At 32.7% G+C, this 144,179-nt stretch overlaps 9 protein-coding genes and 1 pseudogene across 12 annotated transcripts; 4 read left to right on the plus strand and 6 right to left on the minus strand.

The window, feature by feature from the left end:
- Nucleotides 1-30,148: 30,148 nt before the first annotated feature.
- Nucleotides 30,149-43,162, plus strand: LOC109799273 (putative leucine-rich repeat receptor-like serine/threonine-protein kinase At3g14840). The gene is made up of 24 exons (XM_083062953.1): nt 30,149-30,310; nt 30,506-30,686; nt 31,761-31,832; nt 31,916-31,984; nt 32,483-32,554; nt 32,651-32,722; nt 32,819-32,890; nt 33,153-33,224; nt 33,329-33,400; nt 33,488-33,559; nt 33,698-33,769; nt 34,013-34,084; nt 34,716-34,778; nt 36,437-36,502; nt 36,605-36,640; nt 37,177-37,217; nt 39,814-40,187; nt 40,448-40,643; nt 40,728-40,883; nt 41,158-41,276; nt 41,400-41,610; nt 41,714-41,963; nt 42,164-42,314; nt 42,683-43,162. Exons 1-24 carry the CDS (start codon nt 30,217-30,219, stop codon nt 43,046-43,048), a joined length of 3,021 nt encoding a protein of 1,006 aa, XP_082919079.1. The 5' UTR covers nt 30,149-30,216; the 3' UTR covers nt 43,049-43,162.
- Nucleotides 43,163-45,668: 2,506 nt separating this feature from the next.
- LOC109798998 (protein trichome birefringence-like 42) lies at nt 45,669-48,975 on the plus strand. Its single transcript, XM_020359464.3, has 5 exons — nt 45,669-46,064; nt 46,457-46,631; nt 46,731-46,909; nt 47,338-47,496; nt 48,453-48,975. Exons 1-5 carry the CDS (start codon nt 45,808-45,810, stop codon nt 48,718-48,720), a joined length of 1,038 nt encoding a protein of 345 aa, XP_020215053.1. The 5' UTR covers nt 45,669-45,807; the 3' UTR covers nt 48,721-48,975.
- Nucleotides 48,976-50,731: 1,756 nt separating this feature from the next.
- On the minus strand, nt 50,732-54,989 carry LOC109798349 (pentatricopeptide repeat-containing protein At5g04780, mitochondrial). 2 transcript variants are annotated; one of them, XM_083062005.1, is made up of 2 exons: nt 51,812-54,989; nt 50,732-51,327 (listed from the first exon to the last, which is right to left on the minus strand). In XM_083062005.1, the coding sequence occupies exon 1, from the start codon at nt 54,848-54,850 to the stop codon at nt 52,037-52,039; it is 2,814 nt and encodes a 937-aa protein (XP_082918131.1). In that variant the 5' UTR covers nt 54,851-54,989; the 3' UTR covers nt 50,732-51,327; nt 51,812-52,036. The 2 variants fall into 2 exon arrangements, with proteins under 2 accessions (XP_082918131.1, XP_082918130.1); XM_083062004.1 differs by having other exon boundaries at nt 50,732-51,363.
- Nucleotides 54,990-57,895: 2,906 nt separating this feature from the next.
- EMB1473 (Ribosomal protein L13 family protein) lies at nt 57,896-61,452 on the minus strand. The gene is made up of 4 exons (XM_020359058.3): nt 61,087-61,452; nt 60,004-60,189; nt 58,757-58,927; nt 57,896-58,283 (listed from the first exon to the last, which is right to left on the minus strand). The coding sequence occupies exons 1-4, from the start codon at nt 61,336-61,338 to the stop codon at nt 58,167-58,169; spliced, it is 726 nt and encodes a 241-aa protein (XP_020214647.2). The 5' UTR covers nt 61,339-61,452; the 3' UTR covers nt 57,896-58,166.
- A 3,615-nt stretch (nt 61,453-65,067) lies between these two features.
- Nucleotides 65,068-70,185, minus strand: LOC109798731 (integral membrane family protein). The gene is made up of 6 exons (XM_020359108.3): nt 69,886-70,185; nt 67,156-67,338; nt 66,642-67,005; nt 66,111-66,181; nt 65,614-65,712; nt 65,068-65,515 (listed from the first exon to the last, which is right to left on the minus strand). Exons 1-6 carry the CDS (start codon nt 70,135-70,137, stop codon nt 65,414-65,416), a joined length of 1,071 nt encoding a protein of 356 aa, XP_020214697.1. The 5' UTR covers nt 70,138-70,185; the 3' UTR covers nt 65,068-65,413.
- A 32,518-nt stretch (nt 70,186-102,703) lies between these two features.
- Nucleotides 102,704-103,383, plus strand: LOC145950353 (uncharacterized). Its single transcript, XM_083061443.1, has 2 exons — nt 102,704-102,896; nt 103,007-103,383. Exons 1-2 carry the CDS (start codon nt 102,704-102,706, stop codon nt 103,381-103,383), a joined length of 570 nt encoding a protein of 189 aa, XP_082917569.1.
- Nucleotides 103,384-106,661: 3,278 nt separating this feature from the next.
- Nucleotides 106,662-109,412, minus strand: LOC109799185 (protein ROOT INITIATION DEFECTIVE 3). Its single transcript, XM_020359725.2, has 2 exons — nt 108,617-109,412; nt 106,662-108,370 (listed from the first exon to the last, which is right to left on the minus strand). Exons 1-2 carry the CDS (start codon nt 109,035-109,037, stop codon nt 107,523-107,525), a joined length of 1,269 nt encoding a protein of 422 aa, XP_020215314.2. The 5' UTR covers nt 109,038-109,412; the 3' UTR covers nt 106,662-107,522.
- Nucleotides 109,413-117,777: 8,365 nt separating this feature from the next.
- Nucleotides 117,778-122,387, minus strand: LOC109798926 (B-box zinc finger protein 22). Its single transcript, XM_020359362.3, has 3 exons — nt 122,023-122,387; nt 120,535-120,960; nt 117,778-118,385 (listed from the first exon to the last, which is right to left on the minus strand). The coding sequence occupies exons 1-3, from the start codon at nt 122,203-122,205 to the stop codon at nt 118,107-118,109; spliced, it is 888 nt and encodes a 295-aa protein (XP_020214951.2). The 5' UTR covers nt 122,206-122,387; the 3' UTR covers nt 117,778-118,106.
- Nucleotides 122,388-131,958: 9,571 nt separating this feature from the next.
- On the minus strand, nt 131,959-134,809 carry LOC145950943 (uncharacterized). Of its 3 annotated transcripts, XR_014428769.1 has the most exons (4): nt 133,861-134,809; nt 132,788-133,769; nt 132,600-132,704; nt 131,959-132,516 (listed from the first exon to the last, which is right to left on the minus strand). XR_014428769.1 is itself a non-coding variant. In XM_083062907.1 (3 exons), exons 1-3 carry the CDS (start codon nt 133,061-133,063, stop codon nt 132,295-132,297), a joined length of 603 nt encoding a protein of 200 aa, XP_082919033.1. In that variant the 5' UTR covers nt 133,064-133,078; the 3' UTR covers nt 131,959-132,294. The 3 variants fall into 3 exon arrangements, 2 of the variants coding, with proteins under 2 accessions (XP_082919033.1, XP_082919034.1); XM_083062907.1 differs by lacking the exon at nt 133,861-134,809 and having other exon boundaries at nt 132,788-133,078; XM_083062908.1 differs by lacking the exons at nt 131,959-132,516; nt 132,600-132,704 and having other exon boundaries at nt 132,787-133,769.
- Nucleotides 134,810-137,142: 2,333 nt separating this feature from the next.
- LOC145949247 (G-type lectin S-receptor-like serine/threonine-protein kinase At4g27290 pseudogene) lies at nt 137,143-138,433 on the plus strand (annotated as a pseudogene).
- The last annotated feature ends 5,746 nt before the right edge of the window (nt 138,434-144,179 follow it).

The raw sequence follows: 144,179 nt of genomic DNA on the forward strand, positions 1-144,179 counted from the left end.
TAGAAAAAAAGAATGGTTGGAAAGCATTCTAGCGATGGATATGTGGGTAGGATTCTTGACAAATCACCTTCTAAGAAATGTTTACATACCCAACAAATTCCATTAAGTATTGGTGGTACTTCTTTGTGTAACATAACAATTGTTATAATTAAAGATTACAATTCAATTATTGTAAATAAATTTTAAAAAAGTTAAACATAATAAAAGTTATAATCAAACTTCCAACATCACGATCATGTCATAACAATATTCTCTAAGACCTATGAAAAAAATTGTACATAAATTAGTTTGATTAAAATTATAAATTAAATTATATACTATATATCTAAAAAAACAAATATGTAGACATTTGACCTCATCATCAAAATCTTTTTCATATTTTTGCAAATGTTTGTCTTTCAAGTCTATATATTATTTTGGTTTAGTAATATCAATAGAAACTACATGACACGATAATGAATGATTAAACAACCAAAATTAATAATTAAAACAAAAAAATAAAAAAATTTAAATAAACAAATTTTAATTATTCATTATCTTGTTGATTGTATTTCAATCAATTTTATGCACACATAAGTGCCTCTACAATAAATTCATGGAGCCTAAAACGATGAAAACTTAAAAATTTAACTCTTGTGCTAAATGCAAATTTTGAAGCTACGATTGAAAATAAGATTACCAAAATATCCTTAGTATTTTTTTTTTTTTTTGCAAAATTAGATATTTGATCCCATTTCTTTTCTACCATCCAAGAATGTCAAAAGTAGCAGTCACAGGCAAAACTTTTTCTTTTAAGTGGTGCTCTATTTTAGACTTTGTTTGTGTTTCAATTGTATCTGTTGGAAAAAGATACACACTAGAAGGAAGGGAGTTGAATAGTGCATATAAAAAAACTCGCCCTTTTAAAATGCAGTGAAAATGGCAGAAGCTGTGACAGACGAACTACAGGAAATCAATAGACGAAGTGACACAAGTGATTATATTGGTTCGTCTCAAACACAGAGACTACGTCCAAATCTCAATCCAACCAGATTGAGTTTCACTATCTTGTACAAAATATAAGTATTCTTTCATAAGCCACTTCTAACTCAACACCAAGTATTCTTTCAATAAGTCTCTTTAGGCTCAATTATAAGTATTCTTTCAATAAGCCTCTCTAGGCTCAATCCGAAGTATTTTTTCAACAAGCCTCACTAGGCTCAATCTCAAGTATTCTTTCAACAAGCCTTTCTAGGCTCAAAATTAAGTATTCTTTTGCACAAACCTGTCCAGGCTTCAACCTTTACAAATAAATTTGACAAGAGTTACAATGATAGTTTCATCTCTTCGAGACGTGATGTTATTAAACTTATGCATAAACAATTTAAAAAGAACTATTTATAAGAATTTCAATGAAAAGTTTCTTTATAGTGCTTCAGCTCTATAAGTTCAGTAAACTTCTAAGTGGTGATTTTTTCTATTTATAACATTTCTCTATTTTATTTGTAATGCCTCTATCATTTTTTGTTTGAAGGCTTGACCCTTAAATAGTAGCTTTAAAGAAAATGACCATTACAATAACATTGGATTTAAACATTCAAATTTCTTCACAATTATAAGTTGTTTTGTCTGTCTTCCTTGTTGATCCTAGAGATTACCGTTGATGCATTTTGTGACACCCTCTACCCCAACATTAATACACAATAAATATAAACAACTATTTTTTTCCTTTTTGAATAAATAAAATCTTTCATAATTGACAACCTCTTTCATGGATAAAATAATTGTCTCAAATATCATAATGTAGAAGATTCACATTCGTAACTCATAAATCATAAAAAGTCAACATGTAAGTATCAAAACTCAAGAAATCATATAAAGAAAAATATAGATTAATTCTAGCAAAGGTGGCAGTAGCTCCTAGTTAGGAATTAATTTATAACTTCCAAATATTGTAATAAAAATAATATGACAAAGATGCACATTTTTATCTTTTATCAAGAACGTTCAAAATTACAAAATAAAAGAAAATTAAGGCTTTTAAAACAATAATATCCCAAACTAAGCCTAGCTATGCCCAATGTCACATCCTATTAGAGCATGCCCAACTGAAGCCTTAAGCCTCATCACCAACATCCTCATGATGATGATCACCTGCAACATAATTTAAACATATATACAAGAACAACAAGGGAGTGAGAAACATCTCACTCAGTTTCAGGTGCAGAAATAAAGGTTAGATAGCACACACACAACAAATATTAGTCACATGTAAACAATACACATAAATAATCAGTATCACATATATACTCATTTATCATGCTATGATGTCATGGACTCGACTCAAATGCATGCATGTGGCGCCATACGGAAGTTTCACATTTCATCATTGGTGACCCTAAGGTACACCTGGTTACATCATTGGTGACCCTAAGGTACACCTTGTTAGCATGTTACGTCGTGGGTGACCCTAAGGTACACCTTGTTAGCATCACTGGTATGCGGCCTCAGCGGCACACCTGGAGTTATATGTGCATATGATGCATGTCATACATTCATTATTTCATTGACTCAACATTTGACTTATTACATGATTTCATTTAGTATATCATGTCATCATTTTTCATATTCTCATAATCATAGTTTGTCCCAATAGTCCATTCTTATGTCTCATGTCATTTGTGCAAATTTCACATAGTCATGTTATAATTGTTCCTCATAAGGTCCGCACAGGAATCCACAGAGAGCATTCTTATTCATATTAAAACTTATTTATTTTTAACATTAATCACATATTCATTTATTACTTCCAACAAGGAACAAGGTAGAGAAAACAGAAAATAAAACAGAACACATTAATACTTTGCATGTTTAAAGGAGCATGCCACAGGCAAGGGATTGGGAGCCAATCCGACAATCAAACTATTCAACAATTATTCTCACACCCCAAGCGAGGTTTTTCACTCCCCCCTTACCTGGATATAACAGGAGCTGAAACTAGAGCAGAACCTCCTCATCTGGATTCCTTTTTCCTTTCTCCCTCTCTCTTTCTTTCTCTTTCTCTCTCTCTCTCTCTCTCTTCTCTCTCTCTCTTTCTCTCTCTCTAAGATTTTCACCTTCCAGTCAGTATAATTTTTTCACCCCCTGCCTCCTATTTATAGGCATCCAGGGGTACCCAGAACGGCCTGTTCTGGATCTGGAACGGCTCGTTCTGGACCCATCGAATATACGTAAAATTTTCAACTAGAACGGCCCGTTCTGGGGTTCCTTTTAACACATATTGACTATAAGTAGAACGACCCGTTTCCAGCTTAACTTTTTAGGCATTTTTCTTACTCTGGAATGGCCCGTTTCATTTTGGGAACGGCCCGTTCTGGAAAAACCCAAATGGGCCTCTTTTCTAATTTGGAACGGACCGTTCCACTTTTGGAACGACCCGTTCTGCTACCTCAAAAATAGTTTACTTTTATTGTTTGGAATGACCCGTTCCACTTTTGGAACAACTCGTTCCAGCCTAAAAAAAATAGAATTTTATAAAAAAATTTCATAAATAATTTAAATTATTAGAAACCTTTAAAATATTTTATAAAAACCCCTTTAATTAACTAAAATAACTATAAAAATAATCTTCATAAATATAAAAATAGATAATAATTGATATTGTAATAGTAGAAAATCCAGGGTGTTACAATTCTCCCCTCCTTTTAGAGATTTCGCCCCCGAAATTTACCTGAAAACAGAAATGGATAAGCTTCTCGCATCTTGCTTTCTAATTCCCATGTAGCACTCACTACCTTATTGATGTACAACTCTATCAATCTCTCCAAGAAATGTCTAATGTTAATAAGTACAAGTTGAGCAAACTTGGTAAGCATATCCATTAACCAAATAAGATCAAATTTCTTAAGAATATCATACATAACTACAACTAAGTCCATAAATATAGAATCTTATTTCCAAATTAGGACGTCTAAAGGTTGCATTAGATCTGAAAGTTTTTGGTGTTCTACCTTAGCTTTCTAACATACTAAGCAAGCATACACAAATTCGTCCACTTCCTTCTTCATCTTAGGCCACCAAAACATCTTTTTAAGGTCTTGGTACATCTTAGTGACTCTTGGATGGATACTAAGACTACTTCTATGACCTTCTTCTAGGATTACTCTCTTAAACTCTGGCACATTAGTACAACCTATTCTTAGATCTCAACACTCCATCCACTTCAAATCTAAACTCACTCTCCACACCTTGATTCAACTTCTCTACTTGACTAAATAAGAAAGGATCTACCTTCTGACCTTCTTTAATCTCATCTATCAAGCTATTAGTCACTCTCAAAACTCCCAACTTAATACTCTTAGAGGTCAACTTACACCCTAAGTTCATATCCCTAAACTCCTCAATCATATGCAATTCCCTAATCATCAAAGAAAATACTCTCAAAGATTTTCTACTTAAAGTGTCAGCTACAACATACGCCTTACCGGGGTGATAATTCAATTGGACGTCATAATCTTTAAGAAACTCTAACCATCTCCTCTACTTATCTTTTCACCTTATACACCATCACGCTTCTGCTGTGCCACTCTGATACATTTTAGTAACTCCTAAATGAATGCTAAGAGTACTCTTATGTCCTTTCTCTAAGATCATTTTCCTTAATTTGGGTTTACTAAGCACATAGATTCTATCCTTGAACCCAAAACACCATCAACTTCCACTCGTAAAGGGACATTTATATCCCTACCAATTTTTTTTTCACTTGGGTCACTAAGAAAAGATCTAACTCCTGGGTCCTTTACTCTCATCCATTAATCTATTAGTCCTTTAAACATATTCAATTCAATGTTCCTAAAGGTGAGCTCACACATCACGCTTAAGTTTCTAACCTCCTCAATCAAATACAGCCCTTATATCATCAAAATGATAAATGAATGATCATCATACTTAAGGCATTTGTCACTATATTAGTTTTACTTTTATAACCCTCTCCAAGGATTAGACGCCTAAGTGTAAGTTCACTATGTACTCATACTCAGTCTTCAAGTCTTACCACTTCATTTATACCCCGGGCAAACTCTTATTCACTGCCTTGTCCTATAGCCTCATGCCTTGCCACCAAAATGAATCGACTAATTAGGCTTATCCAATACCCTTCAACAATCTATTCGTTACTCGGGTCATACCTAGTTTCCCACTACTAGGAGTAATTTCACAAGTCAAACTTAAATTTCTAATTTGATCCAAAAGATACATCTTTAACCATAAAGAAAGATAAATATAGATGTTTCATACTCAAAGCATCGACCACTACTTTAGATTTACCCAGATAATAACTAAGATTAAAATCCTAATCCTTACAATTTCCAACTATCTCTTCTGTCTCATATTCAACTCCTTCGGATCAAACAGATATTTAAGATCCTTATGATCACTAAATACCTCAAGCTTAGAATTATACCAGTAATGTTTCCAAAATCTCAAGCGTAATTATTACAACCTCTAATTCAAGGTCATGGGTAAGGTAATTTCTCTCATGAATTTTCCATTACCTAGATGCTTAAAAACATAAATTACTACCTTTTTTTTTCTTGCATCAATAATCCACCCAAACCTGTCTTCAAAGCATCACTATATACCATATAAGACTTACTAGAGTCCGGTAATGTTAACACTAGTCAATTTTTCTTAAGAGTTTGGAAAATACTCTCACACTTACTATTCCTTAAAGGCAACTATCTCTTCCTGATCAATCCAGTCAAAGGTAAGGTTATCTTAGAAATTTCCTCAATAAATCTCCTATAATAATAAGTTAATTCAAGAAAACTCATATCTACACTAACTGACTTTGGTATCTCCCACTTAAGCACAACTTCTATCACAGATAGATCTACATTATATTTCCACTAGATTTACAAGACCTAGAAAGTTCACCTCATACAATAGAAATTCATACTTAGATAACGGCGTAACGCTGTCTTGGATATATCTTCACCCTTAACTCTAATATGATGATATCACATCCTAAGGTCAATCTCACTAAACACACAACATTCATTAATTGATCCCTAAGGTCATCTATCCACATATCAACATACATGCATATCAAGTCATATTAGAATACCTACTTTAAATCTTTATATACACCATCCCTAAGCATGTACGAATCAATCACCGTTTACTCCATATAGCATGTACATGAACCAATTTTTTTTTGCCACACAGCATCATACAACCTTAAACAACCTTTCAATACCTCAGAACATCATATCCAAATCAGTTTTTATCATTGCATTGCCTAATCACCCAAAAATATTAATACATCATATACTTCCTTACTGTCAAAGAAATGGTACATAAAGAATTATACTCATCCATATGATCTCAACCTATCACAAGAGAATAAGCTACAACCCTTATGAAAATATGAAATTCTAAAAAGATCATCTTCTTAGCTAAAAAAAAACTTCAAAAACCACAAAAAATATATTCAGCGCTTACAACTATACCTTTGATATCCAAAACAACTATACTAGAGTTCTAAACCTCCATTTTACCTGATTCCAATTCCATTGGAAAGATAACATATGCTACCACTTTCCTGAAGACTAAAAAAAATCTAATTTTGTCAATATAGCACTTGTACTGACACAACAAAACTGCAGTGCAAATATTTCCTACACCAGACAGCAATAGTGTATCAACATTTAAGGCCACGAAAATACCTCAATCTTTCCAAACTCACTCCTTTCCACCTTAAATTCATATTCAAGCTCTCTACTACAATCCTAAATCAAAACAATTCACGTATTCAACACAAAAGACTTAAAAACTGAAATAAAATTCACATGCAACCTAAACAATAATCTAAGAAAATAGTACAATTAATAGACATAATCAATCATCACACTAGCATACCAACAAGTTCCACAATCAATTCAGTCCATCATTCATCTACCAAATAAGCATAGTAAACTCATAACTCACGGTCGATTGGATCGACCTGCTCTGATACCACTAAATGTGACACCCTCTACCCCAACATTAATACACAATAAATGTAAACAATTATTTTTTTTCTCTTTTTGAGTAAATAAAACCTTTCATAATTGACAACCTCTTTCATGGATAAAATAATTGTCTCAAATATCATAAGGTAGAAGATTCACATTCGTAACTCATAAATCATAAAAAGTCAACATGTAAGTATCAAAACTCAAGAAATCATATAAAGAAAAATATAGATTATTCTTACCGAAAATCTGCTGTAGAGATGATTTGTCGAGTAAGATTGGTGAGCCTCCTTCGCTGGTACGTTGATGTTCCAAGATAGGGGTGGTACCTGCAAAAGAGACTCCGATGCTAAAGTTAGGGTTTGTATGAGTATGAATCTCCTATAAATAATGCACGTACCTTAGTGTATATTAGGGTTGCGTTGGGCCTTGGGCCTGAGATTAGTTGTGATCTGATTAGGTGGAGAATCTCGCCTAGACTGAGATTTCCTGAGATCGGTTACGATCTATTTAAGTGCCAAGCTAACATCGCGTAGCGCGTGCCCGAGGTCATCTTGCGTTGTGATGCCGAGCTCTGAGCTCGATTTTGCAGTACGGATAGTACACTAGCCCCCCGAGCTCCGAAGACCGTAGGTCGAGGAGTTAAGACCGAGCTTGCTGGAGGGAAGTGACCTTTCGCGTACGTTGGCCTGTCAAGGTGCCATGTGTCGTAACTGTCGCTTCTCATTTCGATAACCGAGGTCGGTGCGTTAATGGGCGTGACGATTATGTAATGATGGCCTCATTTAATGCATGATCAGGTGTGTCCCCTGGCTGACACGTGTTGTGGCCGTTTGGATTTTGGAAATCCCCCTTTTCTCTCACTCGCGCCTCTTCACTTTTCACTTTACTCATTTTCGCTCTTTCATCTTCTCGCGCACGCCGTTTCTCTTGTTTCCGTTCGTTCTCTGTCTCCATATTCTCCGTTTCTACCGTCGTTTTCGATAATCCGGTCGTTTGTTAGGGTTATTTTTTGGGGAGGAGTACCGGGTACTTCCTTTCTACGGTTTTCTTTCCTTTTCTTCACATCTCCTCTTCAAGTCTTCTTGTTTCTCTTGATGGCTGGTGGACGTGGCACCAGTTCTTCTGTGCCTGCCAGAGGCAAGCCGCGCGGCAAGGCGGTGGCTACCGGGAGAGCCGCCGCCGAGAGGAAAGACCCGCCTCCGCCCAAGGACCTGGAGCCAGGCATTCCTGGCTACGACTGGGTTAAGCGCGAAATGGGGGGGTCCAAAGTGTGTTCAGATCACTTCTGGAGGTCAATGTGGTTTGGGAGACGCACCGAATTTGCGACCCTTCCATTTTCCGGATGATTCGACTCGAGCCCTGTCCGGTCGGTGAGGGTGTGTACATGGGGAGGTCTACCGACCCTTCTCATTTCTATGTCTACCAGTGTCTCTTCAGGGACCTGGGCGTCTGTCTTCCTTTCACTCAGTTTGAGTGTGATTTTTTAAACTACATCAACGCGGCTCCTTGCCAGCTGCACCCCAATAGCTGGGGTTTTTTGAGGGCGTTTCAAGTCCTGTGTGCGGTCCTAGGGATAGAGTTGTCCCTTCGCGTTTTCCTTCACTTCTACCAATTAAAGCTGGGTGTTCCGCCTTATGGCGTTCTTTCTTTGAGCGGGAGTAAAGAAGGGGGTTTATTCACTCTTTACTCCCAGTCTTATAAAAACTAAAAACTCGAGTTCTTCCGGGTTGCCCTCGTGGACGTTGACCCTTTAGAGGATGGGGGCTTCTACTTCGGTGGACTGCCGAAGTTCCCTTTCTACTGGTGCCCCAAACCGTCTAGGTTTCACGGGGTGGACCCTTCGCAATTGACGGCTTCGGAGGCTGCCGCCATTAGGAATCTTTCGGCACTTCCTCGCCCGTTGGATTGCAAGTCGATCCTGTCGCTTGCGAACTCGGGGCACAGGGAGAGGGGCCTAGAGGGTGAGTATCTTGTATTTTGGTAGCTTGTTGAGGTTTGTGTAATTTTTCTTTGCTGATGTGCTCTATTTTCTGTTTACAGGCATTATAGGGAAGGACTTGTGGCTTGAACTGAAGCATCGCTTCAACGTGACCGAGCTCGAGGTCTCCGAGCCTCCAGAGGAGGAGGTTTCTCCCCTGAAAGTTAACTGAAAAAGAAAGAGGGGCGGGAGAGAGGTCGGGGGGACCTCTGCCCCTCGTGAAAAGGGGAGGTTGCCTCCAAGGCTGCTGAAGCCGGCGCGGTGGATCTTACTGGAAGTCCGCCGTCGGAGGGGGCCGTTTGTGTGGCCGCCGAAGAGGTGGCGTCGGCTGTTGAGCCTGTCGCTCATCCCGGCGAGGTGTTGGCCCAAGCTGCTAAGCGAGTTGTCCAGGCCGCCGTGGTGAGTACTTTTCCTTTCTTAGTCTTGTTTCTATCTTCTACCTTTTATGTTGTTTTTCTACGTTTTGACTTGAGGTTGTTTTCTATAGGCAGGGGATGCTGCCGAGGAAGTGGTCCTTGCTGCCGGGCGGGCTACCCCGGTTGCCGAGGAGGTGATCTAGGCTGTTGTACCTGCTACCCCGGTTGGCGAGGTAAGCGCTTGGCCCTTCTATGGCATTGACGTTTTACCACTCTGTTTAATTTTTGTCTTAGAAGAGTATCGTTGTTTCTTGCAGGCGGGGAACGTCGCCGGGGTTTCGGATCTTCGGATCTCAGGGGCGCCAGAAGGGAATCCTTCCGTGGTCGAGCAGGGGGTACCTGCGTCTACTTTTGCCGAGGCCCGTAGGGAGGGGTGAGCTCCAGGATCCCTGCACCTGCTCCAGTGTCGAAGCCGAAGCGTCCGTATCTTGCGTACCGCTATGCGCAAGAGGGCGCGCCGATGCGGTTAGAGCATTTGAGTGCGTCAGAGGAGATCGACTTTTTGTGGAGCGCCACGGTGACTCTGGAGAAGTTTTTCCCAAAGGGGTCGCTGAGCACGGCTGATCAGGCGATGATTGAGTCAGCCGGGCCAATGGGGAGTTTTGATGCTGCCCAAATCTTCCTGCAAAGAGGCACGACCATTGTGGATCACTGGAAACACAAGTGGTCAAAATAGCAGGAAGACATGGCAAAGTTGAAGAGCCTGGTTCAGCCTCTAAAGGATGAAAATGGAGTCCTGAGGGAGGAGAACGGGGTTCTGACTACCGCCCTTGGCGAAGCGAGGATACAAGGAGCCGAGCTCCAGGCGGCGAGGGGGGGCCTCGCCAGGGTCCAGAAGTCATTGGAGATCGCCCTGCGCTCCAACGAAAGCTATGCCTCCCAAGTAAGTGAGCTGCAGGGGCTTGTTACCTCGTCTAGAGGCGAGGTGATGTCTTCTCGGGGCCAGGTTTGCTCTTTGAAAGATGAGGTCGCATTTTTGAAGAGTGAACTGGTGTCGGTAACCGAGGAGCGTCTCTACGACGAGGTCATTATTAGTAGCAAAGAGGAGGAGATTGCTGCTCAGAAAGTAGACCTTTCGACGCTAGAGGCCGAGAAGGCGGCGCTAGAGAGAAGACTTGAGGAGGTAGAGCGTTCCATCATGGTGGAGCATAAGAGGGGTTTCCTCAAGGCTGCTCGCCAGGCCAGGCTTCTTGCGCCGGGGTTTAACTTCTCCGGCATGCATGTGGAGAAGGTCGTTCGCTTTGGGAGGCTGGTAAAGGAGGATGGCGTTGAGGATAGTTCCAGTGACGGTGCCTCTGTGTAGGCTATATCTGTAGTAGCCTGGGTTTATTTTTGTCTCTTTACTTTTCTTTTCCTTGAATTCATGTATTGAACTCGGTAAACATAGCTTTGTATATACGTATTTTGCTTTGTCTATTTGCACTTAATTTTTGCTATTTTGCGCGTTTTGAGACACGTTTGGTGTCTGTTATATGTTTTTATGCGTGGTGATACTTTGCCCCGAGTTGGTCATGCCGAGGTTAGTCCTCGACCTTGGTTTTTCGTTAAGTAAATCTTTTCGTGAAGGTTCGAATTCGACCTGAGGTTCGGACTTGACCTCGAATTGAAGTGGGGTGAGTTGTACGAAGGTTCGGATTCGACCTTGTATTTTTGTTAAGTAACACATTGCGAAGGTTCGAACTCGACCTTAATCATGCCGAGGTTCGAACTCGACCTCAGATTAGCGTATTAGGGTTCGTACTCGACCTCGAATTTGTGTAAAGCGTATTAAGGTTCGTATTCGACCCTAAATCAGAGTAAAATGGATCATGCCAAGGTTCGAACTCGACCTCGGATGAGCGTATCTAAGGTTCGTTCTCGACCTTGAGTTTGTGTAAAGTGAGTTGTATCCAGGTTCGAACTCGACACCTAATTTTCGTTAAATAATTTTTGTGAAGGTTCGAATTTGACCTTAATCATACCGAGGTTCGAACTCGACCTCAGATTCAGCGTAAAACATAAAATAATGCGAAAATAACATGAGTTGAATAGAATGAGTTGTTTTATTGATAATGTCATTGTGCCTCGTTAAAAACCCTCTCAGCCAAAACCCATTTTTCTATTTTTTGGGACAAAAGACTGAGGTGGGAAAAGAGTGCACAACTCATTCATACAAAATTCAGCTGAAGTAGAACTTGAGATGCGTAGCATTCCAAGTCCGCGGTATGGGCTTCCCACTGAGTTCTTCCAGCCTATACGCTCCATTTTCCAAGTCTTCTGTAACTCGGAATGGGCCACCCCAAGTAGGTGCAAGCTTCCCATATGACGTGTCCTTTTGAGCTTCGCCTAGCAATCGCCACACCAAGTCACCAATTCAGAAAGAACGAGGTCGTACCCGGGTGTTGTATCTTCGGGAAGCTCGGAGCTTACATGCTTCTTCGTGGATTTGAGCTGTCTCTAAGCTCGTCCACCAAGTCGAGGTCAGCTGCCAACTCTTGAGCGTTCTGCTCGCTATCAAAAACCTTCCGTTGGTGGGACGTCTCTCCGACTTCTACTGGGATCATTGCATCGACTCCATAAGTTAGCCTGTAGGGTGTTTCTTGCGTGGTTGATTAGGGGGTGCAATGATACGCCCAGAGGATGCTGGGAAGTTCTTCGGGCCACTGTCCCTTGGCGTTTCCCAACCGTTTCTTGAGTTCCCGGAGGATGACTTTGTTGGCTACTTCGGCCTGACCATTGGTTTGGGGGTGTTCCACCGAGGTCGGGAGATGCTTGATACTGAGCTCTCGGAGGAAGTCCTCGAATCCCTGTGCGATGAAATGTCGGCCGTTATCAGTAACAAGGGTGTGAGGGATTCCGAACCTGCAAATGATATTCTTCCATGTGAATTTTTGCACGTTCTTAGTGGTAATTTTGGCGAGTGGGCATGCTTCAATCCACTTGATGAAATAATCGATTGCCACCAGGAGGAATTTCAGTTGACCTTTCGCAGGGGGGAATGGTCCGAGAATGTTCATTCCCCACTAGGAGAAGGGCCACACCGACATCATGTGGTGGAGAGCTTCGGGTGGTTGCCGGTGTGTGTTGCCGAACTGCTGGCACTCTTTACATTTTTGAATGTAGCTTTGGCAGTCCGACTTCAGAGTGGGCCAGTAATACCCAGCTCGGAGTACCCTGGTCGCCATTGAGTGCGCCCCGGAATGCATGTCACATATCCCCTGGTGAATTTCCCTGATGACATAGGCTGCCTGAGACGCAGTCAAGCATTTGAGCAGTGGAGAGGAAACGCCACGTTTGAATAACTCATCTCCGATGATGACGAACTTAGCTGATCTCATCCTTATCTTCCGAGCTTCTTCCTTATCCTCGGGCAGGGTTCCTTCTTTCAAGTAGCTCTAGATGCCTGTCATCCATCCCAGGTCTTCATTGTCATTGACGTTGACGACTTTGTCGTCTAAGCTGGGCGAGTGCAAGGTTTCCTGGATGATGGTTCGGTGCTGTCCAGGCCTTTTGGTGCTGGCAAGCTTTGATAGGAGGTCAGCTCGGGCGTTTTGTTCTCGCAGCACATGCTTTATGGTGAATTCGTCGAAGGACGAGATCTGGTGGGATGCAGTGTGAAAGTACCGCTACAGCAAAGTTTCCTATGCCTGGTACGTCCCGTTGAGCTGCTCCACCATGAGTTTTGAGTCGCTGTTGCAACTCACCTTTCGAGCTCCGAGGTCGCGGGCCAGCCTTAGTCCCGCGAGAAGTGCCTCGTACTCCGCCTGGTTGTTGGTCACTTTGAAGCTAAACTTGAGGGACTGCTCCAGAGTGACTCGGTTTGGTCCTTCCAATATGATGCTTGCACCACCACCCTTAGAGTTGGAGGATCCGTCAACATGTAAAGTCCATACCTGAGGTTCCTCGACAGTAATAGGCGTGAGCTCGGCTACGAAGTCGGCCAGGCATTGAGCTTTCAGGGGTTCGCGACTTTCCTACTGGATGCCAAACTCAAACAATTCTACTGACCACGCAATCATCCGTCCGGCGAGCTCGGGCTTTTGCAGAATTTGCTTGATGGGGTAGTCAGTTTTGACTACCACCTGGTGACTCTGGAAGTAGAGTCGGAGATGCCGAGCTGCGGTGACAAGTGCTAGTGCCAGCTTCTCGATCATCTGGTATCGCTTCTCTGCATCTTGGAGGACTCGGCTGATGAAGTAGATTGGTGTCTGCACTTTCTGGTGCTCTTGTACTATCATCGTGCTAATAGCGCCTTCTGCTACGGCCAAGTAAAGGAGGAGGTCGATTTTGTGATCTGGCCTCTGTAGGATCGGCGGGGTTGTGAGGAAGGTTTTGAAGCTTCGGAAAGCGTCTTCGCACTGATACGTCCACTGGAAATCTTTGGGCTTTCGCAGCAGGGTGAAAATGGGCCCTACCTTCTCCGCGAGTCTGGGGATGAAACGGGATAGTGAGACCAACCGTCTCGCTAGGCACTAGACCTCTTTCATCATTTGTGGGCTCTGCATCTGGATGATTGCTTTACACTTCTCGGGATTGGCCTCAATTCCTCTGTTGGTGATCATGAAACCGAGGAACTTGCCTCCCTGGACGCCGAAGACACACTTCTCCGGGTTGAGGCGCATGTTGTGCTTCCTGACCTGGGCGAATACTTCGGCGAGGTCGGCAGCATGGTCTGTCGCCAAGGTGGTCTTGACTACCATGTCGTCGACGTAGACGTCCATGTTCCTCACGATCTGTTGATGCAAGTCCTTATCCATCAGCCGCTGGTAGGTTGCGCCTGCGTTTTTGAGGCCGAAGGGCATCACCCGGTAGCAATAGTTGGCGTGGTCGGTGATGAAGGACGTATGCACTTCGTCAGGTGGGTACATCATTATCTGGTTGTACCCGGAGTAAGCATCGAGGAAACTGAGGAGGGCGTGTCCGGAGGCTCCGTCGACCAACCTGTCAATGCTCGGCAAGGGGTATGAGTCCTTAGGGCATGCTTTGTTCAAGTCGGTGTAGTCGACGCACATGCGCCACTTCCCCGAGCTCTTCTTTACCAGGACCACGTTCGCCAGCCATGTGGTGTACCTGACCTCACGGATGAAGCCAGCATTCAACAGTTTCTGTGTTTCGGTGATGATGGCCTCCCGCCTTTCACCGTCGACCTTCCTCTTCCTCTGGGCGACTGGTTTTGCCTCCTTGTGTATTTCTAACTTATGACATATGAAGTCAGTGTCGATGCTCGACATGTCAGTGCTGGACCAGGCAAAGAGGTCGGAATTCTGGAGAATTTCAGCTTCGAGCTGTTGCCGCAAGTTCAGGCTTAACTGCCTGCTGATCTTTGTGTTCTGTCCGGAAAGTTTTCTGATCTGGAGGTCGTCAAGCTCGTCAATGGGGCTTGGCCTCTCGTCATGAGAGTCTGACCTTGGATCGAGATCAGTGATTTCCACGCAGGTGCCGTGAGCCACGGTGGGGGGGTCACTCTTGCATTTTTCACCGGGTGAGGCAATTTTCAGGCTTTCGGTGTAGCATTGCCGTGCCGTCTTCTGGTTCGCCTTGACAGAGATAATCTTCCCATCATTCCCTGGGAATTTTATGGTGAGGTGTGGGGTGGACACTACTGCTCCGAGTTGATTCAAGGTCGGCCTCCCGATGATTATGTCGTAGGAAGTGTTGGCTTCCACGAAGAGGTACCGAACCATGACCCGCCTCGTGTCCGGAGGTGCTCCAAAAGTTGTCAATAGGTCCACGTACACCGAGTGTGAACTCTCTTTCCTGCAAAACTGACTAGGGGCTCTGTGTGAGGTTGTATGAGGGAGTGGGGGACGTCTAACCTGAGGAACGTTGGCCAATAGAGGACGTCGGCCGAGCTCCCTTGGTCGATCAGTGTCTTGTGAACCTCCCAATTGGCTAACTCCACGGCTATAACCATGGGATCATCCTGGTTGGGATTGACCCCGGCATAGTCGTTGTCGGTGAAAGTAATCGTCGGTGAGTGTTGGTGCGAAGCTGAGGTGGTAGGGTGTATGCAGTTGATATTGCGCAGGTGTCTTTTGCGGGCCGAGTTGCTGGTGCCCACTCCTGCGAAACCACCTGCAATTGTATTGATTACTCCCCGTAGGGGAGCTGGCCCTATTTTCTGGCTTACCTCGGCTTGCACTACTCCACAGGGGCTGCGTTGAGAGCCAGAGGGTTGGTCCGTGCAAGCTCCTGAACCATGACCTCTGTCTCGTCCTTGTCCACCGTAGCTTCCCTAGTGACTTCGCTGGACATAGTGGCCGAGGTGGCCTGATTGGATGAGTTCTTCAATGCGGTCTCGGAGTGTGCAACACTCCTCAGTGGTGTGGCCGTGATTCCTGTGGTACCGACAGTGTTTGGACTTGTCCGCACTGTTGGGAGTGTGGCTAGGCGGTGGTAGGGTGAGCAGGTTGTTGTTACTGGCCTCCTCTAGAATGCGGACTCTGGATGTGTTAAGGGGAGTGTAGAAGTCATATCTCCCCCCTCTGTTTGCTCTGACCAATTTTTTGAACTGGCTGTTGTAGACCCCTAAAATTGTCCGGGTCGGAAATAAGACTCAAAGACTCTCGAAGACCGAAGGAAAGTCAGTCGGAAGGACTCCTGGAAGACCCTAGGATGATTCTTTGTAGGTCTAGAAGTCTTAGAGTAGCTTAGAATAAGGGTGTGCGAGGATTGGAGCTCAATACACCCTCCCAGAGGTTCAGTACGGCCGTACTGAGCCATTTGAACTGCAATACGGCCGTAGTGAACTCAATACGGCCGTACTGTAGTTCAAAAACCCAGTACGGGCCGTATTGACCTCCCAGGCCGTATTGCGCCTCAATCCTATAAATAGGACGTCATTTGCACGTCCTCCCACACTTTTTCCACACTTCTGGACCCTCGTGCTGAGTATTCTTGGGTTTTTTGAGCTATTCTCTGCCCTAGAAGTCTCTCCGAGAGCCAATCCGACGAAGTTCTTGAGTCATGAGCCATTAGCTTGAGACTCGAACAAGTCGAAGGGAAATCTCTTTGATTTCCATAGTAAAAATTATCTTTAGGGAAAGGAGCGAGCGGACGTGTAGTGGGAAGGAGCGCCAAAAAGCCTCCTAAACTTCGTTTTGAATATATAAAAGCCCGCTTCGAAGGTTTCTTTCCAAATCCCTTCTTTTACCGCTTTTATTTATTGCTTTTTGATTGTTGCATTGCATGTTTAGAGTTTTCATCATGTAAATATTTTACTCATAATCGTTTCTAATAAATAGGGGTAATTTAGTAACTTTACACTATTATTTATGAAATAATCCGTCATAGGGAACCCGAAAGGGGCGTTGTGGGGTGCTAACACCTTCCTCGCACGTAACCGACTCCCTTACCCGACTCTGGTTGTAATGGCCAAAGTTGATTTGTGAAAATCAATTGCCTTATATCTTTTTCCAATGTTTTGAGTAAAACATTGGTGGCGACTCCAAGAACCCCTTCTTTTTGCAAAAACCACTAATCCATGGAGGGTCCCGCTTGGGATTAACATGGATTGGTGAGAGCCATTTAAACAAAATTGTTAGCTAGATGAGGTCTCAGTTTGAGAATAAGTCGTTCTAACAATCCATCATCTTTCAAAACTTAAAAAGAGTCCGACCATCGTCGCGAATGCCAACGTCCGTTTCGGCGGGTGGCGACAGATGGCGACTCCACTGGGGAAGCCTCGAGAGTCAGTCCCATTTAGTGATGGATTATTTCTAAAATAATAGTTTAAAATTACTTCGTTACCCCTCGCTTGTATGATAACATGTTTTACCTAGTTGGCTTTAATAACTGTTGGATGTTTAAATTTCCGCAATCGTTTGAAATATAAACTGCACATGAACCTTTGCACACAACAGTTCCCTCTATACCCGGGGGCATGAGTGGAAAGCCATAGGGAGTGGATGTTAGTACGGCCGGTTGTCGAATGGGTCTATAGGTGCCCGTAGACCGTTGTCGGAAAGCATCACTCAAGGTGAAAACCATGAACTCAAGTCCGACAATGCGTTGGAGCTTTCCATCGACTTACGACGAGAGGGATTGGGTCCCTATAATGGGGGCACCTTGGGGGCCTTAGACCGGTGAGAACAGTTAGAACCTCCTTGAATATGCACTTTTCTGCAGGATACCCCTACCTCGTGATTCGCTCGTGACTGTTAGTGGATGAGTGAATTGTTTGTGCATTGTTTATGTGACATTGTTTGAGCATACATTGCATTCTTTAAACATACAACATTCCCTTTTAAAATAAGAATAAATAGGAATAAGAATCTTCCATTACATGGTGTTAACATCTACCTTCATCACATTCATATAGGTAGTTTCCCTTTTCACCCAAAAAAATACAAAAAAAAAAACAAAATACCCAAAAAAGAAAAAGGGTTATTTATCCAAACCAAGCAATACCATGCATCATCTTAGGAGCATCCTGAAAACATGATAATGCTTAGTTGAATAAACACAATGCATGCATATTCAACGCCATCATCTCATATCATGCATTCTTATCGAAGATCATGGAGGGATCTAGGGGAGTGCATTGCATACATCTCTCCTAGTAATTCATTAATAACATTAATAAAAAGAAAGGATTAATCGATGCGTATGTTCGAAGAATGGATCGCACGCCGTTTGTTATTAAGTGTAAACCAACAACCGCGCCAAGCGAACGCACATCAACTCCGTTGTTGGTAATCAAGACGAATAAAGGGGAAGGTCCGATACCGTTGAAGATCACTGCTCCAAGACCTTTTCCCTACGAATCGAATAAGGCTGTGCCATGGATATACGACATCCATTCTTCTGCCGACAGCGATATCTCTAACATCGCTGGACTTGGGGGCATGACTAGGAGTGGCAGGATCTACACTCCCGAAGATCTTCATGATAAAGCTCCCAAGAATAAAGAAAAGGAAAAAGAAAAAGAGAAAACCGAGGAAAATAAAGAATCCGAGGAGGAGACTGACGAGCTGTTAAAATATATCCGATAGAGCGAGTACTCCATCGTGGATCAACTTCATAGGACGCCAGCAAAGATTACTCTGTTGTCGTTGATCCTATGCTCCGAACCGCATCGGCAAGCTCTGTTGAAAGTCTTGAACGAGGCATACGTGTCGCACACTATCTCCCAAGACAAGTTTGAGGGGATTGTTAGTCACATCACGGCTAATGATCACCTCACTTTCACCGATGAAGAAATCCCCGCTGAGGGACCGAACCACAACAAGCCCTTGCACATCTCTGTAAAGTGCAAGGAATATCACATCGCTAAAGTCTTGGTGGATAATGGATCTTCCTTGAATGTGATGCCAAAAAGAACGTTCGATCAAGTGGCAATCAAGGGAATCCAAATGCACCCGAGCAACATGATCGTCCGAGCTTTCAACGGTTCTAAAAGAGAAGTGGTGGGAGAAATTAATCTTCCAATCCAAATTGGACCCACCATCTTTGATGTCGAATTTCAAGTGATGGACATTACTCCCGCGTACAGCTGTCTCCTCGGCCGACCTTGGATTCATGATGCGAAAGCTGTTCCCTCTACACTCCACCAGAAAGTCAAATTCATAGTGGGTGACAAGCTGGTGACCGTACAAGCTGAAGATGACATACTCATCAGCAAGCCATCTGCCATACCTTACGTGGATGCAGCAGAGGAAGCTCTAGAGACCGCCTTCCAAGCATTGGAGATCGCCAATGTCGAAACGTTTCCCCGAGAAATGAAGAAGGTAGCCTACATGCTCACCAAGAACGGATACTTGCCTGGACAAGGACTTGGCAAGGATTCCCAAGGAATTCCCGAGCTACCCATTATTAAGGATAATCCGGGGAAACAAGGGTTAGGATACAACCCTAATAAAGATCAAAGGACGAAGAGGAACCAAGATCCTTCTCGACGTTCTTTAAGCCAGATCTTTAGGAAGGTCGGTTCACAAGCGTCAAGGCCGGTCGTCGTCATCAAGTGCTCTTCTCCTTCCGATAGGGATGTATAGACCTGATGACTGTTAGAGATTACTCCTCGGGGACAGCCCGACCCCCGAGCCTCGATAGGGCACATGTTTCTGCTATAATTATAATAAAATCGTTCTTTATTATTTCTTATTGCTTCTTTTCTTGCTTGCAATAAATTTCTAGACCACATTATTTTAACCCTGTTTGAATAAGCATGAATGAGGTTAAAATTGTCTTAATAACAATAAACCCGCATCATTTTTATGTGGAAGTGTGTATGACAACTTGGAGCACCATTCCTTGGCCTCGACAAGTGCCATCATGGATAAAAAAGAAATCCTTTAAAAACAAAAATCATAAAAACAAAAAAAGCTCGGCAGGAAACCCAAAAAGGGGGCTGCGCAAAAATAAGAGCAAAGAACCCGCTAGGAATCCCACGAAAGGGTGACCTAGGCAAAAATTAGGGTTGCAAAAATAAACAAAAACAAAGGTCCGCTGAGACGCCACAAAGGGGTGTTTTAGGCAAAAATAAGGACAATCAAAAAAGCAAAAGAAATCCATGATGGTACCATGAGCCGAATTCAAAAAGAAAGGTTCAAGGGAAGCTATCTAAGTTGTCAAATCACAACGTCAATAACAGGACTTTCTTAACTTCATAAGTGTTTAATCAAACAAGCCTAAACACATGAGCCTACCTTGGCCAGCCATTCTTACAAAAACCGCTTTCAAAACAATAAATAATCCCCTCTAAAACACAAACTTTTGAACAAAAATACCTTTCCCTTCTTTTCTCTTGTCCCAAACGATTTTAGAATAATCTAGTGGAAACATGGAGATATAGTGGTCAATAGGAAGGTTAATACATCTTCTAAAGGAAGGGAAGGATCACTGGGTTGATGACACCAATCTCGATATAACACGCATCATTCCTCGGTTACAGAAATCGGCAGCGCACAGCCCGTCTAGAGGAATGGCAAAAATCCAAGCAAAGAAACGCATCGGTTAATTCTTTTGAAAAATAAATCAAATAGAATTAGGTGCATCATACCGCATACATGCATACAGATGATAGGTGTACTGGAAGATCACTTATTCTCTGTTTATTCCAAAAAAAAAAAAAAAAAAACATATAAACTTCAGAAAAAACAATGCGCCCGTACCATGTTCAGTACGCCCGTACTAAAATTAGGGTTATGAACAAATTTTCAACTCAATACGGGCGTACTGAAATGAATACGGCCGTATTGGCCATAATGTCCACACCAATACGGGCGTATTGAATTCAATACGGCCCGTATTGGCCCATTCTTTTGTACATCAACAGTAAGGTCAGTACGGCCGTACTGAATTCAATACGGGCCGTACTGACCTAATTTTTTCTATAAATACGTCCCTACTCCTCTCATTCATCACAACATCTTCATTCCTCTGCATACTTTATCTGTGAGTGTGTTTGAGATCCCTCCGAAGCCGAAAAAAGCCGAAATCGACAAAAAAGGCAAAAAAATTCAGAAAATCCAACAATCGTACAGAACAACTGAGCCTGGAGAGGCTTGCCGAAATAATACTCCCCAGAGACATCTCAGCTTGCACTCTTGGGCCGAATTCCCAGTGAAAGCTATCAGAGCAAGATCAGCAAGATTCCCCAATGGAAGCATGATCATCCAAACAAAATATCCGAGTTAAAGGACTTAGACTTCCTCAGTGGAAGATAGCTTTCCAACTCGAGCGACGAGTGAAGCTAAGCCTGAAGAGGCTTTCTAAATAATACTCTGGGATACATAAGATCTTCAATCCCCATTCGCCTACTCAGAGGCACTCCTTCAAAAAGAGAAAATCCGAAAAGATCAATAACCATTCCCCAAGCGGAATTCGGTATTCAACTAAACACCGAACGTCAAGATAATCTGCCTAACAGAAGAGGCCAATCAAGATCAATACGACAGAATCCCCCAGCGGATAACAGCCTACGCAGAGGCAACAAAACCAGAAAATAAAAAAAAAAAGTCACCCGAATAAGGATAACCGGGATACTCCACCAACGTCGAAAGGACGTCAGCCAATCATAAGGCATCGCTCACCTCAGAAAGAGCATCTTTGTGTCTGCATCCCCAAGGAATCAGAATTTCCCCAGTGGGCACCAACTACGCAATGGAAAGTTGGGACACAAGAACCTATGAGTAATTGCACATCCCCTAGACGGATCCCTGCGTTATCCAGCCCTCAGCGGCACCAAAATCAAAAACAACCGTCGAAGCAGCATCGTGGACTGTGGAGACAAAATCATCACAACAGAATCCCCCAGCGGATAACAGCCTACGCAGAGGCAACAAAACCAGAAAATCAAAAGAGTCACCCGAATAAGGATAATCGAGATACTCCACCAACGTCGAAAGGACGTCAGCCAATCATAAGGCATCGCTCACCTCAGAAAGAGCATCTTTGTGTCTGCATCCCCAAGGAATCAGAATTTCCCCAGTGGGCACCAACTACGCAATGGAAAGTTGGGACGCAAGAACCTATGAGTAACTGCACATCCCCTAGACGGATTCCTGCGTTATCCAGCCCTCAGCGGCACCAAAATCAAAAACAACTGTCGAAGCAGCATCGTGGACTGTGGAGACAAAATCACCACAAATCCCTGGAGAGGGCAAACTCACGCTACCAAAGTGACCAGAAGCACGGAGGTATGCATCCCTGGAGAGGGCAAACTCACGCTACCAAAGTGACCAGAAGCACGGAGGTATGCAACCCTGGGGAGGGCAAACCGCAGACCCTGGAGAGGGCAAACTCACGCTACCGAGGTCGTCAGAAACACCGAGGTATGCACGAGCCTGGAGAGGCGACGACTAATACTCAGCTACCCCGTCGTTAGAAACACGGAGGTATGCAGCTACCGAGGTTGTCAGAAACACCGACGTATGCACGAGCCTGGAGAGGCGACGACTAATACTCAACTACCCCGTCGTCAGAAACACGGAGGTATGCAGCTACCGAGGTTGTCAGAAACACCGAGGTATGCACGAGCCTGGAGAGGCGACGACTAATACTCAGCTACCCCGTCGTCAGAAACACGGAGGTATGCAGCTACCGAGGTTGTCAGAAACACCGAGGTATGCACGAGCCTGGAGAGGTGACGACTAATACTCAGCTACCGACGTCGTCAGAAACACGGAGGTATGCAGCTGCCAACGTCGTCAGAAACACGGAGGCATGCAGACCCTGGAGAGGGCAAACTCACGCTACCGAGGTTGTCAGAAACACCGAGGTATGCACGAGCCTGGAGAGGCAACGACTAATACTCAGCTACCGACGTCGTCAAAAACACGGAGGTATGCAGCTGCCAACGTCGTCAGAAACACGGAGGCATGTAGACCCTGGAGAGGGCAAACTCACGCTACCAAGGTTGTCAGAAACACCGAGGTATGCACGAGCCTGGAGAGGCGACGACTAATACTCAGCTACCCCGTCGTCAAAAACACGGAGGTATGCAGCTACCGAGGTTGTCAGAAACACCGAGGTATGCACGAGCCTGGAGAGGCGACGACTAATACTCAGCTACCCCGTCGTCAGAAACACGGAGGTATGCAGCTACCGAGGTTGTCAGAAACACCGAGGTATGCACGAGCCTGGAGAGGCAACGACTAATACTCAGCTACCCCGTCGTCAGAAACACGGAGGTATGCAGCTACCGAGGTTGTCAGAAACACCGAGGTATGCACGAGCCTGGAGAGGCGACGACCAATACTCAGCTACCGACGTCGTCAGAAACACGAAGGTATGCAGCTGCCAACGTCGTCAGAAACACGGAGGCATGCAGACCCTGGAGAGGGCAAACTCACGCTACCGAGGTTGTCAGAAACACCGAGGTATGCACGAGCCTGGAGAGGCTACGACTAATACTCAACCTGGAGAGGCCACTCAACAATTTTCCCACCGGAAGACACTACAAGTCGGAAGGATGGCTTACTCCCCGGACAATTGGGTCAATTCCTTTACTTGTCAACCGGTACACCAAAAAGCCGTTCGACTAAGTAAAGGGGGGGGCAGCTGTAGACCCCTAAAATTGTTCGGGTCAATTCCTTTACTCTCGAAGACCGAAGGAAAGTCAGCCGGAAGGACTCCTGGAAGACCCTAGGATGATTCTTTGTAGGTCTAGAAGTCTTAGAGTAGCTTAGAATAAGGGTGTGCGAGGATTGGAGCTCAATACACCCTCCCAGAGGTTCAGTACGGCCGTACTGAGCCATTTGAACTGCAATACGGCCGTAGTGAACTCAATACGGCCGTACTGAAGTTTTTGAACTTCAGTACGGCCGTACCAAATTCAATACAGCCGTACTGTAGTTCAAAAACCCAGTACGGGCCGTATTGACCTCCCAGGCCGTATTGCGCCTCAATCCTATAAATAGGACGTCATTTGCACGTCCTCCCACACTTTTTCCACACTTCTGGACCCTCGTGCTGAGTATTCTTGGGTTTTTTGAGCTATTCTCTGCCCTAGAAGTCTCTCCGAGAGCCAATCCGACGAAGTTCTTGAGTCATGAGCCATTAGCTTGAGACTCGAACAAGTCGAAGGGAAATCTCTTTGATTTCCATAGTAAAAATTATCTTTAGGGAAAGGAGCGAGCGGACGTGTAGTGGGAAGGAGCGCCAAAAAGCCTCCTAAACTTCGTTTTGAATATATAAAAGCCCGCTTCGAAGGTTTCTTTCCAAATCCCTTCTTTTACCGCTTTTATTTATTGCTTTTTGATTGTTGCATTGCATGTTTAGAGTTTTCATCATGTAAATATTTTACTCATAATCGTTTCTAATAAATAGGGGTAATTTAGTAACTTTACACTATTATTTATGAAATAATCCGTCATAGGGAACCCGAAAGGGGCGTTGTGGGGTGCTAACACCTTCCTCGCACGTAACCGACTCCCTTACCCGACTCTGGTTGTAATGGCCAAAGTTGATTTGTGAAAATCAATTGCCTTATATCTTTTTCCAATGTTTTGAGTAAAACATTGGTGGCGACTCCAAGAACCCCTTCTTTTTGCGAAAACCACTAATCCATGGAGGGTCCCGCTTGGGATTAACATGGATTGGTGAGAGCCATTTAAACAAAATTGTTAGCTCGATGAGGTCTCAGTTTGAGAATAAGTCGTTTTAACAATCCATCATCTTTCAAAACTTAAAAAGAGTCTGACCATCGTCGCGAATGCCAACGTCCGTTTCGGCGGGTGGCGACAGATGTCATTGTTGACTTTGACCTTGTCTTTGTGACCTTGCTCTGTCTTCGCTGGTCCTTTTCCGTGAATTTGATCACGGAAAGCGGAGTGTTCCTCCATCTGGATGTAGCCTGCAGCGCGGGCGCGGAGCTCGTCCATGTCGCGGGGAGACTCACGACATAGGCTGTCGACGAATGGCTCGGGCTTGAGTGCCATAAGCATGGCATGTAGGGCGACCTCGGGATTCAGATTTTTGATCTTAACCGAGGTGGAGGCAAATCGCTCCATGAACGCCCGGAGTGGTTCGTCGTTGTTTTGCCTGAGACTGGCCAGGGCGGCTGAAGTGACATGGTGAGGTCGACTCATCGCATACTGCGCTGTGAACCTTCTGCCTAGGGTGCCGAAACTATCAATGGACTCGGTGGGCAATTGGGTGTACCAGTTGAGCGCGGCCCCGTTGAGCGAGGTCGAAAAAACCTACAAAAAATAGTGTCATTGTTAGTGTAGAGGTTTACCTGTGTTGTATACAGGTCAATGTGCTCATCTGGGTCCGTCGTGCCATCGTAGCGGTCAAGGTGGAGAGGCTTCCACCCATGAGGGAGTGGTGTCTCCATGATGCCATCCACAAAAGGGTGGCGGCGGAAAGTGGCTTGATCTCCTACGACATGGGTAGGGGCCTTGCTAACTTCGTGGGCCGACTTGTGCGTCAGTGCATGGGACCGATGCGTGGCGGGTCGTTGAGTCGGTGCCCTAGTCGCGGTCTGGGGTTGAGAGACTGAGTGCTCCTCCTCCTCATTGTGGTTGCTCGTACGAGGAAGATGATCAGAGTGTCGCCGAGGGAGCTGGGCACGAATCCGCTCGTTTTCTGCACGTAGCGCCGCTAGGTTAGCTTCATTAGCGGTCCGCATTGCAGCTAGGTCGGTTTCGTGCTTGGCACGCATGTTCTGCAGATCGACATCATGTTGTTGCCGCATCTGTTCGACCTGATCGATCAGCCTCCTCAATGCTGCTTCGCTATCCATGGCAGATGGATGATTTAGGTCGTCTGTTACGTGTCTGCTATGGCTTCTAGTGCAAACCATAAGCGTGGCCGATAAGAGCTGTTCTTGATCGGCCCCACGGTGGGTGCCAAATATTCTTACCGGAAATCTGCTGTAGAGATGATCTGTCGAGTAAGATTGGTGAGCCTCCTTTGCTGGTACGTTGATGTTCCAAGATGGGGGGTGGTACCTGCAAAAGAGACTCCGATGCTAAAGTTAGGGTTTGTACGAGTATGAATCTCCTATAAATAATGTACGTACCTTAGTGTAAATTAGGGTTGCATTGGGCCTTGGGCCTGAGATTAGTTGTGATCTGATTAGGTGGAGAATCTCGCCTAGACCGAGATTTCCTGAGATCGGTTACGATCTATTTAAGTGTCGAGCTGACGTCGCGTAGCGCGTGCCCGAGGTCATCTTGTGCTGTGATGCCGAGCTCCGAGCTCGGTTTTGCAGTACGGATAGTACATAGATTAATTCCAACAAAGGTGGCAGTACCTCCTAGTTAGGAATTAATTTATAACTTCCAAATCATGTAATAAAAATAATATGACAAAGATGCACATTTTGATCTTTTATCAAGAACGTTCAAAATTACAAAAGAAAAGAAAATTAAGGCTTTTAAAACAATAATATCCCAAACTAAGCCTAGCTATGCCCGATGTCACATCCTATCAGAGCATGCCCAACTGAAGCCTTAAGCCTCATCACCAACATCCTCATGATGATGATCACCAGCAACATAATTTAAACATATACAAGAACAACAAGGGAGTGAGAAACATCTCACTCAGTTTCAGGTGCAGAAATAAAGGTTAGATAGCACACACACAACAAATATTAGTCACATGTAAACAATACACATAAATAATCAGTATCACATATATACTCATTTATCATGCTATGATGTCATGGACTCGACTCATAAATGCATGCATGTGGCGCCATACGGAAGTTTCACATTTAATCATTGGTGACCCTAAGGTACACCTGGTTACATCACTGGTGACCCTAAGGTACACCTTGTTAGCATGTTACGTCGTGGGTGACCCTAAGGTACACCTTGTTAGCATATTAAGTCGTGGGTGACCCTAAGGTACACCTTGTTAGCATCACTGGTATGCGGCCTCAGCGACACACCTGGAGTTATATGTGCATATGATGCATGTCATACATTCATTATTTCATTGACTCAACATTTGACTTATTACAGGATTTCATTTAGTATATCATGTCATCATTTTTCATATTCTCATAATCATAGTTTGTCACAATAGTCCATTCTTATGTCTCATGTCATTTGTGCAAATTTCACATAGTCATGTCATAATTGTTCCTCATAAGGTCCGCACAGGAATCCACAGAGAGCATTCTTATTCATATTAAAACTTATTTATTTTTAACATTAATCACATATTCATTTATTACTTCCAACAAGGAACAAGGTAGAGAAAATAGAAAATAAAACATAACACATTAATACTTTGCATGTTCAAACGAGCATGCCACAGGCAAGGGATTGGGAGTCAATCCGATAATCAAACTATCCAACAATTATTCCCACACCCCCGAGCGAGATTTTTCACTCCCCCCTTACCTGGATATAGCAGGAGCTGAAACTAAAGCAGAACCTCCTCCTCTGGATTCCCTCTTTCTTTCTCTCTCTCTTTCTTTCTCTTTCTCTTTCTCTCTCTCTCTCTTCTCTCTATCTTTCTCTCTCTAAGATTTTCACCTTCTCAGTCAGTATAATTTTTTCACCCCCTGCCTCCTATTTATAGGCATCCAGGGGTACCCAGAACGGCCTGTTCTGGATCCGGAACGGCCCATTCTGGACCCTTCGAATATACGTAAATTTTTTAACTAGAACGGCCAGTTCTAAAATCAGAACGGCTCATTTTCAGAAATCAGAATGGCCTGTTCTAAAATTAGAACGGCCCGTTCTGGGGTTCCTTTTAACACATATTGACTATAAGTAGAACGGCCCGTTTCCAGCTTAACTTTTTAGGCATTTTTCTTACTCTGGAATGACCCGTTCTGGAAAAATCCAAATGGGCCTTTTTTTCTAATTTGGAACGGCCCGTTCCACTTTTGGAACAGCCCGTTCCAGCCTAAAAAAACAGAATTTTATAAAAAAATTTCCTAAATAATTTAAATTATTACAAACCTTTAAAATATTCTATAAAAACCCCTTTAATTAACTAAAATAACTATAAAAATAATCTTCATAAATATAAAAATAGATAATAATTGATATTGTAATAGTAGAAAATCCGGGGTGTTACACATTTAATAGAAACATTAAATGCTTATGTATGAAACGTGTATTTCTTATTTGATCCAAACAGTTACTTATCACCATTTCCTTCTATTTTGAGGGTAACAAAAATAGTGTTAGATCAGAGCAGTTGAGGTTGGTGTACAACAGTAATTTGTAGTGTCTTTTTTGTGAAATCCTAGATTTTTCTCTTTCTTTTCTGAAGCAATGATTTGACATTTCCTTTTGAAAACTTTTGTTATCTTTGAAAAATCTTTTTCATTTGATTTGTTAAGGAATAAAGAGTTAATGCTTCTTAAAGACTGTTTTGTTATTTTAACAAGAAATACATGTGGCATTAATCTAAATGATGCACTTTGTCTAATGCACTTCGTCTTACAAATGAAATATGACATTTGCTTCGTCTAAAATAGGCTCTTAAAAAACTTTGTTTGTTATCATAAAAAATCATAGGTACTCGATGAATTCAAGATCGTCTTTTGATTCTACATACTTCCTTTTTTATCTTACAATAATATCTTTCACAAATGAGTCATAATCACTAAGAAAATGCATAATATTTTGATTATCTAAGTTTGACTCATTAACATTTGCTTGTGAAGTTGAACTTTCCACTATTCTCTTAACTTTAGTTTGATACTTTTCAAACAATGAGTAGCATAATTTCCAGATATTGTTAATTTCAATTAAAGATAAGCGACCATAAAAGCTTAAGAAAAAAATATTCCAACAACTTGAACTTGTATCTTGGATTTAAAATAATATTTATATTTTATATATATATATATATATATATATATATATATATATATATATATATATATATATATATATATATATATATATATAAAACTGTGGGGCAAGATGGGTTGAGTATCATAGTACACATACCCATACTTGTATCTATATCCATTAAATTTTACGGGTCTATAACTACCTTATACCTATCTCCATATAAGGGAGTATTTACTCACTTCGTATGAGGATATTTTTGCAGGTATAAATAGGGTCCGAGTTCATTTTACCACTCCTAGCATGTGTTGTATTGGGTTTAGGCTTATTCTTGTCCACACCTATTCAATTTGTTTATTGATCCCTTTTTTAAAGCTCAAGTTTGACTTGATAAAGACTTAAAAATATATGAGATAATGTCCGGTTGATCAACAATGTTACACTACATTAGTTTTACAATTATGTATTAAATTATAAAATATAAAAAGTACCCTTGACTTGTCTGTAACTTGTGAACATGCAAGTTTTTGAAAATATAAAATCTGCTAAGCAATCTTCCACTAGAATTTACCTTAAAGCATGTTTGGATAGAGAATTGAATAAAATAATTTATTTTGTTTTTGAAGAATTTCAAATGTTTTAAGGTGAAATGATTTGTTTAGATGAAAAATTAAAAAAAAAAATTAATTTTTTTATATTTTTTTTATAAAATTTAATTTTAAAATCTCTCTCTCTATATATATACATTATATACATTTATATATATATATATATAATCATATTTATCATGGTAAAAATCAAACTTTAAAATTTTAAAAATTTGAATTGACTTATCTAAACAAAATATTTAAAGAATGAATGAAATTGAAATAAAAGTAATTCAAATTTTAAGAATGTCAAATTCCTTGAATTTCTAAGTTTCCTCATCTAAACACACTATTAAAGAAAAGTATGTTTTGTTATTCTTAAACTTTTGCTCACATTAATTCAGAAAAAATTAAATACTCCTTATCTACTTGTTTCATTGCAACAACTAACCAATATTTGCAATTTTAGGGACCTTAGTTGCAATTATGTCAATAGTACAATGCCTAAAGAATGGGGATCTTGTACTTGTTTCATCCATTTTCCCAGACATATATTTTACTAATTGAACAAAAAGCTAAAGCTAATGCATGCCAAGATTTTTCACATTTTCTCACTCTCATTTGCAATACAAAAAACCTCTGAATCTGAAACTAGTCATGTGAATCCTCTTTCCTCTACTCGCTTTCCTACAGTATACAAACGGAGTCATTTATATTCCAAGTAAAAATTTTGGTACTGGTATTCCATTCTTTGATATATATATATATGAATACCTTAGAACTCCCGGCAATTTAATAATGGCAACTAGCTACCACAAAAAGGCATTTTTATTTTTTCATTTTTGGTCAAGCAAAAAGTCTTTTTTTATTAACCTGTTTTGTCGTTCATGACTTTAATACTAGCTAGTACTGAAAGTTTACCATATAATATATGATATATACACACCACCCAGTACCTCTATACAATATAATATATGCAATATACACACCATCCATCTCTATTGGTACTACCTTACCCAATTTAAATTACCATTCTTGTCCCATCAGAAAATAATGATGGGTGCTTTCTCTGGTTTTCCTCTTCTTTTCCTTCTCCCTCTTTGCCTCACTCCGTTTGCTTTTGGAGCCACTTTGCCACAAGATGAAGGTAGTAATGATATACTTGGAGCTCATTTTAATATAAGATATAAGTGTTATCAAGTAGAAAAACTCTCAAAAAAATACTTTTACAGCATCTTTGTGAATTAGTGTCGTTCTTGCTTTGATTTGTGTTGGAGTTTGGTCATATATATGTAGTTGATGGAGTTGATAAATAATTGTATATTTGTACTTGTGTGATTAGTGAAAGCTCTGAGAGACATAGGAAACATAATTGGGAAGAAGAATTGGGACTTCAGCGTAGATCCATGTAGTGGAAAGAGTAATTGGACATGGTCCTTTCAATTGCAAGGTTCACAAACACAAAATGGTGTCACTTGCAATTGTTCCTTTCTCAATCACACTGTTTGTCATGTCGTTGCCATGTAACTCTCTCTTTCTCTGTGTCTCGAGTTCGAATAATTTTGTTAGTCTTACTCACCTAAATGTTTCAACCAGTAATAAGTTAGATGATAAATATTCAGAGTCCAAAAGAAGTGGCGAATAGCTTACAGAATTTTCTTCATTAAAAATAAAAGGCTTACAGAAAAACGTGTTGACTAAAACTAAATACTAGTTATAATTTATAAAATATTTTTGCGTTCGAAAAGTGAAAAGTAGTATCTCTTCGTGTCAAAATCAAAGCAAATTCATAAATTAAAATATGTATAAAAAATCATAAATTGAAAATGATATCAAACCAACCGTGATAATGATATTATTAATCTTAACAGCGTCGACTCGGTTCAACAGAAAAACAGGGGAGCGTCAATAAATACTCATATTTAATATTTCATGCAATAGTAGAACGTGATATATTTTTTTAATTTAATGTAAATAAACTATATTTAAAGATAATGAACAAATATTATCACACATATATCCTTTAAATTTTAGGTAAAAAGAATATAAGTCGAGTCATTCTTTAACAGAAAATCTCTGATTTGATTGAGTATGAATCCGAGTACTAGGTGAGTATATATATATCCATACTCATTTTCGTATTCATATTCGTATTTACTTTAGATTTCTAAAAATTTAATTTAATTTTAAAAAATTTACTTGATATTTATTTAATTTTTCTTTTATTTTAAATTTCTGTTAAATAAAATTTAATTATGTAATTTTGTAATTATTATTATTATATGTTAAAAAATTATTTTTTTAATTTAAAAAAAATATTTTATTACTTTTTTGAATGAATATAAATGTATTAGATATCCGACCCGTATACCTGATAACCGATGAAAATAGGAATGACGACACAAATTCTATATCCCTATGAAAAGAAATGGAGACACAAATTTCATATTTGCCAAATATAAATATACAATACAAATTTCATACCTGTCGGATGGGGTTTGGGAACGGGGACGGGATAGTAAAAAAAGAGTACTGGTCAGGTTTATGGACTTCTACAATCTGCATTGACAAATTCATGGTTTTTAATGGTTATACAGCGTTTTAAAAGCACAAAGTCTTTCGGGTACTGTCCCACCGGAGCTTGTCAGGTTGCCTTATCTCCAAGAAATGTATGTTTCTTGCAATCTCACTGTTATAATCTATACTTTCATTCACTTGTATTTGATTCATTAATTCTTTCTTTTTGTTGCAGTGACTTCACCCTCAACTACCTTAATGGTACAATTCCTAAACAATTGGGAACCTTAAACCTTGTCAACATGTAATTTATTACTCTTTTTCCTTTGGTTGCACACTTGCACTGTTAATTTTGCTTCCTTGAGCATCAATGGCCCAATTTAAATCATTCTAAAATAAATAGTATTTAATTAGATTCTCTTTAGGATAATCACTAGCATCGACTTGGTGATAGGGGTTGAGATTCTTAAGAAAGTGAAATTTAGAGCCTAATTCAATCTTACAAGTCTGATTTATATGGTGAGAGTTATTTCTCACTTATGCATATCATTATAGTCTTATCTCTAGTTGATATGAGATTTTTAAGACTGATTTGCATATACAGGATTTTTGGTTCAAACCATGTTATTATTGTATGTAATTCCTACCAAGTAAAACAAATGATTCTCTTCTAGATAGATTTAAGGAAAATAGGTTTTCATTTTTGTATGTTTCATATTTTTTATTCGTTAATTTGTTATCTTGTATTTATTTCCCAAAACATGAATGGTGAATCTAATTGTACAATTTTTCATTTGGCAAGTTCCTTTTATGGAAACCGTCTAACTGGTCCAATCCCAAAGGAGCTTGGAAACATCACCACTCTCAAAAGTTTGTAAGTTTCTGTTCTGATTTTAGATATTACAGTTTGACCCTTTTTGTTATTTCTTGTTTTGTGTAAGTTTAGAGGAACTTACTTTAAAGTGGACAGGGTATTGGAGTTCAATGAACTATCTGGAAATCTTCCTCCAGAGCTTGGGAATCTTATTCAGATTGAAAGACTGTACGCCATTTTCAGAATAGTCTCTGTATCAATTTTATTTTGGTTGATTGATCTTAATTTCTGAAACTAAATATAGATTATTTGCTGTCCCTTAAGGCATCTAACCTCCAACTATTTCACTGGAGAGTTACCTGCAACATTGGCTAGGCTCACAACATTGAAGCATGTGTAAGCTTCTTGCTTTTAATGTGCTAGATTGTATTTGACACTGACAATGCATAGGCGTAATCTCTTAATATGAAATTCAACTTTATTTGGAAGAGTTGGGGTGATAAGGATCAAATGCTTAATCATTAGGTTATAGAGGTGTAGATACCGCATCGAGAACCAACTCTTCTGAAACATTAGAAAGTTAGTTGAATGGTTATGTTTGGTTTTGTAACTCTTACATAATTAGCTTATATTTGCGGCTTGCCCTCCTACAATGCAGTCGTATTGGTGGCAATCAATTCTCTGGAGCAATACCCAATTTTATACAGAGCTGGATAAATCTCGAGATACTGTGTGATTATTTTTTTCCTCCTTTTTTAATGAACATAAGTTGTTTTAAATTGTTTTACATATTTTCATCTTATCCAAACCATTTTTTTCCAAAAATATTTTCAGTGTGATGCAAGGGAGTGGTTTGAGTGGGCCAATTCCTCCTGGCATTTCAATTTTGAGAAACCTTACTGACCTGTAAGTATGTTGCTTTCTAATGAAACCAAAGATTCAATAACATGCTTTTTTATCTTGTGATTTAAGTGTTTAAAATATGATATGCAGGAGGGTTACTGACTTGAATGGATCTGTTTCGTCATTTCCACAACTTAATAATATGACGAATTTGGAAATACTGTGAGTCAGATGATCAGATTATGATTATTATTTTTACTATTCAAGTTAATACCATACTAAGAAAATGCTTCAGGGATAGAAAATTAGGAGATGCATGTGTTCTTGCTATCACTTTAATATTGTCTAATTGGTTGCCAGAATATTGAGGAGTTGCAACATTATTGGATCCTTACCTGAGTATCTTGGAAACTTGACTACTTTGCAAGTATTGTAAGTGCTGATTTTGTTTTCCTTCCCTTTAATATATCTTTTCTATAATAAATCTTGATATTTTTTTTTGCGGTATTTTAGTATATTTAGAACTTTGTAAAATTCTTGTATTTTACGCTCATTGAATTGAAGAACTTCAACATACTTGTTTCATTCACTGTATTATAGAGCTATATTTAATGTTTCTTTACTTTAATTTTCCTCTTAGAAAAGAACATATTCTGACTATAATTTCTTTTCCAGAGACCTTAGCTACAATAAATTAAGTGGACCAATTCCGATCAGTTTTGATGGCCTTCAAAACTTGAATATTCTGTAAGAAATTTTCTTTAGTTTTCCTATACGATTAAACCAAAATAACCTCATACATTTCCGAGGAGCTAGATAGTGCTATTTTATTTCGTTTGATTGTCTTCAATTATAGTTTGAAAATGTTAAAAGTTCAAATTGAGTTATTTCCGGTGCGCAAACAGTATGATGGCATGAATTTGCTAACTACGAATCTGTTTGCTCAACTAAAGACTTTAACTGATTGTTTTTTCTGTAGTTCTTTTTTATTTGGAATGCACCCGTATCATCTGTGATTTGATTTTCCTTGAATGTTTAGATAATGTATTTAAACCTTCGAAAGAAACATTTTTTCCATCAGATAATTATTTTTCTATTTTCTTTTGAGGGAAAAAGCAATAGATATTAAAGAAAAACTGAATAGGAAAAGCAGTGAAGGGAATTAAGGAGTAAGAGAGCCGACAGAAATACTGGTGTCTGGAATTTTTGTCATTCATATATGTTAGTCACTGAATTGAAACTAATATAGGTATGGTAAAACCAAATAAATCCTTGAAGACAGTCCAGATAATTTTGGATATAGTTTACTAATCTATTTACCATTTTTCTGTCAATAATTAAGTTATATGAATTGACTTCTTGATATTGGTTTTACTAGATTTTTAGATGGGAATCTTCTCACTGGATCACTGCCTCAGTGGATAGATAAACCTGACTCTGTGTGAGTTACCTTTCAAATGCTACCTATGTGATTTATTAATTTGGCAATTTAAATATTTTCTGGTTAAATGGTACACTTGCGCTAATTCTTTTATTCCTTTTGTATGTATCAACTTTTGACCTGGTGCATTTAGTGTCATATACATATAAAAATTCTAACTTAATCCTTAGGAAGTGAGGATTCTCTAATCTTTTCATTGGACAAAAGGAACAGTCGCATATGTATTAGAGACAAATAATCTCTGGGCGCATATGGATAAATTTTATTGGAAAAGTATCTTCAAACTTGTAATAATATTCATTGTGGTTTCATTTTTGCTTTTTGACAGAACTACTATTTCTCCCTTGCCTCTGTGTACTATAAAAATCCATGAGTAAAACAAATTTTTTAATATGAAGACAAATAATGTTTTATTTCTTCTAGCATAATGTAGGAAATATCATTTTCTTTTATAGATAAACTGAATCATTTGGCAAAAAAATAATTCAGACCAGCTATTGCAATCTTGAGTATAAACTAGAAGAAAAAGACCATTGTACTATTTATAAGATTTTTTTATAAGATTTCACACTATTCTACAAGTTATTATAAGATTTTTTTATTTATTTATTACGATATAGAAGAAATAACATTAGAATGAACTAAAAAATTATAAAACCAAGGAGGAGGATAAGATGTCAGCTTTACTAAGGATTTACCACCCAAAAGCTTAAAATATTATGTAAAGAGACATGATTGACTTTATATCTTCCACACTTTTAAATAGAGAAAAAGATCTAAAGAAACCTGCAATCTATCTTCTTATAAGAAAGAGATATCTCCCAACAAAGTGTTCATGTGAATAGCCAGAGAACCAAACCTCTCTCAACATGCTTAAGGTTGTTAAGTACAGCTGTACAAACAAATATTTGAACTCATGGAAATTCAAAATTTTGAATCAACTTATTAAGAAGGAATTACAGCCTACTGGAAAAGTAAATAAGATAAGAATAAATACTAGAGTGGATGTCTGTTATTATTATTTACACCACATAATACATGAAAGATATTTGGGCAGTAGCATAAGATATTTTAATAGGAACCCGAGCCTTGAGCATTAATTGTCACATGCACCTGAGGTATGGAAGGTTTAGAAGAGGAGGAGGCTCCAAAGCTGGTGATATGAACTATCCAAAGTTCCTTTTTTATAGGCTCTCTCCAAAGTCATGGTTGATGATGGACTGGCACCGGACAGGGAATAATGGAGTGAGGAGAAGATAGTTATACAAGTGAGAGCCATGGGTATCTTATGGATATGTGTTGGTTATAGTCTGCAGGTATCATGAGATAAGATCACTCTGGAATCATTAGCTGTAGCCATCTTGTTGAGGGAAAGAATGATACTCTTTGACATGATCAATCACAACTTTGGAAGAACCACACCACAAAAGCTAGCCATAGTAGTTGGAGAGCCTAAGGAGCTTATAGGGAATCATTTTCAAACATTCCCCATAATGGAGTTTCACTGTGAATTTAATAACTGGATAATCAAGATGAAAATTGTCCATATTTTTTCTATCAACTATTTTAGAATTTTCTGGAAAAATCAAGTCAATGAAGTCAGAAATATGTTGTATGATCTTCGTTTCTAAATCACACATTTTATGAATCTTACACAGTGATCTCTCATATAACAATTTTAGCATCAACAACATAGAGCAGCTGGGTTGTCAACAGCAAAGCGTGTAAGATTCCTTTCAGTTTTGTACTTTTCTCTTCATTTTTCTTTCTTAATGTTTTAGTTGTAAGAAGCTACCTGAGCCTTGACCATTTGCCATTTGCCTCAGGAACTTGTTTGCTTCATCTTTGAATGGAAACAACTTGTAAGTTTGGAGTTCTTAATTCTATTTTTCTTTTTCACTAAGGGAGCGTTTGGTATAAGGGGAGTTTTTACTTTATATGTAATCTGAAGTTTAGAATGCTAGTTTTACATGTTTGGTTTATTATTTAAAAAATATAAAACTTTGTTTCCTAGGAATGTCTTTCAAATATATTTTCTCACAAAATTGTTTCCCGCAGAGGAAGGGGGTGCAATCTAAAATTCCTATGTTAAAAGAAATATTTTATTGTGACTTTTCCTTTATTTACTTATTTAATGTAGTTAAAATCTTTGATCCCTAAGTATTATATATGAATATTCTTAAGAATCATTTATAACCAACTAAGCATTTTAATTATTTATAAGAATCACAATTTCCGGAATTTTTATTCTCAAGAATCATGATTTTCGAGCATGAAAAAATTTTCCTTCTACCAACCCCTTCCCCCTAAATTTTAACTAGTTTTATATGGGTTATGATGTGTGCTGATTTGTTACCCCTACCTCACCCACATTCCTTTTTTTATTTTATTTTTTCAGAGGAAATATTTCATGTTTGTCAAACATTCGGTGTCCGAAAAGTAAGTTGTTTATCTTGGATTTCACTATAGTATTGATTGTTAATTATTATTTTGACATTAAGAGTAACTTTTTTAGTTAGGGATACAGTGGAAAAGGGATAACTATCCTTATACTAGATTTGCATATTTTTATACAAATAAAGTTGTTGTAAGATACCAAGAGCTTTTTTGGATAAACTTCTCTAAAAATACTTATAGGAGAAAAAATATAAGAAGGAAAAATAAAATAAACTTTTGTAGAAGTTAAAATTAGTTTATACACAAGTTAAAAATAATTTTTAAAGAAGCTAGTATGTGAAAGCTTCTAAAAATTAGCTTATGCATAAGTAAGTTTTAACTTATAGAGTAGCTAATTTCATTTTTTCTTATATTTTTCTCCTATAAGTGTTTTTGGAGAAGTTTATTCAAACAAGCCCTAAACCTAATTGATAAGTTAATATGTTGATAGAAAGCCAACAAAATGGAATATTATCCTAAATAAAGCCTGAGCCTTGGTGCTTCAAGTTAATCGATTGTCGTGGTTCCAGCCAGAAAGGTTGCTGGAAAATTTTCCAGTGACAATGGTGGTTTGCTGGATTAAGGTTACCAAAAGATGGAGATAGTAATGGTGGTGATGGAGCAGGAAATGTATGCTAAAGGCCTTCCAAATTGGAGAAAACTGCTTTGACGGAGAGAAAACTACTACAAGTGGTGACAAAAATGTCGGTATGGGCAGTGGTATTGGTGACAAAAAATGAGGAAGATCAAACGGCTACATAGAACAAGAGAGCAAAGTTGCTGAAAAGTAGAATGGTTCTATAATTTTGGAATGTGGCAGTATAACTATGACAGGACAAGTCAGGATGAATGATACTGCTTTGATACTAGGTTGAATTTAGAGGGGGAGATTTAAGAGAATGAAAAGCTTTCTTATGCCAGAAAATATAGCGCATAGGTTCTGCATATCATCATATTTTTAGATAATTGATAGACTGAGTGGAGACTAGTATCCATGAACACTAAACGCATATAAGCACGAGATGTATGGACATATTACTTCCTAAATAAATACCATTATTTCCATCAAACCTATACTTCGTTCCTATTATTTTGCTCAAGAAGAAAGACAAGGGATGGCGATTTCTCTTAGATTAGAAGGCCTTAAAATTACAATGACCAACAAGGCAAAAAAATTTCAATTCTATTAATAAATTCATTATTAGATGAAGTAGGAAGTACCATTTTTACTAAGCCAAGCCTAAAATCTAGATTTCACATGCTCCATCCCACTAAAATGTTTCACTTTGCTTAGGAATCAAGGTCAAGAGTAATTTATGGACACCCTAGTTTAGGATTATGTTATTTGAGTAGTGCTATCATAGGTTATCTTTAGGATTTATATGCTTTTGTCCATTTTAGGGAGTTAGTTGAGAGAGATGATAATAAATATAGGGTAGTTTGAGAGAGAGATACTTTTTGTGATTCTCTTTTGAATTGTATTTCAAAGTTTGTGCTCTCGAAGAGAGAGGAAGTAGAATAATCTGCCTATCTCTTTTTTCTATTTGAAATAATAATACCCAACCTTCTTGAGTACCCAATTGAAAAGAACATAGGAATACACTCCACTACTTCCTCAGTGATTTCTGAAGAGTATGAGTTACACCTCCAACCTGCATAGGTTATAAGCACCCAAGGGATTTGGAACTATTGATTCATTGATCCAACTTACCAAATTGTGAAAACATTTGGACGTGAGAAGCAACTATCCGAAACACTTTCTCCTATTTTCTCCTTGATGACAAGGTGCCACTGGGGGAGAGTTAATAGGACGGAAAACAGGAATCAGACCTAAGGGGATCTTAATTCAATGTAACAAAATATGCCTGGTTATAATATGATATACTAATGTCTTTGTAGTTAGTTAGATAGAGGGGAGGTTGTAACTGTCTAGAGAGGAGCTGTATAAAAATAAGAGAGAAACTAGAATGTGGTATCCTAGAGAGAGAAAACCGATTGCAGAATTTGGAGAGGCCAGATCTTTTGAACTCCTGATTATCACCTGATTCTTTCTGCCCTAATCTTTTTCTAATTCTTAAATGGCTTGAAGCATAACTCAACCTTTACAAAATCAACTTGTTAGGTAAGAATTGTTCTTTACTTATATATACTAATTTGGACATACCATTAGTTGATGTGAGATCTCCAACACACCTCCCTCATGCCAAGGATCGAGAATTGGACATCTCAAATGTGAAATTTATCAGACTGGATGTCTATGGGTAGTCCGATGATGACCTAATAAACTCACCAACAATCACTATTATAGACTTTGATATATCTTTAAAAAGTAGCTTGAAGTTTAATTCAATCTTAAAAAACAAGTTCATAAGGTGAGGATTGTTTTTCGCTTATATACACTAATTTTTCCATACCATTGAGATCTCCAACACTAATCAATAAAATAATTCATTTTTTTCTATCTTTTCTGATTTTGTTCTATTATAATGTTAGGAACAAGGGGAAGTAAAAGTGTAAGCTTAATGTATAATTTTCTAGTATGGTTTATAATATTAATTAATTCTTTAAATAGTTGCTAACCAATATCTACTTGTCCTAGCTACGTATTCTCTCTATATAAATTGTGGTGGAAACTTTGTAACTTCTGGTGGAAATAAGACATATGATGATGATTCGAGTGAGACTGGACCAGCAAGATTTCATTACCCTGGAACGACCTGGGCACTTATCAACACTGGTTATTTCTTTGATAGCAATGCCAACTACTACACTTGGACTAATACAACTAAGCTTTCAGTGGACACTGTTGAACTGTACAAGGATGCACGTGTTTCTCCAAATTCTTTGACCTATTATGGATTTTGCTTGGGAAATGGAAACTACACAGTAAATCTCCATTTTGCAGAAATAATGTTTACCGATGATAAAACATATAGCAGCCTTGGAAGGCGTGTATTTGATATCTACATTCAGGTGCTCATTTTTATAATTTTCTTAAGCTACTCAACCGCATGTTAAAATATTGAACAACGTGGGCACTAGTCTCTTTGGGAACTTTATGCTACCAAATTCAAATACTTTAGTAGAATCTTTGATATAAACCATATTTTCTCATAAGTTGTAATTAAGTAAAAGAATGAAATAATAATGCAAAATTGCATTCTACAATTTTTTTTACAACATTTCCTCACTGGTAACCATCAAAGATTTTTGTGTGAATTTCAATATTGCAGAGAAAGTTGGTGGTTAAGGATTTCAATATTGCAAAAGAAGCAGGGGGAGTTGGTAAGGCAATCATTAAAAGTTTCACAGCTGTTGTGACTAGTAATGCCTTGGAGATCCGATTAAATTGGGCAGGGAAAGGAACCACTTCCATTCCATTTGGATCAGTATATGGTCCTCTTATATCAGCTATATCTGTTGATCCTAGTGAGTTGTACTTATTGGGTTTTCTATTTTCTGCCATAATCTTTTGCTTCTAAGCTAATTAACTCTTGCATAATAATCATGCAGACTTTAGACCACCACCGGAACCATTGGAAAGTGGTAGTAGCATATCTATAGGGGTTATGGTTGCAATTGTGGTTGCTGGAGCAGTTGTTATCATCTTGGTATTTGGTATACTATGGTGGAAAGGTCTCTTAGGATGGAAAAGATCAGTGCCCGGAGGTAATCACCTTGAAGTGAATTCAATTAACCTGATTACCAACCTTTTGCATGAAACACCTAAGAACTGCTGCTCACAAAAAAATGGATTTTTGGATATGTCTGGCATAAATTGCTTTCCAATGTTTCCCTGAATTGACCTATTATCTTAATCTTAACCATTTTGCCAACTCCTTTAAAAGAAAGCAACAGTACTGGGATGGTGGATCCAATGAAGCCATTTGTTTTCCTAATATATAATATATCTCTTAAATTTGTTGGCTTCTATTATTGACAGAACTAAAGGATTTAAAATCGCAAACTGCTTTGTTTACCCTGCGACAAATCAAGGCAGCAACAAATAACTTTGACAAAGCCTTCAAGATTGGAGAAGGAGGGTTTGGTCCTGTTTACAAGGTATACTCTATTACAATTCACCACTTTTTCCTGATCATATTGAATGAAATGTTGTAATTGTGTTGTGTTAATGTTTAATGAAATGCTGTTTTCCAACTTTTGAACAACTGTATACCATTTCAGGGCATACTGTCAGATGGCACTGTAGTAGCAGTTAAGCAGCTTTCTACTAAGTCAAGGCAAGGGAATCGTGAATTTATTAATGAGATAGGCCTGATTTCTGCTTTGCAACACCCTTGTTTAGTTAAGCTCTTTGGCTGTTGTATGGAGGATGATCAACTGTTACTGATATATGAATACATGGAAAACAATAGTCTTGCTCGTGCTTTATTTGGTAATTGTTTTTCTCTATTTTCAATTATTTTTTGTGTTTCTGGAATAATGGACAATCTTGTTCATGTAACTTATATTCATATGTTGCCTAATTTCCATCAAAGCCAAAAGTGATGACCCTGAGAAATGTGAATTGAAATTGGATTGGCAAACAAGACAGAGGATATGTGTTGGTATTGCTAAAGGCTTGGCTTACCTTCATGAAGAGTCAAGATTGAAGATTGTTCATAGGGATATCAAGGCCACTAATGTATTGCTTGATAAAGATCTCAACCCTAAGATATCTGATTTTGGTTTAGCCAAGCTCAATGATGAGGACAAAACCCATTTGAGCACCAGAATAGCTGGCACTTAGTGAGTTCCCATTTATTTCCTTTTTTACCATTTTGCATTGATCCTTTTTGAGCAATATTTTAGACACATTATCATACTATAGAAAAATATTAGATGTCATATACTGAAATACCTCATTATCAAATTTAAAATTTAAATTGAACTCGTCATAGATTATGAAAAAAATTAAATATGTAATTGATGAACTTTCTACACTGCAGTGGATACATTGCTCCTGAGTATGCAATGCATGGTTATTTGACGGACAAGGCAGATGTTTATAGTTTTGGAATTGTTGTGTTGGAAATTGTTAGTGGTATGAGCAACACCGTTAGCCAGCCGATAGAAGAATGCTTCTCTCTCCTTGATTGGGTAAATTATGTTGTTATACTCTCCTGCACTGATGCCAACCTGATTTTGAGAACATCTAGCATGGTTGTGTACATTCTGAACTATACAACAAATTTCATTTAATTTTAATCTATTGAATCCATCCAAGGGAAATACACTATACAGTTGATGTTTCTCAAATTGAAAGACCTGAGTATGCAACATCAATTTCTTGCATTTTGTAAGGCTACTATGATTAATTATCTATCTGAAATATAAGACCTTTTCCACGCTAAATTTCCTATATACCTACAAACCTAAGCACCAAAAATTTAAGGTCTTGTCTCTTTCAACTTTGAAATGAATTTGGAATCATCAAATGTTTGTTTGTTTGCATTTTACAATACCAGGTTCATGTCTTGAAAGATAAAGGTAGTCTAATGGAGTTTGTGGATAAGAGGTTGGGTGAAGAGTTCAACAAAAGGGAGGCAATGGTGATGATCAATGTAGCTCTTTTATGCACCAAAGTCTCCCCATCGCTGAGGCCCACCATGTCTTCAGTGGTAAGCATGCTTGAAGGAAGAACACCTATTCAAGAGATGATGTCAGACAAAAAAGAGGTATTGGATGATAAGAAATATGAGATGATGCGACAATATTACCAACATAGAGGAGAAAATAATATAGTTGAGTCTCAGAGTCAAAGTGTCCCTACAGAGGAATCCTCGGCACTTATATCTGATACCGGTTCTTCTCGAGGGGTAATTAGTAGTTAGAGAAACTAGGGATTAATATCTTGCCATTGGTTTATGTATATTTAGTGTTTGGTTCAACTTGTGTAACAAAAATCATTATTTTTTCAATTTTTGAAAATTTTTTTTAAAGAAAAAGCAATTAGTTTCGTATTCCTGGTATATTCTACTGTTAAAGGGATGATAACGTTAACTTGTGTAACAAAATGCAAGCACATGGGAAATTCCTTCTAGGTAAAATTCTGAGTGAAAATGTTTGGTTTCGTTTTTCAAACTGTTGACATTAAAACTTATGTCAAGACAAGGTTCTTTACCTGATAAAGGTCATGGCATTTATTGAAAAACAGGTATGAATTTTTTTCTCAAATAATATTTTAAAAAAAAAATTACCAAAAAAACATCTATTATATATTATTTACCCAAATAGACCTGTTTATTGTTCACACTCAGAATTCGGAGAATCGAATTCTGAGTAGCGTATTTTTTTTTTTTGTGCTCAAAATTTGGTTTCTAGATAACCGAATTCTGAGTAGTGTTTAATTTTTTTTTTTGTTTTTGGCTCAGGAATGTATCAATTATGCAACTGGGACAGGCTGTTCTCCTTGTAGAGTGGCCCGTTCTTCATGGAACGGCCCGTTCTGATCCATTCGTCATGTGTATATTTTTTTATCTAGAACGGGCCGTTCTGCAATCAGAACGGCCCGTTCTGAATCCAGTTTTCCTCTTTCCCAAAAGTTAAAACGCAAAAGAAAAAAAATATATATATATATATATATAACATTGCTCAGAATTCGGTTCCCCGGAAACCGAATTCTGAGTGTGAACAGTAAACAGATCTATTTGGATAAATAATGTGTAATAAATATTTTTTTGGTAAATTTTTTTAAAAAAAATATTATTTGAGAAAAAAATTCTGTATTGTTTATAACAAATTGTAATATAAATTAATGTATGGGTGGAAGAAGACTAGGTTTTGGCTAATTTCTTAAAAACTAGTGATTATTGTTTTACATTTCAATGAACTATTAAATTTTTTTCATATTAATTTTTATATATTAAATACAAATTTCTATCTAAGAATATTTATAGAAACTTTTTTTCAACGAGAATATTTGTATGAATTTATTATTTTTTTATCTAATTTCGTTTTTATTTATTAAAATTATTTATGAATTAAATATTAATATTTTAAAATAAATTATCAATAAATAAAATATTTTTTTGTTATAATATAAATTATTTATTATAAATTTAAAATAAAAAATATATATTTAAAAATATTTATGTATACTAATTTTAAATAAAATTTATATATATATACATATAATTTATTATATATTTTAATTATATATAATAAACATGATTGTACGTGGAACATGCTACAATACTAGTTATAATATAAACTGTTATTAACCGGTAGGAAAAAGTGGCACTATGTACCTCTCTTAAGTGTTAGAAATTATAAATAAAATAAAAAAAGAGATAAATTAATTAGGTAATTGTAGGTAGTTATCGAAAAAAAATATATTAATAGTTATTTTATTTAATATTATTTAACAAATGAGAATATGATCTACTAAAAGTGAAGATTAAAAACAATTTTTCAGTGCGCATTCCTAAACACATTTTTTAACTAATGTGTTTTTCTTTCTTGATGCTTATTTTATTGATAAGAATCTAAAAAGTTTAAAATATAAAATAAAAATTATGAAATAAGACTTTAATTATATTTTTAAGTCTTACATCAAAACTTTAAAATTTAAATAAATTGAGACAAAAAAAAGTATAATATAGATTTAAATGGATATTTAATTCATATAACTTCATAAATTTTTCTTTTTAGTCTTAAGTTAAAAATATTTCATTTTAGTTTATATACATATTTTTCTGTTTTATTTTAATTTTTGTTGTCTATTTGTTACAGGGATTAAAGAGAAAAAAAAAAATATGCATTATTAATACATTAATCTATATTTATTAAATTAACATTTTATTTAAAATTATATTAATAATATTTTTATTATTAATTTATCAATAATATTATTAATATTAATAATTTATATAATTTTTTTTATTTTTTAGAAGTAAATATATATTCTATGGTACATGAAATGAAAATTATAATATATATATATATAACTTAAATAAGTTAATAATAATATGATTTTAAAATACTATAAAAATAGTAATATATTATAACGAGTTTTGTGCAGAAGATTTAAAATGCTTTATCATTTCTCTTTATTAATTTTTTTTAGTAAAAGAAATGAGAATTTAAAGATTTAAGGTTAAAAACACTTAGGGATAGGACAATATTTTCTTAATTTATGTTAAAAAAATAAAGATCAAAATAAAAAATTCAAATTAAATAACTAAAAGTATAGTGAAACTTTTTACTAAAAAATTAATGTGATTTATATGATATAATTGTTATTTAATAATATTAACACAATACTTATTTATAATATGTACTAATTTTCTATGTTTATTTACAAAATTAGGATAACATTTTTTTCAATAATATTTAAAATTCTCAATGATTTTGTTTATATATACCCTCGCATTACGCGGGTCACAATCTAGTTTGAAACATAGATTAAAATAAAAGAAGAAAAATTCTAAAAGTGGAAGCCTTGAATCTTGTTTAGATTTTGTCACGCATATAAAAGTAAATGATTTGTCCAAATATAATTCTCCTCAATGCAAGCTTCTCTCTCTTGGGGCATTCCCATGTATACAAATGGCAAACAATCATGGTGTGAAAAGGTTTAGGACAATTTCAAATGGCATTCTATTCCTGGTTTTGTGTTCTGAGCTTAACTGTTCTGTGGTCACTGGCATCACCACTGTACCATGTTCAAGGACATGGTTGTGATTTTTCTTTGGGAAAATGGGTTATTGATGACTCCTATTACCCTCTTTATGATGCTTCAAGGGATTGTCCCTTCATAGGGCAGGGATTTGATTGCCTCAAAAATGGTAGACCTGATCTGGAATATCTCAAGTATAGATGGAAGCCCTCAAGTTGTGATCTTCCTAGGTAATGTTTCAACTTTTCTTACTTTTAGATTTCATTTTGTGTATATTTCATCACTAATAGGCATCTTGTTTTACTTTCAATTGAAAGCCTCCATTTTTATTTTTATTTTTATTTTTGTCATTTCACAAGTGGTAAATAATAACATCTATGGAACATTAATCTTTTACCAAGGTGAATGATGTGGTGTGATCTATATGGTTGATTGAGGAATACCAGTAACATTTTGAATAGTGGGTCCCACACCTTATTTTGCCAATTCTCTTTTAATTTTTTAATTTTCAATAAATTTTAACGGATAAGAGAAAGGGAATTAGAGGGCCTCGTAGTTGATCTCACATTGTGGGATAAGATTTTGTTGTTGTTGTTCCTTCACAAGTGATGTTGATTAACAGGTTTAATGGGGTGGATTTCTTGGAGAGATACAGAGGGAAGAAGATAATGTTTGTGGGAGACTCCATAAGCAACAATATGTGGCAGTCACTTACTTGTTTGCTTCACATTGCTGTCCCACAATCAAACTATGCCTTACAAACTCCAACAAAGCAGCTCTCTGTGTTCACATTTCTGGTAGTTTTCTTCAATTCCATTTTAAGTAAAGGGAAATTTTGAGCCTTGATGATTGATTAGTCAGATTATTAATAATTATCCAGTTATTTTGGGTTATAGGAATATGATGCTTCAATAATGTGGTTGAAAAATGGGTTCCTAGTGGACGTGGTTCATCACAAAGAAAAAGGCAGAATTGTGAAACTGGACTCCATTAAATCTGCAAATAAGTGGAATGGAGTAGATGTGTTGATTTTCAATACCTATCATTGGTGGACCCACTCACAAGATTCTGAATCGTACTCAAGTTTTTTAACTATAACTTTTGCATAAGGCTTAAATATCCTGTAATATGTTTGTTTTTCGCTTTTAGTTTCTGAAAAATTTTAACTTCTGGTTCTGTAATTTTTTTTTTTTTTAAGTCTCTACCATTACTTTTTACTGTTTATGCATGACGTGTCAAATATCAAGAGGTTTAAATTCTCTTGAAATAATGTCTATTTTATGAACATATCATGTAAAAACAATGAAAAAGTAATGACAGGATAAAAATATAAAATATATATATATATATATATATATATTATAGAACCAAAAGTTAAACAAAAATATTTTAGAGACTAAAAATGAAAAACAAGTATTTTACAAAACCAAAAAGATATTTAGGATATTATTAATTGGAAATGTTAAGCAAGTGGCTAATTAATAATGTTTTGATGTTTAACAGATTGGTTCAATTTCAAGTAGGCAATGAGATAATAAAAGACATGGATCCCATGGAAGCCTTCAAGATTGGGTTAACAACTTGGTCTAAATGGGTTGATGCTAACATTGATCCCTCAAAGACTACAGTTTTGTTCCAAGGAATTGCTGCATCCCATTATGAGTAAGTTTAACTGCTCATTAGTCATTTCACTCCAACTAAAATTCACATGAAAAAAACTGTAATAGATTAGTCATTCAGAGTAAGTTTAATTTCTCATTAGTCATTCACTAAAATATGTTTTAGTTGCAACAAAATTAGCTAATTTATTACTTTTAATTTATCCAGAAACACTTTTCAACTTCCCAGCCTTATATTTGAAATAATTTTACTTTAGATTCTTGTTAATTGTGAAAGCAGATTTGATCTCATCTGATTGCCCTTGATACTAAAGACTCTACCAATTGAGACAACTCACATATTGTTATTATTATTGTTTTTTGGTCAATATATGTTGTTAGTTTATTGGGAGAAAAATGAGAATAGAAGTGTAGAAAAACATTATGTCAAGCCAACTTGAGTGATGTAGTGTACCACCACATGCCATACCTCATTTGTTGATTTGTATACTTTTTAAGTATTTGAGGTTTAATAGTTAAAGCAGAGTTTCATTAGTAAATTCCTGTCTTTTCTTTTTCAATTTAAAAGTCCTCAATGAAATTAATCATAAGTTGTTAAAAATATACTCAATTGTCAAACTAGTTGCCAGCTAAACGTTTTTGTATACCATTTTCCTAACCATCTAAACTCCACATGAATTTAGCAATTTCCAGAGAAGAGAGCCAAAGAAGAAAAATAAGGCATCATTATATTGATATACATTGATGAGAAAATCAATTGATAGCAATACTTATATGATTTGTTATGCATGTTCGTGGAACATTAACATTTGATGATCTTATACACAAATTACGTAGTCTCTAAAGTGAGTTGCTTTCACTTTAGAGGGAGCTGAATCCAAAAATAAATCATAATGCTTATAATCACCAAAACAATTATGACATGTAATTTTCTATGGTTAATAATGTTGATTAGAAAAGTTGAATTGAAAGACTCATCTTTTGTCCTGAATTTTGAAGGGAAAAAGGGTGTCTCAATCAAACTCACCCATATCAAGGACCACAGCCACCTTATCCTGGTGTAGAAATTGTGCAGAAAGTTTTGAGTAGTATGTCATGTCCTGTATATTTGCTTGACATTACTTTGATGACACAAATGAGGATAGATGGACACCCTTCTATTTTCACAGGCAAAGGCCCTTCTTATGAGGACTGCAGTCACTGGTGTCTAGCTGGTGCTCCTGATACTTGGAATGAAATCCTTTCTGCTGCTTTGCTTGGACTTTAATATTTTCATCATTTTTGTTCTCTACGTTATATTTTCTTAGCAAATAGGACTCAAGAATTTAGAACTCTCTCATTTCTTTCTTTATATTAGAATGAGAAAGCGTTTAAGATACTACTTTCTGATGTGATTTTACTTAGGATCATGGTAAAAAAAAAAAAAAAGGATAACAGGAATCTATCACTTTCTTTTCTTGGAGCTTTGAACATTGAACCTTTAATATTTTTTTGTTTTTAATCATACACAGGGTTCAACTGAGACACTAGCTCTCACTAACTGATACTATTTGACCGTTTGAGTTTTATAGCACTTCTTTCAACTATAAAAAATATTTATTCTTTCTAAACTCGCATAATCCTATTTAAACTAACTATTTGTAAGGAATGCTTTTTTACACATTCTTATTGAGACACTATTTATTAGTCAAAATTTATTACAAATACAAATTACAAAATCTTGAGTGGTTTTCAATAAAATTCAATTAATAATTCAAAATATATTTCAAAAAATGTATATGTATGATAGCATTTCTCTAACATGTATTTCCCTGGTAGAGTTTTTCACTCGTGCACAAGATTTGAATTAACCACCTTGGTAAAAAAACTGGTGGCAAACTGTAGTTGTGAATGCTCTTGGGCCCTAAAAGGAGAAATGTTATGCTCCCTGCATTTCAACCATATAAATAATTTACCTTGTAACAAAAAAAATGTAATAAAAAGTTGAATTTAAATTGCACATTCTTGCAATTCTTATGAAACTCTAGATGGTCCTAATCCATCTTGCAGTATTCTGATGTTTCATTAGTAGGTGGTTGATTCTAATTTGTTTTGTACTTTTGTTGTTGTATATTATTCGACAACACCCTTTGTATGAGAAGAGTGCATCACCTTTTTGTTCTTGGATTCAACAACGGAAGTAAAAACATCATTTGAGCAGGAACTCTCAGTTTTATTGATTGCACTTGCACATATGAACATCTTTGACAACCCCCTGCATAATGAAAGGTAAATTATAGTAAATACATAAAAGAAAGAACCATCATAGAAAAAAAACCAGGAGCTAAGACTTGAACCTACCCTCCATAAAGAACAGAAGCTAAGAGTCGTAAATTAAAGACTTAATTTCTCTTTTTCTCCCAAAGTTACAAAATTTCACGCATTTTGTCCCTATAGTTTTTTTTTTTTTCTGTGAACTTTGCTCCCACTAACTTAAACCACCACAATTAAGACATTTTGTGACGGCTATTTCTTTAAACGCCACAACTAAGAAAACTTTGTCATTGTTATTCCTTTAAACAACCACAAAAGTGTCTTCATTGTAGCAATTTAAGTATTTTCGTGGAGAGGGGGAGGGGGGAATTTAGTGACATTTTGTAATTTAAGAGGCATAATTCACGAAAAGAATTCTTTGCGAGTGCAATCAGCAAGATTATGTAACTTCAGGGACAAAAGTGGGGTGGGGGAGGGGAAAAATTCATGATATTTTGTAAATTAAGAGGCATAATTCACCGAAAATTTTCTTTGGATTGAAATCCGTGAGAATATGCAACTTCAAGGACAAAAGTGCAGTTAAGCCCAAATTGAAAATAATAAAAGAATGAACATTTCATAGGTATTCATATACAAATTAAATGCATTTTGTCAGGACAACGTTGAAATGGAAAGAAAAATAGGCATTGCGTTGAAGAAAAACATATCATTCTGTATAAAATAGAGGTCAGCACCTATATGTATGTAGGAGATGGAGTGTACACAACAAGCTATTACAATAAGAAAAATTCTAGATACTGCATAATCACATTCCAAAAGTTGTTCCGAATCTTTAAAAAATTAATTTAAATTATAAAATATTAAATTAAATAATTATTTTATAATAAATTTATTGAAAAGTGTAAATATTTCAAAGTTTCGGAGATTGTTTCAAATTCTTTTTCAGATTCTTTTTGGGTGGATATAGCAATCCTCTTAAAATAACCAAGAGTGCATCAGAAGCTATTTCCTAAAAGGAGAAAAAGTTAAGAAACCCACTGTGATAAAGACATTTATCACATGTAAATATAACAGAATACAATAGAAAGAATAACAGAATATAACGTAATATAAAAGAGTAAAATCTTATACTCTAATACCCCAACAAGCTCAGCAGGAGTGAGAAGTAGAGGAGTCCACTCTGAGCGTGGCCTGTAGATGTTGAAACTGTGTAGGGGATAGAGCTTTAGTGAGAATATCTGCATATTGATCTTGTTGGGATGTGTTCCATCACTTCCACGGTGGAACAAACCAATATGGACTCATGAATTGCTGATTGGTTAAGAGTAACTTAAGGGGCATAGTTTTCCTCAAAACAATGGTACCAAAAAGAGCCTTCATGTTCATGGTCGTGCTTGCTGCCTCCACGATTAGGGTTAGAAAAGTTTGGTTGATAAGAGTTGCTATTGCTACTCTCATGCAAGATAATCTTCAACACAATCTTCGTCCCTATCTTCGATAATGAAATATTTTTGCAGAATTTGAGGATTAGTCAGAAATCACTGTAGTTTGTGACCTTTGATTACAAGCTCCACTTGTTGACACCATAGAAAGTAGTTTTTGGAGTCAAGTTTCTCCGTGACTGCATGAGAGAAAGTTACAGTGTTTGGAGACATGGCTGAGAGAGGAGGAGGGGAAGGAGGAGGAAAAGTGGAAGACATAAATCAGTGATCAATAATCTCTCTTCATACCGTGCTGAAGATAAAGATGAAAGAAAAACAACATTATTGATATTGAAATGTGTTTTGGTTACAGTAACCAACCATATTTTACACAGTTGTTTTAGGTGTACAAGACATGCTACTTTACAAGTGTACAAAGTACGCTACTCACTAAAAGAGTACAAAGTAAGCAAACTAACATCCTGATAGAGAGTTATGCTAAACTCACTCTGATATTTACTAAGACAAATGTCACTACCAGTAAACCACAATATGGAGTAAAATGCAATACTCTAATATGAAATAATAATGAAGCTCAAGTAAATTGGATATTTGACTTCAAAATAATTATACCAATAAGTGTACCAAAAGTGATTAAGTCAAGGTCTGGGATTCGTTCCCTACCTTGAACATGTAATTGTAACCGGAAGTAACACTTTACTCCTATAAGGATTGACTCGGTAGAAAAGAGTTATATCACCTTTTCAAACCAAAAAAAAAAAAAAAAAAAAAATACCATCAGTGTGTTTCAATTGACATACCCACTTTAGTCATGAAACAGCTGCAGTAATAAAGATAAAAGGATCTATTTAGCTTGTGAAAATGAAAGAATGTGCCATCTTGGTGATATTACCAATAATCACCACAAGAACATGTTCCATCTTTAAAATGGTGGTATCTATTAATATCTCTGACAATAATTTCCCTGGAAACAACTTTACATACAAATCTGAAAAAGGTGTGACAGTCAACACAAATTCGTAGATTCTTCTTCACCCTAATAGGCGCTCCAGGTGGCGTAGCAATCAATCCAAAGGCTACAGCTAGTTTCTCACTATGGTGATATAAGAGCTTCTCCTTTTCACTTCGGTTCACATTATGTATATCAATCTCTACAATGGGACTATATCCTGCTTTACTTAGAAGGTCACCCAACTGATCCAATTTAGCATATATTTCATCGCTTCTAGAATGACTTCTATCTCCAACAATGAAAGTGTATACCTTGTCTTTGATCTCAATCCAACTCATTCCAGGCTCCTTCTTTACCTTGCTGTCTTTCATAAGCTTTCTAACCTTAGCAACATTTTCCCACATCCCTGCAGAGGCATAGATGTTTGCAAGGAGAACATGTGTACCAGATTTCTCTGGCTCAAGATCAAAAAGCATCTCTGCAGCTTTCTGACCAAGTTCGATATTCTTATGGATTCTTGCAGCTCCAAGAAGGGCCCCCCAAACTGAGCCATCGGCCTCAAATGGAATGGAATTTACAAGCTCCACTGCTTCATTTAATTTCCCAGATCGTCCAAGGAGATCAATCATGCAAGCATAATGCTCTTGTGTGGGTTTAATCCCAAACATTTCCTCCATTTTTTCAAAATATTGTTTTCCCTCATTTACCAAACCAGCATGATTACATGCACAAAGAACACTGACTAGAGTAATATGGTTGGGTGGCACACCATCTCTAAGCATTTGATTGAACAACTGAAGAGCCTCTTTACCATGGCCATGCTGAGCATATCCTCCAATCATTGCAGACCATGAAACTATTCCTCTGTTAGGTATCTCAGAAAAAGCACGATCAGCATCCTCGATGCTTCCGCATTTCGCATACATATTAACCAGAGAATTGCTGGCAAAAATATCACACATAAATCCAAACTTGATGGCATGGACATGTAGCTGTTTCCCTTGCTCATATGCAGACAAATTTGCACAAGCATTTAAAAGAGAACTGCAGATAAATGGATCTGGCTTGATATCTGCATCTTGCATTTGTAAATATAGCTTTAAAGCCTCCTCCCCATCCCCATATTGAGAATATGATGTAATCATGGATGTGTAAGCTACCAAATCTTCCCAAGAGCGCTCTTCAAATATTTTTGAAGCTTCATCTATATGGTTACATTTTCCATATGCATCAAGAAGACTGTTTATAACATAGTAATCTGAATAAATTCCAGATTTAATGGAAATTGTATGAATCTGCTTACACACCTTAATTGCCTGCAAGCTGGCCACGGATTTGAGAACTGTTGACAGAGTAGTTTGGTTGAAATCTATATCTTTATTATACATTTTAGAAAAAAGTGAAACTGCTTCTAAGTCATTACCACACTGTGAGTAACCAGAGATCAAAGCGTTCCATGCAATAACATCCTTCTTTGGCATTGAATCATAAGCTCTTCTTGCATCATCCATCATTTCACACTTGGAATACATATCTATAAGTCCAACAGCAGTAAACAAATCTGAATCAGCATCCATCTTTATCAAACTAGAATGTAACTGTCTACCCAACTCCTTGAACCCCATTGCAGCACAGGCCTTTAAAGCACTGGACAACGTGAACATATTGGGACAAGTGCATGAGCTTTTCATCTCATCCAACAGCATCAAAGCCCAATCATTACGATCGTGAAGAACACAACCAGCAATAACTGCATTCCAAGAAACAACATCAGGGTGTGCAATTTCCTGAAAAACAGCAACTGCATTTTCAATGTCCCCTGCTTTAGAATACGTGTCAACCAATGCATTCGCAGAAAACTGATCCAAATCAAGCCCCATCTTTAGCATAAGCCCATGAACCATCCTTCCAAGACTGCCATCCTGCAACCCTGCACAGGCATTCAATATGATGGAAATGCTGAACTCATTAGGCCTTATTCCACTGCTCAACATTTCCTTAAACAAATTCACAGCCTCACCACACAACTCACTTTGCACATAACAAGAGAACAAGGCATTCCATGAGACAACATTTCGCCCCACAATTCCGCCAAACAACCTCCTAGAATCATCTAGCAGCCCACACTTGGCATACATAACAACCAAAGTGTTAGCTACAAACCCGTCAGACTCGAACCCCGTGACCACGGCCATCCCATGAACCTTCCTCCCCATGTTCAAATCCCTCATCATTGAACATGCCTTAAGCACACTGGGGAAGGTAAACTCATTGCACTTAACACCCAACAAGCGCATCTCATTAAACACCAACAGTGCCTCCTCCACAAACCCATTTTGCACATATCCAGATACCAAAGAAGACCAAGAAACCACATCTGGTTCAGAACTTTCATCAACCAGCTTGCGGGCGTACCCAAAACGACAACACTTGGAATATAAATTTACCAAGTGATTCCTGAGACTTGCATCGCGGGAAAATCCAAACTTGACCAAGTGGGCATGGAGTTCCATACCTGAAGTTAGGGACTTTGAAGCAACACATAGTGATAAGAGCTTGGAATAGGATATGGGGGGGTTTGTGAGGCTTTGTAAGCTTAAAACAAGGGTGGTTTGTGAATCTTTTACGGTGGCATGAGAAGTGGTTTGTATACTTGGTGGTTTGAATGGCAGGTAGAGACGTTGGAGAGTGCTATGTGGGAGGAAATTGATGTACCAAAACCTTCGAGATGTTTTGTTCATTGACAACATGCTATAGCTATTGCACTAATGCACTTTGTATCTTAACATAACAAAAACGAGTAGAAACTAGAAACGTGAGTCGAGAGAGTAATTCGAACCCACTAAAACGATTGAACTTTGTTTTAGCTTAAATGATCATTAAATTAACTGATCATTTTTTTTTGGTGTTGAAATTAACTGATCATTTATAATAGTGCAAAGAAATTAATTATTTTTCTAGAAGAATAATTCAAACGCATATTTATTGCAAATAATGTTTTTGCTTACTTTAGCTTGGAAATACTAGCTAAATTGGATGTAACAAAAAAAATACACTAGCTAATTTGGGATAAATAATTTGTTCGCATATATACACACTTCTTTGTATTAATAATACACCTTTATTTTACTTATTTAATTTTCAAAATATCCTTAATATTTTTTATATGGTTTAAATATATTTTTAATTTCTCAAATTTAAGTTTAGGATAATTTTTTTTTGTCATTCAAATTTAAAATAATTATTTTTAGTCTTTAATTTTTAAAATTTTGTTTGAATTCCTAAGTCTTCAATAACATATTTAAAAGTGACAGATTGAAACAGTTATATAAATGAATTGAGTTTAATGGATGTTTTTACCAATAGAAACATTAGAAGATAGATTTTATATAATAATATTTTATAAATTTTTTAATAAAATTTGAGTATAAAGATTAAAATAATATATATTTTTTTAAATTACAAAATTAAAAAAATCAATTTTAAATTTGAGGAACTTTTATCTTAGATTTGAGAGAATAAATTTACCTTAAGTTATATTTTCTAATTTCTCCACTTAATTTTTGTTTTCTTAAGCACTCACTCTCATTCACATGCAACTCCTTTCTTCTCACTTGTCTCCAATGCTTTTAAACACTCACCCCTTTCTTATGCATCCACTTTTTCCATTTTCAAGATTTCAAAACGAGCTAAAAGTTTAGGATTTTAATTTTCTTTCAAAAACACAAATTTTAAGATTTTCTGACAACTTTCATTTCACTCACATCCGCTGAAAATTGTAAAAATATTCTTTTATAACATAAAAATTAATGTTACGAATATTCAACATGAGTAAAAAAATAGTATTTTGAAATATATATATAAAATAAAAGTGTACTATTAATGTAATAAACTTTATATATCATGAGCCTATTTGTTTTGGAACATATTTACACCTAAATGGCCCAATTACTTTTGAGACTCTATTTGGGATGATTATATATGAGGTCTCTATCACCTTAACTATGGTTACACGTTGTGATTTGCTAAATTTTAACATCATTTGTAAATGAAAATTAATCACTTGGCAAACCGAGCTTTATATGTGAAAGACTTGACTAATTTTTCAAATTTATGGCTAATCTAGTTAATTTAGTAGGCGTAAATTAAAAAAAAAAACCTTGACCGAGCTTTTCCTAATTTTCACGTATCCTGAAAATAAGTTAAAAGGGTGTTGCTTATACTTATCTACATAAACTAGCTCTAAACTTAAAAAAAGAAAAATAATAATAATTAATGACTACCAACCTTAGTTTCACATATTACCTACTAACAGATTGCTTTGAAATCATAAATGTTCGCATATAAACCGGTAACCCTCAACTCTAACACAAGCTTAAGATAAAGTTTAGGTGTAAGACTTGTTTAGGTAAATTTTTCCAAAAGCACTTTTAATAGAGAAAAATAGGAAGAAAAAAATAAATAAATTTTTCTATAAACTAAAATTAGCTTATGCATAAATTAATTTATAAAAATTCTCTCCTATTAACTTCTCCAAAATCTTATTTTAAAATTTAAATTCTTACATAAGCTAATTTTAATTTATAAAAAAAAAAAATTTTGATTTTTCCTCTTTTGGAAGTACCTTTGAAGAAGCTCATCCAAACACGTCCTATCAATATTTAGGTGCAACTATAGTGGAGGATTTGATCGTAGAACACTACTTTAGTTACATGCTTTCCACGTTTCATCCTTCTCTAGCTAGTGTATGTCTGTGGGAGGAGGGTATGCTAGACCATAACTTCGGCAACCACATAGTTGAGGAAGAGCATGGGCATAAGGTATCTTGATATATAGGCATTTCATTTGATCAAGGGGAGGCCCTCAATACATGGTAGTCCAAAACTTTATTTAGTTCTCTCGAGAAAAATATATATTAGAATTTGTATTTATATATATATTTTACTATTAGCTTGTTTAATGTAGTGATATCATGGTTCCATATCCCCTAGGTGACACTTGGGGTGAGTGAAGGATGTTATTTACTTTATTTAATCGACATCTCTCTTACGATTTGATCAACTTAATTACCGTCCCACGACACCTACAACAATACATGTGGTCTCAAAGTTTGATGCAGTTTTAAAAAACTCTAAAAGATGATAGTAATATCTTAATCTTTAATTATAAATTTTAACATAATAATAATTGCTTAAATTCAACACTAAGAAGATACCTATCCCATCAGTGACTGTGGTGAAGATTATATAATCTATCAAAACTAGTCTAGTAGCTAGTTTTTTTACTGTTTTATGCACCAACAGAAAATTAGAAACTGATTCCTTTCAAGATAGATCGGCAACAATAAATTTTACCACTACTTACCAACTATCTATGAAAGCTTGTCTATTTGCTAATGTTTATTATGAGCAATTGATTGAAGAAACAGCCTTTGCTTTTGTGATGTTTCGCAGATAGTACAAGGACAACAGTAAAGACCCATTCTGTTAGGTAACAGAGTAGCGAGTTCCAATTCCAATTTCAAGTATTAAATGAAAAACAATTCTATATCTAGAAAGAAAACATAAACGTGATCAGACTCTATATATTTGTCATTCTCGAGGCTTACTTCATTCCGTTTGAAATAAATAGCAAAATAATATCATACAGTATTTGAGCTACTAGAAAGGAGCAAAAACTTGAAGTGGATAAGATAACCTCCACTTTAATCTTTTCTTTGATTCCTCTTTTCCTTCCATTTTGGTGATCTAACAGACCAAGAGGAAAAAGAAAAGCGATGGATGAATTCCTTCAAATGAAAAAGTTGCCAATAAACTCAAAACCATATTAAAAAATATTACATGTCAAGATTCAAATCTACAACAAAAATATTATGAAGATTCGACAAAGGACCTCAGACAAAAACAAGAAACACAATAATCAGTTACCTCTAAAGACAATATAAACATTTAATGGAAGACATCAGCAAGGTAGCAGCCAAAGCAGGAAACTCGATGTTCTGTGAAATTGATAGACTTACAATACAACTGTCATATTTCATTCCGTGTTCTCTGCTACACCTATGACTTATTTACTCAATTGTATTCTCTTATCCCTTATTGGCAACTCAACAGGCTTCTGCGCCGCATGTGGATGATCTGGACCCTTATAAACCTTCAGGTGGGTGAATAGTCTCCTGCCAAGCTGCATACAACAACCCTTGATTATTGTGGATTCAACAAAAGTGAAACATTATTTTTGCTAAAATAAATAAACAAATCAAAGAACTCATGAAATACTATGAGGAGGATAACCTTCCTTATAAAATTACCAGCAGAAACTGTTAACCAGAGTTTTCCAGTGCAAAGGGACAATCTTGTCCCAAAGCACGATCAAAATTATAGTCTGTCCTTCAAAATATCGTAGCATCCTTTCAATCCAAAACTTAAATTCTTGAGCTAATTTACAATCCTGGGATTTCATTTCATTCTTCACCACTAAATTCTTCCATCAGTTATGGTGATGAATCTTGCATGTGTGATATGTTACAAATTAATCACATAATTTAGAACTACGTCACCATCTCTACAATTATCATGCATTAATCAGCCAGTTCAACATGCCTACTTCTTATGCATGCATGTCTTGGAAAAATAATCAATTATAGTTGAACCTACCCTTCCTTTTGGAAGCATGCCACGAACAGCATGTTCAACAATTCTTTCAGGAATTCTGTTTTGCAGTTGGGCAAATGTCTCCACAGTCATACCACCAGGTCGTCCAGAGTGCCTCCTATAAAGCTTTTGGGTCCTCTTTTTCCCAGATACAGCAATCTTTTCTGCATTTACCTTTAGAACCCCAAGTTAAATAACAAAAAGGTTTTCGACTTTGTATAGCAAACACATAACTTGGTATGTAATTAACACATTTTTCCCTCCTCAACAGGAACAGATGAAAATATAACCCACAACATTCTTTACTTAAACCTTCTATAGAAGGCTCGGGCTGTTGTAAGGTACACAATCATGTGAAAAGTGAGTAACTGAATATATAATTTAATTTTCTTCTTGAATAATTGTTTATCATGGAAAATTGGAAACTATTATTGGATCTTAAATTGTCCTCAAGTCTATATAATTCAAATAAAACTTCAACTGCAATGTTGCATAGAAAATGCTCACAATCTATGAAAAGTTAAATGCAGAAGAGTCCCTATTTTCAGATTTACAAATTGTGGATTAACTTATTAAGTGCAGCAACCAAATATGATCCAAAAAACATGACAGGTATTCAAACATAACTAGATTTAGTGCTGCTTAATTAAGACTCTTCCAAATCCAATGTGAAACAATACATTGATTACAGATTAAATTGAGAATCAATATATAAAAAATGTAAAATTTAATTGAAGGTTGTATGTCAAATAGGACATTATTACAGAAATAGAGTTAAGAATGATGGTGACAAATTAATGAAATATGATATCTATGGAGCATATAATCCATTTTTCATTTTTACCTACCATTAAAAAGAAAGGCTAAAATGCAAGAAACTCCCTCCAACTATATCGATCAATATCAGAAACCCCCAGTGTAAGTTGTTCTCTCTCATTCCAAAGAGTATTCGAGAGACTAGGTTCTCTCTCCCTGCCCAAATTTGTATTCCAAGTCTAATCCCCTCTATTATCTCCCTCTTATTCTTTTACATAAATTGCCCATTGCTCTAACTAATTGGTGAATAGCTGATACAATTGTCAACTCATTGACTATATTCTAACTATTGATATTTGGGCCAAGTATCTAAAGTATAAATTGACTGCTGTCGTGCAGAATGTTATTTAAGCCTAAGTAGAAAATCATGCTTCCTTTTGTCAATCACAAATTGACAGGGACAATGCAGAAATAAGTTAAGCAGAAATACATACCACAATTACAAACGCACCCATGTCCACACTGGGGGTGTAGGTTGGTAAGTTTTTCCCTCGGATGTGAATAGCAATCGTCGATGCTAGTCTTCCAAGAACTTTGTCCGTGGCATCAACAACATACCATGTTTTCTCTGTATTCACATGATCTGCAGCTTTCGGATACCAGGTCTTGTTCCAAATATCCTGCAATTTCATTTTTTGGATGGGGAGTTCAATATTCATCCTATAAAAAAACCAAGGTTCATAGAAATTGCATTTTGACACTTAAATTCATTATTATTTCCTAAATTCATAACAAACACTCTGATAGACCTTCAAACTCCATTTAACGTGAACACTGATGTAAATATTAAAATAAAAACACTTCAAAAAAAAAAAAAAAAAAAAATGCAAAAAGAAGAAAGAAAAAGAAAAGACGAAATCTCCTACACATTCCCATACTAACTAGAGAAGAAAACATAGGCATGAACTACAAGTACCGATGTAAATCTACAATGAGTTAACTTAAAATACAACAACTGAACACTTCAAATTCCATATCAGAAGACAAAAAGCTCAATTATGGCCAGTTTGGACAAACATTTCCAGAAGCACTTCTAAGAGAGAAACGAAAAAAAAAAATAAAAATAAAAATAAAGAAAAACTTACCCACAAACTAAAAAAAATTAACTTTAGGGTAAGTTCAGTTGTACAAATTCTCTCTTGTTAGCTTTTCCATAATCTTCATTTTAGCTTAGGACTTATTTGGATAAACTTTTCAAAAAAAAATATTTCATGAAAGAAAAAATAAGAAGAAAAGATAAAAATAAGTTTTTTCATAAATTAAAACTATCTTATACATAAACTAAATTAGCTTACGGAGAAATTTATTTTATTTTTCCTACCAATATTTACCTTCTAGAAGTGTTTCCAGAAAAATTAATCCAAACACACCCTCTTACATAATCTAACTAGATTATAAAACTTATTTCAATTTTTCTTTCCTATAAATGTTTACCCATTAGTTTATCAAAACAGAACTTAAGTAAATTTGCACATATTCATAACGGAAACCCATTTACAGAAGAAGAGGGATTGTACCGGGCCTTTGAATCGCGGTTCGGGTTCGACGCGCACGAAGCGTGGGTCTTCAGCGACCGCCGCAGTAGAATCCTGTTGAGAACGGACACGAGAAGTTTGGGGCAAAAGGGTTCGAACAGAAGAAGACAATGTAAGCTTAGGAAGTGGCAATTGAAAGCCCACAAAGGAGGATTTAGAAGAAGCAGTTGTGACAACAACATTCTTGTGAGAGATGAATGGAGTCACCGAAGTTGAACCACACAACAGCGCCATTTTTGTGTGTGTAACTGTTTTATCTTTCTATCTCTTTGCATATATGGCTTTAATCCCCAGGGCTTGGATAACGTAGAGTGAGAGTCTGAGAGATAAGTTATTGCACTATTGCTATGGCTTTTTCGTTTTCTAACAAATGTTTATATTAGTTTAAAATATATGCTGTCAAAAAAAAAAACAATTGTCTGCGTTTAAAATGCCATTTTTTTATTATTAAAATATATACGAAAAATACACTGTAAATGCTAATATTTTCCAAATCTGGCATACAGGATTTTATTAGTTTTTTTTTTCTTGATAAACATATTCACGCACTAAAGTTTATTAGTTTAATATATTACGGTAATACTATGTTAATTTAAATTTATTTAGATGTATCGTAAACTAATGTTTTTACTGCACATGATATATAATTAAAATTTTTAAAAAAATATTTTGCTTATAAATTATATTCTAAGTTTATAATTAATTATTTATGTTATAACACAAGATTAAAGATAGTTGAAAATAATATTAAAATTTAACTTAAAATTAACAAAATGATAAATTAATAAGTATAAAAAATTAAGATTTTTTTTTTAAAAGTACTCTACGAAAATTAACTAAAAATATTTTCGATAAAGACTAGTCTTTCGAAACACTCTCGTGTAAGACTATTATTTTAATTTATATGTAAAAAATAAAATGTGTAATTTAAAAAATGATAATTTGATTAATCTTATTTATTTAAGGTTAAAATCTTTTTTTTAATTTTAATAGTTTCACTTATTTTATATTTTAATTCCCATAGTTTAAAATAGATTTTTTAGTGTTATACTTACCGTTTTATATCCTTTATAGTCTTTTTAGTTTAATATATATATATATATATATATATATATATATATGTATATATATATATATATATTTAATTTTTATATTTGTAATTTTTAAATTTTTTTAATCTTTGTTATTATTATTTTTTTGTAACTTTTTTTTTTATGTTTACATAACAAAGATATTATTTAACTTTGTGTGTAATGTTAAATTTATTTTGATAAAGTTACTCTGAATTAAGTCTTTCAATTATCCGTATCTCTCTTGTACCTTTACATGTGAGGCTCATTATTGAAACACCATTTTATTTACCCTCACAAAATTGAAGTCCTTTACTGCATCAACACAAAATAGATAACGTTATAAAAAAAATTAATAAGGACTAAAACGACTAAAAAAGTTGTAAGTACAAAGACTAAAAAAATTATTTTCAACTATAAAGACTAAAATAATTGAAAACGGTAAGTATAATGATTAAAAAAATATTTTAAATTATAGTGAGTAAACGGTAAGTAACACTTTAAGAACTATAAAAGTTTAATTTAATATTCTTAATTATTTTTAAAGTGTATTTCACAAACTAATCAATGATTATCAACATTGCTTGACATAAGTGGTAGCGAATTGTGTCATTTAACTAAGATGTTCATAGTTCTAATTCTGGTCTTGAATATGGAATAAACTATGTTAGGAGAGAAATACCTACCTTGTGGTACTCATAATCTTCAATGGAGATTAGTTACTACTTCGATAGATACTTCGTACCAATGTTATAGTTACCGGAAAAAAAAAACTATTCGATGATTAACCATTTTTTAATCATCTCTAATTTTTTTTTATCTCTATTTGTATATTTAACCTTATTAATTATTGATCCTTTTAATTTTTATTATTCATGTCTATAAATTTAATTTCAATAACAATTTAAATAAAATATTAATAATTAAAAAAATAATCTTATATCATAATTTAAATTATTTATTGTAAGTAAAAAAAATATGTTATATATTCATAAATGTTTATTCATTTCAAATTTTAATTATAATATAATTTATATATTTAATATGAACTTTAATTACATAAAAAAAAGTCCCAAGTCGGATGAGTTAATTTTGACTTCAAAAAGGAGTTTTGGGAGGAGATTAAATTCGATTTCATCGCCTTCATGTCAAACTTTCACAAAAATAGGAGGCTGATACAGGGTCCAATTGCTCTTTTATTGCATTAATTCCAAAGACATAATCCATAGAAGATTGGAGAGTTTAAGCTTATATCAATGATCATAGGTTGTATGTATAAAGGTTTTGTAAAGGTCTTAACTAACGAGTTGAGGAAGGTGCTAGGTTCACTTATTGTTGAGACAAACCGCTTCTATTAGCAAAAGAAATATCTTGGATGGCTTTCTAATTTCTAATGAAGTAGTGGAGGTAATGAAAGGGAAGGGAATGATTGAGACAAGGGGATCCATTGTCCCTTTTTTTTTTGTTTATGGTAGTCGGGATTAAGTGTTATGATGATCAGGTCAATAAATTTGTTGAGATACAAAGGGATTCAAGTTGGGAGTGAGGATACAGTAATATCCCGTTTTGCATTTGCAATTTGTGGATGATACATTGATTATGAGAGAGGCAAGCTAGCCAAAAGTATGAGCAATTAAATCCCTGTTTCAATTGTTTGAAATTGTTTCTGTGTTGAAGGTGAATTTTCATTAGAAGTCTTTTGTTGGGTGTTAATATAGCAGGAATGTGGTCACAAGAGGTAGCATTTACTCTAAATTATAGGATAGAAGAGTTTCCAATGAGGTATTTGGGTTTTCCAATTGGTGCAAATGAATAAGGTTGTCAAGATGAGTACCAATGGTGGATAACATTTCAAGAAAACATAACTCTTGGAGAAACAAGCATTTATCTTTTAGGGGAGGTTAGTTCTCTTGAGGTCACTATTGACAACCATACCAATTTATTTTCTATCTTTTTAAGGCTTGTGTCGTTGTTATTGGAAAATGGGTGGATGGTTCATAGGTATGGGTTTGGGGTTGAAGGAAGAAGATTTTTTAACGGGAGGAGCAACTAGTGTAAGATATTGAGCAAATGGTGTGTACTTGGGTTTGGAATAAGGTTGAACGGGATAGCTGAAGGTGGCAAACAAATAAATAGGGTGTTTACATTGTTAGATCCACATATAAGGTGCTAACAGGATGAGAGATAGGGAGGACCAAGATGATTAAGGCTTTTGTTGTATGAGTTTGAAAAAAGTTAGTACTCCTGAGAGTAACTTTGTTTGCCTAGAAAGTGTTACAAATAGAATACTTTCAAAAGAAAATATTTGGAAAAAGGGGATTTTGTCAAATGAAGAAAAATGTCATTTTCAACAATTTATGAGTTTGATGGGAGGAAAAGGGTTGGATGTAGAAAGTTGGAGGGTGATTTGATTTGTAGTATTGTGAGCCTCATGGGAAGTTAGGAATGTATGTTGTTTAACAAAAAGGAAATTCAATTGATAAATATTATAAAAGTCAATGAAAATTAAAGCATGGAATTGCCTAAAAGTGAGAAAAAAATGGTTTAACTTTTTGTGGATTCTTAAATTGTGAATAGGAATGACAAAACGAATCACGTCTCTGCTAACTTGTCATAAATTGATAAATAAAGTTAAGCATTCTATTCCTCGTGACCTATCTCACCCCACCTAACTAGCCAAACCATCTATATTTATTGAAAAAACAAGTTATCTTAGTAAAATTGTATTTAAAAAAAAAAAGTGATACATTTATTATTGTCATTGTCATTAATCTTCGATTATTGTATGGCAAACGAAGTAATAAATAGTGTGGTAAGTAAAAAATTACTCTTACTTTCAACAAGGAGACCTTTGGCAGTATTAGGCGGTGGAAGTAGGAGTTTGAAGCTCAGATGAAAGGAGTGGAAAGAGACCTTGAATCTGTAGATTCTTCTCACAATCTTTATAATAAATATTTACATTATCATTTGTAGAGCACAATGTCCCTAAATATGTGTATTAGCCAACATACTAAGCAACTTTTGCAGAGATAGAGGAAGACATGCTGGGAAAGTGATTTTGTAGATGTTGATATCGACTTTCTATGAGAAGGGTTGAAACTATTTCCTAGTGTGCCAGAGTCTTTTCTAGGAGATAACTGAAGGCAATGCTCAGAGAGCTTAGCGTACCACCGTCTTTTAAAAGTTTCCCTGGATCCAGATAACGTAGCCCATCTTAAGATGAATTGGAACCAATGCACTTAATTCTGAGTTTTTTGTTGTTCTAATTTCTCAAGCAAGGCTTTCCTTTCGTCTTCACGGAGAGAATTGAACACGAAAACGGACTTGTCACCGATGTCATCCTACACGAATCCAAGATCAGGGAATTTTGCTTGTGGATTGAAGATATAAACTTCTATGAACATTGAACACAAATCCTCAAAAGTAAAACTAAAATTACCTTGATGGGCTGGGTGAATTTCCTTCCAGCAAATATCACAAAGAGAGTCATCCATGAAGCAAGTAAAGTAAGCTTAACTCCATCGTCCATCAAACCAGTCTGCAAAATTTGTAGTCCATGAGTGAAAGAAACAAATCTTATACAAATGGAACAATGGCATTGATGATGATAATTAACAATCCTCACCAAGTGCAGCTTGCAACTTGCAAGCAAAAACATGCAGTATAATAATGTAAGAGTCGAGAGGACACTATTAATAGCATTGCATGAATATATGATGAAGCGATTTAAAGCATGATTTGTTTTATACATAACTAAGAAGTTTTAAAGAATAGGAAATAAATTAGATTAATTTAAATCTCAGTTGTCAGTTTTGCTGATGAAGACATGATCGAGAAGTCAAATTCAAAGGAACCATGGTTATAGCTATCTTAAATTAAATGGGCAACCTGTTTAAATTATCACATTATATTATTATAGGAATAAAAGAAGAATACCAAATGCCCAAGAAGCACTATGGGGATAACAAACGTGAGGAGTCCAGCTTCTAGCTTGCCATAGCAGAGTCCTGTTTAAAGAATACAAGATAATTTTCAAGAGTCAAGATTTTCAAATTGATATTTATAGCATGTGGAAAGGTTAAATCCCATGTTTCAGCTGTTTCTTTAGAAAAAAAGTTGTTGGTAAAATAAGATATATGTTTGGGACACCAACTTAAATTTGCAAGCAATTTTTTTTCTAAAAATCAAATAAGCTGTTTTATGAAGCTGAAATTTGAAACTCATAATTATTTCTCACAGTTTTTTCTCCTCTAAACAAATTTATCACGTAAAAACTGATTTATTTATTGTATCCAAATGAAACTAAACATCTTAAAATTCCTTATCAGAAAATTTATCCAAACAATTTTGATTATAGTTGATTATTAAAATGATTGATTATTCACATAATCGATTATTGAAATTATTTTTACAATTTTTCCAAACAAACTCGAAATGAGAAAAGAAAAGCTAGGTGCAGCATTTTACCTTCCTTGAAGACAAGTCCTGTCAAGGCAGCAAAAAGAGGACCAACAAGCCAAACAGATGATGGATTGTCAATGACATATTCTATTAGATTTTTATTAGCTGGTTGAGCAAGGACGAAGTAGGTTGTAGCTGATCCAAGAACACCAAGCCCCCATAGTGCTTGTAAGGCACGCTTGATCTCAGTCACGTAGATATGAATCAAGAATAACGATAAACCCAACCCACCAGACCCAAGGACATAAAACAAATCCACGTTTTGCTTCAGTGCAGCACTTAATGAGAAGTTATCAGGCAAAAACGCAACAGAAGCAGCGACCACAAATGATGCAGCAGCTGTTACCAAACCTGATCTGTACAAAATTACCTGCCATAGCATAATAATAATGTTAACTATAACTGCTAGTGCTAGCTAATTGGTGAATCCACTGTAAGAAAGAACCTCGGATATTGAACCGAAGGAAAATGAAATTATAAGCATGGATGCATCCAAATTGAATGGGGACAAGAAGAACACCTCTCGAACATCGGTGTCGTCAACGGTCCAGGGGCCATAAATACCCTCGTAAACAATGGTTTCGTCCAAGGAAACTTGTCGGTTTTCTCCAACAGCTTTACAGCGTACCGATATTGTACGTCCAGTAGAAGGATTCCGAGCACTACAACATAACCTTGATGTTACCGCCACCGTACTCAATCCCTGCAATGACATGTTCTAATTTATCAGATCATGTTCTATTTTCTCTTTTGGATATTTCAATTTTAATAATAACTTTATTTTTCTTCTGATCACCAATAAATCAAATTCAAGTAGTGGTCATAATGTATCTAGTATTCTGTCTCCGTCACTTTTTGTCCAGATATTTTATTTTAACCATTTAAAAAAAAACAATTATCAAAAAATATTTGGCTTCATCATTAAAGATATCAAATCCAGCTTTCTAAAGGCAAGAACACCAACTTGCGACCCTCTTAGCAAAGCGACCCAAAGAACATTGTTGTAGTGACTAGTGACTAATATGGCAATCCTAATCGTGACACCTGCTCTGGAATTTTCATTTCTTTCTCGAGCCTTTTACTCATAATTTCCCACCCTTTAGGGTGCGGACCCTATAACTAATACTCCTTTCCCCGCCATCTTCCACTATTGACAACCTAATGCTCAATTCACATTTTTCACCTCTCAATCGCAACTACTCCACATGTCTCCCTTCCATGGGGCACTACTATCATGGTCAAATAGTACGATGATGAGGTTATTTTATCCTCTCCAAACCCTTTTTTCCCCTTAATGAATCTTACAAATTTAAGGTGCCTCAACGACTTTAACAACTCCCTCTACAGTGATATACAAATACAACAACAACAATGACCCTAATAAGCATTTTGTCACCTTCAAGTATGTCTTTTTCTTACAAATCAACTAACGAACTTATTAAGTAAAAGAATAATGTTTCTTGCAGCAGCCAAATATGATCCAAAAAACATGACAGGTATTCAAACATAACTAGATTCAGTGCTGCTTAATTAAGACTCTTCCAAATACAATGTGAAACAATACAATGATTACAGATTAAATTGAGAATCAATGCATAAAAAAAATGTAAAATTTAATTGAAGATTCTCTGTCAAATAGAACATTATTACATAAATAAAGTTAAGAATTATGGCAAAATTTAATGAAATATGATATCTATGGAGCATATAATCCATTTTTGATTGTTACCTACCATTGAAAAGAAAGGCTAAAATGCAAGAAACTCCCTCCAACTATATCAATCAATTTCAGAAATCCCCAGCGAAAGTTGCTCTCTCTCATTCCAAAAAGTATTTGAGAGACTAGGTTCTCTCACTCCCCAAATTTATTCCAAGTCTCATCCCCTTTATTATTTCCCTCTTATTCTTAACATAAATTGCCCATTGCTCTTGCTCTAACTAATTGACGAATAGTTGATACAATTGTCAAATTATTGACTCTATTCTAACTACTGATATTTGGGCCAAGTATCTAAAGTATAAATTGGCTGCTGTAGTGCACAATGTTATTTTAGCCTAAGTAGCAAACCATGAAAATCATGCTTCCTTTTGTCAATCACAATTCACAAATTGCTTTTTGACACTTAAATTCATTATTATTTCATAAATTCATAACAAACACTCTGATAGACCTTCAAACTCCATTTAACGTGAACACGGAAGTAAATTTGAAAATAAAAAATAAACTTCAAAAAAAAAAAATGCAAAAGAAGAAAGAAGAAAGAAAGATGAAATCTCCTAAAAATTCCCAAGCTAATTAGAAAAGACAACATAGTCATGAACTACAAGTACTGATGTAGTTTTTGTTGATTCCTACATGAATTTTGGGTTTTGGTCTAATCCTGCCTTTGTCCAATAGTGATGTTTTTTTTTTTGTTCGTTCCTAGAGTATCCACTAGCTGGCCCCAAGATTTAACGCGACTGCATACACAAGGCAGGATTCGAACCCCTGACCTTGCTTAAGCGTGGATCAACCCCTACCGCTGAACTACACGCTTGGGATTGTCAAATAGTGATGTTTAGCATACTAAACCTTTATTTATTTTTATTTTTTTTTAAAAAAAAAACTACAAGTACTAATGTAAATCTACATTGAGGTAACTTCAATTACAACAACTGAACACTTCAAATTCCAAATCAGAATACAAAAAGCTCAATTAGGGTCTGTTTGGGAAAATATCTATAGAAACACTTCTAAGAGTGAAACGGATAAATAAAATAAGCTTCTTCGTAAGTTAAAATTAACTTACGCATACATAAGCTAATTTGTGCAATTTTCTCTTATTAGCTTCTCTGTAATATTACTTTTACCTTAGGATATTTTTTAAAGAAAAAATAGGAAAAAAAATGAAATAAATTTTTTCACAAGTTAAAATTAACTTATGCATAAACTAATTTATAATTTTTTTTAAAAAATTATATAAGAGAGTTTTTACAAATTAACTTATAGAAAAGTTTATTTCATTTTCCTTCCCTGTTTTTTTCCTATAAGTGATTTCCGATAAGTTTATCTAAACAGAAACTTATACACAAGCTAACTAAATTATTGAAAAAATTATTTCAATTTTTCTTCTAATCACCAACATAACTCACTAATCTTCTTATTTTCCTTTCCTATAAATGTTAACCCATTAGTTTATCCAAACGGAAATTAAGTAAATTTGTACATATTCATAACGGAAACCCATTTACAGAAGAAGAGGGATTGTACCGGGCCTTTGAATCGCGGTTCGGGTTCGACGCACACGAATCGCGGGTCTTCAGCGACCACCGCAGTAGAATCCCGTTGAGAACGGACACGAGAAGTTTGGGGTAAAAGGGTTCGAACAGAAGAACACAACGTAAGCTTAGGAAGTGGCAATTGAAAGGCCACAAAGGAGGATTTAGATGAAGCAGTTGTGAGAACAACATTCTTGTGAGAAAGGAATGGAATCACCGAAGTTGAACCACACAGCAGCACCATTTTCTTATGCTGTTTAGCGTCTATCTATCTCTATTTGTTTTATTATCTCCCTATCTCTTTGCCTATTTGGCTTTGTTCCCTCGCTTGGATGACGTGGAATGAGATGGGAGTATAAGAAATAACTTATTGCAGTATTACTAAGACATTATTGTTTTTACTTTTTTAACAAATGAGTTAATAACCTATATATTATCAATGTAATAATTTTGTTAAATTAAATAAATATTATTTGAAGATAATTAAAGTATTTATATTTTAATATATTTTAAAATATATATTATGTTAATTTTATTTTATGAGAATGAGATATTAAATAATTTTAGATTATTTAAAATCTTGTATATATGATTTAAGAATAACGAGCTTTTAATCTAACAGTAAATTTTAAAATTCACATTTAATTAATAATTAGAAGACCTACAAGTGTCCGTCCAAACTTTCATCTAGGAATACAATTAGTTTAAATATTTACTTTTCTTATTACTCTCTTTTATTTGCTTTCAAACATTAGAGTATTTAAGAGATTTTAAAAACTTTTTCAAAGATATTAAGTTGCATAATTCTTTTAGTTAAGGGAAAAAAATTAACAAGTACATCGTACTTAAGAACATTTCTCACACTTCCTAAAGTAGTAGTGACTATAGTTCACTACCAAACCTTGAAAAACCTTATGGTTAACTAAAGACACTTAAGCTTTAGAGAAAATAAGAAATGTTAGAAAAAAAAGGAAAAATAAGGAAGAAATGGAAGCACGTGTAGAACTAGAGCTTAGAAAGTTTAAAGAACAACAAAAGTTCTTAGAAAAGAAGAATAAGAATAGGCATGGTAGTAGTAGCTCCTCCAAGAGCAATAACTTGACTCATTATGAGGATAAGTTACACACAAGTGACTACTATCAAGGTGAGCCTAAACATCATAGATACAAGAGGGAAGATAGAAGGGCATTTAAGGTGGATCTCTTTCATTTTCATGGTAAGGATGATGTAGAGACTTATCTAGATTGGAAAATGAAAGTGAAATAACATTTTACTAGCAATGAGTGAAGGGAGAAAGGATTCATTGGCAACCCTTAGCTTCCAAGGGTACGCCATGTATTGGTGGACTTCCTTGGAGAGAGAAGAGGCTCCACAATGAACCTAGTATTAAATATTGAAATGACCTTAAGAGTGTCATGAGAAGGAGGCACATACCCTCTTACTATGGTAGGAGCTTATGGATAGGCTCTAACAACCCCATCAAAAGAATATGAGTGTAAAAGAGTGTAGACAAAAGATGGAGTTGTACATTATGAGAGCATGCATTGTTCAGTTTGCTTCTGAAGACCTATCGAGTTCCTATGGCACTTTGATGGTATAGCTTTGGCACAAAGATCCAAACATTGTTCCTTTCAAATTGATGAAATTTTTCCTCCATGGTAATGATCCAATCATTGTCTTTCAAGGCTTCGTTTATGAATTTCATTTCAATCTCAAAAACTAATGCACAAGAGGCGAGGTCCTAAAAAGCAAAATGAATCTTTACTCCTTCATCCTTATCACCCAAGATTTGATCCTCTAGATGATGATGAGAAAATTTCCAATTCCTCTAAGGTCTCAAAGCTTCATCTGGCTGATTCATCCTACTTTCTAGAGGTTCTAACGTCTGACTCACAACGTCTATCTTTGTCATTTAATGATCTTCAATATGCAAAATCATCCTCCATATTTGATAGTTTCCTATTAGTCTTTTGTTCATCATTGAACTTTACATGGATTGACTCTTCCACTACAGAGGTTCTAACGTTAAACACCCTATATGCCTTTGAAGTTTCAGAGTATCGAAGGAAGATCCCATTGTCCACTTTGGAGTCAAAATTTCCAAGTTGATCGTTAGTGCCCAAGATAAAACACTCACATCCAAATTAATGAAAGTATGATATGTTGGATTTTCTTCCTTTCCACAATTCATAAGGAGTTTGGTTTAGCATGAGTCTTATTAATATTCTATTTTGAATGTAAGACACAGTGTTCATAGCCTCTGCATAGAAATTTTTTGGTAAATTGTTTTTGCAAAAGAGAGTTTTAGCCATCTCTTGCAAGGTTTTATTATTCCTTTTCAACTAACCCATTTTGTTGAGGAGTTCTTGGTGAAGAGAAGTTGTGGAAGATACCTTGGTTTTCACAAAAGGTTTTGAAGTCATAATTTTGAAATTTTTTACCGTGGTCACTTCTGATAACATATATACAAAAACCTTTTTCATTTTGAATACGCTTGCAAAATATTTCAAAGACCCTAAATGACTTGTGTTTGTGGCCTAAGAAGAATACTCGTGTATATCTAGAATAGTCATCTATAATGACGAATCCATACTTTTTACCTCTTAGACTCAATGTCCTAGTTGGACCAAATAGATCCATGTGCAACAATTCTAGTGGTCTAGAAGTGGAAATAACCTTTTTAGATTTAAAAGAAGATTTAATTTGTTTCCCTTTCTAACACACATCACAAAGATGGGTTTTCCAAGATATCCCAGACAGTCCCCTTACTAAACATTTCTTGCTTATTTTATAAATATGTTTCATATGGACATGCCCGAGTTTTTTTTATGCCAAATCCATCTTTCATCTTCTTTGGACACTAGACATGTAACCATTTTGTTTGCTCAAACTAGTTAGATCAATTTCATAGACATTGTTCTTCCTCTAAGTTGTAAAGAGCATAGACTTATCATCTTGTGTTGACTATGCATGTCTTTGTCGAAGAGTATAGTATAACCACTATCACAAAATTGACTTATGCTAAATAGGTTATACTTAAAACCTTCAACATATAAAACATTATGTACAATTGGTATAGATGCATTACCTATCTTACCTATACCCTTTATTTTTCCTTTGCCTCTTCCAAAGAACATAGATCTTTCATGTGGTTGAAGGTCTAGGAACATAAACCTTTCTCTTGTCATGTGTTATGAGCAGCCACTATCTAGGTACCAACTTGAATCCTTCCTTCTTCCCACCAAGGATATCTACAATGGGAATAATTTGAGATCATAGTACCTAGATTTTCTTGGGTCTTCTTACATTAGTCCTACTTGCCTTAATTTTCCCCTTTTGTCCACCTAGAGGTTTTACTTCTTTTCCACTGGCATAGGAGGTAGACTTAGGCTTCTTTGGAGATGTCTTTGGGACCAAAATCAAAACCAAAACCACTTTTGTCTAACGGAAGTCTTTTATGTCTTAGCAACATATCCATCTTTGAATATCCTTCCACAAACTTGGTTAGGTCTTTCTTGAGTTGAATGTTCTCAGCCTCTAATGCTATGATCTTAAGAGGCACATAAATAGTGATCTTGTCTTTGAGACCCTTAATTTTTGCCTCAAACTTCATTAGATTTTTCTTGAGTTTAAGATTTTATTTTTCAAGAAGTTTTTGTTTTTCTTTAAGCTTCTTATACTCAAGAGAAATCATATGAGAGTTGGTAAGTAAGGTGTCATAAGACATTTCCTCTTTGTTAGAGTCAGACGAACAAGAGCTAGATTGAGAGCTTACCTCAACATTTGTCTCAGTGTTTGCCATTAGACAAATGTTTGCCTTCTCATCATCTAAAACACTAGTACTGTTGTCTAGGTCCTCCCACGTGGGCATTAGACTTCTTTTGGTCTTTTTCTTGCTAGACCATCTTTTCTTAAGGGAGGATAGTCCACCTTCACGTGTCCAAGATTTTTGCATTCATAGTAGATGATGTCCTTATTCTCTAAAGACCCAAGCTTCTTAGATTTATCCTTCTTTTTGTGGAAGGTCCTCAACCTTCCTTTCTTCTTCAACATGTCCTTGAACTTTTTAGACATAAGAGAGATCTTAACATCTATGGTGTTCTTGAAGCTATCGTCTGAACTTTCTATCTCAAACTCAACTTTGAGAGTTTTTCTTTTTCATTCCTTCTTCTTGTTGGGTTCACAACTTTTCAAGGCAATGATATTGTTTACTTTGTTATGATCCATGTTGTTAAGCTGAACTTCATGAACTCCTAGAGCTTTAAGAAGTTCATCAAGCATAAAGATTTTCAGATCTTGAGCTTTAATAATTGTCGTGCCTTTGGGCTTCCAAATCTTGAGTAGATTATCCAAGATCTTCAAATTATTTTGAGCTTTTGAAAACTCAATTCCTAGGGATTTAAACCCATTGAGAATTGTTTGGAAGCGTCCAAATATCTCATCAATGGTTTGTTCTCCTTCATGTAGAACAACTCATAGTGGCTCTGAAAAATAGCTAATCTTTTGAGCCTCATGTCTTTGAAGCCCTCATGAGTTACCTTGATGGCATCCTACATTTCCTTAGCAGTAAAGTAATTGTAGAACTTGTTGTACTTGATTTGGGACAACGAGCATGCAATGAGATAGCACGCCTTGGTGTTGTTCTGTAGTATGTTGTAATCTTCTTGAGTAAATTGATCCTTAGGCTTAATGACTACAACATCACCTTGTCTTATGATCCTCCACAAGGGGTACTAGGTGGACTTAATGAACATTCCACTCAGTCCTTCCAATATGGCTAGTCTTCTCCATTGAAGGCTAGAGGCCTTGTAAGAGAAGCTCCTTCTAGTAGATAATGTCCTTCACTACTTCCCATCTGAATCTTTTTCCTTTAGCACAGTTAGATGCTCAATCCCATCAAAGGCTAAGCTCTGATACCAAACTGTGAAGGAAAAATAGACACTAGAAGGGAGGATTGAATAATGTATATCAAAAACTTGCACGATTTCAAGTACGTGGAGTAATATCTACAATAGACGAAAGATTAGTAAGAGTAACCAATGAACATAGAAAGTTTTTATACTAGTTCACCTCAACCACCAAGACTACGTCCAATTCTCAATCTAACTAGATTGGGTTTCACTAACTTTTAACAAAGTTACAAGTATTCTTTTACCAAGTCACTTTTGGCTCAAACAAGTGTTCTTTGACTGACCTTTCCAAGCCACTACCCAAGTATCTATAACATAAACAATTGAAGGAATCACAAACGAAAAAAAAAACACGTGTCACCAGCAGAGCAAACCACCAAATGAAAGGGAGTTAAAAAAAATTAACTCAAAAGAAATAAAGGAAACAAATATGAAACTAAAGCCAAAAACTTCAAACGTAGACATAAACTGGGTAAATTTGCAACAAAAAAAACGTTGGCATCGTCAACGTGGTTTGCTCACTTTTGATCCTAAATAAGGTAAATTTCAAGTCTATCGACACTACTAGAATTTATTTTATTACATACGATTTTTCATGCGAATTTTGTATAAGAATTCGTAGCAAACATTATTCTTATAAATTTTTCTGCCAAATTTTATTTTTGGTAATACCTTTGTGGATAATATGTTTTTGCAAATTTTAAAATTCGTAAGAAATTTTCTTGTGAAAAAAATTCGCAAGAAAGTTTTTTGCAAATTTTTTTGCAAGAAATTCTGTAAGAAAATTTCTTATGAAAAAATCAAAGAAATTACTACAAATTTTATTAATAATTCCTCAACTTTCAAATGCCCACAATGAATTCATATGAAACATTAAGAAATTTGCTTCCACACTTCCAATATGTGATACATAACCTTTTAAACTCTTAGATTGTAGATTATAAGTTTAACACTCAACCATACAAATCAACTTGTAAGGTAAGTATTGTACCAACTTATATACTCTTTAATTGTTTTATTTTCAACTGATGTAGGATTTGAAATTTTCTTTAACTATTAATTTGATCATGTCTTTAGAAAAATGATTAATTCATTATATTGAACAACAAAATTATATTATTATAAATTATTTTAACTCTTAAAATATTCAATATTCTAAATAAATTATTTTTTTATTAAATAATTTTATTTTAAAAACTATAATTAAATTAAAACTTGTCATCATTAATTTATACATTTAATTAAAATAAATAGTTAATTTATTAATATTTTAAATTAAAATTAATTTTACTAAAATATTTATAAATAATTTAGTAAAACAATATTTTATTAAGTAAATAATTTTAATTTTAAAATTTTATAAATTATCATTAAATTAAAACTCATTATCATTAATTTATCATATTTATAAAATTTTATATGTTTAATTTAATGAAAATTAAAATTAGTTATAATGATATATTTACAAACAATTTAGTAAAATAATATTTTTTAATTAAAAGTCTTTTAATTATTAAACTTATAAATTAAAAAAAATTAAATTTTTTGTGCGGATTAAAATTGGCAGAAAAATCCACAAGAAAAGTTACCTGCAAAATTTTTCTAACATTTAATAAACATTACTTGCAAATTTATTTTTATAAGAAAATCTGCAAGAAACAAAATAAAATTCTTACAACATTTTCTGCAAATTTTTATCATGAAAAAAAAAATTCTATGATTATTAAAATTGTAGGAAAATTTGTAACAATTTCTTGTAGATTATTTTTTACAAAAAAATTTGTAAGAAATATCTGCAAATTATTTTTTGCAAATAAAATCGTAAAAAACTTTTGTGAAATTATTATTGCAAGAAAATTCGCAAAAAAATTTTACGAATATTTTTTTGTAGAAAAATTTGCAGGAAAATAACAATATTCTGGTAGTGCAAGATCTTCCTGTACTGCACGTAAACCATTTAAGCATGGAAGAAGAAATATTATGCTTTCTCTACTTTTCTCTCGTTGAGAATTTTATAGCTTTGCGATTGTCTCCATATTTTGGTTTTGTCATCAGGATTTGAATAAATAGCAAAAATGCAATTGTTTAGGGTTTCAACGAGGTTGTAGCTTGCATGTGTATGACAAAAAGCTTGAATAAGTAAGTTTCATCTTTTGTTGCAAAGTTCATATTTCAAAATGAATCATTTTTGATTTTGAAATTTGAATGTTTGTCCTGTCTCATTAGGGTTTTTATAACCACGAAAATAGGAATGTTTTGTGCTATCGAGGACGTAGTATAGTTTATGTTTATGACAGTAAGCTTTATTTATTAATTTGTTTGTTATATTTCAATTCTCACATTTCAAATTTGAATTCCGTAGATTTTTTACTATAAATTTTGAATGCATGGCTTTTCTACTAACCTACTTTCTGGGCTATATAAACAGTGTTCTCCTGAGGTGAGTTGTGCAAACAAAATTCTGTCATTTGAAATCATGGCCAACCAGTTAAACACAATTTCTAAGTTGTGTCTTGATAAGGGAAATTGGAAAATTAGGATAAGGATAATTTGTGCGTGGATAGTCTCTGATTTCAATAAGCAAGCTATCCCTTCCTTTATGGAGTTGGTTTTGGTGGATTGTAAAGTAAAGTTTGCATTAGCTCACTTTACTATATGCAATTATTATAACTTCTTGAATATATGATTTCATTTTTTTATGTAGAAGGCAAAATACATGCCTCTGTCCAAAAGACACTAATCTACAAGTTCCAGAAAGACATAAAAGAAGGATCTGTATACTTCATCCAATGCTTTGAATTGTCTTTAAATAAAGGTTCTTTTAAGACCTAGAATCATGCCTACAAGATTAATTTCCAATATGGTACGAAGGTCATAATGTTGGACAATATGGTGTAGTATCCTCAAATATTTTCCAATTTATTCCTATTAGTTGGATTAAGAGTGATTATTAGGATTTGGACTACTTAGTAGGTAAGTATTTTTGCAATTGTGATTGATTATTTTATCAAAAAGTAGTGATAGACAAGTGAATTTATGAAATACTTTAAATTAGTACTAATAATATCAATTTTTGGTAGATGTGATGGGTTTGCTCACTGGTTTTGGTACGAAGACAAAGCATGAAAAAAATGGTACCAAAATAAAGAAGAATGTCATATGTCTAGAGACTGATGGGTAAACTTTGTTAAATCTATAATATGTAGCATGTAGTATTTAATATGTGAATAGAATATCTTATACTCCTATATTCATTTGATGTTATCAATAGTAATCGTATCGAATGTTCTTTTTTTGGAAATTATGTTGAGGAACTAAATGCATTTCTTACATTTAGAGAAGTACAAAATGTTGTAGTTATAGTTCAAATAACAAAAGTGAAAAGCTGAAAAAGTATAAAGTTATTCTTTTGCATTTTTAATTGAACAAAATTGAACAATCTATAAACTAATGTTATTTGTTGTAGACCAAATACACTTGCAAAACTGTATAAATTGTACAAAACTAATTTTCAAGGAAGAATGTGAGGAAGGTGTAAATCTAGCAAAAAGGTCAATTTTGTCCATTAGTGGAGCTATTACTTATTTTGATGTGTTTCTTTATTTTTCATTTTTAATCCCTCTTTTATTATTTTGTTATTTTTGTTGTAGGATGGTTGAAAATATAGAGTCACCTACATAGTGAGCCAACTCTCTACAGAGGTATCAATGTCGGAAGAGTTCTTGGATTCTTCTAACAAAACAACCTTACAAGGTTTCAAAGATGAAAACGAGGTTTAACGATGACAATTGCTTCTTGTTTTAAGTTGACACATTATTTCATGCTTCTTTCATTTATATAGCATGATATTGTTTAACTTATGTGGTATTTGGTACCATAAATAATAAATAACATTGTTGAAGAAAAAGACTGGTGGTATACTACTTACAACTGTGTTAAGGTTGTTTATCTAGACTCTAAGATGTTTTTTTGTGATACGTGCAATTAACATATCATGAATGTTTATTTAAGGTTGTCATTTTAATTGAAATATATATGTATATCAGTATAGGAACATGTAAATGGTTTATATAATAGATCTGTTTGTGTTTAGATTGTATCAGTTGTTTTTGACAATTGCATACACTTATTTAGGTATCACATCAAAGTAAGGGTGATTGATGATACGGATTCAGCCACTTTTGTTATCTTTGACCGTTATCTCGGAAGCACGGATACACATATTTTTATCCCGTATCTGTATCGGATATGTATCCGATACGGATACTTTTTGATACGCTTAGGAAACGCATCTCAAACGTATCTACAGTGATTTTGTTAAAAAAAAGAAAAAGAAAAAAGAAAAAATATTTTGCATATTTGTTGTTATACGAATCCATTGATCAAAAATCAAGCATAAATAAGTAAGAAAATACAAAAATTTGAGACGAAGATCTTTACATTCTAAAGCCAGATTGGGATGTGTTGATGTGTTGCAGCCAAACACCAGTGACCCACTCATCCAGGTAAAAAATATCATCTCCTTTGATTCATTATTCTTCCCCTAGGGTTTCTGCAGTGAGTGAGAAGGGGACTGGGCAGTGAGTCTCACGTCTTCTGCGGTGTGCGCAGTGAGTCCCACGTCTTCTGCAGTGTGCGCAGTGAGTCTTACGTCTTTTGCGGGGACTGGGCACCTTTTTCTTTTTTGAATGACAATATGCGGTTTTTATTTTCTTTTTATTTAAATTGTAAAAGGTGTTAATATAAAATTATAATTTTATGATGATTTTATAATTATTAAAAAATAGATAATTATTCCTGCAGCTTTACACATTTAGAATAACCACTCACTGTCTTTTTACATTTAATTTTATGATTTATTTAAAAAAATTAACTTTATGTAAATTGTAAATTAATAATAATTAGAATTTTTTTTAATTCTTTTTTAGCATCTGTAAAATAGTAAAATGTATAAAAAAAATTGTAACAATTAGCAATTTAACATAGATATACTTTTTTTATAATTTATACTTTTATGATTTAGAGTGATTAAAATTTTTAAGTTGTATAATTTATTTAACAATTAGCAATTTAACATAGTTATACTTTTTTTTCTTTGCAGAAGCATAAAAATTATTTATTTATAATGTCAACAGCAAATGCTTCTGGTTCTGATTCTAATATCAATTCTAAAATTCCAAGTAATTTCGTTTCTGATAATGTTGTACAAGATGATCATGCTCCTCTTTGGTGTTATGTTAGCATATTAGATAAAATTTCAGAAGGGGGAGGAAATAAGAGTTGGTCTTGTAATTTTTGTCAAAAGGTTTATAGAAGTTCTTATTCAAGAGTTAAAACTCATTTGTTGAGGATTTATGGAATTGGAATTTCTGTGTGTGCAAGTGTAAATTAATGATCAATATTTGGTTGAATTGAAATCAATTGTTGAATTGCTTGAAAATAAAGTGAAACCTAAGCATGTCCCATTGCCTACAGAGAAAATGCATCAGGGTTCTTTATTGAAAAAGAGAAAATTTAGTCCTTTGGAGAAAGCATTTAATTTAGAAAATAGAGATAATCTCAAAGCTCTTATTGCTAGAATGTTTTATTCTTCTGGATTGCCCTTCAACCTTGCCAGAAATCCCTATTATGTGAATTCTTATTCATTTGCTGCAAATCACATGCTTAATGATTTTCTCCCTCATGGATACAATGCCTTGAGGACAACTCTCTTACAACAAGAGAAGGCACATGTTGAGAGGTTGCTTAAACCTATTAAATTGACTTGGAATGCAAAAGGTGTTAGCATAGTATCTGATGGATGGACAGATGTCCAAAGAAGACCTTTAATTAATTTTATGGCTACAAGTGAAGGGGGTCCAATATTTTTAAAAGCTATTAATGCTTCTGATGAGATTAAAAAAACATTATATGGTTGATAAGATGATAGAAGTTATGAAAGAAGCAGGAGAACAAAATGTTGTTCAAATTATAACAAATAATGCTCCTGTATGCAAAGGTGCTGGAATGATTGTTGAAATTTCTTTTCCTAAAATTTTTTGGACTCCTTGTGTTGTTTACACATTGAACCTTGCGTTGAAGAATATATGTGCTGCCAAAAACACTGGAAGGAATGAGGTAGCTTATGCTGAATGTAATTGGATTACTCAAATTGTTGATGATGTTTCTTTTGTTAGAAACTTTATCATGAATCACTTAATGAGATTGGCAATTTTTAATCACTTTTCACCTCTAAAATTGCTTGTTATAGTTGAAACATGCTTTGCATCTATTCTAGTGATGTTAAAGAGATTTAAACTTTTGAAAGGTGCTTTGCAATCGATGGTTATTAGTGAAGAATGGAACTCTTATAGAGAAGATGATGTGGGTAAGGCCCAAGCTACAAAAGAATTTATTTTGAATGATGTGTGGTAGGACAAAATTACATATATTCTTAATTTCACCGAGCCTATTTATAGTATGCTTAGAGCTTGTGACACAGATAGTCCCACGCTTCATTTGGTCTATGAGATGTGGGATAGTATGAGAAAAAGTAAAGACGTCTATATATAGATATGAAGGAAAAGAGTTAAATGGTACATCAATATTTTATGAAGTTGTTTATTCTATACTAATTGATAGGTGGACTAAGAGTTTCACCCCTCTCCACTGCATGGCTCACTCTTTGAATCCTAGGTAAAATTAGCCAATTAAATATTTATTTGTTTTTAGTATTTATTTATAAATAATTTGATAGTTTCTATTTTTGTTATTTATTAATTTTTTTTATTTATTCACAGGTACTATAGTGATGAATGGCTTCAAGAGGCTCCAAATAGAATTTCCCCACATGAGGATGAAGAAAGTTCTGTGGAAAGAAATAAATGTTTAAAAAAACTTTTCACAACAGTTGAAGAAAGAAGAAAGGTTTCTTTTGAATATGTTGATTTTTCATCAAAAGCTCATAATTTTGCTTATTTTGACTCAATTGAAGATAGATGGACATTAGATACTAAATCTTGGTGGGTAATGCATGATTCTTCTGCCCCTCTCCTTCAAAAGCTTTCTTTAAAGCTTCTTGTACAACCTAGTTCTTCATCTTGTTACGAAAGGAATTGGAGTACTTATTCCTTCAATCACTCCCTGAAAAGAAATAAGTTGAATCCTAAAAGAGTAGAAGACTTGGTTTATGTAAATACTAATTTGCGATTCTTGTATAGGAAAAGTGAAGAATATATGCAAGAGAGTACTAGAATGTGGGACATTGGTGGAGATGCATGGGGTAGCTTTGATGGTGTTGAAAATCTTGAAGTGGCATCATTATCTCTTGATGAACCAGAAATGGAAGTTGTCTTATTTATGGATGATGGTCAAGGAGGGGATGAAATTGATACTATTCCTATTTTTTGACAATAAAAAAATGATTTATAATTTTTTTAGTAATTTTTAAAATTTAAAAAGCAAGAAATGTATTCTTAATTTTGATTTTTGAATGATATTTATTTTCAATTACTATTTTATATATATTAATTTATTTATTTTTAATACGTATCCTAAACGTATCGTATCCTATATTTTCAATATTTGACGTATCATCGTATCAGATACGTATCATATCCAATACGCGTATCGTATCCGTGCATCATAGACTGTGATGCACTATTATACTCAATAAATCATGTAGTGAACTATTTGAACAACATGAAAAGGTTTAACTCAAACTTAGTAAACGTTGCAAAGCATTGTAGTTGAACCATTATTTTTTCTGTATCTAATGTTTTTGAAACCCAAAATTTTGTAGCAAGGTTCCATGGGAGTTGTTCCAAAGGATATTTATGATTTAGTGGGAAAGAGTTTTCTCTTCAAGGTTGAGGTAAAAAATAGTACTAATAAAAAACTTGGACAATCTTTCAGAGTTAATAAAATCTTTCCTAATATGTGTATAATTAAGAAGTTTAAGGAAGCTATATTTGATTGTAATTTTTAGGACTCACAAAGGGAAGATGCATCCATTTATTTCCACCAAGTTAGATGATGTTTTTTTTGTTTATCATTGTCTATCGAATTGTTCTTGATATCTAATGTATGTTTAACTCTCAGGATCTGATGAATAAGTTTATTGGTTTTGTGGAAAATGATGTTAATATGGATGAGAAAGAAAACACAAATTTGTTCAATGATGTTGAAGAATCTCTAGATCTAAAAAAAACTGCCTCATAATACTAATTATGAAGGATTCGACATGTTGAAGAATTCATCCAATATAATTCCATCTGAATGTGGTTTTGCAACGCAAAAGAAGGGAAAAAATGACAATGATGTCATGACAAAGCAGATGGTTTCAAAAACTGGTGTGCTGCAAATTGATGAAGTTAAGGGCCTTATTGATGCAAATGAAATGACAATTCCAGATATCCCTCTTCCACTCAAGTTGTTGAAGAAGAAAATGAAGGTTGAAAAAAAAATGAAGTTGTAGACCGTTATGCTCTAATTTAAGTATTTAGTGTCTTATATTTTATATTTATGTTGTTTATTTGTTATGGAGAATTTTTGTAAAGGTAGTAGTTTCCAGATTGATTTTGTACTGTACTATCTTCTCTATGATCATATTCTTGGACAACTCCTTTGTGTGTACTATGTTATTAGTTGTATGATTGGAGAAAGTAAGATATTTGGTTTAGGATTTCTTGGTCAATCATCTAGATGTTTTTGTTAACATAACTTTGCAAAATAGTAAATAAAAGGCACCTTTTTTAACAACTCATGTTGTTATTATTTTTTAACACAAAATATTTTGGAAAAATTTAGTGTGAAAAAAATGGCATGAAGGAAAAAAAACTTGAGCCAAGCCCATTCGCAGTCATGCAAATATCTAATAAATGGCCCATTTGAGTTTGAAAATCTGATGAGAATAAAGTGGAAAAGTTAATAAATTAATAAGTCATCGAATAAAATGACATAAATATAAAATTAGAAAATTTAAGATTATTTGCATTCTTTTAAGACCCAACACATGGTCCAGTCCCGTGCATTTAAGATGTAATCAATGGCCCATTTGTGTTCATAAATCTTTTGAACATAATAAACTGGAAAATTTTAGATTTTAATAAATCATTGAATAAAAGCACATAAATATAAAAACATTGGATCAATATGAATTTAATTTGTTTAAGACCCAACATATGGCCCAGTTCTGATATGAAACCCAACCCATGTGGATCTCCGCTTATGTTTTGAATTCCTTGATACTACATGGACTTGACAATATTTAAAATTGCTAAATTGTTTTAATGGAACACCTTTTTCCAAACATCTTCATATTCGTACGACACAAACATAATAAGGAAAAACGGTGACTTTTCACTTTCACATATTTTTCTTCGCTCTAAAAACCTTTTTGTTCTCCATCCCAAACCCCCATCTTTACTCTAAAAATGGAATGATTGAGACGCAACATCACAGAGAGGAAGATGAGAGGTTTCTTCTAAACAATGCATTGAAAGGATCAAGTTAAAATTTGGATATTTTTTTTATTGATTACTTTATCTGTTTTATGTTATTTTTTTACTACTTTAGACCTTTAGTGAAGTTAACAAGTATTCTAGATGAAGTACAAAAATCCGGTGGAGAATTTATGGACACTGATAGACAAAAAGAAAACATACATAAAGTGAAATGTGAGGGGGTTGGTGACAAGGAAATCTTGACTGACTACTGGGAAAATTTCAGGGCTTATTATGGATTGACTTTGTTGTTTCGGTATGTTGATCACATACTGTTCCAACTCACAGTCTGTAAAAAACCCTCCACCTGAAACCCAAGTGCTCAAGCTTCCAATACAAACCCCGTGCTTCCTTTTGTTAACCCTAACGTCTCTGTTTCCACTAGAATGCCATGCACAAGACATCTAACTATAAGACAATCTATAAGCCCAACCGATTCACCAAACAATGTGTTGTCAAGAAATATTGCTTTTATGAGAAATCGACTGAATGATATTGACAATATCAAACTTACTTCTTACCAAGTGATGAGAAGCCAATTGGTAATTCTTTTATTTTTTTTCTCCTTTAATTATTTATTTATTTAATATGAATTTGGTGTTCTTTAGTAACAAATGGTCATTTCATTATCTATTAACAAAACTTGCCCTTGGATTTTGCTGATCATTTACGCAGAAGAAGGTGGAAAACAATCATATTGGTTGGGTCGGTGGATAACGTGAAATGCTCAGTGGTTCATAATGAAACAATAAAATATGTGAAAATAGGTAACAGATGGAAACAATTTTATAGGAAGAATGGATTAGCCAAAGGTGATGATCTTGAATTTAAATTTGCAGACAAATGGAAAAATGAAGTTCATGTTAGGAGGGAGTAGTGTTTGATTATGTGACTATTTGTTTTAGTCTCATTTTGTAGCTGACTCTAGTTTCGTTTTGACATTTTCATGGGCATTTTGTTTGTTATCAACAGTTATTTAGACATGCACTTTTTAATTATATATTATGTTTGTGGTTTCTTTGAATTATAATATCTGATTCCATGTTTATTGATATATGTTTATTCTTGTTTTACTTATTCGTTTGTATGATATTGAATTTTAATTTTGTTTACAATTATGAATAATTGGCATAAGCAAATATAGAAGGGACATTCCTTTCACTAATTTATTTCCTTGGATTACCTTTTAAAATGGTAATTTGTGTCAAAATAGTAAATGGATTTGTGGGCATCATAGAAAGAGAGGTTTTTAACATAGTGTATTCAAAGTTGCATTGTCGATGACTATTTTATATTATTTAATTAGGTACCAATTAAAATAAGCTAGTAGAGAATGTTTCTTTATAAACAACAATAAAATCTAGTTTTTTAGTAAACATATTAATCAACATGTATATTGGTTTAGGGGCCATAAATCATTTGGGCCAAAATGCATGTCCAAAATTATTGCCTACGTATTTATTATTTTGTAAATTTTTGTCCCAAAGAAAAAACTTTGTGCTTTTGGATTGCGAGTTGGGCCAACAAACTCTGGATTAGGCCAACTTCGAAGTCGAGAAGCTATTAACTTAAATTTTTGACAACTATTGAATAAAAAATTCTCTAATTTTACTTTTTCTATTTAAACTATACTTTCTAATTATCAATTGTTTAAACTTGCTTTTATTATTAATGATTTTCATAACTACTTAACACAAAGTCTTTCATATTATAACTTTACTATAACATGTAATAAAATCTTATTTTAAGATCAAATAGAATTTAATTGAAATATATCAAACAAAAAATAATACATAACTCAAATGGTCCCAATTTTTTTTTTTAAAATTATTTATTCAGTATAAAGTTTACATTCCAATAAATACTTAAATTGAATATTATTTCGGCAGTTTAGTCCTCTTTATAAATAAATTAGCTGTTATAATTACTGAAAATTTGGCCAGCAATTAAACTGTATGCCAAAAAGTCCAATAATAATTTTCACAATCGATCTCCAAAAAAATATTCTGATTTAACCCAAATGTGAACTGTTTGTTCTTTTTTTACTTCCAGTGCTTCAATAAATTTAAGTAATAACAATTGTTGAACTCCTTCATGACAAGGTGTGCTCTGTTTGGAGTATATTGGGAAAGGGAACCATGGCCCACCAGACGCCCATAATGTAGAGAGAAACAATTGACTTCTTCATCACAGTTCATAGAAAGGACTAGGTACAAATCTTAAATTTGTCTTCTTAATTTGACTTCTATTGATTTACTCTATTCAAACAACCATTTGGGATGGTTGCATGAGTTTTTGGAAGGAATATAAACATCATCGTGGAAAATGGTGGACTTTGATCGACTAAGACAAAAATCATCACTGTGTTCAAGTTGAAGGGATTAGAGACATAGCCCTCATTATTGATAGGTGGTAAGAACTACGACGATTTTACAGACTTACGGAGAACCAATCCATCCTTTTCTATTATGTAGGCCCAAGTGATTTTCAAATAACAATTTAAAAAAAAAACATGCAAATATGTGATGTCTTCAACTAACAAAGAAATTTCACTTGAGATGTTCAACTCACACATCAAGGAAAAAAATTCTAATCTTCCTGAAGATTCAAAAAGGGTAAGTAAAAATTTGGTGCATAGATAATCAAATCAGCATTTTAGGTTCGGTATACCAGACAGAAGTTGTGTTACAAAGTCATTCTCACCTAGTACAAAGCCACAGGAAATTAGTTGGTGTGTATTTCTCATATAATTTTGTTTAAATAAATAAATATTAGTTATGCATTTTGGTTTCTTAAAAACATAGGTCTTACAAATATATATATATATATATATATATATATATATATTATTTTCTCCAATTAATAAAACAAAGTTTGCCTGTGTAATTTTTTCATCATTTGGGAATGCGTTATTGGAAAACGCTTACTCTACATGGTCTTGGTGGGATAGTCAAATGTTTTGTTCTTATTCATAAAGGAGACAAAAAAATCTATAAAGATTGGTAGAGGATGGAAAGCTTTTTATGAAATGAATCAGTTGAACAAGGGGGAAGAAATCGAGTTCAAGTTTAAAGATGATCAAGTTAACGTTATTGATGTTAGAAAGGTCATTGTTTAGATCTTTTGTAGAATGATGGATGTAATTCATTGATGTTCTGTGAACTATATGTTTCTTTTGAATGTTAGGGGTAATGTAGAGAAGGAAAGTAAACGATTGGTGGTATTTATATATGACCATCCCTTTTTGGGTTGCTACTCTATGAAAGTCAATGTCAAATTATGGAATTCTTATTATTTTATATTTCTCATATTGATATGAATTTGATTCTTATGTTTAATGTAATATTCTATTTTTATTTTTCAAATTATTATATTTATTTTTATATAGGTTGACATTATATGAGAACAACTTCATACCTGAAAAGGTTAGTGACTATTTTTAGCTTATAAAAAGATACTATCCAGTAGTGTCAAAAAGTTTATCACCTTTTGATTATTTTAAAAATAAACATTTTTCTGAGTCAATACATATGCTTGAAGGCAATCTGTAAAAGTTGGACACTACTACCTAAGCATGAATTGTTACAAACATTTTACTTCATCCCTACTACCCTAAGTTTTCCCAATTGCATAGATGGATTCAAAAGACTTCACAAGTGTAAGACTATAAAGGAAGATGATAATGAAGTCAAAGAAAAACAACCAACTTGCTAGCATAATAGGTACTTTTAATCTTTTACCCAGAAGAACTTGGTGACATAGTCCTTAAATTTTTCATCTTATTTTCCTTGTAGGAGTCAAGTGTTCCAACAATGTAAAATAAATACTATTACAGAATGCTACAATGTTAAAATATATTTAGTAACTGATATGAAATGAACCAATGTTCAATATCAACCAATATTGCATACATGGATAATATATAAGGTTAATGTTTGAATGGTATGTAGTTAACTTAATTTGTTAATATCGTATATATCTTCAGTATGAAAAGATTGGTTGGTCAAAAATAGTAGGCAGACAAGATTGTGTTTTAGAACTTTTTGGCCAACCAAGATTGTGTTTTATGTCATCTGTATGCATATAACCTTAAATGAGTTACAAAATGCTCAAGAATATTTTGTTGTAGATGAAAATACATATCCAATAGGAAGTTATCAATCTGTGGATGATGAACGAAGAAAGAATACAACCAGAACACCATTATCATCCATATCTAATGCTATATACCGATTTCACAACTTCTATTGTATGTTGTTTATGTTTAGAAATTTACTAATCCAAAATTTATTCTCATTTAACTATGATTTTTTGGTTTTCATAGGCAGTGTTAAACTGTGAAGCATATAATAGTATGTTATCATTTACTTCCATCGGTGACAAATTAGAAACGACAATTAATGATGGTCGTGGTCCTCCACAATTTGTATTGAGTGGTCAAAATTACCATATAATGGTTAGTTTGTTACCACAAAATTCATGTCAACCAAAATGTGCACAATTATACATATATATATATATATATATATATATATATATGTATATATATGTATGTATATGATACACAAAATTATGTTAATAACTGAATCAAGCATTTTGGGTATGTATGTTGGACCTTCTACTATTTAATAGACAACATTTATGTGCTTTCACTTTCCTAACATTAAGTTTACTACAACAACAAGATAGATGAACAAGGATTTGATACATCATTGGTAAGAAATCTAACCACTATGATTGATGACTACAATTGTATTGCAATGAGATTTAAATTGGTTAGAGATTTTGTATCACAACTTGGTACCACAAATTATTGCTTTTGGTTGTTTAGACATCGAAGTAAAGATCCAAGGATCTATAATATACTTGATGCAAATGAGGTGACAGCGTTGATAGTAGGAGACTTTGAAAGTATGAATGTAGGAAGAGATATTATTGTGAAAAGAAATGACAGGTGAGCTTCAATGGCTTCATGAAACACATACTTCATTCATCCCATTGCAATATCCATTAATTTTCCCATACAGGGAAGATGGTTTTAAAGAAGACATTTCAATTAGAGATTCAACATTTAGTGGTCAAAGTGGGACAAGAGTTCATCTCACCTTAAGAAAGTGGGTTGCATTCAGAATTTAAGAAAGACATATTGAATTTGGAAACATATTGAATGCAAGAAGATTATTTCAACAATTTGTGGTGGATGCTTATACTATGGTGGAGTCTCAAAAATTGCCATTCATAAGAAATAATCAAAAATTAATTAGATCTTATGTGCTTAATGGGTTACAAGATGTAGTGGGTAGGGGTGAAATTGATCCTTCACCTATTGGAAAATGTGTCATATTGCCACCATCTATTATTGGTGGTATAAAATACCTGTTTAATAACTGTCAGGATGCAATGACAATATGTAAGAGGTTTAAATATCTTGATTTTTTCATAACCATTACATACAATGTAAATTGTAGGGAGATTCGTGATTTTGTTACCGAAATAGGTTTAACCACTTCGAATAGACCTAATATTGTATGTAGTGTTTTTAAAATGAAGTTGGATGAATTGATGAATGACTTAAAAAAAAAGGAAATATTTGACAAATTTAATGCAGGTATATCATGCTATTAAAATATTTCAATTCATTATTTTATTTTTACTGTTAGTCAGATTATTAATTTGACTATTTTGTATTATAACAGGTATATACATAATAGAATTTCATAAAAGATGACTTTCACATGCCCACATAATTTTGTGGTTAGATGGTGTAAACAAAATCATGACTGCAAAAGATATTGATAAAGTCATCTTTGTAGAGCTCCCAAATCCATCTTTGTACCCAAAATTAGTTGAGGCAGTTTCTACTTACATGATACAGGGACCATGTAGAGCTGCTAATTATAAGTCACCTTGCATGAAAGAAGGTCAATGTTACAAATATTATCCAAAAAAATTTTAGGATGCAACCACTACTACAGGATACATATTCTACATCGATTTTGGGAAGTCATCTACATCGGTTCTAAAACCGATGTAGAATAGAGCGACTTAGAAAATCTATACTCTTTTACATCGGTTTTAAAACCGATGTAGATTGTGCATAAATTTACATTGGTTCTCAGGAAAATTGATGTAGATTTGTGTATACTTTTACATCAGTTCTCAGGGAAACCGATGTAGATTTATGTATAAATCTACATCGGTTCTCAAGAAAACCAATGTAGATTGCATTTTTTTTAAAAAAATAATGCTTGTTTTTATATTCTTTCTAATTACTTGTAATAAACATATATATAAATATTAGAAATATTTTTTATATATAAATATAATGGACAAATATTATGTATCAAGATTAACTTGGCCACCAAATTACAGTAACAAAAATCACACAAACAAATTATATACATGCTTATGTATAAATTTTAATGAAGCAAATAAATATTGATGACACCTAGCAACAACATAAACAAAATTATTTGTTTTTCAGTAAATGATGAGACATCTCAAAAAGTCATGAGAAAAATTATAAAAAATAAAATGTCAAATTATTAATAAATAAATAAAATTATTTGTTTTTCATTATTTGATAAATTAAATTATAATCAATGTCTCTTAATTATTTGTTGCTTCCTATTATACTGTAGCAAGGTTGCATAAGTCTGGTCCTAGATTCCAATATACATACACTCATCATCAGGACTCAGAGAAACCCCAAAAATTTCCCTAAAGAAATTAATCTCTTGACATTTTTTGTAGTCTGCCTTTGTACTATAAACATGCACAAAATCTGCAGGCTCAGCAACCACCATATATTGGCCATGTAGAAGCAAACGAGTAATCTCGATGACCCACCATTGTGCCAACAGTCTGAATAATCAAACAAGTCCCAAATATGTTAGTGGAAGTTTCTTCTGGTTTTTGGTAGTGTAAAGCTACAAAGTAACTACATGGTGTTCAATTTCATTGCATTCGTATTTTGCAACTTTATCTCCCTTTACCGATTTCATATCTAGCATGCATTCATCGAATCACTATCCCCCATTGAGATGTTTAATTTAATAGTGACTACCCATATCACAATATATATGTTCAAAAGTAAATGTCAAAAAACAGGTAAAAATAATTATATGAACACAAATTATCTTTATCTACAAGATGCATAACAAAACATGTAATTGCTTGAGAACTAATTAAAAAAAGTTAGCAAAACAAAAAATACAACAGATTAGAAAATATAGAAATGTTAATTGAAAATTTAAAATAATTGTTAGCATGACAATTTAAAAGAATTATACCTGATTATAGAATAAATAACTATTTCTGTACATAATGATTATACACACCTAATGCCTTCTGGGTTATGCAACGCTTCATAATAAAAAAAAATTTCATTAACGCAATACACCTATGAATTATCTTATTGAAGCAACTGCTTAAATTTTAGAATGTTAACATTTATCTGAAGTAATTAAAAGAATCACATAATTATAGTGGTTACAAAGACAAATGACAAGGAACTCACCTAAATGCAAAAGCAAACAGAAGGAGGAAAATTGGAGCAGCAGATTTACACTGTAAGAGAGAAGGAAAGGTATATAAGAATAGGAATAGTTAATTCCACTAAAATAGGAAAAAAAGTAGAATCTGATAGAATTAAGATTTCACGTGTTCTACATGAAAAGAAGAGAAATGGAACAAGCCATTGTAGCAAATGTGATAGAGATGAAAACTAGAGATGCATTGCTCAAGTTAACATCCATTGCAGTTCCAAAAGTAGTTGGTATAACTGTTAAAGGCAAAGTCCATCTGTGGCATTAGTTGATATAAAAGTTAATGTAATAAGTGGTGAGAAATCTGCACAAAAAAAAGGTGTGCTTCAAGGTAGAAGATTAGCATAAGTGGGAAAAAAAAAGAATAGCATAAAAATTGGCACATTCAATTATCCTAGGAGTTGTTAGACCATTTCATATTGCTAGCAAATTTGTGCATTTCGATGGAAAAATAGATACTCAAGTCAGCAAATAACCAGAATTGATGATTTAGGCCAATTATTCAAAATTGGAACCTAGGTGAGCTTCCACTATTAAATTATTAGAAGGGGGTGTTTATAACTTCTTGGAATTAAGGAAAAAATGAATTTGGAGAGTTTATAACTTCTTTCCTTTTTAATAAATCTTCATTTAAAAAAAAGACTAAAATTGAAATTATTCCAATAGTTAAAACTGAAAAGTAGCTCAACTAGCTCTCCTTCTTAGTTCTAGTTGGACTTGCCAACTCACTAAAACCAAAAGAAATTAAGAAGAAATAAAAAAAAAGATGAAATTGAATATCATTCTAGAATAAACTTAATGATTAAAAAAGGATTTGGGTGCCATATTCCAATAGTTGTATGCTTTCATATAGTTGACCAAGTCAAAATAATGGCATGTTTAGAAGCGAAAAAACTGGAAGTGCATTGCATAGAGACTAACATTGAACATGTTTCAGTCTTCTAGATGACAACTAACAAAATGAAAGGACTGTTTAGCCAAATTTTGATACTTTTCAACATTCATCACATAATTGACCAGGCAACAGGCGATAAGTTGGGCTAATTTGTCACACCATACAAACAGTCACTTGACATACAAACATGAGCGTGAAGTATGTTTGACTTAGTCTTTATTCCAAGCCACAAAAAGTTTACATGTTTTGACCACAATAGTACTGCTAGAATTTTGATATTTGAGTAGAAAAATGTGAGAAAAATAATTTCTATTTTCAGAAGATATAACATCACCACAGAGAAATACAAATTACTTTAAATCAAAACTAGCAGTGAAAATATAACTGATGCCATTCCGCATTCATAACATTCATTAAGTTATAAGAAAAATTACTACCCAAAATGTGTTAAGAAGTTACACCATTGTATATCTAATCAACATAACAAAGTGGTAGGTTTTATTAAAACCAATGATAGCAAGAATGAGGTAAAGGAATTGAAAATTTACCTCTCAAAAAGTAATCCCTCCAAGAAAAACAAACATTAGTCTCAAATCTATGAGACCAAAACTAGGTGATAAATTTTGATAAAACAACTTGCATTGTAAAGTGGATGGTATTCATCATAAAAGGAGCTGGGAACTGTCCCATATGATCTCCTAATAGACTTTTATTATACCTGTTCAAAACAGTAGTTCAGAATAAGAAAAAAAGAAAAAAGTATTTGCATCACAAACACTAAACTGGATAAACTAGGAACTTACAGGGTCAAAAATAGGCTGAACGTGTACCACATAAGTATCAAAAACAATGTCTTCAAGATATTTGCTATATGAATAGGATTCTGGGAGTCTTTTACCAATGACTCATCACCACCCACAGAAATGTAGGAATCAACGCCATTTGTTCCTCTTTCAAACTTGTCCTCAATGTCAAAAGGCACATACTTCTCATATACATTAACTCTCCGATGAATGTACTCTTCCATACAACTTATGTTTAATATCATCACTTGCCACCAAATCCAACAACATATGTACACTTTGGCGCATAACACAGCTAGTGCATGGACCGCTGTTCAGGCACAAAACTCACCTCTTTATTTCAGTCCAAAAGAAGAACCAGCTCTAGAGCACTTCGATAGCCACTCTATAATTAATTAGGCTTGGATTAAACTAAAGACTAGAACTTTACCTATAAAAGTACAAGTCAAAATTTTCATAGAAGATGGCTAAATCTACCTATAACTAAATTCAAACAAAACCATATTACAAAACCAATTGCTGAGAAAACATAGAGTAAAAATAACAATTCTTCAAAATTTAGATTGAATTTGAATTTGAAATTGAAATTGATTCAAACAGCAACAAACCCCTGAACTATCTACACTTAAGGTAAGCCCCAAAAATATCATAATGGTTAAAAATAATAATCGAATTTAATAAACCATGCCCTTTCAACACCAAAAAAAGTTAAAGGATTTGATTCATAGACACCATTCTCCACCACAAAAAAATAATCATAGACATAAATTTAGGAGAAATAAAATTAAAAGATTTGATTCATTAGCAAACGCACCAACTAAAAGGCCATCAAAAGAGAGTAAAAGAATAATCACTAGGAAATAAAAAGGAAAACAATGTACTCGAACAGAAATGACAAGGCGTAGCGGTGACGAGGCACAGCGGCGATGATGCGCAGTGGCTTCGGTGGACGAGCAGCGCTGAGGGAGGGTTTGAAAAAATAGGGTTGAAATGAGAGTTCTTCGTGGAAATAGGGTTCTTATGCTTCTCAATACTACATCGGTTATTGGGTGAACCGATGTAGATATATTTATAATTATTCACAAAATTGCCACCGCGTATTCAATACTACATCGGTCCCATTAAAAATGATGTAGAACACTCAATATTTACATCGGTCCCATCCATAATCGATGTAAATATGCTTTATATTATATACTTATTTACAATAATGCCACCGCATTTGATTTCTACATCGGTTTTACCTAAACCGATGTAGAATTGACGACGTTAAATAGTAATTTTCTAGTAGTGAACTACAATTGATGACGAAGGGTACCTATCTTACGGGCGAAGAGACTTAGGTCTATTTATCCACAAAAGTGGTGTCAACCTTGATAATACGAGTGTGGTTCCATATAGTCCTATTATTTTGATGAGGTACAAAGGCCATATCAATATTGAGTATTGCAACAAATCTAATTTCATAAAGTATTTGTTCAAGTATCTCAACAAAGGTCGTGGTAGAGTTATAATTGAAATTAGCAATAACACTAGAAAGGAGGATTAGTCACCAATAATTGATGAGATTAAATGATACTATGATTGCAAATATCTCTCACCATGTGAGGCTGTTTAGAGACTCTTTGCTTTTGATATTCATGAAAGATGGCCACTAATGCAAAGGTTAAATTTTCATCTTCTAAATGAACAATTAGTGTTCTTTAGAGATGATGAGAAGATTGACGATGTTGTTGACCATAATTAGCAATTGAATATCATGTTTTTGGCTTGGTTTGAGGCTAACAAAACATTCTTTAAGGGCAAAATTTTGACTTATGCAAAGTATTCTACTAAATTTGTATATTTAAGTTAGCAAAAAGTGTGGAGACCAAGGAAATAAGGGTATTCCATTGGTAGACTTAGCTATATTCCTCTTGGAACAACTGAACTATACTATATGAGGATTTTGTTGACTATGCAAAATGGTTGTATTGATTATGAAAGTATCAAAATAGTTGATGATAAGACTTATGAAACATTCACTACAAGGAAAATAATGAATTGCGACAGACAAATTGCGACAGTTATTGTGAAACTATCACTGCTTTGATTTTGCAATAGTTTGCACGACAGTTACTCCCAACTATCGGAAAATATGTCAATATTGCGACAATTTATGCGACGGATCCAAATAACTATCGCAAAATTTATCTATATTGATGTAGTTTGTAGTAAACTTTCGTAATCTATAAGGCAGAAATTGAAAGAAAAAAAAATTAACACAAAGCCACGCACACTCCAAAATTCTATAATTATTCTTTCAATAAAAAAAGAATAGAAAAGTAAAATCATTATGACATGTAATTATATTTAGAAATATTAAAAAAGAAAAAATACTTTCATATACTATATTAATTTTATTTTTATATCTTTTAAATTATTTTAGAATAAAAATGTTTTATGTTAATACTGGAAAACTGAAAATTAAAAAAAATGTTACAATTTTTTATGTGTTAATGAAATTAATAATATATCTTAATTATGGATGAAATCGAGAAAATTGAACAACTAATAAATAATTTATAAAATTTATTATTTTAATGGTTAATTACATATGAAATATTTGATAAATTAAGTTATCTTTTTCAAAAATACTAACTTAAAACTCAATTATAGGTTTGAAAATAATATATAAATATATATGTATATAATCTCTATTTAAAATTTAAAACTTATTTTAATACAAATTAAATATCATTTTGTTCAAAAGTTATAGTGAAATTTGATAAAAGTTTAGGATTAAAAACATATTTAATAGTAGATTAGACCAAAAGTAATCATTTTTTTGGGAAGTATAATGTATATTATATTAATAAACTTACAATACTACAGGATGCATTATCTACATCGGTTCTACGAAGTCATCTACATCGGTTCTAAAATCGATGTCGAATAGAGCGACTTAGAAAATATATACACTTCTACATCAGTTTTAAAATCGATGTAGATTATACATAAATTTACATTGGTTCTCAGGAAAACTGATGTAGATTTAACCGATGTAGATTTATACATAAATTTACATCGGTTCTTTAGAAAATCGATGTAAATTGCATTTTTTTTTAAAATCATTTTGGTTTTAGCTGTAATGAACACACACACATATATATATATATATATATATATATATATATATATATCATGCAGATTTTTCATCTATATATAATGGTTAATCAAGATTAACTTGGCCACCAAAATACAAAAATCACACAAACAAATTATAATATACATGCTTATGTATAAATTTTAATGAAATGAATAAATATTGATGACACCTTATAGTAGCATAACCATAAAAATGAAATGGAAATCCAAATGTGATAGGGAAAGTAGTGCCAGATCTGATAAAAAACAAACAAATCCAAATGTGTAATCCAATTTACAAGTGGGAACAATATTGATACCACATTACCAATCAAAATCAGATGTTTATGGTACAGAGCTCCCTAAATAAAAATCAAAATCCAATTCAAAACACCAGACACATTAATTATTCCTGCCACACTCTCTTTTGTACTCCAAAGTCATGGTACACAGCTCATGACTCTCCAATTGTGGTTGTGGAGCACTCTATAATAATCAAAGCATAATGCATTGGTTAAGTGGTCTATTCAAAATGGGGAAAAGGGTTATACTATTTTCATTTAGTATCAATTCTAGTAAAGCTATTTCTTTTTACTTTTAAACTAATAAATATTCACATGCAATAAATATTTCAAGCCAATAAATAAAAATCTTTCTTTCATCCCCATACCAATAGAATAGATGACCCATAATAAAATATTAATATTAATATTATACAATATATTAATATAGTATAGATAACCCACAATATGTAAATTAAAATTATTTAACTTTTGTTAAATATAAACTACATCTCGAAGAAAACCCATAATTATGTCATATTTAGCTTTTAATATTATTTAATTCTATTAAATATAATGCCATCAGGATGTTACAATAATTTTCCAACAAGTTGGATCAAGCAAACCATTGATTCAATAATTTATGTAAAACTAGACTTGTATCCTTGTACCTTTTTCCACAAAACTACCAAGCAAGTTCACATCACCGCATCTAAAGCATTCTTTAACAGCTCCGAATAGTCCTTGAAAATTCAAAACCCATCACATCAAAATCCAAATCCAAATCCAATTTCATACTTTATATGTAATAATATAAACCCTTAAACAGTAATCCTCCATCACCTAGTCAAAACTTAACATTAATCCGATTTAAATTATGACATTGAATTAAGCCAATTAAATTCATTGGATACCAATGTTTCAGGTCCACAATAATGATGCAAATCGAAGAAAGTATGCAGAAGAGCACGAGAACATTGTTCTCATGTGGTTTTTCAATTTCTTTAAGCCAAGACAACAACCCTAACACTTGATGATAGAGCACCTTAGAGATAAAGTACAAAATTGTGCAAAGTAATATTGTGAATAATCTCATAAAGAAAAATAGAAGTGAATAAGGAAAGTGAAGTGAAACAGGGGATCATAAGAGGAAGGTGAAGTGAAACAGGGGATCATAAGTAATCATGATGTTTTTCTTTAATTATTATGCTTTTTATAAAAATCATATATCATGGCTTTTAGAAATTTTTATTTCCTTTCACAGGCTTCTTTTATATATCTATCACCATCATATTCTCACAAACAAAAAAATACAATAGCATTAGTGAATCTAAACGAAACCCATAAAGCTACTCCCAATTTACATGTGGTCTCAGTGAAAGGCTCATGTCTAAAACTCCTCACACAGCTCTCGCACGCCTACAACAAGAAGATCAAGCATGTTAAAATAACTTATAACCAATCTAACTTTTTTTATGATTATAATGGCTTGTAATTAAACAGTCACAACCACAAACCATTTTAGTGTTAACACAAAAGTATTCCCTAGCAATGCATCTCATGGGGATAAGCTCAGAATTTTTGTTTATCAATAGGAATACAATATATCGATTATAAGCTTAAAAATGAAAGCAAAAAATTTTCTGAAGGTTTGGCACTAGTAGCAGATAACATTTGCCTAAAAAGAGAAGCAAAATTGTCTTCTAACTCTAAGTGTTGAAGTTTAGACTATTAAGATATAAATTTAAGCAAAGCAATATTAAGATACTCAAGGGAACCTGTGGATGGGATACAAGTTCCTTATTGGTTTTAGCCACATGTAAAGGCAAATCATAAGTAGCAAAAGCCTGGGAAGACACGATCACATTTTCCAGAGGAGGAAGGAAACCACGGTTTCTTGCAAATAAGGTAGAACATACAAAATCTAGGACAAGGTCCTAAATATGTAGCATGGCCACCTAACAATGTAAAGTGAGTCTCAAACGAAACCCTCGTTCTCATGGAGGGCTTTGTGAATATCATCGCCATGGTCTTCCCTTCAAAAGGACAAAATGTCTTGTCCCCTGACTTTAACAATGCCTTCACCTCAATGGCCTGATCCAACATCTTCAAAAGACTATCCTGATCAAAATCATCTAAGTGCACAAAATCTTTCACCCCAACTTCCGTTGCAAAAACAAAACAGAGGTTGAAAATCAATAGTGCTTCTCAATCAGTACATTAACGAAATACAAACATTAATCATCCTTAAACCCTAACTGGATGCAATTAGAATCTGAAATGAGAATTAGATGATGTGGAAGTTGACGAGTTAAGATAAAGTGAGAATGCGAAAGTGTTGAGAATCAGAAATGGAAAAGGGAAGAGTAAAGTAGGCTTACGAGTGATGGCGGAGGAGGTGACACATGATACTCTGCGTGAAAATGAAAGGGAGACGGCGGGGAAAGGAGCGTGACGATAGAGAGCGTGAGCGGAGAGGTAAGGTTTGTCTATTGGAGAACGATAGGAAGCTTTCTATTGGAGAAGGCTTTCTTCGGAGAGCACATGGGCTTTCTCTAGAAATGTCGCGCGCGGTAAGCCAAAGTTATTCACTACTACGTCGGTCATATGGAGAACCAATGTAGATATGTTTATGTTTTTAGTTTCATTTACAAAATTGACACCGTGTTTTTAATACTACATCGGTTCCCCGGTAAACCGATGTTGAATACTCAATATTTACATTGTTTGTCCTTAAAACCGATGTAAATATGCTTTACATTTTTCAAATAATTAAAAAAATGCCACCGCATTTTATTTCTATATCTGTTTTACTAAAACCAATGTAGAATTGGTGACGTTGATAAGTCTTTTTCTAGTAGTGTTATATTTTATTAACAATTTTATATATACTTCCTTTAACATGAGGTTCACGATTTTTTTTTCTTTATATAATTTCAAAATCGTGACTAAAAATTATAAAGTCAAGAGTAATTATAAAATATTATTTTCTTGAAAGATTACAATTAAAAAAGAAGAAGAAATTGAAAATATTAAAATGTTAGTATGAGCACACAGAAAAATAAATCAAAATATAACATTAATAATATTTGTATGATGTCATTAATAAAAATAGGAGATATTTAATAAATTAAATAATTATTTCGAAAATATTGCGACAATTTTAAGGAGAATCGTCGTAATGTATGTTAAAAATAATAATAAAAAAATTGCTCAGTCATTTTAATTTTTTCCTTTCCTTCAAAAAATTCCTTGAAACCCTTGAAAAGGAGACGCACCCCGCCACCGCGCGCACGAGACACACCCCACCATCGTACGAGACACACCCACCACCGCACTAGAAGCATCCCGCCACTACATGAGACGCACCCACCACCGCACGAGACGCACTGCACCACCGCACGAGAAGCATCTCGCCACTGCACGAAACACACCCACCATCGCACGAGACACACCGCACCATCGCATGAGAAGCATCTTGCCACCGCACGAGATGCATCGCACCACTGCACGAGACTCCTGGTACGTATTTTACTTGCATTTACTTTTGCCGAAGACTAATTAAAGGGTTTTTAGGGAGTGGTGGTATGTATTTCCGTAAATGGAAAGTCTTCCTCTAAAGGGAGTCATATTCCTGAAGGCCGTGACTTAGATTCACCTACCATTGTTTAGTTTATTTTTTGTTTTTAATTTTTGCACTCTAATTAAGAAATTTAAATACATACTTGTGTGTTTTCTTTGGATTTGTTTAATGTTGTATGAGAAGCATAATTTAATACTCTATATGTTTATGAATTTTATTTTATTTTATTATTAGCTTATGTTATTTATTTTTGTCTAATTATATTATAGTTTAAATAAAATTAATAGATATACAAGTATTATAACAAAAAATATATAAAATGATTGTTGTATATATTATTGTAATAATTCCTAAATTGTAATCTAATTAATGTTTAATTGTATTGTAACATATATAAAATATTAATAAGTATGCATTAACCTCTACTAAATTGTGATAAAAAAATATTTATAAAATAAAATAAATAATGATTGATGTATTTTTAAAAAAGTGATATGAAATTTATTTAAAAGTATAAATTAATTTTTAGAAAATAATAGCAACAGGTAAAGAATAAATTAATTTTAAAAAATGATATAAAATTTGATTTTAAAAAATAATTAATTAATAAATATCGCGTCATTTAAATAACTGTCACAATGTTAATATAGAGGCAATTTGTGTGATGGTTGATTGATGGGTCGCAATGTTAATGTAGAGGCAATTCCTGCGATGAGTACACAAAGGGGCGTAATATTAATGTAGAGGCAGTTCGTGCGACAGGTAAACAAAGGGTCGTAATATTAATATAGAGGCAGTTCAGGCGATGTGAAGGGTCACAATATTAATATAGAAGCAGTTGGAGCGACAGGTGATGGAAGGGTCGCAATGTTAATATAGAGGCAGTTAGTGCGTCAGGTGCTGCAAGGGTTGCAATTCCAATTTTGCGACAGTTTGTGCAACGGTTCCCATAACCGTTGCAAAATTTACTTGTGACGGACATTTCTGCGACGGTTCACCAACCGTCGCAATGGTGTCTTCGTGGCAGTTCTAACCGTCGGAATGTATGTCATATAACTGTCACAAAATCGTCATTTTCTTGTAGTGATTCCAAGATGCATGTTATGCTTTGGGTTTATTAATGGATGATAGAGAGTATATTGATGCAATAAATGAGGCTAGCCAATATTGACGTCGGGTAAACAATTGAGAAGATTTTTTGTTTCATTGTTATTTATGACTACAATGTCCAAACCAGATGTTGTTTGGACAGCCACTTGGAGGTTGCTAGATGATGATACTTAGTACCAAAAAAGGAAAGAACTTAATGTTCCAGGTAAATTTATAATTTATGTCTATTTTTTAAAAATTCTGAATGAATGGACAAATCCTAAATGCTAATTAATTTCATGTAGGCTTTCAACTTGATGATAGTGAGCTGCAAAATCATTGTCTTATTGATGAGTTGGAAAAGTTACTTATGTGAAATGGGAGGTCTTTAAAAGATTATAATTGCTTTCCAGAAGTCAATATGTTAGATTTATTTTCATTTGAGAATAAGTTTATGGTCGATCAACTTGACTATGACGGAACAAAGTTAACTAAAGTACATGATTCTATTATCAATATGTTGACAAAAGAACAATTAGTAGTGTATAATGAGATAGTACAATCTATTTTTTTTTAAATAGGAGGTTTTTTCTTTTTATATATGGTTATGGTGGAACTGGAAAAACCTTTTCGTGGAATACATTATTTGCATGTCTTAGGTCCAAAGGAATGATTGTACTCAATGTTACATCTAGCAATATTGTTTCTTTGTTTCTCCCAAGTGGTAGAACTACTCATTCAAATTTTTGCATACTATTGTTTATCAACGAGGAATCAACTTGCAACATAGCTCAAGGTAGTCTTCATGCAAAACTTCTAATTGCAACAAAGTTAATTATATGGGATGAAGCTCTAATGATGAATAAGCACTATTTTGAGGCATTAGATTGCACATTGAAAGACATTATGAGAATCAAGTTATAAAGCAATAAAGACAAACTATTTGGTGGAAAAGTTGTAATATTGGGGGGGGGATTTTAGGCAAATTTTGCTAGTGGTTAGGAAAGGGAACAGAGAAGAAGTTGTTGGAGCAACAATTAATTTGTCAAAATTATGGCAAAGTTGCAAAGTTCTAAAGCTAATTAACTTAAAACATGAGACTCAATATTACAAAGACTGATGCAACAACTTTTGAGATCAAAAAATTTGCTAATTGGATCCTTCAAATTGGAGATGGTGACATACTGATGGATCATAATGGGGAAGATGAAATATCTATCCTTAAAGAGTTGTTGATTCAAGCAGTTGAGAACCCATTAATGTCATTGGTTCAGTTTGTGTATCCAAGTATACTTCATAACATGAAGGAAAATAATTTTTTTCAACAAAAGGCAATTTTAGCTCCGACATAAAATCTTTTGAGCAAGTAAATGACTTCATGTTGTCCCTCACACCAGGAGAAGAAATAATTTATTTGAGTTCTGACACACCTTGCCCATTAGACGAAAAAACTGAAATTCAAGGTGAATGGTTTACATATGAATTTCTAAATGATGTTAAATGTTCTAGAATTCCAAATCGTAAGTTGACCTTAAAGGTTGGATTACCTGTTATGTTGCTAAAAAATCTTGATCAATCAAATGGTTTGTGTAATGGTACACGGTTACAAGTAACGGATTTGGGTACAAATGTTATAAGTGCTACAGTTATCACCGACACCAACATTGGGGACAACATTCTTATTCCAAGAATGAATTTAGTACCTATTCAGATCCTGGATTCCCGTTCAAATTTTAACAAAGACAATTTTCTCTTTGCCTTTATTTTGCAATGACTATCAACAAAAGTTAAAGACAATCACTATCTAAGGTTAGGTTATTTCTACCAAAACCATTATTTACTCATGGTCAACTTTATATTGTTGTCTCAAGAGTCAAATCCATGCAAGGATTGAAAATTCTTATACTAGATGAAGATGGTGAAGAATGTAATATACAAAGAAGTGTTTAAAAATTTGTAGCATACAGTAAATCAAAGGTAATTTTATTACCTCTTTTGATCCAATCCTACAAATAAGTTAGTTTATTATTACTGACAATTTTCTCATCTTTTGGCAGGAATATAAAGTGTAGTCTGGTCACAAACCAACTCCAATGACATCAACTAGCTTATACCAGTCATGAAATAAGATTTTAATTAACGAATTTCTTATGTTGTGTGTTATAGTATCACTATATCTAGATTACTTTAGGGTTTAGGACTTATACCGAGTAAAACTAAATTCATTAGATGTGTCATTTAATATTATAAAATGTCTGTTTACTAATGCACAAAAAGTAACTTTAATGTAGCACGTTATTTTATTATTGTGATTTTTCTCAAAACTCATAGTACCAATGTTGTATACTTAATTACATTCATTGTTAAATTGTTATACTACTTTTAACTAACTTACACAACAATTTGTTACACAGATATATTAACCTTCTGTGGAGCTAACCATATCAACACAATAATGTATTGGTGTAAATAACTTATTTAAAATTTATCTCGCAAAGTTACAAAAACTAAACAAGTCAAGTGTGGAGGTTTCTTGGAAAACATTGGTCATCCATCATATCTTCAACATCAGTATGGCTGCAAAAACTTCAATTCAAAAATATATTAATTGTGTTGTGATTACTATGATGTATTCCATTAATATTCTTTTTATTTATTGCAAAATGCATTCAAATTAAATATAAAATATTTTTTAAAAATAAAGGAATCAAATTGTCACCAAGTATAATTTGTTATATAAAAAATTACAATAATCTTGTGCGTCGCATGGGTACTAACCCTAGTTTTTTTACAAACAGGTCTCTCCAAACTTAATCTCAAGTATTCTTTTACAGTCAAACCTCTTCAAGCTTTACCTCAAGTATTTTTTTTCAGTCAAACCACTCCAAGCTCTACCTTATAAATGGCTATGAAGGCATTACAAGGTTGTAGTTGTCATCTCTTTTAGACATGATTACAACAAATTGTTTAAGTACAAGAAAACTTTTAAAGAAGATTTTCTAAGAAATGTATATTTCATCTCAAAATTTTTCTATCTTTACACTTCTATCTCTATCTTCTCTTGAGTTTTAAAGCTTTTTATATAGTATCTTTGAAAGAGATGACCATCAACTTCTTGATCAATTTGATCCATAGAACTACTTTGTCTTACTCCTTCGTCTAATCTAGAGAGAGAAGTATCTGTTGGTGTATTAAATACTTCAATTAATGTCTTTCATCTAATCGTACTCCTTATCTTTGATAGACCAAGGGACTTATCAGAGCAGAGTAGCAAAACAGGAACAACAAGAAGCAAAGTCAATGTGCAGCAAGGATGTAGTCCTTTTTTAGAACCATTTTGTGAAATATAAGATCTTTGTCCTTTGTTCTAATACTCTTCATGCTTTTATACACTTTTAACAGAATGTGAGTTTTAAGACAACTAGTTTCAATCTGTTAATTAAGATATAAAGAATTCATTTGAAAGTTTAAAAGCACCGGTCTCAATAAATAATGATCGTTGAGAATAGTTTATATATTTTGTCTTATTTTCTTCGTCTTACAGACACTACTTTGTCTTATAAAGTCTAAAACAATGACTTTTACAATGCATTTTCTTACTAAAAGATGTTGTATTTGTTATCATTAAAGCTTATAAACATGAGGGATCTATGATTGTCTTTTGACTTAACACTATGTTAGTTCAAAATAACTTTTTTTGAGGATTTTTGTGATTCACGGGATCTGCTTATCTTTTTTTGATGAAAAGCATGTCCTCTTTCTCTTTTGTTATTGTCAGTACTGTGGAGGTTATTGTATTTGGATATGTTAAGGAATAATATACACAAAGATCAATTTAGTTATTAAACATCATAAATGATATTAATTTAAAGTAAATATCTTATAGATGAAGTTTTTCATGTGTTAGACACTTATGTCAAGAAAATTGATCATCTTAATGTATTCGTCTTATATGAAACATTCGTCTTATTGAATGGTTTAAAAAAATTTCTAAAAATTAATATCAATATTTGTTATCACTAATACTTTATAAGGTGGACACTGAGTGAAAAATATTTACAAGAGGAGAATTATTACTGCTATAAATCAAAAGGGTTACATTTGGTAAATAATATTATTAATATTATATTAAGCTAAAAATTAAATAATTAAATAATAATAGTTTATTCAAAAGAACAATTAAATATATGAGATAAATTTATGTATATTTGTTAATTTAAATGTATTAATTAATATGCCTAAAAAAAATTTCATTTAAAAATTTGTTTTATAAACTACATTTATTCCAAATAATAATGAAATGTAATAATTTTCATAATTTTGCATTAATTACTTTTATTTAGCAATAATTTCTTTTAAAAATTTATTAATATTTTTTTATCTATAGGAAGAATGAAAAAGACAGAAATTTTGAAAATTTATCTATAGTATCAAACATAGGTTCTCTCTTTTATCTCAACCGCTTTTCCTTTTGATCAGTAGCGGGTTGAGAAATTTTATATTGTAGGACAATATTTATATATAAATTAATATTTTAATACATAATAAAAATATTTTTATGTAATTAAAATCCAAAAATATTTTTAATGTTGAAATTCTATTATAATTAGAATTCATAATAAATAAATATATTCAAATATATAAACTAAAATTTGAATTTATAATCAATAATTTAAGTTTTAATATAAAATTATTTTTAGTATTTGATAATTTCTTATAAAAAAATTAAAATTTAATGAAAAATAGAGATACAATATATTAGATTGAAAGTTTATGGAATCTAAAAATTCATTTATACACATAAAGATAAAAGGAATATAATTTGACATAATTGAAAGATAATTTCTTTATTTAGTTGCAAAAATAATATATAACATATTCACAGAAAAGAGGAGAAATAATATTAAAAATATCTATTTGAGATAATTAAAATAGTCAAATTAAAATAAATTAGTGGGATAAATATTTATATTATAAATTAATTTTTTAGAACATTTCAAACTATAAGAATTGTTCCTTAGAATAAAAGAAAATATGGAAATAGCTTATAATTTATACTTTTAAATTAACTAGTTACTGTATATTTATAAATTAAAAAAAAATAGTGGAGACAACATCCCCATTGGCATACATTTAGATTTATTCCTGCTCAAGCACTAAGTTAGCTATAGTGGTCTGAAAATTTATTAATATGAAAACACTCCAATATTTCTTATTGATAAAAAAATACTTGAATGTAATAAATATATATTATGTTTATTAAATCTATTAATTACATTATAACTAATAAATAGAGTATTTAATAGCAATATTTTATTTAATTAATATATCATTTAATTTTAAGATGCAACCAGTTATATATATTATATATAAACAAAAATACATAAATATCTCTTTTTATGACATTTTATATGCTTTAACTTGGTATCAGCGATTAAAAAAAAAAAAAAACACCTTGGTATAGCATACAACACTTTCATTAGTTTTCAATTTGCAATGATTTTTTTTTCATTTTTATTAGCTTTTAGCTAAAGTCAAAATATGTTCAAGCTCAAACTCATAAAAAAAAATTTAAAAAAGAAGTGGAAAAAAAATCCAAATGATGAAATGATTGGCAGATTACAAGCTATAAAAACATTGCTTAAAGAATATTTAAAATTCCCTTATTCACAACCAAAATCTATCATATTGATAAAATATGTACATTTTTGTATTATCATAATATTTCTTTTTGACCAAAAGAAAATTATATAATTTCAAAATAAACAAACACCCAAAATAAGTACACAAAAACACCAAACAAACTATTAAAAAAAATAAACAGATCTCACTATGCATCATGTTTTCAAAGTCTTACATCCACATTAATATATCAAAGTTCATGTTCCAATACATTATTTACGGCAACAAATATTAATTATCTTCCTTCTTCCCATCATCTTTCACTTGTTCCTCTTCCTCTTCTTCCTCTTCCCCCACTTCAATGGCTTTGGTAGCTTCCTTAAGAATAAGCTTCAAAAGCCTCTCATAAGTTTCAATTGCAGATTCCAACATTTCAATTGCCCTTTTCTTGTTTTGTACCAACACATCCCAATCCTCCTCAATCTCAGTGATTTGCTTCATAGTCTTAATCATCTCTTCATGACACAACCCAGAAGAAGTGAAGAACCCACTACTTCCATCCCCAACTTCAATATTATTTCCCTTTCTAACTCCAAAGTCACCACTACCCTTGGCCACAATCATGTCACTAATGCTCACCATTTCATTCCCCAAAACCATTGTCACTTCACCTTTCTCAACATCCCACACCCACACATTCCCATCTTCTGAAGCAGACACCAAATTCTTCCCTTCATTTAACAAAGCCAATGACACAATTGATCCACCATGGCTCTTAGACCAAGCATTCACCTCATAGCCTCCACCTAGTGATTCCATGCTCTCATCCTTCACTACCCCCTCATAAACCAACCCATCTGCCCCAGCAGCATGAAACCCTAACCCTAATGAATCCAATGCAACCCCAAAAATAGCACATGGAAATGCCACAGTCCTTATGAGGTCCCCATTACTTCCCTGATTCCAAAACTTACATGTGCAATCCATTGAGCAAGAAACCAAAGTACCCATCCCAGAGTTGAAAGCAGTGACTGAATCAGAATGGGCCTTCCACTTGTGGAAGATCAAGTCTTCCTCAGTGAAGGCCTCAACAACAACCTTAAAGGTTGGGACAACAACAATTGTGCCATCTTCACTACCTGTAGATCGACCCAACAATATGTGACACTCAAAAATAAATTTTACAACTAATATTTTTAAATGAAAAAGGTATATATCAATTTTTTTACTGACATATGAAGAAATTTTTTGCAAACATATGAAACCCTTTTTAACAATATGTGACCTTTTTACCTGATAATTAAAAACCAATAACAATCGATTTTTTATTGGTAGGCCTAAAGCTTAAGCTTTAATGGCCTTACCCTTATGCTTATTCTGACTACCTGAAATAACAAGTGACCGATCATCACTCAAATGAAGACTGGAAACTGCTTTTGAGTGTGCTGCATATGATCTGATCACTTCCCCAGAAGAAACTGAGAGACAAAAAACACTCCCTGATATGCCACCAGCAAAGAGAAATTCTCCATCAGGGTAAGCAATGAGTGGAGCAACAGGTTCAGGCACAGGAAAGTTGTGGAATGCAGTAGAACCATACCAATTGTAAACATTGATCCAGCCTGCACCCGTGTCCAATGACACATGTGAGGCCGCGATCAGTCCCCGGTTCACCGTGGCCAAACCTCTACACGGTATTCGACTACCATAGAATTTGGCCACGGTGGTACCAGTGACGGCCTCATAAGTTATGATGGGGCCGTCAGGGGAGCTGGTGAGGATGAGTTCAAGGGAGGAAGAAGACATTTTCTGTTGTGGAAAGGACTCAGGTAAAGGTAGGGAGGGAATGAGGAAACGATAGAAGTGCGTTTGTGTGTAAGTGCATGGTTTGGTTTTATGTTGTACGGTTCCGAATTCCAAAGGCGATGAAATTAAAGGAGGTGATTGCAAGTGATCCAAGGTGGCTTCACCAATAGGCTCACCGCTCACGTCATAAAAATGATGCTGGCATGTGCTGTTATCTGATGTAATGTAACTAGCGTTTTCTTACCTCATTCTCTGGACTGTGGTTCCCTAAGGCAAAACGTTCGCACGTTAAGTTTTGTTGCCAAACGAGAATCAGGTGACCCTGCTTTGCTCATCGATATTCGATGTAGTAACAATAAAGTAAACTTATTCTTAAACGTTTATGTAAAAATATTTTGGCTTAAATTATACTAAGGTACTTTTGGTCTTATTTATAAGAAATAAATTCGTGCTAATTATAAGAAATATAAAACTTTTTTAAATATATAATTGATGATTTCATTTTATATTTTTAATTTATTATAAGATTATTAATGAGTCATTTATCTATTTTTTGGAAAAATAAATTTATTAGATAATTAACAATATAAATCATGTTTATTTATTAAAAAAAATTATTCCTTTAACTTTTGAGTAGTATTATTAAATATAACTATCGATTACATTATTTAATTTTTATGGATTTTGAAATAAAATTTAAAATTATGACAATTTTAATTATAATTAATTAATTTAACTAGTTTCATTGGTCTTGATAAATTAAATATTTATTTTTTACTGTTATTTTAATTTTATGAATTTAAATTCCATTTACTTTTCAAAATTTGGTCTGTACATAATTTTTTAATTTTACAATTAATTAGAATCAAATATTTAACGTAAATAACGTCATGAAAATCGAGTATTATCATGAATGTGTAGTCTTGAAGTAGAAATGTCGGGGAAGAATGTTAAAGTGGGTCTCAATTTTTTACTTGCTCAATTTTAATCCTCTTATTTTTTAAACATCTTAAATTTAAAAATATAGATTAACATAATTATTATATTAAATTAATTTTACCCTAAAAATATATTTTATTTAATTTTTGAACTTACGGACTACTATATATATATTAAATTTATAATTTTATAATAAATATACATATAAATAAAATATTATCTATTTTTATATGACAAAAATATTTCATCATAGTGTCGCATTCTCTTTTTTTTTTTTTTTTTCAAAAAGTTTTTCTTAAGTTCAAAACTTGCTATTAAAATCACTTCTCAATTCAACAATAAAAATTACACATTAGAGCTTAAATGTGAACTTTTAGAGCTTTTCATTATTAAAAGGTGAGTTGACCAACTCTTACTGAATTAAGTCAACTACATAAATAATCTAAATAATAAACTCGACGACCATGATACCAATTTATGATCAAAAGAACTAACCACGTTGACTATGACCCTAATTTTCGGATGGTCGGTTTGACTTTTATAACACTAGTATCATGCATTTACTTATCATGTTATCAAAGCTATTCAAGTTGCATTTATGAATAATCAATTTGTAAATCAATAATTAAACCACAAAGTATCATATAATAGTAAATCAATCATTAAAAACATGTTATACATTAATTTAAATTTACATAACAAAGTCTTATTTATAATTTTCAAATTTTATAAAAATTTATAAACTTGACTTATTTTTTTTAATTTAATAGTTAAATCATTCAAATTCAACATATACCATTTTTTAAGTGAATTAACTCTACTAAAATTTACTAGGTCTTAGTAAACTTACTTAACTTAATAATTAAAGTTCTACATCAAATTTCAACGATCCAAATATCAAATTAAAAGTTGTTAATGTATAAACTAAGTCTATAATTTTTTTTAAAAAATTGAAAACTATGTGATACTTTGTTATATAGATTCAAATCAACATATAAAATATTTTTATTGTCCATTAATTTGAATTAATAAAATGAGGTATCAAATAATTTTTAATTTAAAAAAATTATATACTTGATCTATATATTAAGGACTTTTAATTTAACAGTTAGATTATTAAAATTTAATGTAAAGCAAGAATTATTGAATGAGTAAATTGATATCTCCTTAATCTGTGTGTGTATGGGTGTGTGTGTGTGTATATATATATATATATATATATATATATATATATATATATATGGGATGAAGATTTATTTCAACTCAATAACTCATGTTCTACATCAAATTTTAACGATTTAATCATTGATTAAAAGTTCATAATATATAAATCAAGTCTATAAATTTAAAAAAAAAATTAAAAATCATATGATACTTTGTTATATAAATTTAAATCAATATATTAAATGTTTTTATTATTACCAGTGAATTTGATTTAATAAAAAAAACTATCAAATTAGTTTTTAAATTTTTAAAAAATTTGCATAACCGATCTACTCAATAAAAACTTTTAATTTAATTGTTGGATTGGTTAAATTTGATGTAAAACATGCAATATTGAGTTGGGTAAGTTTATCAACACTTATCCTTAAAGTAAGTAGATTTCTCTTCACACACGCTCACATATAAGAAATATATATAATGAGAATGATATTTTTATGAGATTCAGAATGGACAATGTCAACCCTTAAATTTGAAATAAACAACTTCAATTAAAATATTACAAATAAATTAAGTTATCACATACTAGCACTATCATAATTATTATTGTCATTATTATCATTGAAATTTTCACCACCACTACCATTGTTACCACCACCCTTCGTAACTAATAGTGGTAGCGACAGTGATGATGATGATAGTAATAGTGGTGGTGACAATGACGACGGCAACAACAGTGGTGGTAGAAGTCAAGGCAACAACAATAACTGTGACAATGGTGCTTGTGTTTATGTCATTTAGTCCATGAGTATTCAGTGATGGCTCTTAGAACCTAGCCACAACTACCAACTATAGATACTTACATTGTTGTTAACTCATATCAATGGAATATGTCGTCTAACCTCTATACCGTTCTAAAATATTTTGACATAAAGGATCTCACACTTAGATCCATTGTCTCACATTGTCAAATAAGTCTGAGACTTGAGCCAGTCACCTAGTCAACCATCAATTCTAATACTATTGTTGGGAACAAAAAACTTTTCTTCTTTTCTTTACACACAACCATGAATAAAACACACAAAAATATCATTAAAAAATAATAAAAAACATGCAAAATTTATATATTTAACATAATTCAATTCTTCATACCTACGTTTACAAGGATATTCATTATCGCAAATAGGTATTACATATATTTAAGAAAATCTTCCTTTCAAGTTTTACAAATGATACTTGAAAATCTTTCCTCACAAATTTTGCAGATAAAACTTGGAAACCCTCTGTCACATGGTTTTGCTCTACAACATGATATTGATCATTTGGACTTAAACTGTTATGATTTTGCTCAAGGTTATGACTAAGATAAGGCTATTAAGGTCATTGTCTATCTTAGGCCCCGACCAAATTCTTAATTTTATTTATATATATTTAAAATAATTAATATTAATTTAAATAATTATATATATAATTATTATTTATAATTAATTCCTTAGCATATAATTATACAATTGCTTAAATATATATATATATATATATATATATATATATATATATATTTACACACGTAAATATTATCATAGGATTATTAATTTAAAAATTTTAAAACTATATTACATTATTATACTTTAAATTTTGATAAAAAAAATAATATTAAAATACATATAAAGATTAAATTTCATAAAATAGTATGATTTATATAAAAAAAAATACTAACAAAAATATAGTGATAAGATGATAGAAAGTATGAATATTTAGTTAAAAATTAATTCTTTTAGTTCTTCAATAAATATTTTGTAATTTTGATTGTTTTGCATAAATATCAAATTTATTTATTTTATTTTATTAGCAGCTTATTTGAAAAAATTTTAAAATTTTAAATCACTTAAAAACACACATATATTTGAATTTCAATAACTAAAATTTTGAAAGAAATATTGTATTAAAAATAATACCTACAATTACTATCATTATCATTTTTTCAAAATCAAATTTTTTAATTTAATTTGAAATCATGTTGAAAAATAGTGAATTGATGATCAAATGAATTATCATGAGATGGTAAAACTTCTTAATTATTAAATTTAATTAAAAATTTATTATTTAAAAATAAAAAATAAAATAAAATAATTGTTTAATTGTATAAGAATAAAATTTAAATACAAAATTAGTCTCCAGCCTAAAATTTGTCAAACAAAACCACGATTTTGCTTTTAATTATTTATTAAATGGTTTCATATCAATGGAGACGATATACATTTTATAAATCCTTATTTTTCTTTATTATTTAGCGATTTTCACACTCTTAAAAAGGCTAACCTATGTTTCGCATTACTATATAGTTTCTGCTATTGGGTACACGCAACAAACTTCTTGTCTTCAGGCTTTGAATATTTGAAGATTTGAAAAGTTTTGTAAGGGTATATTTTTTTTTATGAGTTAATCACTTATACATTGTTAGTGTAAAGTTTTTTATACTAGCAACTAATCATATCTTTTAATAGTATCATGTCAATTGTTCATTTAATGAAATAAAAATAAAATAAAATAATTTAAAAGATATGATTGATTGCTAGTGTAAAAAACTTTATACTGATAGTGTATGGATGATTAACTTTTTTTAAAAATAATTTTTTGCAGTGGTGAGGCAAATAATGGTGAGCATTCTAGACCAATAGTAAAAATACATTAATGGGACAAGTGATTGTTCCCGAAAGAAACTTATATACATGAATGGAAGCTAATGAAAAATTAAAATACATCGATTCTTCATATTATTTTTTTCACTTCTGGTAACCTTTTTACTCACTTCCATCAACAGTTTTTCACCAAAAATAAATTTTACTCTCACATGCTATAATTCACCACTTCTCATATCTTAAACTTCTTATTGTCTCTTATTTATTTAACTTTCACTTTTGATTTAAATAAAATATGTACAAAGAGGCATCGACCCCTTTAGTCAAACAGACAAAAACAATTAGAAAATTAGAACATCAGCAAATATCATGTGAGTTCAAAACATAGAAGGGCCACAAATAGTGTTCAAAAATAAAGAAAAAAGGAAAGGAAAATAAAGTGTGACAAAGGAAATTCGTCAAGGACTTTATCTGTCATTCTGTGTAATAATAATGTCACTGTCTATTATAATATTCAATTTACCTTGATACAGTAAGACAAAGACTTGTCATGGTACAAAGTATAGGCCAAGATTTGCTGCAAGATACATGTAGTTTATGAGAATCTGATGCTGATAGGACCACAAAATATATTGAAAGTTTGACTGCTTATTAAGTCAAGTTTCTGCCCCACCTATGCTCAGCATAAAGCACAAAATGACTAATAGCCTAATCAATAAGCTAGAGTATAGTTAACACCTAACAGTCTGCTCTTGGTGTTTCACCCTCAGTCACACGATACACAAATAAGAATATATTGAAAACGATATATGAACCTTTCCTATAATATGATTCCTTTGTATTGATATATACTGTTGAAGATGTTTTCTCTCTTGGTTCATCTCAAAACGTATTTCAAGTACTGATCAGGGAAATGCAGAAACATATGTAGGGCACAAATATTAATTACTAACTTGTGCACATTTCGAATGTGACGTGTCTATGTGAATTAACATATATATTCATGATCGAGGATCCTTGGGAATGTGGATATTAATTTTTGTATCCTATGTAGAATATTAATGATTTCAGTTTTCTAAGTTGTTGAATGTTTCTAGCATTCATAAATGTCACACTACATACATGATACACGAATAAGAATATATAAAAAAAGATGCGGACCTTTTTTTATTATGGTTTCGGAGTATTAATACGAATAAGATTATGTAAGAAAATATGGCAACTTTTATAACAAGGTTTCATCATAGTCTTAATACCTTTTTTTTCTGGTTCAAAAGAAAGTAAAGTATATTTCAAATTTCAAATATTTAAAAAGGAAACACAGACATATGAAGGGTATCAATATTAGTAGGTGTGCTTCACATCTTGAGAGAGTGACATATTTATCTCAAATAATATGAATATCCATCTTGTAGGCCACAAACTATTAAATTTCTTGATTGTCTTTCAACAAGTTAGCATAATGATTAATGAAACCAGCTTTTTGTAATCAACACCAAATAAAACAAAAACAATAATATGCTATGAGTAGGAATGACAGATAATTACTATTTGAATAGGTAAAATACTATTTGAATCTCTAATAATTTATTTCTTGTTGATATTTTTTTCTTAAAAGCAAGAAAATTAAAATAAAAAAATATTTCGAAAATTCTAATTGTTTCATTTAATTCTTTAAAATTATTATCATTTTAGTTTTAAATATATATTAATATTATTATCTAAGTCACATTTTCTTTTGAATTTTTGATTAAAATAAATAATATTTTACACTTTTTAAGATTTTGTTTGAATTTTTATATTTTTAAGAGAAAAATGTCAATAACATACACTTTCAAAAATTTGAATAATGCTTTACCCAATAAAAAATATAGAAGGACTAAATCCAGGAAAAATCGGTTAGAATTAGAGCTGTCAAAATGAACTTGGCCCGGTGAGCCAATCCGGCTCACCACGGGTTCGAGCCGGGTTGGGTTGAAAAAAATTTGAAAATTTCAATACAGATCAAATTTGAACCCGGCTCACTAACAACCCGGCTCACCCGGGTTGAACCCGTGGTGAGTCAGGCTGGCCCACCAATCCGTGATTAAATTTTTTTTTTAAAAATACAATAATTATTGGGCCATGATGTAGCCTAACATGAGACAATAATGATTTAATGTTGGATTGTGATTTGTAATTTTTATGATTTTGGGTTGTATTTGAAGTTTAAGATGATTTTGGATTATATCTGAAGTTTAAGATGATTTTGGATTATATTTATCTATTTGAGATTATTTAGATTTGATTTGATTGTATTTAAAATTATCATTTAATGTTTGGGATGAATGATTCATTTATGGATGTCTTAATTAAGAATTTCATATTTTTAAAATAAGTTTAAATTTTTGGGCTTTAGTTGTATATTAAGAAAAAAAATGAAAAAAATTATTTTTTTTAAAGGTGAGTCATCCCGTTTAACCCACCAACCCGTGGTAGACCGGACCGATTTCAATTTTTTTGAGCTCACTGATAAATGAGTCGGGTTGTGTTGGCCCACTAAATGGCCAACCCGTGGTGAGCCGGGCCGGGTAACCCATTTTGACAGCTCTAGTTAGAATGGATTGACAGTATAAATATATTTTTACATTATTACCCTAGCTACCATAAATTGTCATATAAAATTGCTGGTTTTTTACTTATTATTTTGTAATTAAGACATATTAAGAATGATTTCTTATTATTTCGATGTTTAAAAATACTTATTTTGATAATTTATAAAAAAATAAAGAAACTCAATAAATATTATGGACAGAGAGAGAAAATTATTATATTAAAAGAGAAAATCTTTTATACTCACCCTACATATTCACTAAACTCATATCTTTTACAAATCCAAGCGGAGTTGATATATACTTAAATAAGGTCAGAGATTCAAATCATGTCTTGTGTATGCAATCGTGCTAAATCTTGGGACTAGCTATCTCACTCCTCTAACTTAACAAGGAGATTAGTCACTGTTATCGGTCCTAGATACTCCAAGTAAAAAAAAAAAAACTCTTATCTTTTACAGGAAACTAGGCTCCACTATTTGGGACGCCAGTGAAGATTTTGTGTTTGAACGTGTTTATCGAGGACGTGATCTCGTACAGACATGATTCAACAATTTCACATGTTTTGTTACATAAAGTTTTCAATACTAATCGAAATTTTCTGTTCAAGTATCATTGTTGTCTGTCCCTCAAAATCTTAAATATGACCCAGACAGCTTGTACGTGTTAGGAAAGGAAACTGTAGAACCTGTCTTACCTTTTGATGATTAAGAAACTTTTTCAAATAAATAATTTCTATCAAAATTAATTTATATCATAAAGTACATACTTTCTAGATATATTATTTAATAAAAAATACTTACATATATTTCAACTATCATTTTATACATTAAAATAATATAAAATAATTTAAATATTTTAATAATTATATATAATTTTATATATTTAATCTAATTAATAATATCATCAAATAGATTGATTAAATTTACATTAAAAAATTTACTTATTTTAAAAGTTAATTTAAATAGATTTATTCTACTAAATAAATTATTTCATATTATATTTCAATAATTTTTAATTAAAAACTCATCTATAAATTTTAAAACCTATTTAATACTTTATTTTATTAATTTAAATTAATAAATAATCATTATAAAAATATTTTATATATTAATTAAATTTTTTATAACGAAATATTCTATAACTTGTTAAGAATATTGTTAAAAAAAAAATCAAACATACAACACAACATCGACATTTTAAAAAATATTGTTAAGAATATAAATAGGAAAAAAAAAAGCTAATAATGTTGCATTGAAAAATTAAAATCACACTTTCTTTTTCTTTTTTAACACAAGATTCGATATGGAAGAAGTGAAGGAGATATAATAAGTCTAAAATATCAGTCATTTCTTCTTGCCACCATTGGTAAAAATAACAATGTTGAGATCGAAAAGAGGCAACTAAAACTCTTGCAAGAACCAGCTTATATTGAACATGATCTCTTTGATGACCAAATACATGCATCTAAATAACAATGTTGGAGTCTAGAAGACTAGAACTAACAAATGAGAAGCCTTTTACATTGCCGTTACACCTACTTTCTTTGTCAAATTCCCAATGACAAAAGGAGTTAAGAGATTTACTCCCAAAAAAATACTGAGACTGCCATGAATAGAAACATGTAGCAAAATGAACTTCAAATGCTCTAAAGAAGGATAGAACTTCAAGAGCTCGCTCCATCTCTAACAGATAAAAAAACAATCTTTTTAACATTCAGCTAGTGTTCAGAGAACAGATTATTGTTGCCTTCGCCGTTTCGAAATAACAGAATTATGCTGAGCATGGTGGGGCTGTTGCGGGAGATTAAAGCATATGTCAGGAACAAACATAGCATTGTCAGATGTATAATGAGGGACTTTTGGCCAATGTAACCCTGAAGCTGTAGGAGGGGAAGGGATTTGAGGAACTGTCCAGGATGAATCTGGAACACGACCCAAGAAGCCGTCGTCGTCCATTTCTTCTTCACTAGACCTCAAAACTGAAGAATCAGAATCACCATGTTTACCACTGTCAGCCTGCAACAATTCAATGGGAGAAGATGAGATCACAATTAGATTGTGGAGCTAAATCAACAGTCAAGCCAAGGCCAAGACCATTGATAAATCTAATTAGTACTCTATTTGCAATAACTGAAATAAATCAACTTGGATACTAATTTAGGTAAACTATACACTTAGATACTAATTTGGATTGCCTGGTAGATTGAGAGATAATTGTGATAGGACAAAAAAAAACAAATCAATCTTGGATTAGCAAGCCTAATTATTAGTGTAAATGAATACACAAAAAACAAACAACTGATTAAGAATACAATCACAATTAAGAGTTTTGATAAATAAAACATTGGAAGACATCTGCATATGACATGTGCATATCTTAAATTAGGCAACATGTCAACTTTCCACATTCTCATCCCAACAATTTCACGTGTCTTGTGGTACTCAAAAGCAACCGAATCTAATCCTTTACAGCTTAGAGTGTTGAGTTTAAAATTTTTTATAGCAAGTTTCAGCAGAAATCCAACTGGACATCCTGTGATCACCAGCATTCTTTGGTCAAAAACAGTGGTATGGGATTTTGCACTTCTCAAAGGTCAGATTTTCTACTGTTAAATTGGTTTGCAGAAAGGAAAAGGTAAAGCAACTACAGGTAAATCTGATTGACGACAAATGAGTAACAAATACAAAAAGAATATATGATAAATACACTAAAATGCTCTAGAAAAGCACTTCAGGTAGACCATTGTTTGGTTGTTTTATGATACTCCTTCCGTTTTTTTTTCATAGTCGTTTAAACTTAAAGTTTTGCACGGCACTTAAGGAAATCATTGATATTTTAGTTTTCAAAAATACTTATTACTTACTTTCCTATTTTACCCTTTTTTTTTTTTACATTTTTGAGACTGTTGAACTACAATCTACCCCATTAATTATTAATACATTGATTACACGTGAACTGTAACCTACTGTATTTAATTATACATGTCCATGAATTAATGGTTATATTGCTTCTATCAAAATTGGTACAAGATGTACTTCCATATTTAGATTAATTAAGATTTTTATTTTAAATGCTCAAGTACTACATATTTGCCCAGTTTATGTTTCTATTTGTTATTTAAAAATTTAGTATTTTCTTTCTTATGTTTTAATTATGTATTCTGTTTTTAATTTGTTTTTATCAATTGGTAATAGTCATAGATAGGAAATTGGCTAATGAAACAATTTGATGTGATTAGGAAAAATTTAACGTGAATATTTTTACGAAAAATAAATATATTAACGTGAATATGCTAGCAAAGTGAATATCATCACAAAACGTGAATATCAACACAAAAGTTTACTGTGAATATTACGAAAAGTTAATATCATTACAAAGAGTTGCATATTTTCTAATAAAAGTTAAAAATGAAGTTAAAGAGTCTCGTAAATAGTTGTCCCTTTTTTTTGTTTTTTTATAGTATTTTGTTGGTAACATATTGCTCTTATAAATGCACATTAACTTTATATGGGTAGTTGGAGAAAAAATAAGTAGACATTAAAAATAAATACACACATTGTTCAGTAAATATGTATTAATTATCAAGGGTAAAAATGGTGAAAAAAATTAATAAATCATTAATTTTAGTAAAATTACAATAAATAAAAAATAACAAATTATGACATAATGACTGTGAAAAAAAAAATGGAGGGAGTAGTAAAGGTCTAGGGAAAAGCATGTACACTTTAATCCATCAATCAACAACACAAATCCCACTATTTAATGCACTAAACAACACAAACAAACAAACAAAAAAAATTATTTTCTGTCACTAAATTTTTTTAAATAGTTATGGAAATTTACCCTCAGAATATTGACCAGCCCTAATCCTATCAAGTTACCCCCCCCCCCCCCCCCCCCCCCAAAAAAAAAAAAAAAAAAAACAAAACAAAAAGGAAAAATAGGAGATGCTGCAGACTACTGTAGCCATGGACACACGTACACAATTTTGTGAGATAGAGTAAAGGGGTGTTCATTTGTATATATTATGAAGAGATGATAAAAATGAATCTTGTTATCAGAGTACTAACTCAGCCATAAACCCCCAAAAAAAAAAAAACAATAGCAACTGTACAAAATGAAATGACCAGGGGACTCTAGGCTACATTGCAACTATAAACATACCTTAGATGATCCATCCATGTAATTATAATACTGACTGAATTCATTTAAGCCAAGAAATTCTTCAATGGGCCATTGTGAGATGTTTCCAGCAGTATAACCCCCACCATAAGACACCCTATTTGGTGGAAACTCCTCGATTCCTCCCATTTGGAGTGGTAACACTTCATTCAAATTTGAATGCGGGGGAAGCGAGGAAACATTTCTGGAGATGGAAGGAGATTTAGCACCAGACATTTTCTCCCCAGATTGTGACTTCACAGAAGATGAAGAAGCACCACGCTCAGTAGCTTCAAGGCCAACTCTTACACCAGTAAGCAAAAACCTCTGATGACCAGAAACACAGGCATTTGCTGTGTGTATAGATACATCACAATTTCTACATAGCAAAGCCCGATCCTCTAAACAGAAGAAATAACCAACCATTTCCTGTAAGGAATAGCACACTTTAGCATCACAAGCTATCCAAAATAATGAAGACTCATAACATATTAACATATGTAACTGCCCCAGAACAAATAACAAAACAAGAAAGTCCTCACTCAGCCACAAATCCAACAACTGATTCAAACCACATATTTGGTTTCCCGAAATTCTCCAAATACAACAAAACACAAATATCTAGACAAGGACAATATTAAAAGGTAAACAAAATCAAAAGGCGTTCTCCCTAAAACAACAGAAGAAACTCAGTTCATCATAAAATCCTCAAAATGTCAAGTTGAAATCAAAGATAAAAGAACCCAGGAAAGTAAATGATTTTTTTCTTTCTCCAAATTTCAAAGTTCCAAAGAGAAAACTCAAATTTGAGACTAGATCTTCCATGAAGAGTTGAGCATCATATCTAAGAACGTCCTAAATAGACACTAATAATTGCACAACAGTCACTTAATCAACTCAACCAAAAAGTGAAACTTAATTGCATCATAAAGCTGAACAACATCAGGTCCACAAAATGCATAGGAAGCTCATATAGTGAAAAAAAGACCCCTGAAGCAGATAAATCAAATTTTAAGCCTTTTTTCAACACCAAATAATACCCACCAATATAATCCCCTAACTGCCAAGACAAAGCACCCTTAATTCCGTCACATACATTTAGCAGCACATCAATGAGAAGTCATCTCCAGAAACACTTTTAGTTCAGAAAAACAAGAAAAAAAATTCATCTATAAACTAAAATTAGTATTACTTTATAGATAAACTAATTTATATTCCATAAGTTTCTCCAAAAAAAATAATTTCACTGGCTTCTCAAAAATCTTATTTTTAACATGCCCACAAGCTCAAACTAACCGAAAAAGTTTATTCCCATTTTTCTTTTCATTTATTTTCTGCTAAAACCTTTAAGGAGAACTTTAACCAATAACAACGATATTCAGAGTGGCCTGATCCAGCCCCATGTTGCATATGCACAAACTCAGCACACAGGTTACAGAAAAACAGAAACAAACGAACGAAAAACAACATTAACAAGCAACGTTACGGTACCTGACATATGTCACACTTGGGCATGTGGGAAGCAGATAGAGAGAGAGGCACTCTCTGGTGCTTGGTGGCGAGCTTGTTAGCGGCGTGAACCTTCTCATCGCATTCCCAGCACAGTGCGGCCTCGTCGGCGCAGCACAGAACCTTGGCCTCGGCGGCTTCACACACGTTGCACTGAATCTTCATGGCAAAGCAGGCTCCGAAAGATGTGTTGTGGAGAAGAAGAATTTGAAGGGTGGAGAGAGAGAGAAAGAGAAGTGTGAGAGAGAAGAGAAGTAAATGAAATGCGGATATTTTTGAAGGCCACGAAGATGGATGCCACGTAGCAAGGGACACCGCCTTGGCTGGCTTGGGACCGGACCGGTTTCCTCAGAATTAGTTGTGTCTAAATAATGTCTCTAACTTGAATAATTAATTACAGCAGGGAAATGTACCCTTAACTTGTGGAAACGGTACCATGTATGTAACATGATATTTGTACGCTCACCACCACCACTTAATTATACATCAACTATATGTTGAACCCTGAGTTTCACATGTAAATATCACATAAAAATTCTATGAAACCCTTGAAAATTTGAAGGGTTTTTGAAACTGTATTTGTTTTTTTTAAAAAAATACATGAATATTTGATGTTTTAAAATAATTTGATAATATTTATTATTTTTAAAATTGTATATATATAATGTTTGAATTTATTAAAGATATCTTTTTATATATAATGAGTCATGATAAATTGAGATTTTTTATGTTTTGTATGTAAATTTTGAGAAAGAAATTGAATGAAAAATTCATAAAACCTTTCTCTACTTCAACAAATAAAATTTATGTGTTTTTTAAGTTATTTTGATTTTTATAAATGATTTAAAATATTTGGGTTAGTATTTAGTGAGAAAAAAGAATAAGTTAATTATTTAAATTATTTGTTTGTCAATAATACATCACTTAGTATAGAGGAAAAAGGTGAAAGTGAAAAGAAAAAAAATGCACTTTTAGTTATTTTATTGGTTTTAAAAATTTATTGTACCAAAACATCTTAATTTAGAAGGGTACTATTGCAACTCCCATTTTTATTGTATTTTTAAAAAATTAAAATTATATTAAATTAATTGAGTTGTCAATTCGTATCTCTATATTTATTCAAAGATATTTAAGAATTATTAATATTTATTAAATTAATTGGTGTTAAGTTTAGTCATTAAACTTGAAGATTTTGAGTTTAAATCTTAAATTTGTAAAAATAATTAATTTTAATATTATTTTTATTATTTAAAAATTTAGGTGTAAAATAGTCTAAAAATTGTGTATACAAAAATAGATAATTATTTTTATATATAGGTATAGATTATTATATTTAATAATTGTTAAAAAATTAAAATAGAAATATATAATAATTATATGCAAGATAAATACATATGTTTGTGACAAATTAAGAGAAAAAAAATTGGTAAGACATTAAATTTTGCTATGATTCTAGTTTTATGAGTCCATTGTCATCAAGGAACAAATGTTTTATCTTTTAGTTTTAAATTTACACTAATTTTGAAATCAACTCAATTATAAAATGTATAGAAGGGTAATTAAAATTAAAAATATAAAAATAATAAACAAAGTTACAAATAAAAAATAAACGATAAATATATAATGCTGAAAATAATATCCTGAAATTTAATAACTAGAAAATACATATTAACTTTTACTTTATAATTGTTTAGTTCTCTTTTTAGATAAATTTATAAATAATTCAATTAAGAAATTTAAAAAAACTTACATAATTCTTATAGTATAAAATTCTTTTGTACATTTAGTAAATATATTTAACTCAAATTCTATTACATATTTTGTATATGAAATTTGATGATAAATTAACATATAAAATAAAGATAAAAAAATTAGAAAAAGAAAATTTAGAAAATAAAAGATGTTATTAATCATCAAATTATTTTTAATCATTTTTCTAAAGTCATACTCATTTCACAAATTTAATTATATAATAAATGACTTTAACTGTAATCAAACTTTTAAACTTTTATTTTTAAATTTAAAATAAATATTTATGATTAGCTCTTTTGTCATAAAAATAAAATGAATAACTAGTATAATACACCAATAAATATCATATTAAATCCTTTGTCATAAAAGAAATAGTATAATGATCATTAAATATCATAATGAGTGACAATATTTTATTTGATCTTATAATTTTAAGTATAAATTATAAATATAAATAAATATTTATTTCATTTTTAATTAGTAATAATTACATATTATTAATTCTTTTCTATAACTATCATTTTAATTAAATTTAATCTCTTTAATTGTACATTGATGTAATTATTAATATATATATATATACTAATTCAATATAATTTCAAATTATACGATACTGACAAGTATCAAAGTTTTAATATAAATTAATATAATTCATAATATTTATTTTTATTTATTATTTTCTATAATTGACATTTTAATTAAATTTAGTCTCTTAATTTAAAAATGTAATCAATAATATGTATATTTATATATATATAAAGCTTCAATTATCAGTTATTTTATACCGACTAGTTATAAAAATAATATTACTTAAGATAGTGATCACAATTATAATTTTATAAAAATTCAAATTTTAATTAAATAAAAATTTAAATAAAAAGATAATAGTTTAACTCTTTAAGAGAAAAAGGAATTTTAAAAAATGAGAGATGCAAAAGTGAATAAAAGGAAAAAAATAAGAAAATATAGAAGATTGTGAAACACATATTTTACAAAATATGTGAAAAAATAAATTTAATAGAAATTTCACAAAAGAAAGATCTTTATGACAATCAAAACAAAATATCAAAAAATTAATTTCACATAGAATGATATTTTTTCGCTAGTTTGCAAAATGGATTATCAAATATCAAATTATGTGAGAGGAAAAAAAAGTTAAAAATATAGTAAGAAAAAAAAATACCTTGTATACTTATGTTTGTATCATTAAAAATCATGACTATAGAGTCTCTATCGGATTCTTATGTAAAGGTGGGTTAAGTATGTCTTAAATTTTTAAAGGAAAAAGAATTAAAAAAAAAAAAAGTGATGCGATAAGAGAATTAATAGAAAAAAAAATTGTGAAACATATGACAAAGGAGATGAAGAAAGCATCTTATATGAATTTTCTAAAATTTATTGATTTTCAGTCACAATGGAGGAGATGAGGTGTCATGATGTGAGATAGTGAAGGAGATGAAAAATATATAGGAGATAAAAAAAACTATACATATTCTAATGTGTTATGATATGAAATAATGGAGGAACAATCATTGCACATAGATAATGGAGGAGAAGTCGTTGGGATGGGGAGGAGCTAAGGGAAGGCAAAGACAACAAAGGAGTGGTCGTCACATATTTGAATTAATTCTTTTTTAAATATATAATTAATGTAGCAAAATTTATAATAAAAAATTAAATCATAATTAAATATGTAAATTAAGAGATAAATTGTGAAAGTGTAACATATATTTGTTAATGAAGAAAATATTTATTTTAGCACAAGAAAGGAGGGTAATGTAATATTTGAATTTGTGAGAGGATGTTAATGTAAAAGATGTTTTAGTAATAAAAAATTTGTAACAAAATTTAACTAATAATTTTAGAAAATGGTTTAAGTGTTATATATTAGAATATGTTAAAAGGAAAGAACTATAGTTTTTAACTCAAGAAGGGAGAGTCATGTAATATTCGTATTTCTCAAGGAACGGGAGTGTAATTTACTCTAATATTTAATATCATTATATTAAATGTTATAGACAAAGATTTACATGTAGAAATACATCATTACTACCATATTAAAGAGAATAAATTGATGATCTCATTTTAACCTTTCTGCAACCATAACTATTGTAGGGTAATCTGTCCATTCATCTATAAGTCTTTGATTGAACATGAGACACAATAGTATAATTCTCATCAAGTTCAATAATTCAATTTTCAATACCTAAGTAAATGTTCAAACATGGATAAGCCCAATATCTATTATCCCATTCCCCTATGGCCACACATATTCCTGTCTAGCTTTATTAAGAGACCCAAGGCACATCTTTTGTTATCTTCTATTAATTAACTACCTTTATAACCATCCTATTGTGGATAACATTTGATAACATCAAAACCTATAACTCCTACATGCAAGAATCATAGTGACTTCAAGGCAAAAGACTACTCTGTTATGGTCACCATGAGAAATACTTATGACACTTACATAACATATTATGAAGCCTTCTCATAATAAGTCCATCTAGTATAAGTATTTACCTCCAATATTCATACATATATGTTTGACTTGATATCTTTATATCCATAACCTATGAGATGTGATCATCAATCAATTCATACAATAATGATAGGAATCTATCAAGGTCTAATATTTTAAAATATGATTTTCAATTGATGGAAGGTCCAAAGATTAGAAGGGGATCAAAAAGAGTTAAAAATAATAAATTGTAGAGCCCAATTATCCCAACACTAATTACTAAAAATGCTACAATAGATAAGACTCTATTTGGGAGGTTTACTTAGCTTTTAGGCTTAAAAGTTATTTAAGCCTATTTTCTTATTTTTATTGTAATTTTAATGTTTTATTTTAATTAAAGGAGTTCAAATGGCTTTTCATATTGCATAAGTCAATTTTGAGTGTTGCTAGGCTTCCTAGTGGAAAATAAATGTTAGTGGGAATCAGTGAGATATCATTTCCTAGTAGAGCTTAGTGGAAAGTTACTATATATAAGTGAGAGGTTGTTTATCTTAATTTATAAATACGAGCATCTTGTAAACATCCAAATAAGATTTGAATATTAATCATATTTTGAGTTTCTCATTGTGAGAGCTTTTTCCTTTGTTATTGGATAAGAACTTGATAGTGTTGGTTCTATTGGTAGGTCGTGGTTAGGGTCACACTTCTTTTATTGAAAACTTTGGTTCTAACGATGGGTCGTAGTTAGAGTCAAGTTCCCTTTATTTTCTTTACTTTTTTTCAAGACGGCCCTACATTAAAAAAAAATTGTATCATTTGGTATCATAACTTCGGCTCTTGAATTAGGTGTTATTTATCCTTTACCCTTTTACTTTCTTTAATCCAAAAAATGGATGTTGATCTCAATTTGTTGATGAAGGAGTTTCAAACACAAATCCAACTCCTAAATGCAAAATTAGACAATCTTAAATCTAGATATAGAAATCCCAAGCAACACACTTATAAAAAAGAGTTTTCAAATAGACACAGCCAAAGGAGAAAAAAAAAGAGTGTGAGAAATCAAAAGAAAATGAGAATGACAGAATAAAAGAAATAGAGATGAGAAAAAATCAGTTGAAAGAAAAAGAGAGAGAGGAAGAAAAAGAATGCAAAGTTTTATGTTCTAACTCTTTGTTTACAAGTAATGATTCTCTATTGAAGGGTTTTGGTGAAGTTGTTCCAAAGAAGGAATGCAAAACATCAAATGAAAATGAATTTGAATTTTCAAAAATGCAAATTTCTGAAACAGTTGAGGAACTCATTGTGGATTTATTTCTTCTTTTCAACCTAATCCTATAAATTCTTTTGTTTTGATGCCCAAAAAAGAATTGCACATAAAGATTCTTTAGGTAAAGAAATTCAATAAGACAGTGGATCCATATACAAAATAAAAAGATAAATTTCATTCAAGGATGAATCACATCGAAGAGGGAGGGAATGATAGGAACCTATCAAGGTTCAATATTTTAAAATATGATTTTCAATTGATGGAAGACCCAATGACTAAAAGATGATCAAAAAGAGTTAAAAATAATAAATTGAAGAGCCTAATCATCCCAACACTAATTACTAAAGATGTTATAGTAGGCTAGACTTTATTTGGAGGGTTTACTTAGCTTTTGGGCTTAAAATTTATTTAAGCCTATTTTCTTATTTTTATTGTAATTTTCATGTTTTATTTTAATTAAATAAGTTCATATGGTTTTTCATATTGCATAAGTCAGTTTTGACTATTGTTGGGCTTCCTAGTGGAAAATAAATGTTAGTGCAAATTAGTGGGATATTATTTTCTAGTGGAACTTAGTAGAAAGTTACTACATGTAAGTGAGAGGTTGTTTATCTTAGTCTATAAATAGGAGCATCTTATAAGCATCCAAATAAAATTTGAATATTAATTGTATTTTAAGTTTCTCATTATGAGAGTTTTTTCCTTTGTTCTTGGATAAAAACTTGATAGTGTCGGTTCTACCAATAGGTCGTGGTTAGGGTCACACTTCTTTTTTTGATAACTTTGGTTTTACTGGTGGATTACGATTAGAATAAAGTTCCCTTTATTTTATTTACCTGTTTTCAAGACAATCTTGTGTTAAAAAATCATATCATTTGGTTTCAGAGCTTCGACTCTTGAATTAGGTGTTATCTATCTTTTACCATTTTATCTTCTTTAATAAATAAAAAATGATGGATGTTACCCTTTTATTACTTGTAACATGGCACCAAGGGTGACAACTAGGTGGTGATTGCATATCTTATTCGCCACTACAAAGGGTCTCTCCATGAATGCTCAGAGGGGCTCGTCATCTCCTTGTTAAAGGCTAAGTAGGGCTAAAGTTGATGTTTTGTGTGGTAGGTTGGTAGCGAAGCATGCTTTAAAGGGGCGCTTCAATGCCGCATATTCAAGTATGACCTTAGGGAAAGTTGAATGTATCATTTGAGTGTTGGGCCTTCTAACAAAGTGAGGAAGACTTCACACATGAAGGCATCATTGTGTTTTTGTAGATGCCTTTGTGTTGCGTAGGCAACAAGATGTTTATTTGGACATGTTGCCCTATCATATGCCTTTATGGTGATATGTTTCAACCCTTGGGAAAAAGCTACATCCATGATTTCTTTCACTAATGGTCTTGATTCTCTCTTGTGGGATAGGCTAGTTTTCCATGAGAGTGAGAATGAAATCCTTGTTCTAACTAATTCTCCTATGTATGTTTGTGCATATGACGAGTGGATTGCAGTGGAATTGTTAAAAAGTTATTTTGTACTCCTTAGATAGGCTTCCTTGTTTTGCCTTTTCATGGACTTCATGTGTTGGAGGAGTTCTTGTATGGTTAAGGCAACGACTAGGTTGTTTTATATGACCATTGTTGTTGTGACATTGGTGTTGCTTGCTTGGTTTCACATATATATCATAGATGGTTAGATGATAGTTTCTCTTTAACCCCACAATGGGTTCCAAATGTTCTTATCAGAATTTGTGAGTGTTCCATTAAATTAGAATAAACCTTTAATTTACTCTTCAACAGTAATAATGAGGGCATTTGCAAAAGAGACTTCGATGCTAATGTGAAAAGTAATCTCACGAGTAAGTATGAGTGAATGTATTATAATTGATACTTATGACCTTTTATTTAGGTGATGGAGTCTTATCCATAAATAGAATATCTTCTTGGGTACTTATTATTAACCAAGTATAGCTGATAATAGTTAGATAAGTACCAAAATAAGATGAAACAGTTACCTGATCAAATCTACATATACATACCTCTTCCTTAAACAAAACCTAATTGAAGCCCCAACAAAAATAAACAAAAAATCCCACACGTTCCAAACCTTCGTGAATCTTTGATCAAATCTGCGTTAGAATTCTTTCTCAAACGAAACCACATCTAGCCCCCAACAAGAAGAAGAGAGGTTCATACTGTATAACATCAAAAACATTAATAAAAACTTAAAGGATTGACATGTCATTTAAATAAGATATGTACATACACATCAATTACGAAACCAAAATCTCTAATTTATTGAGGGGTACATTAGTAATGCCCTTTATTCTTTGGGGGATGTTGGGTAATTACCTCATGGACTCGGTGGTCTCATGCCACTAAACCTTTGTTGGCAACTTCAGAGTCTAACTCGTTCGTTTGTGTTATGGCTAGCTTAGTTAGGCTGAGCTAAGTAGTACACTGCAAAATTTTTACTTTTGATAGACAATCCTCCTTAGAGAAATCTCAAGCACTTAACGACGACTTGGGAACTAATTTTGTTTGGATAAAACTCTATTGGCTCCAACATTTATTTGCTTCCTATCCCATAATATTGGGATGTCTTTCGATTCTATCACTTTTATCCATTTTACAATAATATTTTATGTGGGTTTATACAGGTAGTCAATTGCGTGTCATTATTTTTCTGTTTGATAATATTGGAGGTACTTTTCATTCTACCACTTTTTTCTCGTAAAAAGTAAAAAATAAAATCTAATACAACATAGGAAGTTACTACGATATCTCTATAAATTAAGGAGTTTTGAAATAGTTTTTTTAAGATTAATAAAAATATAATTAATTATTCTTTTTAAAGAATATAATTAGTTCTTATGTCCTTAATAAGATCGGATGATTCATTGAGAATTGTAAGTAATAATTAGTTTAGAATAATTTTTTTATGTTACGTCCATAAGTTCTTTTTGCTTTCTTTCTTCTCTGATTATTTCTTTGACAATTTATCAAGAATCATACTATAGATTCTCAATTAGAAAATGAATGCAAGTTCAAATGTTATAGTTCAACAAAATAACCGTACGTACAACTATACGTTAAAAATTGTAATTTTATTTTGGTCAGAAAAAGAAAGAGTCAATTGTATGAGTAATCTGTATCATAGTGTGATATGATAAATAAAAAACATTTAAATAAAAAATTAGATAATAATTTTTTTAAATGAACATATTGAAATATACAATAATTTTGTTAAAAAAGTAAAATTATAACATAGAAAATGTTAAATGTTAATGATCTAAAAAGTTGACAGTTTCAAAACTTTTAATTTGAAACTATTAAATTTTGATGGTTACAATAGAATTTCTCAACAACATATTGCTTCAAAATTCAAATAGTATCGATAGTTCAATATAGACTCAATGAATGTTAACTTATTTGCTCGCATGAATGAATTGTTTTTAAATAGCCATGGAAATTTGTGAAATGTCGTAACCTTCAAATATTCCAATATATATCTTACTATTTAAATTTTATATAAAAAAATAACAATAAATAAGAACGTCAAAAACACAATTATAAGCCATGTTAATAAATATGCCCCAAGAATCTTTTTTTTTTTTTTCTAATTTTTTTATAGCCAATATCATCCATAACAATCGATAAAGAAATATATTTTCCTCCACGTGCTTTTACTTTCTATTTTTAATGAGATTGTTTGGTCTTCAAAACTTTCATAAAAAATCAAATAATTTATTTTATTCTTTCTTCTCATCTTTTACTTTCCATCTCACTGCAAGATTTTCATCTTCTTTCATATTATGATATATTATTGTAGTTAAAATTCTTTTTTTTTTTTTTATAACAATAAATAAAAACTGAATTGTGTAATAAAATTCTAACCTAACTAATAGAAGTTAGAAGATAGCTCAACGTTTGCAGCTACTTAAATGATTGATAATATTTCACTACAAGAAATTTCAAGATTACAGACGGCCAAAATCCGTGGGTAATCAAAAAAATCCGTGGGAAACACTCAATTTCCGACGGATTACAGACGAACAAAAATCAGTGGGTAAATTGCTCGTCTGAAATATTTACCGACGGATTTTTATCCGTGGGTAATTTACCCACGAATTTTCCGACGGATTCAGTCCGTGGGAAATTACCCACGGATTCAGTCCGTGGGAAATTACCCACGGATTAAATCCGTGGGAAATTGCCCCTGGATTTATCCATGATAGATTACCCACAGATTTAATCCGTGGGAAATTCTTTGGATATTGTTAAATTTTTTTAAATAAATTAAAAATCATATTAATAATAATCCTGTTTAATTAAATGAATCACAATTATGTGAATTAAAACAAGTTTAATCATTCAGAAAAAATAAAGTGTCATACATAAATAAAGTTTAGGGTTCAAATTTAAAAATAAAATCCAGTACAACCAATAGAATTATAACATAACATAATATATCTAATAATCTGAATATCCAGGTGAATGTTGTTGATGTTGGTCATTAGCTTGTTCATCCTCTGTTGGTTGCCGATTGCCTTGTTGTTGGTCTTGGTGTCTGTTTGGTTGTTGATGTTGTTGTTGCTGTTGAAGAGTAGTCTGCATAGTAGGTGGTAGGAATGGGAGTACAGCATTGAGAAATGTGTTGAACTGAGTCTGATACTGGGAGGTCAAGGATTGAATCTCAGTCTGATATTGGGAGCGCATCCGATGCATCTCTTCCTCATTAGCTAAAACTCGTTGTGTCAACTGAGAAATCTCTTGTGTATTCTAAGACTGACTTGAAGATGTCCCCACAAAGCTGCTATGTTCATTCTCATAAAGATCTCCCGTACCATAACGACGTCCCTTGTATTTTTTACCGATAGCTGCATTCCAACATTGACTCCTAAGTCTATCCTCCTCAACAGGGTCTAAAGGGGTGCATTCTGAGGTGCCAACAGTGGATCCAACCTCAGATATAGCTTGAGAAAATCTAGCTTCAAAATCTTCCTATTATCATCATAAACAGTACGTAAAAATAGTGTAAACATTAATAAAATTAAAGAGCAATAAAATAAGTAACATAGACTCACATGTGTCCGCCTAGATCTATCATCAACAAACTGACCAGTGTCTTTTCGTATATGAGTTTGCTGAAAGAGTTCATCATGGTGTACAGGTCGACCAAGCTCCTTTTCCTACAAATAAAAACATTATATAAATCAAAATTTAACATATAAAATTAAGCATTAGAAGAATGAAGACTAAAATATAAACATACCATGCGAATGGCATGTTCATTCATGCTAATGGAGCCACATGTGTGCATACTTCCACCCTTTTCAGATGCTCTATTTTTTTGTGCTTGTGTACACTTTGTACGATATGTAGGTACATTCCAATGTTCTAATAAAGAGTTCCACACACGATCTCCAATCCAATCTGGTTTCTTATTTTTCTTTCGGGCATCCATAAACATCTCAGAAAGTCTATGAGAAGCTTTTGCATTGAAATTTTTTTTGACATTACTTTCATGCTCAGGACTCCATTTGACCATCCTCTATTAACAACCATATATATTAATTAATAACCAAAGAAACATCTCAGAAAATCTATGAGAACAAGCAAGTATTTAACAATAATATATATTTTCAATGACCAAATCAATCTATGAAAAATACTCTTATATGGTTTAATACAATTCAATACAATACAATTCAATACAAATCAATCAGTCATTGCAACAATCCAATACAATTAATCAACAAACTCCTATAGAATTTATAATAGCTTATTTTTGTAAAAAGAACACTAGAAGTTACATTTTTTTTATTAAATTAAATTTGTTATGATAATATTTATCTTTATTAAATTATCTATTAATTATAAACTAACAACATATATAACTTTTTGTTTTAATGTAATAGTAATACATATACAATGCAGTTTTAATTTTTATTGAAGATATTAATATCATAACTTTATATTATAACTAGAAGTTAATTGTTATCTTTGAATATAAAGAATTGAAATATCAACACCTAAATCAACAAACAAACTCACATCCATATCAACAAACTAATACCTTAGATTTAAATAGACATATAAATTTATATTTCATAAATCTTTAATTTACCTTGAAACGTTGAAAGAAAATATCTTTATCAGCCTGGGGAATTTCTCCCCATGTGAGCCAAGGTGAATGATATTGCTGCTTAATGGTCCGTGTGATAGCAGTTGATGCAGTCTTTGATGGGAGAAACCTAAACAAGATAAAGACATAAAATTTTAAACCTTAATAAACTTAAATTTACTTATAATTAAGAAATTACGTAAATGTTAATTTATTCTTACCCATTACGAGTAGGTTTAATTAAAGGAAGATCATCAAGTGGCAGGTCTTCCTCATTTAAGTCTTCACTAGTAGGTGGTGCATTAACATTAGGTGTTCCTATAGCATTTGGGGATGGAGATGGTGTGGATGTCGCACCCGGGGATGGAGATGGTGTGGATGTCGCACCTGGGGATGGAGATGGTGTAGAACGAATAGCTATGGATGAGGATGACATACAACCAATGACTGGGAATGAGGATGGTCTAGATGCCACAACTGGGGATGGGATAGATGATGTGAAGTTGTCTCTACGTGACAATACTTTAATCTCATATCGCTTCTTCCCCTTCATTACCTGTTTCCCCTTATTCCTGCTAGGCGACGGTGGACGGGGAGGGTCACAACCTCCTGATGACATATCTATTCATTGAAAATAAAGTTACAAAATAATACCCAAAATGAAACTATAATATAAAAATAGACAACAAATCAAATTTATTATACTAGTTGCATAATTATGATTATACACTTTGATATCAAAATCATACACTTCAAATCCAATTTTTTAAAATTACTAAAAAAATATTTCATTTTATAATTATTTCACAAATTCTTACTAATTTTTGTATAAATCAATTACTTTAAAACAATGAAACTAACATCATTATATCAATTGAATTGAATGGTTTAAGTCTAACTTTTAAAATAATAATTGAAATAAAATAAAATTCATGAAAATAATTTTAAAATATATTAGGTAAATAATTTTTATATATAATAAAATTAAAGACAAGGATTAAAATAATCAATGGAGTTAATGTAATATTCATTTATAAATATTTAAATAAATTATAAGTAGCAAGGTATTATTTAATTGATGTTTAAAATAAAATATTTTATAATATCTAAATGAAATTTATTTTTAATATAAACTGTTATATACATATTTAATTAATATAATTTTAAAATTTATATGTATATTAGATATATTTTAAATAAACAAATTTTATATTAAAATTTAATTTATAATTAAAAAAATAAAAATTTTCAAAATATGGCTGTTGTTAAATCAGTTTCCTATGGTGGGATCATATTCATATATAATAATATTCAAAGTATATTGATCTACTGGTATAATGATTAATCTATTAGTTTCAAGCTCTTAAATTTGATTAAAAAATATTGTAACTAATTTTTTAAAATAAAAGGGTATAATGGTCAAAAAAAGTGGAGACAAAGGTAGTTACTGAAAAGGGTATCCCCTTTATATATTAGTATAAATTTTTAAAATAAAAGGTATAATGCTAAAAAAAAGTGAAGACTAACATAATTACTGAAAATGGTATCCCCTTTATATGTTAGAATAGATATACAATTTTTTTAAAAATTTATTTTAATTTCTAATATATTATGAATGATATATTTTATTATTTATAATATTAACATTACATTTCAATCTACTAAATTTTAACATTAAATTTTTAAAGAAAAGTTACAATTGACTTAAACACTTAAAATATATTTAAATATACAATTTTTATCTGTACAAATGAATTTTAGGAACTTAAATTAATAAAAAAATTAACAATTCAAAAATAATAATTTTATCTTTATAGTAAAAAATTTGAATTAATGAAATATTATGATCATATTGTAAAACTTCAACTTTAAAATAAAAATATATTATATTCATAAAAAATTATTTAAAGAACTTAATTTCTTACATTAATAAATATAATTGACATAAATTATTTAGAAGAGAAGTCTTGTTTGATTAAATAATTATCTAATTAATTACAAATTTTTGTACAATTAATTCATTTTTTATTAATTCTTATTAGATATTTTAAATGATTTAATTATTTTATGCTATCATTTAATTATAAATTATATATATATAATAGTTGGTATGAAAAATTAATTAGTATTATAAAATTTATTAATATTTAATAATTTAATTTATTAATCTTTTATCATCATATTTTTTAAAGTTATTAACGAATATTTTTAATTTTCGACGAATGACATTTTAGACGAATAATTTGTAGGAAATATTTGCCAAAAATATCATAATTTTCTCACGGATATAATCCGTGGGTAAGACCGTCTGAAATATACATCCTAATTTTCCCACGGAAAAAATCCGTGGGTAATAGCATCTGAAATTTCAGACGGAACATATCCGTGGGAAATATCAGTCTGAAACATCATAATTTTCCCACGGACTAAATCTGTCGGTAAGGTTATCTGAAATTTCAGACGGAAAGAATCCGTGGGTAATATCCGTCGGTAATGTCATTTTTCCCACGGATATTTATCCGTGGGAAAAAATCCATGGGTAATGAGTATTTTTCTTGTAGTGTTTATAAGACAAATAAACAATACATACACTCATTATATCATTGAAATTCAAATTGAATGTACCGATCACTGTCAATTGTTGTTTAATGGTTTAAATCAAATTAATGGTTTAATACTATACAGTATTGAATAAGGTCATCTACAACTTTTATTAAAACTGTGGATCCGAATGCTTGGTCAACAAATTAGAACTCACGGCAATCATCGATTGTGATGGAAAAAATTAAATATATTTTTAATTTTTATAAAATAATAAATTTTAATTTTAAATTTTATATTTAAAAGATTGAAATCATTGTTTTATTTTATTTTATTTTTATTATATTTTAATTTTTTTAATCTTTTAAATATGGAATAAACTTATTTTATTGTTAAATTTAAAAATTAATTTTAGTCTCTTTGTTCGAATACTTTTATTGAATACAAAATATAAAAAATTCATCTATTATTAAATTTATTATACAAAACCTATCGGTATAGTATCTTTATTATTGAAAATATTATAATAAATCCAACTAATCGTACAACTAACTTAATCCATCATTTCATAGGTATCAATGATCCTAGAAAGACTCAAAAAAACTTTTTTTTTTTTAATTTCTAGAAACTAACAAGACCAATCTAAATTTAAAGAATAAAAATAAATTTGTTGCAAATTTAAAATACCAAAATCATATTTAAATCTTTGATTATTTAACACTCGTTAATCGTTAAAAATCTCACCACTAGAATCATCTTCTTCTGTCTCAAAAAATAAAAAATATGGTAAGAAGAAGAATATTCCTCTTGTAAGAACAAGAATATTCATCAACATTAGTGAGTATAACCATTTAGTATTTCATAATCAAGTTATACTCGAGATTCTTGATTCGTATGGAGACCATAGAAAAAATATATTTATATATATAACCAAGACTTGGAAAAACACCCTCTCAGAAAAAGACTTGGAAAAAAACCCTCTCAAAAAAAGACTTGGAAAAAAAAAGTCTGGTAATTTGTTTATGAATTTCGTCGTAACAGCAGTTCATAAACATCTGCGTGTTTCGTCAAGTGGAGAAATGGACAAGAAACCAAGTCAAGCCCCCCAAATATCTATACTCATCGGACATACTCTACAATTCTCATTCTATCATTGTTCTTCACAATTGTGTTATGTGCATCCAAATGAGAACTCCTTCTCCTTCTCCTCTCACGCTTCTTATCTGCAACCTATTCTTATTATCACTCTTCTCTCAAATTTCACATGCAACTGACACCATCACCCAGGACCAGCCACTCTCCGAGGGCACAACCTTGGTTTCGAGAGACGGAACCTTCGAGTTGGGTTTCTTCAAGCCAGGAGCCTCCAACAACCGCTACGTGGGAATATGGTACAAAAACATCGCTGTCAGAACCGTTGTTTGGGTCGCCAACCGCGACAACCCTATCAAAGACAACTCCACCAACGCCAGGTTACTCATAACCCAACATGGAAACCTCGTACTCCTCACCGACAACGACACTCTCCTCTGGACAACAAACGCAACCACGAAGCTTTCGAATCCAATTGCGCAGCTCTTGGACACGGGAAACTTGGTGATAAGAGATGCCAAGGAAGAGAGCGTTTTGGTGTGGCAAAGCTTTGACTTTCCTTGCGACACGCTTTTATCGGGAATGAAGCTTGGGTGGGACCTGAGAAGCGGTCTTAACCGGCGTCTTACTTCTTGGAGAAACTGGGACGACCCATCTTCGGGGAACTTGGTTTTGGAAGTGACGTTAGGAAGCAATCCTGAAATTGTGACATGGAAGGGTGGCGTTGAGTACTTCAGGACTGGGCCTTATAATGGGCTTCAGTTCAGTGGAGTCTACGGGCCCAGGAACAACCCGCTTTACGATTACGTCTTTGTCAACAACCAAGACGAAGTCTACTTCCAATACATCCTCAGGAATAGTTCCGTTGTTTCTTTAATCGTCATGAACCAAACCCTTAGTCTTCGTCAACGTCTCACTTGGATTCCCGAAACAAAGACTTGGACCGTTTACCAGTCCTTGCCGCGGGATAGTTGTGATGTTTACAACGTTTGTGGGCCCAATGGGAACTGCCTCATTGCTGGGTCGCCCATTTGCGAGTGTTTAGAGGGGTTTGGGCCCAGCAGTGGAACGCGATGGACTGGAGGCAAGGGTGTGTGCGCAGTGGAGAGTGGAGGTGTGGGGTTAAAGATAAAGATGGGTTTCGTAGGATTGGTAGTATGAAATTGCCGAATACTACGTTTTCTTGGGTTAATGAAAGTATGACACTTGAGGAGTGCAGGGTCAAGTGTTTGAAAAATTGTTCGTGCACGGCTTATTCGAACTTGGACACGAGGGGAAGAGGTAGTGGGTGTTCCATTTGGGTTGGTGATCTTATTGATTTGAGGGTTGTAGAAAGTGGGCAAGATTTATATGTTCGAATTGCAACTTCGGATACGGGTAAGGACCAATATTTATATATAAATAAAAAAGAACAATTTAATATACTTAATTTTCATTTTATATAAAATATACACAATATTTATTAACATATCTTTAATCATATTTATTATAATTAGTGTTCTCATTTATTATCTTAAGAGTATTTTTGGATTAAAAATATTAAATTATATTGACTTCAAGAGTGTAAACAGGTTAGGTTGAGTTAAGTTTGGATGAATAAATTATCCAACTTAATAGATTAGATTGAGTTAGATTTATGTAATTATTTTTTGAAATCCAATCCAATCCAACTCAATTATAAATAAATTAGGTCAATTGACTCAACACAATTAAATTTATTTACTTTTTTTTTTTATAAAAATTTAAATATTTCATAATAAGTGTAAATCGTTTGATATTTTGTTGTAAATGTGATACTATCAGACTAATAAAACAAATAATGATACAAATTAAATTTTAAAATAAATTTATTGATTTGTTACATTGTTATCGATCCAAACAACCAACATTGATCAAGTGAGTAACACAAAATATAAAATAACCTTCCTATTATAAAATATTATCTAACAAATGTTCTACATTATTGTAGGCATGGAAATTGTGGAAAAATGGTACTCCAGAGAAATTGATTGATGTTTGTTTGAAAAACTCATGTAATATATTTGAAGTTGTGCGATGCATTCAAATTAGTCTTCTATGTCTACAACATCATCCAAACGATAGGCCGAACATGACATCAGTTGTTGTGATGTTGACTAGTGAAAATGTTTTGCCTGATCCCAAAGAGCCTGGTTTCTTAATTCGAAGGGTCTCAAATGAAGGAGAACAATCTTCTAATAGACAAATTTCTTCGATCAATGAAGTAACTGTCTCACTTTTAGAAGCTAGATAAAACACTATCTTTTATATATATATATATATATATATATATATATATATATATAATTCTTATATTGAAATATGTAAATAGTCTAAATATTTGACAAGTCAATTATTAGAATGATTTTATTATATACAAATGGAAAGAAATCAAATTTACATTTTGGTTATTAGAATGATTTTATTATATACAAATGGAAAGAAATCAAATTTACATTTTGGTCATCCCATTAGAAAGATACTCATTTCCTTTTCTTCAATTTTTTTGCTTGCCTCTTTGTTTCTCTCTAAGGCTGCTCATGGTTAAGTTATTAAAATAACTTAACTATTACCATTTAATAACCATATTTATAAATAATTATTTTAATTTAACTATAACTAGTTTTCAATAACCAATTATAATTTGTAATAACTGGTTATAAGTTTTCAAAAATCGCTTATATAATTGGTTATATTTTACTAACTAGTTATATAACCAAATATATTAAAAATTGATTATATAACTAGTTATAACCAGAATTGGTTATATAACCAGTTTTGAAAGAGAAAAAAACTGGTTTTTAAAACTAATTTTTATAACATTGTGATTTTCTTATATTAAATTTTTAAAAGTTTGTATCAATTTCTTATGGAAATATTCTATTTGAATTTTCTAAGAAAGAAAAAACTATTTTTTTTTTATGATTTTACATTGTAGTATGGTATTCATGACTTTTATTTTTCGATCATTCAAAATATGTGTTTCCTTTTGACTTATTGTGATGCAATTTCACTTCTACAAGTTTATGCATCCGCTTCTCTTTATATTTTTAATTGTAGCTACATCCACCACTAGCAGAATTTAAAAAACATATATTCCAATATTGTGATCTTTAAATTCTAGAAATTTTAAAATAATATCTTAATAAGCAAATCTTATAAAGGCAACACATACTGAAAACAAGACAAATTCAAATCAAAAGTCTAATAAAATGCTACACAAGCATGACATGTTAGGAGCATAATGGTGCAAATAATCATTATGATGACCTCCTTTTCTATCATAATTTTAAATATAATATTCATGACAATCATTAGAAAGTAGTATCAGCAAAAGCATATCAAGGAAAACTAAGCATCGAAACCAAATCATTCCAATATATATATATTAATTTCCTACACCGAACTTTTCCACTTTAGTGCTAATTGAGAAAAGGTCATGGTAGAAGACTCATTTTCTTTGAGTGCATTAGTAACAATTTCTTTCATTTTTTTATTATTTTTTTCATTTCCATATTTTCTCCTTCCAACAGATTCTTTTAATTATAATCATTATCAAGGGTAATATAAGTTGAGCTGGCAACACCATCTTGGTCTTAGGGGGAGATCATTTCTAAAAAAAAAAATTTTACTTTTTATTTAGTCATAATTAAAGAAGTATCAACAAACTATTAAATATATATATATATATATATCATCTTATCTTTCTCGAATTTCTCAATCTCTTGAATAACCTCTATGAAAAGTAATGGAGAAGGTTATCCTTTAAGCCAATCTTGTGTGCATATATTTTTTTGTGTAAGGCAACTACGATATTGATCCAGAACTCATCCTCTAATACTAAAGGCACGTTCAGATGACACCATGGAGATAGGTATGGCCAACACCTCTCTTGCAATGCTCCCAAGGATAGGGAATTGACTTCAATTCACCTTCCACTAATTTAAGATATCAAAGTCAAGACATTGATCCTCCTCTAAATCTTCCTCTAAGTACTTTCTCAACACAGATTTGGTTGTACTTGACTTGACACCGATTTCAAAAACTGAGTGAAAAAAATGGTTAGGGTCACTACCACTATCATTTCCAACAAATTGGGTTGGTTTAGACCCACCCTACCCCTAAACTTTTCAAAAATGGCATTCAAACTTGTTTCTATTTTTTTTTTTAAACTCATTAGCCTCAGATGAATTAAAATTTTGATCTATGAACCAACTTGGATTCTTCAATTTGTATCTAAGGTCCAACACAAAAATAATTAATAATAACACATTTAAGCTTTCAAGATTTCTCTAATACTTTTCATATTTCTTCTTCATCCTTTTGGCCATGTCTCTTATGCTTGAGTTTGCATCTGTGGATTGAAACATTTGTTTGATCGTTAACCCAATTGCAAAGACCTTTGCCATATACATGTTACTAGTAATGTAAGATGAACTAGATATGCACAAAGTGGTTTCTTAAAAAAATTTCAAAAAGCTTGAGATTTCACATGCATTCTACCAATCTAATGAGGCAGGTAGACCTTTCCCCTTTTGAAGCTCTTCATGATACTTGGCTTTTGTAATCTGAAGCTCTAAAAATGCTTTTTCAAGTTTCAATGCAATCTTCAACATAGTGTAGTTAGAATTCCACCTGGTTTCAACATCTAATACAACACCCCTTTTGTATTCAATGTTATTACTTGTAATACATGAATTGAATTTAAGTTTCTTAAAAGGAGAAGACTTAACTTATTTTACTATTGCATGAATTTTGATAACGGATTCATCAATTTCTTTTAGACCATCCTTCACAATCAAATTCAAAATATGAGCACATCAACACATATGAAGGTGATCTCTATTCAAAACTTAACCACTCTAAGACCTTAGCCTCATTTTTAGGTTTTCAATCCCATAGTGGTTTGATGAGGCATTGTCAACTGTCACACTCAAAACATGAGCTAGACCCCAATTACTCAAACACTGTGCAACCTTCTTAGCCTTAACTTCTCCTGTATGGCCTTTAACATTAAAAAAATTAAGAATTTTCTTGTGTAATGTCCAATTATTGTTTACGAAGTGAGAAATTTTACACATATAAATAATGTTTTGACAAAAAGCCCATGAATCAATGGTGAGGCACATGCTTTGACAATGTTGAGAAAGAAAAATTCTTCAATTTGGTTCTTTCTATATCCCACAGAAAGAAAATGCCTCATGCTAATGTATGGCATGAGATAGGACTAAATTTTGGTTGTACAATGCTCATAGATTCACAGAAGGCTTCATTTCCCACATGGCTATAAGGAAGCCCCGTGACCACCATCATTTTTACCAACACAATTCGACATCTCTCCTAGTCAAATTTGGTTAATGAAGCTGAAGAAGCATTTTTTGTTAAAGACATAGTGGACTTTCTCTTCTTACTCATTTCATTGTTTGGGTTACACTTGCAAATATTCACATGAATAGACATGTAACTTGTTCCATAATTGCACTTGAGTACACTATGACAATAGTTGCATTTAGCCTTATTAGTCAAGTCACTATCTAATGTGAAATGATTCCAAACATCATATTTTTTTTACGCTCTACATTGCGAGATGGTGTACTCTAGAATCATTATGTAAGATGATAATGTACTTTGTTGTCTTAGAATTCAGAAGATTATCATGATCAACCATGTTGTCTCATTGCTACGTACTCTAAAAGTGTCAGACTATACCTGAAATGAAAATTTATATGAGAAGTAGTTTGGATTCAGAAGTTCAAACACATACCATTAAAAGTGGGGTGTTAAAAAATTTGTCGTTCACTATATACCTATAAATAAATGTTTGAAATCACTATAAGACTCTTAAGCATGTCAAGTACAACACATTTGCTAGAACAACTTCAAAACCTATTAGGCAAGTAGAAACGCTTCAACATTTTCTCTAAAATTATCAAAATAAAACATGACATCATATATAAAGGGACTTAATTACATGCTTAGAATTGATAACTAAAAAGAAAATAGTTAAGGAACATGTTTGAACAAATTTGAAGGATCATAGCATAGAATACTTCATTTGGATAAACCCAAGATGCTATAAGTAATAGTAGGGGGAAAATATTTATAATTTAATAAACCCTAAAATTCATTCTTGAACCCAACCGTTAAAAAATTGAAGTAGTTGGTCCAACTTTTTAATGCTAGCAGAAGATTGAGATGAAGAAGGAACAAAATACAAAATTAAACAAATCCATTAACATACCAAATTGCACTAGTTTATGTTGAGGATTGCTGGTTACAATTTAAATAAAGGTATATAATTGATCAAAATTCAAAATAGAAAAAAGATAGAGTAATTTACTATGCTAAAAATGATAAAGTCCACCAAGTTAAAATGTAAGGACTTTATTCACACACGCACAAAAAATTTACTATCATTTGCACATCAATTTTGTGATGTATGACTGCTACACTATCATTTGCACTCTTGTATAAGGCTATATGGTAATACCAAGCAGAAAGTTAACTCCAAATGTAAAGTTAGACAACCTCAATGCATTATAAGTAGCAATCATCACATAGATTAATTATATCACAAAATATCACTTGAGGTTACAAAATTCCTAGACTGGCCATCTAGAAATTCAAATGTAGACAAAATCTCCCCAAACTTCCTTTTTGCTTCCTATAGTAGTTTTTTATAAGTAAAAAAAAAGTAATCTAATAAGATGAATGCCTGTTTCATGCTGAAAATAAAAAAGGCAGTAAAAAACTCAAATAACTTTCTTTTATCTCAATATAAATTAAGGAAAAAAAAATAAACCGTGCAAAAAGAGTACAATTCATAAGCTTAGATAATAATTTCACCTAATTGGTAACAAAAATTTGCTATATAGTTTAATATCTTGTC

The sequence above is a fragment of the Cajanus cajan genome, chromosome 8 (genome assembly GCF_000230855.2).
Source record: "Cajanus cajan strain Asha chromosome 8, NIPB_CcT2T_4, whole genome shotgun sequence".
Classification (NCBI taxonomy): domain Eukaryota; kingdom Viridiplantae; phylum Streptophyta; class Magnoliopsida; order Fabales; family Fabaceae; genus Cajanus; species Cajanus cajan.

Coding starts and splice junctions, on each gene's coding strand:
- LOC109799185 (XM_020359725.2), bottom strand. CDS start 109,037: ATGTCTTCTTCCTCCCTTGAACTCATCCTCACCAGCTCCCCTGACGGC. Junction 108,371..108,616: donor TCGGTCACTTGTTATTTCAG/GTAGTCAGAATA, acceptor GTCGATCTACAG/GTAGTGAAGATGGCACAATT.
- LOC109798926 (XM_020359362.3), bottom strand. CDS start 122,205: ATGAAGATTCAGTGCAACGTGTGTGAAGCCGCCGAGGCCAAGGTTCTG. Junction 120,961..122,022: donor CCAAGTGTGACATATGTCAG/GTACCGTAACGT, acceptor TATTCCTTACAG/GAAATGGTTGGTTATTTCTT. Junction 118,386..120,534: donor ACATGGATGGATCATCTAAG/GTATGTTTATAG, acceptor GAATTGTTGCAG/GCTGACAGTGGTAAACATGG.
- LOC145950353 (XM_083061443.1), top strand. CDS start 102,704: ATGAGACTCAATATTACAAAGACTGATGCAACAACTTTTGAGATCAAA. Junction 102,897..103,006: donor GGTTCAGTTTGTGTATCCAA/GTATACTTCATA, acceptor CCCTCACACCAG/GAGAAGAAATAATTTATTTG.
- LOC109799273 (XM_083062953.1), top strand. CDS start 30,217: ATGATGGGTGCTTTCTCTGGTTTTCCTCTTCTTTTCCTTCTCCCTCTT. Junction 30,687..31,760: donor GTTTGTCATGTCGTTGCCAT/GTAACTCTCTCT, acceptor ATGGTTATACAG/CGTTTTAAAAGCACAAAGTC. Junction 33,401..33,487: donor TTGAGAAACCTTACTGACCT/GTAAGTATGTTG, acceptor TATGATATGCAG/GAGGGTTACTGACTTGAATG.
- LOC109798731 (XM_020359108.3), bottom strand. CDS start 70,137: ATGGTGCTGCTGTGTGGTTCAACTTCGGTGATTCCATTCCTTTCTCAC. Junction 67,339..69,885: donor AACCGCGATTCAAAGGCCCG/GTACAATCCCTC, acceptor ATGTCATTGCAG/GGATTGAGTACGGTGGCGGT. Junction 66,182..66,641: donor AGGACTTGTCTTCAAGGAAG/GTAAAATGCTGC, acceptor TTCTTTAAACAG/GACTCTGCTATGGCAAGCTA.
- LOC109798349 (XM_083062005.1), bottom strand. CDS start 54,850: ATGTTGTCAATGAACAAAACATCTCGAAGGTTTTGGTACATCAATTTC.
- EMB1473 (XM_020359058.3), bottom strand. CDS start 61,338: ATGGCGCTGTTGTGTGGTTCAACTTCGGTGACTCCATTCATCTCTCAC. Junction 60,190..61,086: donor AACCGCGATTCAAAGGCCCG/GTACAATCCCTC, acceptor ATGAAATTGCAG/GATATTTGGAACAAGACCTG. Junction 58,284..58,756: donor GCATGCTTCCAAAAGGAAGG/GTAGGTTCAACT, acceptor TGTTGTATGCAG/CTTGGCAGGAGACTATTCAC.
- LOC109798998 (XM_020359464.3), top strand. CDS start 45,808: ATGGCATTCTATTCCTGGTTTTGTGTTCTGAGCTTAACTGTTCTGTGG. Junction 46,632..46,730: donor TCTCTGTGTTCACATTTCTG/GTAGTTTTCTTC, acceptor TTTGGGTTATAG/GAATATGATGCTTCAATAAT. Junction 47,497..48,452: donor ATTGCTGCATCCCATTATGA/GTAAGTTTAACT, acceptor TGAATTTTGAAG/GGAAAAAGGGTGTCTCAATC.
- LOC145950943 (XM_083062907.1), bottom strand. CDS start 133,063: ATGGTCAAATGGAGTCCTGAGCATGAAAGTAATGTCAAAAAAAATTTC. Junction 132,705..132,787: donor ATGAACATGCCATTCGCATG/GTATGTTTATAT, acceptor TTTTATTTGTAG/GAAAAGGAGCTTGGTCGACC. Junction 132,517..132,599: donor ATAGATCTAGGCGGACACAT/GTGAGTCTATGT, acceptor TGATGATAATAG/GAAGATTTTGAAGCTAGATT.